General features: G+C 42.5%; 1 protein-coding gene across 2 annotated transcripts; it reads left to right on the forward strand.

Annotated features, from left to right (window-relative positions):
* The first annotated feature begins 17,893 nt into the window (after window positions 1–17,893).
* On the forward strand, window positions 17,894–76,857 carry CD53 (CD53 molecule). 2 transcript variants are annotated; one of them, XM_077299485.1, is made up of 8 exons: window positions 17,894–18,009; window positions 47,842–47,921; window positions 50,104–50,292; window positions 51,881–51,955; window positions 63,254–63,349; window positions 68,412–68,513; window positions 71,740–71,823; window positions 74,188–76,857. In XM_077299485.1, exons 2-8 carry the CDS (start codon window positions 47,862–47,864, stop codon window positions 74,257–74,259), a joined length of 678 nt encoding a protein of 225 aa, XP_077155600.1. In that variant the 5' UTR covers window positions 17,894–18,009; window positions 47,842–47,861; the 3' UTR covers window positions 74,260–76,857. The 2 variants fall into 2 exon arrangements, with proteins under 2 accessions (XP_077155600.1, XP_077155599.1); XM_077299484.1 differs by lacking the exon at window positions 17,894–18,009 and adding an exon at window positions 21,815–21,884.
* The last annotated feature ends 33,584 nt before the right edge of the window (window positions 76,858–110,441 follow it).

The raw sequence follows: 110,441 nt of genomic DNA on the forward strand, positions 1-110,441 counted from the left end.
TAATTTAACCGTATATTTATTATGACATAATTTGTGTAATACAATAGTTAATAGCTGTTATAGTTTTACGGTATAACCAGTATTTATGGTGTAAAATTAATATAGCAAGACTTATTCCGTATTACCTATGTTTTGCTTAGTATAAACATATTTATGCAGTAGGCGTAAATTTAGACCTCTCAGAAACTCAATTGAGTAAAATTTCAGGTTTTAATCAGGATATAACATGATTGAGTTAATACAAGCAATAATTGGCTGTTTGGGCGTGTTCTGTGTGTTAACAGAAGGCGTGTGGAGGGATGAGGGCTGAACACGGCCAGAACTTGTGGGTGGTGTTTTCTCTTTAAATACAGGGCAGACTCGCTCCAGGTTTGACAAACAGAATCTTAAAGACAGTTTTTCTGCGAATCTGAACAGCTGCTCTTCTCTACTCTCTGAAAAAGTAAATGTTTACTGATTTATTTGGTCCCTAATATTATCATTGTCTGTAGCGTATATTTTTGTAACATAGTTTTAAACTGTATTTATCAGCGGTATAGAAACAGATAAAACTTTTCCCCTTTTTTTATTTAAGATGGAATCCCAATATCTCTGCGATCAATACAGTCCCTGTTGTGAATTTGGTTTCTGGGCTCCCCCGGTGGTTACTGGTGGTACTGAACTTGTGTGCTTCATCTCCTCTGTTCACCTGTTTCCATCAGGATGTGGGAGTTTCTATTTAGCCTTGCTCCTCAGTCATTTCTATGCCGGCCAACAATGTTACCAGAAGCCTTTCTGTTGCATGTTCCTGCTCTTAGACTACTATCAGCTAAGTTGGACTTGTAGTCCTAAGATTGTTTTGCATTTTTGTTCCAGTTCTCTGTTTTTGAATATTTCTGAGGCTGGAAGCTCTTGTGAGCTGAAATTGCCACTCTGGTGTCATGAGTTGATATTAGAGTCTTAAAGTAATTTCAGGATGGTGTTTTAAAAGGGTTTTCAGCTGACTGTGAAGTTCCCTTTTCTGTCTTCCTACTATCTAGTAAGCGGACCTCAATTTGCTAAACCTATCTTCATACTTCGTATGTCATTTTCCTCTAAAATCACCGACAATATATGTGGGGGCTACTGTCTGCCTTTTGGGGAAAATTTCTCTAGAGGTAAGCCAGGTCTGTATTTTCCTCTGCTAGGGTCAGTCAGTCCTCCGGCTGGCGCTGGGCGTCTAGGGATAAAACGTAGGCACGCTACCCGGCCACTGTTAGTTGTGCGGTAGGTTTAGCTCACAGTCAGCTCGAGTTCCCATCTTCCAAGAGCTAGTCCTTTTGTATGCTTTACTACGGTCTCTTGCCATTGAGAACCATGACAGTTTGGCCGGCCAACTGTTAAAATAATTGGCAGAAGAAAGGAGAGAAAAGAAGTCTGCAGAGAATTTTTTTTTTTTTTTTTTTCTGAGTTTGCTCATTAGTTGATTCACTTGCATCTCTGCTTACTGCAGCCTTCGTCTCTCTCTCCTTCTAATCCTTGAATGGTTCTGATTTCACCTGATTAAAATGGATCCTCAGAGTTTAGCTATTGGTTTGGATAATCTCGCTATGAAGGTTCAAAGTTTACAGGAGTTTGTAATTCATGCTCCTATATCTGAACCTAGAATTCCTTTACCTGAATTTTTCTCCGGGGATAGATCTCGCTTCCAGAATTTCAAACATAATTGTAAATTATTTTTGTCTCTGAGATGTCGCTCCGCTGGAGATCCTGCACAGCAGGTCAGGATTGTAATTTCCTTGCTCCGGGGCGACCCTCAGGATTGGGCATTTGCTTTGGCACCAGGGGATCCTGCGTTGCTCAATGTGGATGCGTTTTTCCTGGCTTTGGGGTTGCTTTATGAGGAACCTCATTTAGAGATTCAGGCTGAAAAAGCATTGATGGCCGTGTCTCAAGGGCAAGATGAGGTTGAAATATACTGCCAAAAATTTCGTAAGTGGTCTGTGCTTACTCAGTGGAATGAGTGCGCCCTGGCGGCGAATTTCAGAGAGGGTCTCTCTGATGCCATTAAAGATGTTATGGTGGGGTTCCCTGTGCCTACAGGTCTGAATGAGTCCATGACAATGGCTATTCAGATTGATCGGCGTTTGCGGGAGCGCAAACCTGTGCACCATTTGGCGGTGTCTACTGAGAAGGCGCCAGAGATTATGCAATGTGATACAATTCTGTCCAGAAGCGAACTACAGAATTTTAGGCGAAAAAATGGGTTATGCTTCTATTGTGGTGATTCTACTCATGTTATATCAGCATGCTCTAAACGTACTAAGAAGGTTGATAAGTCTGTTTCAATTGGCACTTTACAGTCTAAGTTTATTCTATCTGTGACCCTGATTTGCTCTTTATCGTCTATTACCGCGGACGCCTATGTCGACTCTGGCGCCGCTTTGAGTCTTATGGATTGGTCCTTTGCCAAACACTGTGGGTTTAATTTAGAGCCTCTGGAAGTTCCTATACCTCTGAAGGGTATTGACTCCACGCCATTGGCTAGTAATAAACCACAATACTGGACACAAGTTACTATGCGTATTAATCCGGATCACCAGGAGATTATTCGCTTCCTTGTGTTGTATAATCTACATGATGTGTTGGTGCTTGGATTGCCATGGCTGCAATCTCATAACCCAGTCCTCGACTGGAAAGCAATGTCTGTGTTAAGCTGGGGATGTCAGGGGACTCATGGGGACGTACCTTTGGTTTCCATTTCGTCATCTATTCCCTCTGAGATTCCGGAATTTTTATCTGATTATCGTGACGTTTTTGAGGAGCCTAAACTTGGTTCACTACCTCCGCACAGAGATTGCGATTGTACTATAGATCTGATTCCGGGCAGTAAGTTTCCAAAGGGTCGTTTATTTAATCTATCTGTGCCTGAACATGCTGCTATGCGGGTATATATTAAGGAGTCCTTGGAAAAGGGACATATTCGTCCTTCGTCATCTCCCTTAGGAGCCGGTTTTTTCTTTGTATCTAAAAAAGATGGCTCTTTGAGGCCGTGTATTGATTATCGGCTTTTGAATAAAATCACGGTTAAATATCAGTATCCTTTGCCACTGCTTACTGATTTGTTTGCTCGAATAAAGGGGGCCAAGTGGTTCTCTAAGATTGATCTTCGTGGGGCGTATAATTTAGTGCGAATTAAGCAGGGGGATGAGTGGAAAACCGCATTTAATACGCCTGAGGGCCATTTTGAGTATTTAGTAATGCCTTTTGGTCTTTCAAATGCCCCTTCAGTCTTTCAGTCTTTTATGCATGACATTTTCTGTGAATATTTGGATAAATTTATGATTCTGTATCTGGATGATATTTTGATTTTTTCGGATGACTGGGACTCTCATGTCCAACAGGTCAGGAGGGTTTTTCAGGTTTTGCGCTCTAATTCCTTGTGTGTAAAGGGTTCTAAGTGTGTTTTTGGGGTTCAAAAGATTTCGTTTTTGGGGTACATTTTTTCCCCCTCTTCCATTGAGATGGACCCTGTCAAGATTCAGGCTATTTGTGATTGGACGCAACCCTCTTCTCTTAAGAGCCTTCAGAAGTTTTTGGGCTTTGCTAATTTTTATCGTCGATTTATAACTGGTTTTTCTGATGTTGCTAAGCCGTTGACTGATTTGACTAAGAAGGGTGCTGATGTTGCTGATTGGTCCCCTGCTGCTGTGGAGGCCTTTCGGGAGCTTAAGCGCCGCTTTTCTTCCGCCCCTGTATTGCGTCAGCCTGATGTTACTCTTCCTTTTCAGGTTGAGGTCGACGCTTCAGAAATCGGAGCTGGGGCGGTTTTGTCGCAGAAAAGTTCCGACTGCTCCGTGATGAGACCTTGCGCGTTCTTTTCTCGTAAATTTTCGCCCGCTGAGCGAAATTATGATATTGGTAATCGGGAGCTCTTGGCTATGAAGTGGGCTTTTGAGGAGTGGCGTCATTGGCTTGAGGGGGCTAGACATCAGGTGGTGGTATTGACCGACCACAAGAATTTGATTTATCTTGAGTCTGCCAGGCGCCTGAATCCTAGACAGGCGCGCTGGTCGTTATTTTTCTCTCGGTTTAATTTTGTGGTTTCTTACCTACCGGGTTCTAAAAATGTGAAGGCGGATGCCCTTTCTAGGAGTTTTGAGCCTGATTCCCCTGGTAATTCTGAACCTACAGGTATCCTTAAGGATGGAGTGATATTATCTGCTGTTTCCCCAGACTTGCGACGGGTCTTGCAGGAGTTTCAGGCGGATAGACCTGATCGTTGCCCGCCTGGTAGACTGTTTGTTCCGGATGATTGGACCAGTAGAGTCATCTCGGAGGTCCATTCTTCTGCGTTAGCTGGTCATCCTGGAATCTTTGGTACCAGGGATTTGGTGGCTAGGTCCTTCTGGTGGCCTTCCCTGTCGCGAGATGTGCGAGGTTTTGTGCAGTCTTGTGATGTTTGTGCTCGGGCCAAGCCTTGTTGTTCTCGGGCTAGTGGATTGTTGTTATCTTTGCCTATTCCGAAGAGGCCTTGGACTCACATCTCCATGGATTTTATTTCTGATCTCCCTGTTTCTCAGAAGATGTCTGTCATCTGGGTGGTGTGTGACCGTTTCTCTAAGATGGTCCATTTGGTCCCCTTGCCTAAATTGCCTTCCTCATCCGAGCTGGTTCCTCTGTTTTTTCAAAATGTGGTTCGCTTGCATGGTATTCCGGAGAATATCGTTTCTGACAGGGGAACCCAATTCGTGTCTAGATTTTGGCGAGCGTTCTGTGCTAGGATGGGCATTGATTTGTCTTTTTCGTCTGCTTTCCATCCTCAGACTAATGGCCAGACCGAGCGAACTAATCAGACCTTGGAGACTTATTTGAGGTGTTTTGTGTCTGCGGATCAGGATGATTGGGTTGCGGTTGCCTTTTTGCCCTTGGCGGAGTTTGCCCTCAATAACCGGGCTAGTTCTGCCACCTTGGTTTCTCCTTTCTTCTGTAATTCGGGGTTTCATCCTCGTTTCTCTTCCGGTCAGGTGGAGTCTTCGGATTGTCCTGGAGTGGATGCTGTGGTGGAGAGGTTGCATCAGATTTGGGGGCATGTGGTGGACAATTTGAAGTTGTCCCAGGAGAAGAGTCAGCAGTTTGCCAACCGCCGTCGTCGTGCTGGTCCTCGTCTTTGTGTTGGGGACTTGGTGTGGTTGTCTTCTCGTTTTGTCCCTATGAAGGTTTCTTCTCCTAAGTTTAAGCCTCGGTTCATCGGCCCGTACAAGATATTGGAGATTCTTAACCCTGTGTCCTTTCGTTTGGACCTCCCTGCATCTTTTTCTATTCATAATGTCTTCCATCGGTCATTGTTGCGCAGGTATGAGGTACCGGTTGTGCCTTCCGTTGAGCCTCCTGCTCCGGTGTTGGTTGAGGGTGAGTTGGAGTACGTTGTCGAGAAGATCTTGGACTCCCGTGTTTCCAGACGGAGACTTCAGTATTTGGTCAAGTGGAAGGGCTACGGTCAGGAGGATAATTCTTGGGTGACAGCCTCTGATGTTCATGCCTCCGATTTGGTCCGTGCCTTTCATAGGGCTCATCCTGATCGCCCTGGTGGTTCTGGTGAGGGTTCGGTGCCCCCTCCTTGAGGGGGGGGTACTGTTGTGAATTTGGTTTCTGGGCTCCCCCGGTGGTTACTGGTGGTACTGAACTTGTGTGCTTCATCTCCTCTGTTCACCTGTTTCCATCAGGATGTGGGAGTTTCTATTTAGCCTTGCTCCTCAGTCATTTCTATGCCGGCCAACAATGTTACCAGAAGCCTTTCTGTTGCATGTTCCTGCTCCTAGACTACTATCAGCTAAGTTGGACTTGTAGTCCTAAGATTGTTTTGCATTTTTGTTCCAGTTCTCTGTTTTTGAATATTTCTGAGGCTGGAAGCTCTTGTGAGCTGAAATTGCCACTCTGGTGTCATGAGTTGATATTAGAGTCTTAAAGTAATTTCAGGATGGTGTTTTAAAAGGGTTTTCAGCTGACTGTGAAGTTCCCTTTTCTGTCTTCCTACTATCTAGTAAGCGGACCTCAATTTGCTAAACCTATCTTCATACTTCGTATGTCATTTTCCTCTAAAATCACCGACAATATATGTGGGGGCTACTGTCTGCCTTTTGGGGAAAATTTCTCTAGAGGTAAGCCAGGTCTGTATTTTCCTCTGCTAGGGTCAGTCAGTCCTCCGGCTGGCGCTGGGCGTCTAGGGATAAAACGTAGGCACGCTACCCGGCCACTGTTAGTTGTGCGGTAGGTTTAGCTCACAGTCAGCTCGAGTTCCCATCTTCCAAGAGCTAGTCCTTTTGTATGCTTTACTACGGTCTCTTGCCATTGAGAACCATGACAAGTCCCCTTCTTACAAGCACCCCATTAGGTATTATACCGAATATAATGTACAGAGTATTGGCTCATTCTGATTAAGTCATTATATTATAAGTAATTTATATTAATGATATATTCTTTCATTCTTTCTTATTTAAGAGGAGTGTATGTCTCCCGATTATCGCAATAATTTCATCACGCAGAATTATGAACTCTTTGAATCCGTAGCTGCGGAACTGTTAGAAGATAACGAGCCTGCTCTTCACCTTATCACAGGTAATTAGATTCTCCTTTTTGCATTTAGATAGGGAAAAATGTCATTGTAATACGGTACCAAGATATTTATCTTTCCTGTATCACATGTAAGAAAGCTATATATATATATATATATATATATATATATATATACTGTATATATATATATATATATATATATATAATCTATGTTAATTCCACACCACAGACAAACACATTTTATACCACAGACAAACACATTTTATACACCGCAACAACTAAATTTACGCCTACTGCATAAATATGTTTATACTAAGCAAAACATAGGTAATACGGAACAAGTCTTGTTATATTAATTTTACACCATAAATACTGGTTATACCGTAAAACTATAACAGCTATTAACTATTGTATTACACAAATTATGTCATAATAAATATACGGCTAAATTATTAAAACAAATAATGCCGCTAGCCGCCAATATAATACTAAATTATTAAAACAGATACACCATAAACAGGGGTTATACCGTAAAAACTATATTATACTATGTCAGATGCTTTAATCCTTTGTATGTAAACACGAACTAAGTGCAATTTCTCATACAGATACTGACACGCAGCCATCGGTCTATATGCCGGAAAACTGGTGTGTTCCCGAACCGTGTGAAAATCTGGATTCAGACATCGAGATCATAGATGTCAAGAACACTGTAATTTCGCCGCTACCCGATGCTCCTAAAAGACGCGGAAATTCGTTAAGCAGGTGTCTCAAGAATAGAAAAGGTAACGGTTCACTTGAAATACATACGGTTCTCACTTTTGTGTAGAAAATCACTTCTGTGTTAACTAATAGTTATATTTTATTTACACCTGCGAAACTAGCTGTCAGAAAAATTCTATTTGAAAAAGAGAATATCCCCGTCTCGACGAGTTTGAACAATGCGCGGTCCATTAAACCAGGAGCTGCGGAGGTGCAATTCCCGGTTCATACTTGTAAGTATATATCTGGTCTGCTCTATACTGGATTTATGCAAATATTGTTACAATGATTTCATGGATAACTGTCGCCGGTAAGTTTTCAAATATTACGCAGGATCATAGATAAGTGTCAGCGTGTAGGTTTTCCAATTTTACACCGGTTTCGCGGATAACAGACACTTGCATCTTTTCTTTTAGATACGTCGGATCTTCAACCACGAGATTTGCAGCGGTGTAATTACGGATCTGCACAGAATCAACCACAAAGAGCTAATGCGTCTGTAAGAACAACGCCTCTTTCGCCCATCTGTGTTGTAGATCGTGAGGAAAGCTACGCGGCACCCAAACACTCCGGGAATCCAAGCCCCAAGATTTCACGTCAAAAATCTAAGAACGTTTCAAGAAAGCGATTTGCATCACAGATCGCTAGTCCCTGTATAACTCAGGAGGCCAATAGCACAGTCAGCATTCCACAAGTTACTTCTGAAAACAGAGAAATTGAACAGCTCTCCGAGGGTATTTGGTCACCCACAGTTCCGTTCAATATATGGGTGTGTCAAGCTGTACAATCTGCAGATTCTGCTCTTGCATGATCTTCTAGCGATTTTGGCAATGCACTACCTCTAAAGAAACGCTCAGTATGGCAGCGCCGTGTAAGTAAAAAACAGAATGTTGCTGAACATTCATCTTACACAGGGACCCCTGTGTGGATTGATGAACACAACAAAATCTTTATTGCCATGTCTGCTCAGTACGTCTATACCAAACTCGCACAGATCAAACTAAAATCTTTCTGTGATACGTATGAAAGACTGATAAATGCCTGTCCAACTCCTGACATTATCGCTGAATTATATGCTTTTAAACTAAATCATGCATGTGTACATACACCCCACCTGTGAATTTAAATAAATCTAAATCCACATGACTAAGCTTGGTTGGCTATTGGTTGAAAAATTACCTAATAATGAAATGTAGTAGATCGTTCAGATGTTTTACAGCATTTTTATCATCATCAAAGGCCGCCCCGCAATTTCAACGCACATATACATACAGACCATTTTAGATTTGTAAATTTGAAACAAATAATGCTGCAAAAACACAGAATAAACATAATATGCCTGTAAAATGAGTGTGATGTGTTATAAAACTCATATAAAAATGAGAATGTGTTATAAATCTCATAAAAAATGAGAATTACAGTATCAAATAATGATGCAAAACACAAAATATACATAATATCCCCGTGAGAATGTGTTATAAAACTCATATAGAAATGAGAATGTGTTATAAATCTCATATAAAATGAGAATTACAGTATCAAATAATGATGCAAAACACAAAATATACATAATATCCCCGTGAGAATGTGTTATAAAACTCATATAAAAATGAGAATGTGTTATAAATCTCATATAAAATGAGAATTACAGTATCAAATAATGATGCAAAACACAAAATATACATATTATCCCCGTGAGAATGTGTTATAAAACTCATATAAAAATGAGAATGTGTTATAAATCTCATATAAAATGAGAATTACAGTATCAAATAATGATGCAAAACACAAAATATACATAATATCCCCGTGAGAATGTGTTATAAAACTCATATAAAAATGAGAATGTGTTATAAATCTCATATAAAATGAGAATTACAGTATCAAATAATGATGCAAAACACAAAATATACATAATATCCCCGTGAGAATGTGTTATAAAACTCATATAAAAATGAGAATGTGTTATAAATCTCATATAAAATGAGAATTACAGTATCAAATAATGATGCAAAACACAAAATATACATAATATCCCCGTGAGAATGTGTTATAAAACTCATATAAAAATGATAATGTGTTATAAATCTCATATAAAATGAGAATTACAGTATCAAATAATGATGCAAAACACAAAATATACATAATATCCCCGTGAGAATGTGTTATAAAACTCATATAAAAATGAGAATGTGTTATAAATCTCATATAAAATGAGAATTACAGTATCAAATCATGATGCAAAACACAAAATATACATAATATCCCCGTGAGAATGTGTTATAAAACTCATATAAAAATGAGAATGTGTTATAAATCTCATATAAAATGAGAATTACAGTATCAAATAATGATGCAAAACACAAAATATACAATATATACCCGTGAGAATGTGTTATAAATCTCATATAAAAATGAGAATGTGTTATAAACCAGGTACATGGCCATACACACCGAGGCCAGGGTGATGAGCTGAAAAGGATCAACACAGTGATACGTATGAAAGACTGATAAATGCATGTCCAACACCTGACATTATCGCTTTATCAATTTAATCAAAAATGTTCTTGTCTATCAGCTTTACACTGCTAGCTAACATCTGCTAGCATCTAGTTAATGGTCAGTTTTAATGATCTGCATTTAGTTAGTGGTCATAGCATTGTCTTGTAGAGATTGTATATCTACCCCCAGAAACTGTGACATGGTAAATGGCTTGTAGAGCCACAGCTGTGCTTGTCTGCTAAGCTTTGTCGGCTATGGGTTGAAAAATTAAATAATAATTATACATAATATGTCCAGAATATACTGGATAAATGCTGTACTTGCCTTGTAACATTATATTATTTATTTTGTAAGAAGTGTGTTGGTGCCTGTTCATAGTACTATTTAATGTTTTTGCTTTTTATATTCTGTAAGAATTTTTATATTATTGAAATGTCTTTGTCAAAATTTTCAAGTTTAATCCGTTGTTCTGTCAGAAATTATCATTTTAATCAAAAATGTTCTTGTCTATCAGCTTTACACTGCTAGCTAACATCTGCTAGCATCTAGTTAATGGTCAGTATTAATGATCTGCATTTAGTTAATGGTCATAGCATTGTCTTGTGGAGATTGTATATCTACCCCCAGAAACTCTGACATGGTAAATGGCTTGTAGTGCCACAGCTGTGCTTGTCTGAAAGTTTCACACTGATAGCTAGCAGTATTGCTCTGATTATAGAATGCACTCTCAGCACAACTACATATAGAAGCACTATTCACTATATGTGAACACTGTGAATAAAATACACTGCTCTGATTACAGAAGCAAGCTCATTTCAGCTACCTTAGTAAATATCACGCCTGTCTGATACATACTTTAATAAAGTCTTTTAAAACTCATACAATGACTGTCGTTTTTGCACTTCTACATCTGTATTTGCTTTTACTGCTTCAGTAGGCATAGACAGATACTCTGTTTAGATGAGATAACATAACATAACCACATGCTGGGCATTATGGACTGCAGACAGAAAAATACAGCTTACAGATGCAAATACAAAAAGAAGCCACAAACAACTGTTTGTGTTAATCTCGCAGCACTTGCAAATAAGAGTAAACTTAATACAACATATAATGACCCAAGTAGTCTTTTTGATAGAGACATACCATTGGTAATAAAACACACTGCCCCAGAATAATCGCATAGCAGCTACATATGAAAATCTAATATAAAACAAATACTGGGATAATAATCACTGGGCCAAATTAACAATATCAAACTGTATCAAAAGCTGGCAGCCAGCCGGAGGGACAGCTGGCTGACAGGGAGGGGAGGGGTTACACACTTTTGATACACTTTGATAGGGGCGGGGCACCTGTCAGATTGCATTTGATGAGTAATCCCTCTGCTACACTACTGACAAGGAGGGAAAAGTTTTTAAAGATGTTCAAACAATAACTGGCCAACATAACCAGCATACTCCCTAATTCCACTGCGACCTTCAGCTATTGGGTCTCAAAGCTGGACACCTGGCATCAGCTGTCCCTCTAGGCCTTGGAGAGGTGTTGTGCTGCCCTGCCACTAGCATCTTGTATGAACGGGTTTTTAGTGCCACTGGGGGGGTCATAACAGATAGGAGTTTTCGCTTGTCAACAGAAAATGCTGACAGGCTCACTCTGATAACAATGAACAAAGCCTGCATTAGCCAAACTTTTCCACAGATAATAGCAGACATTTCCACAGATGAAAACAGCACATAAAGTGCTTTTATTGTTCAATATTTGAATAAGGCCCACCAGTTGTCACCTTCTGGATCTCGGGATGACTGGATGACCCTACTTATAATTTTTTCTCTTGCTGGCAGATTCACTTAAAATATCTTTTCTTGACTATAATAAAGTTTGACTAACTTAATTTTTGTTTTGTTAAAGAAAGAAAAAAAAAAAGATTTCAACTGTCTAGGGGCCATCACAGGAATTAGTCCAACCTCTCCTCTGCAGAGTCTTCTTGTAATGTGAAAAATAGCCCAGGAAAGGTAAACAATGATGGATTAGGCTGCGTGCACACAACCAGTAATAGTAGCATTTTGGATGCAGCGTATATTCGCTGCATTTTCTCAGAACGACACTCTATAATGCTTTACAGAATTGCTAGACGTCATGGGAACCCCAATGGATTATGTCAGAGCTACTGGAATTTTTATTTAATAATAAATTGGTGAATGAGGGAGTGTCTCTTATTTTTATTTATTTAACTCTTTATGTTTTTCAGATTCCCATTTTTGGTCTACTTCTGACTCACTGGATTATGTCGGATCTCCATGGTTTTTTTTGCTTTTTAATAAATTGATGAATGAGGTGTGAAGGAGTGTTTTTAAAATAAACTATTTTTTTCTTGCTTGTGTGGGTTTTTTTTATTACTGAGTTAATAATGGGAGTGACTGATAGATGCAACTACATTTCTAAACCCTGGGCTTGATACCAGCTGACATTACAAAACTGACATGAACCACAAACTATTACCCAGATTGCCAATGTGCCAGGGCAATTGAGAGCAGCACAAATTGGTGCAGCTAATGGGTGCGCCAGTCTGGGTTTTCTGCAAGCTTTTATTTTTAGGCTGTGAAAGGCAAAATAACCATGGACTGTCCCACACCTGTCTGCTTTACCTGTATTGGTTATCAAAAATAGGGGGGAACCCATGCCATTCTTTTAAAGTATTTATTTATTAGGTTAATACAGGTATGCAAGGCACCAATTAATCTCACGAATATCTATCTATCCATCTATTTATCTATTTATCTATCCTTTACAGGGGTAGTCAGATTCTGTCAGTTTAGGAGGATCTTTGTGGGCCAATAAAGACTACAATGACAGTGACCAAACTGTTGCACGACCAGCTCTACCCTCACCTATTGTGTCCTCACCCATCCCTTGTAGATTATGAGCCCTCGTGGGCAGGGTCCTCTCTCCTACTGTACCAGTTGTGACTTGTATTGTTTAAGATTATTGTACTTTTCTTTGTTATGTATACCCCTCCTCACATGTAAAGCACCATGGAATAAATGGCGCTATAACAATAAATAATAATAATAATCTGTCTGTTAGCCTGTGATGTTGCCTGGTGCAATAGTTTTGAATTATACTGGACTGTGTGGGATAGACAGTGGAAGGGGTATCACAGTGGGAGCATTTGAGAGACAAGAGCTATTAGTCAACTACATAGCTGTCAGAGAGAGATTGGTGAGAGTTTGGAGAGTGGTTTGTGTTTCTTGCAATGAGACTCTCAACTAGAGTTAACAAGAAGATGACCTGATGGAAACAGAACAACCTGTGAACTAAAGAACTTTTACATAGAGATTAAGGTCTTGAGACTCAGGGAATGATAACAGAGAGACGGAACCTTTCAGAAAACTCTGATGAAGATAAGGACTGAGTAAAGACCTACCCCCTTGGATGCAAAGAACAGTGACAGAGACATAAAGATTTAAGTCTGTGTGAGAGACTTAAGGTACCTTCACACGAAACGACTTTACAACGAGAACGAGAACGATCCGTGAGATTGCAGTGTCCTGGCTAGCGATATCGTTGTGTTTGACACGCAGCAGCGATCAGGATCCTGCTGTGATATCGCTGGTCGTTGAATAAAGTTCAGAACTTTATTTGGTCGTCAGACCGGCGTGTATCGTCAGGTTTGACACCAAAAGCAACGATACCAGCGATGTTTTACGCTGGTAACCAGGGTAAATATCGGGTTACTAAGCGCAGGGTCGCGCTTAGTAACCCGATGTTTACCCTGGTTACCAGCGTAAAAGTAAAAAAAACAAACAGTACATACTCACCTGCGCGTCCCCTGCCGTCCGCTTCCTGCTCTGACTGAGCGCTGGCCCTAAAGTGAAAGTAAAAGCACAGCGGTGACGTCACCGCTCTGCTGTTAGGGCCGGCGCTCACACAGTACAGGAAGCGGACGCCGGGGGACGCGCAGGTGAGTATGTACTGTTTGTTATTTTTACTTTTACGCTGGTAACCAGGGTAAACATCGTGTTACTAAGCGCGGCCCTGCACTTAGTAACCCGATGTTGACCCTGGTTACCCGGGGACCTCGGCATCGTTGGTCGCTGGAGAGCGGTCTGTGTGACAGCTCTCCAGCGACCAAACAGCGACGCTGCAGCGATCGGCATCGTTGTCACTATCGCTGCAGCGTCGCTTCGTGTGAAGGTACCTTTAGTGTATGTGCACACGTCAGGATTTCTTGCAGAAATTTCCTAAAGAAAACCGGACATTTTCTGCAAGAAATCCGCATGAACCAGTTAACAGCCTAAGTATGTAGCAGTACAGACACAGAGGCTATTAACTGCATAAAGTGTATGAGAACACGATGCAAGGAACCTGATTATGTGTTTTATTTTTTTTCTATTTTTAATAGGCCACACAGGGATAGTTAGGTTAATGCGTTGAGGCGGTAGGCCAGTCTGAACAAATGCGTTTTTAGGGCACGCTTAAAACTGTGGGGATTGGGGATTAATTGTATTAACCTAGGTAGTGCATTCCAAAGAATCGGCGCAGCACGTGTAAAGTCTTGGAGACGGGAGTGGGAGGTTCTGATTATTGAGGATGCTAACCTGAGGTCATTAGCGGAGCGGAGGGCACGGGTAGGGTAGTAGGCTGAGACCAGAGAGGAGATGTAGGGTGGTGCTGAGCCATAGAGTGCTTTGTGGATGAGGGTAGTAGTTTTGTACTGGATTCTGGAGTGGATGGGTAGCCAGATGCATATGTATGCATTTTTTATGCGTTTTTATCATTTTTATAGCGAAAAAAACGTGAAAAAAACGCAACGTGTGCACACAGCCTTACTGTATACCTTACATGGTGGAAATTGAGGCATAAGATTGTGTCCGTTATTATATTGTTTGTATGGCCTCTGTGAAATGAGCAGAGACCTGAGTAAACTATGTATATTATGCCTGGTACAGTCACATTCACCAGGACACTTTTTGTACCATTGTATCTGCAGTTTTTTTTAATAAAGTTGAATTGTTTGAATTTATTCCGTCTGCCATTGTCTTCTTTATTAAAAGGGAACCTGTGCCATCCATAAATGCTATTTACCTGCAGATATATTGGAAATCTGCAAGTACACAGCATTTACCATAAATCCTGTCTAGCCGGGTTATTGAAGTAGCGGGTTCAGTGCGAAAATTAATTCTATATTCTTTCTGCCACTGTTTGATTCATTCCAGTTATTGGGGCGGTACAGAGAACTGTAACAGTCACTGATAATCACTACTAGTGATGAGAAACGTGCTCAGATAAGGTGTTATCTGAGTATGCTCTGGTGCAAACTGAGTGACTTCAGCGTGCTCGAAAAACGTGTTTTGCCTAACAAACAGGCAATTTCTGCATGTGATGCAGCTGTCAAACAGACATGAGACATGCGGCTGCGGGGATTCGAACATATTTTTCAAGCACGCCAAAGACCCTCGGTTAGCACACGAGAATGCTCAGGTAGCACTTTATCCAAGCACGTTCACTCATCACTAATCATTACATTACCATTGATTAACAGCCTGCTCTGTACATATGTGCTGCACGCACACTACAATACAGCCTCTCAATAAAGAGCCGAGGAGTGATTACAGAGCACTCGCTGTATAGTTATCACTGACTGTAGTTGCTCCCTGCACTGTCCCTATGACTAGAATTGAGCGGATGCAGGGAGAATAAAACTTTCTTTTCTCCCTGTAGCTACTGCTCAATTAAGCCGGTTACCCCAAATTGAAATACTATTTAGTTGCATATGGACCCTATATCTGATGTGACAGGTTCCCTTTAAGGGGAAGCACAGTGTATGGTTACATCTTTGGTGGTACGTTTAGATATATCGCCTTACAGCAAGAACTACAGCTCATCGCAGCAGGAGGTACCTGCTCATTCAGTAAGCATAGGCGAGAAGCTGTGCATATTTAAATCTCAGAAGGAGGAAGTAAAACAACCTAAAATGTGCAGGTTGAATGAACAATGTCCGGTTGCATCAAATATACATCTACAGCTGCTAAGTAATGTGGTTCACCAAACCTGTAACTGATATTGCAAAATAACCTTCAAACCTAAATGAATGTGTGTTCTGGACGAGCCAAAAGTCACAACACAATGTAAGTCTATGAGAGCCAGAATGAGGCTAGAACAAGGCTCTTACAGACTTAGGCTGCCGTCACACTAGCAGTATTTGGTCAGTATTTTACATCAGTATTTGTAAGCCAAAACCAGGAGTGGGTGATAAATCCAGAAGTGGTGCATATGTTTCTATTAAACTTTTCCTCTATTTGTTCCACTCCTGGTTTTGGCTTACAAATACTAATGTAAAATACTGACAAAATACTGCTAGTGTGACAGCAGCCTTACATTGAGATTTTGTGACCATTACCTCTGACTTCCCTGCAGTCAGAAGTTGCGGTCACAAGATACTTGTGTGGGACCGGAGCGGCACCGTACACCCCGGGGCATGGAAGAAATCTTTAATATAAAACATTAACACTCTAATTCTCCAGAACTACACTGTAGCTATGAGGCATACAAGTAAGATTATTTTAACCATTCTATCACCTGTATGCCCATAGTAATAGCTTAAAAGCGTCCAGGGGGTGACAGATTCCCTTTAAGGATCCTGATTTCTCCAACTGCAGAATAAGAAAAGAAACATAAGCAGAGTTTCTAGCAGATATATACATTTGCAGAATATTTTACTTTTATTCATTGGTCCAGTAGAAACGTTTTAAACAGTCCCAGATTGACATTATATTTTTATCTTTATGCACAAAGGTGTAGCTAGGGGTTCAGCTCAGGAGGAACAAAGTGTCTGACTGGGTTCCTAACCAGGCAACCATGTTTACAACTGTCCTAATTTCACTCAAACACTCAGATACAGTTGAGGATGGCAGTCGTTTCAGGCAGGCCCCTTCAAGTCCGGGTCCGAGGGGACCGCTATGCTACTGAATATACAGATAGGTCTACAAATATTTGGGCAGTGACAGAATCTTTGGACCATGCCACCATGTGCAGATAGTCTCTTCAGAGAGGAAGAGTATAGAACTCTAGTGTCACCTATTGGAAGAGTGCTAGTCCTCTTACTCTCTGAGGAGACTATTTGCATATTTCCCTGAGGAGCATTGCGGTTTTAAGTCTCCTCATCTTGGCATGCTTAGCATGTCACTCTCCACAACAAGAAGTGTTACTACTTCGATCCCGGTCAGAAGCCTCTCACACAGCCAAATCAGATATCACACTTTGTACTGACGAGGGCCAGTACCCCAAAACAGTGTCTGCAAATTGAGATTCTGGTTTGACTTTTATCCTTAATCATGTGACAAGGCTCGTTAAAGGGTTGACATTGACTTTAGGATTGTTACTTCCAATAGGTGGCACCAGAGTTCTAGTCCTCTTACTCTCTGAAGAGACTATTTGCATATTTCCCAGTGGTACATTGCGGCTTTAAGTCTCCTCATCTCGGCATGCTTAACATGTCACTCTTCACAAGGAGAAATGTTACTACTTGGATCATAACTTGAAAGTTGAAAGCCTCAGACAGATTTAACAGTTGAATTAATGACTGCTTGTATCTCCTGACAGATGTGCAGGAATCTGTGGGAAATCAAGTTTAAAATGCGCATATGTGTGAGAATATTATATTAGGGATTTACTAGTTATGCAGACTTCTCATCTCTTCATCTTCAATAGATCCTCCACCTTTTGACACAATCATCTAAGAGCTGATAGTGGGGTCTATTGTTCAGGATGGACAGTGATAACTGTAAATGTAAAATTAAAAAATGTTTCATTTCTCTAAAGAAACTGAATACAAAATTTGGAGTCACTGGGGTTGTGCACTGCTTGTGCGAGACATTACCACTGGTGGCAATTGAAACAATAAATATAATGTAGTATTATACTATTATTTTTTACATTTAGTCACTTGCCAGTGTATTATAAGATCGGAAAAACCCATAAAAACAAGTAGTCCTGTTCCCTTGAATTGACTTCTAGGTGGTTTCTGAATGTCTTGGTATGACTGCGCAGAGCACAACACATTTCAGTATATACAAGTAATGTCGCTGTTGCAATCTACTTCCTCTTTACACAGGAAAACCTTTAAACTTTTTTTATAATTTTCACACAAAGAAGATCTTGTAGCAGTAAATGAAGCAGCAGTTTGCTGGATTTCACTCAGATTTAAAGGTAAGATGATTTCTTCTACTGTATATCGGTTTTATTGGATTTTAAAAGATCTGCTTCTAACCCAGAAAATGTAAGTAAAAAAGGTTGTAATAAATGTATATCTTTACAAAGTAGACATGAAATAATTTTTATGATAATGGTATCCAAGTTGCAGCACTGACATATTTTGAACCCTACTGATACATTTTCTTGGTTGGTCTTTATATGGTGGTTCGGATGCATTTTATAAATGAAAACATATTCATATTTCATGCTGACGCAGGGATCATGAAACTGTTATACATATTTCAGGTTAGTAATATTAATTTGTAATTATGTAGAAGTTGTTCTCAGTCTTAGGTATATAAAAGCCAGGGAGCACTTACAATATTTCTAGGGGAACTTGGTCTGTGCTCTTGTCGTGATTTTGCTAAGTAGCATGTGTGATCATCTTGTGTAGTGTTTCCCAAACTCCAGTCTTCACCGCCCCCCAACAGATCATGACTTAGTAGAAATACTAACTGTGGACAGCACCTGGTAGGCCATAGACCTGGTGAAACACTGAGCTGTCAATCAGTTACCAGAACACGTTCTCCATTGTCTACATTAAGCATCAAACTGAAGTAGTGAGTATAAAGGAGGGATGAGTAGACCTGTGGAAGTTCAAGTTCGACCAAAACTTTAGTCCAAAGTTCGGTTTCGTCAGTTTCTCTCTCTCTAGCCTCTGTACTCTTCCAGTGCTGCAGAGGCAAAACTGTTTGAAGATGAGAACATCCTTTAACTAGATTTTCATCACTTTTTAGCATCAAATATTGTACTGTAAAACACAATCATCATCATCATCATCATCAAGATACTCCATACTAATATTTAAATATACCTTCATCCAGGAAAAAAACAATTGACAGCTCTCCAGTGATGGGAGCTCCTTGCCTTCAGATTGGTGCCCCCGCAATGTCATGGTGGGGGCCCGATTGTTGCTATGGTAACCCCAGGTCACCAAGCTACGAAAAGCTTCTGAGACCATGCTCACAGCATGGTGTCAGAAGCTTTCAGAATAGGTATAAGGCTATGTGCACACGCAGCGGATTACTCTGCAGATTTTTCTTGACTGATTTTGGTAAATCCGCAGGTAATCCGCACTGCGGATATCCTGCGGAATTACCGCGGATTTACCACTTTTTTGCAGTTTTTGTGTGGATTTCACCTGCGGTTTTACACCTGCAGATTCCTATTACGGAGCAGGTGTATACCGCTGCGGAATCTGCACAAAGAATTGACATGCTGCGGAATAAACAACGCTGCGTTTCCGCGCGTTTTTTTCCGCAGCATGTGCACTGCGGATTTGTTTTCCATAGGTTTACATGGAATTGTACAACGCATGGACAACTGCTGCGAATCTGCAGCGGCCAATCCGATGCGGATCCGCAGCAAAATCTGCAGCGTGTGCGCATACCCTTTGCATTGCAATGCGTTATACCTGCAATCAAACTTAAAAAAAAAAGGGAAAGTCCCATAAAGGGACTAAGTAAAAAAGTAAAAAAAAAATATAAAAATATGTAAAGAAAAAAAAATTACTAAATAATAATACAAAAATTACACCAATAAATACACATTTGTATGCAAAAAAATTAAATAAACAAAAAAGTACGTTTGGTATCGCCGTGTCTGGAGCAACCTGATCCAGAAAAGTGTCACACGAGTTCACTTAACCCCTTCAGTGAACACCAAAAAAAAAAAAAAAAAGTAGCCAACTATGCTTTGTTATCATATCACTGGAAAAGAGTGAAATTAAAAGACGAATGTACATAAAAAGATACCTCTGAAAACACCATGTTGTCCTGCAAAACAAAAGCCACCATACAGCTCTGTTAGCGGAAACATAAAAAAGATATAGCTCTCAGAATAAAGCAATGCAAAAAAAATTTTTATAAAACATTTTTTGTGTAATAGCAGCAAAACATAAAAAAACTATATGACTGTGGCATCACTGCAATTGTACTGATCCAAAAAATAAAGCTGCCTTATTAATTATACCACACTCAGAATGGAAAAAAAAAACAATTCCTGAATTGCTGGTTTTTGGTTATTCTGCCTCCACAAAAATGGGAAGAGAAAGCGATCAAAAAACATCATGCGAACAAAATTAGTACTAATAAATAAAACCATCAACTCATCCTGCAAAAAACAAGACCTCACATGACTTTGTTAGCTGAAATATGGAAAAATTATAGCTCTCAAAACATGGCGATGCAAAAATTAGATTTTGCAATAAAAAGTGTCTTTTTTAGTGTATGACAGCAGCCAGGCATAAGAAACCCGATACAAATCTGGTATCTCTGTAATTGGACCGTTCAGAAGAATAAAGTCGTCTAATCACTTATACAGCATGAGGAATGGCAGAAAAAATAAATAACACAAATTCTTCACCTCCTGTTGATTTGTTCATTCTCCCTCCCAAAGATCTCAGTAAGGCTTGGTGCACATTTATCATCCGCCTACTCTGAGCGCTTACACTGGGGTTTCCATGTAACTCTTTGAAATATGTGATTCAGATGGAACCCCCAGTGGAAGATTCCCTATAACGAGGCAGATGGAGGCACTGTTGACTCCATCTGACCTGTGATCCGGCGGTGTCCATCTTTTTAGGTGTGCATAAAAACTTGATCAGCCACAGTTTTGTGCACTTTTGAAAAGTCTCATTGTCTCATTATAGTGATTGAGGGTTTCATCTGCATCATGTCACTCAAAGATTTAAATGGCAACCCCAAAGTAAGTGCCCACCATAGAGCACCGGATAAATGTGATCCCAAACCTTATGAAAAATGTTCCCGATAAAAGCTTCAACTCAATCCACAAAAAAAGAAAGTCCCCACTCCAGTTCGTCATCTGTTCACGGAAGTATAGGGGCTTCCATGATACTGGTAGTACAAAGGTTCTGACAGAGCAAAATGGCTCCTCGCCCCCTCCAAAAAAAATTTAGCGAATTCTGTGCTTCCAAATTCAAATGCCGCCCTCCCTTCTAAGCCAAAGTGGGCATAAACCATCTTTAGCATCCACATGTTTGGCAAGGGTATAATTTCCAAAATGGGGTGTCTTGAGGGGGCATTCTGCTCTTCTAGCGCTTAGGGGCTCTGTATATGGAGTCTCAAACAATTCTAGGAATATCTGCGCTTCAGGAGGCAAACAGTGCTCTGCCCCTCCCGAGTCTCGTCATGTGGCTGATCAGTACTGTTCAACCCCGCATGGTGTATTTCTACATTCAGCAGAAATTGTGGGACATATTTCGGTGCCATTTTTACCCATTCGTGTGTGAAAATGTAAAATCTGGAGCTAAAACAAAATTTTTGTGGTAAAAATGTAATTATTTTTTCATCACTGCCCAATGATATAAAATTCTGTGACACACATGTGGTGTCAATATGATCACTGCACCCCTAGATGAATTCTTTGAGAGGTTTAGTTTGTAAAATTGGGTCACTTATGGGGACTCTACCTGTGGGTCATAGCACCCCCAAACCATAACAGTAAAATCAGCACAATAATATGGCACTTCTTCCCTTTTAAGCTTTGCACTGTGCCTCAAAAGTAGTTCCCAATTACATGTAGGGAGAAATTTCACAACAAATTTTTGGGTCCATTTTCTCCTGTTATGAGTCGCCCACCAGGGCAGTGGGGTACTCGGTACCGGGTCCGGTCTTAAAGGGGATGTCACGTGGCTACGACCCGGTTCGTGGCCCTGGGCGCCCAATTAAAGGGGAACGGTCCTTTAGGGAATTTGGTATTAAAGTCTATTCGTGACGCCATCTGTGGTTTTCTGTCAGTAGGGACCCACGCCACTTAAAGGGGTCCTCTGGGGTGATGGTATGGCAGCTGGATGGTGACGCTTCCCACAGGTGAGACTAAATTTAATACACCGCACACTCTAAGGGTATCATATGAAAAAAATTTTTTGAATTTATTGAAGTGCTATAGATTTATTATTCAACAGTGCAAAAATGCGACCAGAAGTCAAACTGACAACGTTTCGACTCTTCCCGAGTCTTTGTCAAGTGGTCAATGAAAAGAACAAAACATATATTAACAATTGTACAACACGAGTATACATACAAAGATCATTCTGTTCACAATTGTAGCACACAAAACCCGAGGGAGAAAGAAACATAAACATAAACATATATAAATATATATACATATATACAAGACATAGCATTTTACAGGTATTGCCTCCTGTCACGGGTGAGAGGAATCCCCCCGTTGTAGGTGAGAGTGGCGTTCCGCGTGATTGGAGGTGATCTCATAGTAGTTCAAAGGACGGTAGGCACGAGAAGATACCGGGGTGAGGTTTACCTTAGCAAGGTGAATAGTGGTGTAGCACGAAAAGTATCCTTGTAGCATATAGAAAATCTATAAAGAATAAATAATGTTAGTAGGGGCTATAAATGTAAGACAACCTAAAGCCAAATATTGAGAAAATTACCTTGCATAATATTTTATTTATAATAGACTGATAGCCCTGCTTAGTGGTACCGTAGATATAATCTGTCAGGAATATATAGGAGGAAATGAATGTATGGTAAAACAAAACACATGGAGGGTCATGTACAGTAAAGGTGCCGGAAGTTGTACCTGTCAAAGCTGGTAAGGGTACTAAATGGTATAGTAGTGGCCCAGAACAAATTGCAATAGTCCTATTGTGCCGCAGGATGGAACCTGTAGAGGATGCACCCGATTAGGGCATGGCCAGCATAGAAGTGTAATAGGCAGTACTATATGGTATTACCTGGTAAGGTCAGTAGATAAGGAGAAATATTATCCTCGTAGGGAATGCTCATTGGTTGGTGGGTCCGTAGTATTACAGGTGTACTCTGTTATAGATGTACCAAGTTAGACTGTGTACGTACAGTACAGGAGTGAAAGTAGAAAATGGTTATAAAGGGTATTACCTTGCGCTGCTGTTAATGTGGGACTATTGTAAGATTTCTCTGGCAATACAGGTAAATAGGTAGCATTAACTACAATAAGGCTGCAGGTGGAAGACCTCTGTGAAGAGATATATAGTGCAAATCAAATGTCTGAGTGCTATCAAGTTTAAGGCATACATAAGTAGTGCATAGGGAAAGGCATCATGAAATGTTACCTTGTAATGTACCTAGTAAGAGACTCCACCTGAGAGTTCTCTGGCCGTAGCAGGGACAGGATTGCACAGTTAGCAAGGGGGCTGGAGGTAAAGGGCCTCTGCAGAAAAATGCATAATGTAAGCCGGCACCCTGGAAAATACCAGGGTCATATGTCATAGAGAACAGTGGGCTACAAATACATTGGTGGGTCAGGGTATTACCTGGTGACGCTGTGAAGCAGGGTCCCCAGGGCTCCCAATGTGGGTGGCAGGGATGATGCATGCTGACAAATAAGTGGAGGGCACAAGTTGTAAAGTCTTTACCTGGTTTACTGATGGTAGTAGTCCACAGTCCAGGGTACCAGGCATGGATGGTGATGTGGTTAGGCCGGCTTGGAGGCAAAGGTGATCCCTCTCCCAGGTGAGGTCCGTAAGCCTTTCCTTTTTGCGCTAAGATGGCAAGGCCCCTGCTGCTTGTAGCTTGCTGGCAAGGTATCCTCTCTCTCCTGTCCTGGGACAGTTGCCTGCACGGTAGGCAGTTTGAGCCTTTTTATAGGGTCTCTACCATTACCCGGGCTCTTAGAGTACTGCTGTACCTCAGGCTTGGTGTGGGCAGTTAAAGTGCAGTATAGTGCCCTCCGGTTCTGCTATGTGTTGTGAATTTGGATTCTGGGCTCCCCCGGTGGCTACTGGTGGAATTGAACTGGTGTCTTCATCTTCTCTGTTCACCTGTTCCCATCAAGATGTGGGAGTCGCTATATAACCTTGCTGCTCTGTTAGTTGCTTGCCGGTCAACAATGTTATCAGAAGCCTCTCTGTGCTTGTTCCTGCTCCTAGACAACTACTAGATAAGTTGGACTCTTGTCCATGTTTGTTTTTGCATTTTTGTTCCAGTTCACAGCTGTAGTTTCGTTACTGTGTCTGGAAAGCTCTTGTGAACAGGAATTGCCACTCTGGTGTTATGAGTTAATGCCAGAGTTTTAAAGTAATTTCTGGATGGTGTTTTGATAGGGTTTTCAGCTGACCATGAAAGTGTCCTTTCTGTCTTCTGCTATGTAGTAAGTGGACCTCAAATTTGCTAAACCTATTTTCATACTACGTTTGTTATTTCATCTTTACTCACCGACAATACATGTGGGGGGCCTCTGTCTCCTTTCGGGGTATTTCTCTAGAGGTGAGCTAGGACTAATATTTTCCTCTGCTAGCTTTATTTAGTCCTCCGGCTGGTGCTGGGCATCTAGAATCAACGTAGGCATGCTACCCGGCCACTGCTAGTTGTGCGTTAGGTTTAGTTCATGGTCAGCTCAGTTTCCATCTTCCAAGAGCTAGTTCCTATATATATGCTGAAGCTATGTTCTCTTGCCATTGAGATCATGACAGTTTGACCGGCCCACTAAAGGGTTAAAATCCTTGGCTGAGAAAGGAGAGAAATAAGTAGTCTGCTGAAATTTTTTTTTTTTTTTTTTCTCTCCTTCTAATCTTTGAATGGCTCTGTGTCCACCTGTTTGCAATGGATCTTCAGAGTGTAACTGCAGGTTTGAATAATCTCGCCACGAAGGTACAAAATTTGCAAGACTTTGTTTGTCATGCACCTGTATCTGAGCCGAGAATTCCTTTGCCGGAATTTTTCTCGGGGAATAGATCTGGGTTTCAGAATTTTCGAAATAATTGCAAATTATTTTTGTCCTTGAAATTTCGCTCTGCCGGAGACCCTGCACAGCAGGTCAGGATTGTGATTTCCTTGCTCCGGGGCGACCCTCAAGACTGGGCTTTTTCATTGACACCAGGGGATCCTGCGTTGCTCAATGTGGATGCGTTTTTTCTGGCCTTGGGGTTGCTTTATGACGAACCTCATTTGGAGCTTCAGGCAGAAAAAACTTTGATGTCCCTATCTCAGGGGCAAGATGAAGCGGAAATTTACTGCCAAAGATTCCGTAAATGGTCTGTGCTTACTCAGTGGAATGAGTGCGCCCTGGCGGCGACTTTCAGAGAGGGTCTCTCTGATGCCATTAAGGATGTTATGGTGGGGTTCCCTGTGCCTGCGGGTCTGAATGAGTCCATGACAATGGCTATTCAGATCGATAGGCGTTTGCGGGAGCGCAAACCAGTGCACCATCTGGCGGTGTCCACTGAGAAGTCGCCAGAGAGTATGCAGTGTGATAGAATTCTGTCCCGAAGCGAGCGGCAGAATTTTAGACGGAAAAATGGGTTGTGTTTCTATTGTGGTGATTCTACTCATGTTATATCAGCATGCTCTAAGCGCACTAAAAAGCTTGATAAATCTGTTTCCATTTGCACCTTACCGTCTAAGTTTATTCTATCTGTGACCCTGATTTGCTCTTTGTCATCTATTACCACGGACGCCTATGTCGACTCTGGCGCCGCTTTGAGTCTTATGGATTGGTCCTTTGCCAAACGCTGTGGGTATGATTTAGAGCCTTTGGAGACTTCTATTCCTCTGAAGGGGATTGACTCCACCCCATTGGCTAATAATAAACCACAATACTGGACACAAGTAACTATGCGTATTAATCCGGATCACCAGGAGATTATTCGCTTTCTGGTGTTGTATAATCTACATGATGATTTGGTGCTAGGATTGCCTTGGCTGCAATCTCACAACCCAGTCCTCGACTGGAGAGCTATGTCTGTGTTGAGCTGGGGATGTAAGGGGACTCATGGGGATGTACCTGTGGTTTCCATTTCATCATCTATTCCCTCTGAAATTCCTGAGTTCCTGTCTGACTATTGTGACGTCTTTGAAGAATCCAAGCTTGGTTCGTTACCTCCGCACCGAGAGTGCGATTGTGCCATAGATTTAATCCCGGGTAGTAAATACCCAAAGGGTCGTTTATTTAATTTGTCTGTGCCTGAACATGCTGCTATGCGAGAATATATAAAGGAGTCCTTGGAAAAGGGACATATTCGTCCATCGTCATCTCCCTTAGGAGCCGGTTTTTTCTTTGTGTCAAAAAAAGACGGCTCTTTGAGACCATGTATTGATTATCGGCTTTTGAATAAGATCACTGTTAAATATCAATACCCATTGCCGTTGCTGACTGATTTGTTTGCTCGCATAAAGGGGGCCAAGTGGTTCTCTAAGATTGACCTTCGTGGGGCGTATAATTTGGTGCGAATCAGGCAGGGGGATGAGTGGAAAACCGCATTTAATACGCCCGAGGGCCACTTTGAGTATTTGGTGATGCCTTTTGGTCTTTCAAATGCTCCGTCAGTTTTCCAGTCCTTTATGCATGATATTTTTCGCGATTATTTGGATAAATTTATGATTGTGTATCTGGATGATATTCTGATTTTTTCGGATGACTGGGACTCTCATGTCCAGCAAGTCAGGAGGGTTTTTCAGGTTTTGCGGTCTAATTCTTTGTGTGTGAAGGGTTCTAAGTGTGTTTTTGGGGTACAGAGGATTTCCTTTTTGGGATATATTTTTTCCCCCTCTTCCATTGAAATGGATCCTGTCAAGGTTCAAGCTATTTGTGATTGGACGCAGCCCTCTTCTCTTAAAAGTCTTCAGAAATTTTTGGGCTTTGCTAACTTTTATCGTCGATTTATTGCTGGTTTTTCGGATATTGCTAAGCCATTGACCGATTTGACTAAGAAGGGTGCTGATGTTGCTGATTGGTCCCCTGATGCTGTGGAGGCCTTTCGGGAGCTTAAGCGCCGTTTTTCCTCTGCCCCTGTGTTGCGTCAGCCTGATGTTGCTCTACCTTTTCAGGTTGAGGTCGACGCTTCTGAGATCGGAGCTGGGGCAGTGTTGTCGCAGAAAAGTTCTGACTGCTCCGTGATGAGGCCTTGTGCCTTCTTTTCCCGTAAATTTTCGCCCGCTGAGCGGAATTATGATGTTGGGAATCGGGAGCTTTTGGCCATGAAGTGGGCTTTTGAGGAGTGGCGCCATTGGCTTGAGGGGGCCAGACATCAGGTGGTGGTATTGACTGACCACAAAAATTTGATTTATCTTGAGACCGCCAGGCGCCTGAATCCTAGACAGGCGCGCTGGTCATTATTTTTCTCTCGGTTTAATTTTGTGGTGTCATACCTACCGGGTTCTAAGAATGTTAAGGCGGATGCCCTTTCTAGGAGTTTTGAGCCTGACTCGCCTGGTAACTCTGAGCCCACAGGTATCCTTAAGGATGGAGTGGTATTGTCAGCCGTTTCTCCAGACCTGCGGCGGGCCTTGCAGGAGTTTCAGGCGGATAGACCTGATCGTTGCCCACCTGATAAACTGTTTGTTCCTGATGATTGGACCAGTAGAGTCATCTCTGAGGTTCATTCTTCTGCGTTGGCAGGTCATCCTGGCATTTTTGGTACCAGGGATTTGGTGGCAAGGTCCTTCTGGTGGCCTTCCCTGTCACTAGATGTGCGAGGCTTTGTGCAGTCTTGTGACGTTTGTGCTCGGGCCAAGCCTTGTTGTTCTCGGGCTAGTGGATTATTGTTGCCCTTGCCTATTCCTAAGAGGCCTTGGACGCACATCTCGATGGATTTTATTTCAGATCTGCCTGTTTCTCAGAAGATGTCTGTCATCTGGGTGGTGTGTGACCGTTTTTCTAAGATGGTCCATTTGGTTCCTCTGCCCAAGTTGCCTTCTTCTTCCGAGTTGGTTCCTCTGTTTTTTCAAAATGTTGTTCGTTTGCATGGTATTCCTGAGAATATCGTTTCTGACAGAGGGACCCAATTCGTGTCTAGATTTTGGCGGGCATTCTGTGCTAGGATGGGCATAGATTTATCTTTTTCGTCCGCTTTCCATCCTCAGACTAATGGCCAGACCGAGCGGATTAATCAGACCCTGGAGACATATCTGAGGTGTTTTGTGTCTGCTGACCAGGATGATTGGGTTGCTTTTTTGCCATTGGCGGAGTTCGCTCTCAATAATCGGGCCAGCTCTGCCACTTTGGTGTCCCCGTTTTTCTGTAATTCGGGGTTTCATCCTCGATTTTCCTCTGGTCAGGTGGAATCTTCGGATTGTCCTGGAGTGGATGCTGTGGTGGAGAGATTGCATCAGATCTGGGGGCAGGTGGTGGACAATTTGAGGTTGTCCCAGGAGAAGACTCAGCTTTTTGCCAACCGCCACCGTCGTGTTGGTCCTCGGCTTTGTGTTGGGGATTTGGTGTGGTTGTCTTCTCGTTTTGTCCCTATGAGGGTCTCTTCTCCTAAGTTTAAGCCTCGGTTCATCGGCCCGTATAAGATATTGGAGATTCTTAACCCTGTTTCCTTCCGTTTGGACCTCCCTGCATCCTTTTCTATTCATAACGTTTTTCATCGGTCATTATTGCGCAGGTATGAGGTACCGGTTGTGCCTTCCGTTGAGCCTCCTGCTCCGGTGTTGGTTGAGGGTGAGTTGGAGTACGTTGTGGAGAAAATCTTAGACTCTCGTGTTTCCAGACGGAGACTCCAGTATCTGGTCAAGTGGAAGGGATACGGCCAGGAGGATAATTCTTGGGTGAATGCATCTGATGTTCATGCCTCTGATCTGGTTCGTGCCTTTCATAGGGCCCATCCTGATCGCCCTGGTGGTTCTGGTGAGGGTTCGGTGCCCCCTCCTTGAGGGGGGGGTACTGTTGTGAATTTGGATTCTGGGCTCCCCCGGTGGCTACTGGTGGAATTGAACTGGTGTCTTCATCTTCTCTGTTCACCTGTTCCCATCAAGATGTGGGAGTCGCTATATAACCTTGCTGCTCTGTTAGTTGCTTGCCGGTCAACAATGTTATCAGAAGCCTCTCTGTGCTTGTTCCTGCTCCTAGACAACTACTAGATAAGTTGGACTCTTGTCCATGTTTGTTTTTGCATTTTTGTTCCAGTTCACAGCTGTAGTTTCGTTACTGTGTCTGGAAAGCTCTTGTGAACAGGAATTGCCACTCTGGTGTTATGAGTTAATGCCAGAGTTTTAAAGTAATTTCTGGATGGTGTTTTGATAGGGTTTTCAGCTGACCATGAAAGTGTCCTTTCTGTCTTCTGCTATGTAGTAAGTGGACCTCAAATTTGCTAAACCTATTTTCATACTACGTTTGTTATTTCATCTTTACTCACCGACAATACATGTGGGGGGCCTCTGTCTCCTTTCGGGGTATTTCTCTAGAGGTGAGCTAGGACTAATATTTTCCTCTGCTAGCTTTATTTAGTCCTCCGGCTGGTGCTGGGCATCTAGAATCAACGTAGGCATGCTACCCGGCCACTGCTAGTTGTGCGTTAGGTTTAGTTCATGGTCAGCTCAGTTTCCATCTTCCAAGAGCTAGTTCCTATATATATGCTGAAGCTATGTTCTCTTGCCATTGAGATCATGACAGCTATGTGTCTTAGAGTCCCACAAAAGCCTCGGGCTCCAGGTACCCGGTTTCTGCACTTCGGCTCTGAGGGTGCCCGGTCACAGTTCCCCTCTGAGTCCTTTTTCCACTCCTGTGCTCCTTTCCTCAATGCTCCACTGCATACAACAAACCTTCAAGTTCTCTACCTTCCCATGATCCGCAGCTCAGTCCTGGCTGCACGGCTCTGCTGTCTGCCTCACAGACTTCCTTCTGTCTCAGTGTCTCTCCCAGACTGCTCTCCTTGGTCTCCTTGGACCAGCTAACTCTGTCTACTGTCTCTGAACAACTGGCTAACTCCTCCTCCAGATTAGGATACTTAAAGCTGGGGAAGCTCCCCTGAATCCGGGTCCTGAGCTCCCCCTCCTGGCCTGGATTCAGAATGTGCTGCATGTGTGTGCTTACCTGGTAAAGAGAATCCTCTTTGTCTCCATGCATAATATCACCCTCCCCGAAAGGAAGGTAACATCACTGTAACAACCAGTTACCTGGGGTTACCTACAGAAAATTAATAAAAATGTGATTTTTTTATTTTCTTAGCTCTATGTTATAAACTTCTATGAAGCATCTGGGGTTCAAGGTGATCACTATACTTGTATATAGGTTTCCTTGAGGGGTCTAGTTTCCAAAATGGGGTCACTTGTGGGGGTTTCCACTGTTTAGGCATATCAGGGGCTCTCCAAACGCGACATGGTGTCCACTCTCAGTTCAAGCCAAGTTTGTGTTCAAAAAGTCAAACCTTGCTATTTCCATTCAGAGCCCAAACAGTGGTTTTCCTCCACACATGCAGTGTCGGGATACTCAGGAGAAATTGCACAAAAATTTTTGGGGTCCATGTTTTCCTGTTATCTTTGCACTTCTTCCCTTTTGAGCTTTGCACTGTGCCTCAAAAATAGTCACCAATTACATGTAGTAAGAAATTTCTGAAGATATTTTGGGGTCCGTATTATCCTCTTACCCTACAGAAAATAAACAATTTGGTGCTAAAAGATCATGTTTGTGGAAAAAAATGTGTTTTTTTATTTTCACAGCTCTACATTATAAAACTTCTGTGAAGCACCTGGGGGTTCAAGGTACTCACCACCACACATCTAGTTAAGTTCCTTGAGGAGTCTAGTTTCCAAAATTGGGTCACTTATGCGGGTTCCCACTGTTTAGGCACTTCACGGGCTCCTTCCCTTCCAAGCCCAGTCGTACGCCCAAACAGTGTTTTTTCTCCACACATGAGGTATCGGCGTACTCAGGAGAATTTGCACAACATTTTTTTGTGTCCATTTTCTCCTGCTACCTTTGTAAAAATAAAATAATTGGGGCTAAAAGATTATTTTTAAAGAAAAAATTTGCTTTTTAAGTTGCACGGCTCTAAGGTATAAACTTATGTGAAGCACCTGTTGGTTCAAGGAGCTAACGAATAGTGTTGAGCGATACCGTCCGATACTTGAAAGTATCGGTATCGGAAAGTATCGGCCGACACTGGCAAAGTATCGGATCTAATCCGATACCGATACCCGATACCAATACAAGTCAATGGGACACCAAGTATCGGACAGTATCCTGTATGGTTCCCAGGGTCTGAAGGAGAGGAAACTCTCCTTCAGGCCCTGGGATCCATATCAATGTGTAAAAGAAAGAATTAAAATAAAAAATAGGGATATACTCACCCTCCGACCCAGCCTGGACTTTACCGCTGTAACCGGGAGCCGTTGTACCTAAGAATGCGCGCTTGAAGGGCCTTAGATGAGGTCACTGCGCTCTGATTGGTCCGTAGAGGTCGCGTGACCGCTACGCAACCAATCATAAAGCAGTGATGTCACCTAAGGTCTTTCAAGCGCTTGAAATACCTTAGAAGACGTCCGCAGCTTCTGATTGGTCGCGTAGCGGTCGCGTGACCGCTACGCGACCAATCACAAAGCAGTGACGTCTTCTAAGGTATTTCAAGCGCTTGAAAAACCTTAGGTGACGTCACTGCTTTGTGATTGGTCGCGTAGCGGTCACGCGACCTCTACGGACCAATCAGAGCGCAGTGACCTCATCTAAGGCCCTTCAAGCGCGCATTCTTAGGTACAACGGCTCCCGGTTACGGCGGTAAAGTCCAGGAGCTGCCGGAGAGGTGAGTATATCCCTATTTTTTATTTTAATTCTTTATTTTACACATTGATATTAATCCCGATACCGATTCCCGATACCACAAAAGTATCGGATCTCGGTATTGGAATTCCGATACCCGCAAGTATCGGCCGATACCCGATACTTGCGGTATCGGAATGCTCAACACTACTAACGAAACATCTAGATAAGTTCCTTGAGGGGACTAGTTTCCAAAATGGTCTCACTTGTGGGGGGTTCCACTGTTTAGGCACATCAGAGGCTCTCCAAATGCGACAAATCTTCCGTTCTCGATTGCAGCCAATTCTATGTTGAAAAAGTCAAACGGTGCTTTTCTTCCGTCCACATTGCTTTAGTTCCTTTAAACTGTGAACAGTTCCATTTTTGTCACTAAAATAACAACAAAACTGGACATGTTTGGTATCTCCGTAATCAAACTCATGAGGAGAATAATATTATGAGATCATTTTACCACATAATTTACACTGTAAAAACAATTCCCAAAAAACAATATCAGAATTGCGTTACTGTTCACAATTTCACCTTGGAATTTTTTACCTGTTTTCCAGTACATTTTGTGGTAAAATGAATGGTATTATTCAAAAGTACATCTTGTCTCCTGGAAGAAAAAGACAAACCCTCATATGTATATGTGGACAATAAAATAAAAAAGTATGGCTCTGAAAAGAAGGGGGGAAAAATGAAAATGCAGAAACGAAAATTGTCCACGTCAAGAATGGGTTTATATGGCTGTGTAGATATTTAAAAGATAAGCCAGTTGATCCCATTATGATCCCAACAAGCTGCTTCAAAAGCGAGACGTTTCGTTATAAGTTCAGTCAAGTGCATTAGGACAGGACAATGGGCTTACAAGCGCCTTTGCTTCTGCTGGATTCACAAACAGCAGTACCTTCCCCTGGCTGAATGAGAAGTCAGTGGCCAATGTACCAGTGTAAACGACCTGTCAGTCAGTCAGGGGAGGATGCTGCTAGTTCAGGAATACAACAGACCCTTCGGAGCTGAAACTGCATATACATGGCGTAATGAACTTCCGGACTGAACAGCAAAATTTTATATCTTGCTGCTAAAAAAGCACTGTGGGGGTCATCAAAAGATAAGCCTGTCAATGGTTTGATGCCTTTAAGTTTAATTTATTTTTACTTTGAACACATTGAAACAACACATTTAAATCTACAGACTTATTTTTCTTTAATTGAGAAAATATAAGTCAGGCTAAAGAGAATTTTCAAGATGTCATATTTTTAATATTACTATTAATATATTTTTAATATTACTACTAAAAAGTAGTAATTGCTACAATAGATATTTGGAAACAAATATTGCCAAAAGGATTTTCACCCACACTCTTCCAAGAGCCATAACTTTCTTTTCCTGTTAATATAACCATAAAAGAGCTTGTTTTTTGTGGGATGAGTACCATCAGTTCTATGCCATCAGTGTAGCCCATTCTTAACCCCTTAACGACCGCCGAGACGCCTTTTATCGGCAGCAGTTAAAGGCCCTTATTCCTCAGCACCACCTTTTAATGGCGGTGGAAATAAGGGTATAGCACCCCTCAACGTTGGAAAATCTCTGGGGTCTCGGCTACCGGGGGTAGCAGAGACCGTGGAGAACATGATTCAGGTCGATTTTTACCATCCCTAGTCTTGTGATCGCTGTTATTCACTGAATAATGGTGATTGCAAAAAAAAAGTCAGATTTCCCATTAATTTCTCTCTCCTCTGATATGATCTAGCATACCAGAGGAGAGAAAAATGGGGTCCCCCGAGCCCCCCGGTAGGCGCATACGCAGTGTGCCCACCGAGTTCAGCCGGCCTAGTACCCGGCAACAATAGAAGATTTTTCCTATTGGTTAATTTTGATCACTGTAATGGACCATATCACAGTGATCAAAATAAAAAAAATAGTAAATCAAGCCCCTTTTTATCATCCCCATAGTTATGAAAAAATAATAAAATAAAAAAAAATTATTTTTTCCATTCTTTGCAGTTAGTTTAGGGTTGGGGCTAGGGTTAAAGTTGAGGTTAAAGCTAGGGTTAGGATTGGGCTAGGGTTAGAGTTGGGGCTAGGGTTAGAGTTGGGGCTAGGGTTAGAGTTGAGGATAGGGTTAGGGTTGGGGTTGGGGTTAGGGTTGTGTTGTTGGGGTTAGGGTTATGGTTGTGGTTAGGGTTAGGATTATGGATAGGGTTGGATTAAGGTTACGGGTGTGTTGGGGTTAGGGTTGGGACTTTGTTAGGGTTGGAGTTAGAATTGGGTGGCTTCCACTGTTTAAGTACATCAGGGAGTCTCCAAGTGTGACATGGCACCCAACATCGATTCAAGCCAATTTTGCATTCAAAAAGTCAAACGGTCCTCCCTCCCTTCTGAGCCCTGCCATGCACAAACAGTGGCTTTCCCCACATACGGTGTATCCGCGTACTCAGGAGAAATTGCACAACAAATTTTGTGGTCCATTTTTTCCCGATACCCTTGTGAAAATAAAAAAGTTTGGATCTAAAGTAAAGTTTTGGGGAAAAAAGTAAAATGTTCATTTTTTTCCCGCCACATTGCTTTAGTTCTCGTAAAGCACCTGAAGGGTTAATAAACTTCTTGAATGTGGTTTTGAGCACCTTGAGGGGTGCAGTTTTTAGAATGGTGTCACTTTTGGTTATTTTCTGTACTATTGACCCCCCAAATTCACTTCAAATGTGAGGTGACCATTAAAAAAATGGTTTTGTAAATTTTGTTGTAAAAATGAGAAATTGCTAGTCAACTTTCAACCCTTATAACGTCCTAGCAAAAAAAAATTATGTTTCCAAAATTGTGCTGTTGTAAAGTTGACATGTGGGAAATGTTAATTTTTATCTGTTTCATGTTACATGACTCTCTGATTTAACGGCACAAAAATTAAAAAATTTTCAATATTTTTGCCATTTTTTTCATAAATAAACGCAAATCATATTGAAAAAATGTTATCACTAACATGAAGTACAATATGTCACAAAACAACAATCTCAGAATCAGTGCAATACGTTGGAGAGTTCCAGAGCTATAACCTCATAAAGTGACAGTGGTCAGAATTGTAAAATTTGGCTTGGTCATTAAGGTCCAAATCGGCTCGGTCACTAAGGGGATAAAATGAAGAGATCTTCTTAGGAAATATAAAGAGGGTACATGTTATCAATATGTAGTTGCCACCTATAAATGTAGGTACTGCCACTATTACTGGTCTTCTGGTCTTATGGTCACATAGGGCACATCAAAGATAATTAAATGTAAAGTTTTTTTCTCATCTTCAAAGATGAATATTGTTGAATTTTGTTTACAAAAACTATCACTTTTGCAATTTACTGCTTATTTAAAATTGTAGCAGTTCTTTAGATATCAACATGCATATTTTGTTTACAATTTATTGCTTAGGGAACAGATCACCTGCTGATGTCCAGTATGTAAGCCATGCCATGTGCTACAGCTGGCCGGGATTAAGTCATTGCGCACTCCAAGGATCCCATCAACTTTAAAGCAGTGCTTACAAGCTCAATGGAAAAGGGCTTGCAAGCACTGTACACTTTATGCTGCCCAGCAATGGTCATTGATCTCCAAGTCACCGGGCTGTACATAATTAAAAAAAAGTGTTAATATTTCGATGATGGCTGAAAATTTTAATGAATAAGACATAGCAAATTACTTATATTTACAAATACTAGCCAACAGAAAGGACTGAGATCACCTCATAACTTGCCACTAATTGTCTAGTAATTTTATTTAGAAATTGTATAATACTGTACAATTGGATAATACTGCTATTAGATTTATTTTTTTTAAGATACTAGTTGGTCACTTATGTTGGTATAATTTCAGCACTCTACGGGGTATTAATATTAGCATTGATCAGCATTGCATAAATATATTATTTTAGCTGTGTATGGACATAGCAGAATTGTTTATCATAGTGATTTATTTACATTTTTGTTTGGCATGGTTATGTAATCCCCAGCCAGCATGAGACTGATAGTTACTGCAGTACATGGTATTGTTCTTTATACTCTGCATTAGAGGACATGATATATATCGGAGGGGTACTGCAGCGCCCCAGAGTCCTGGTCGTTGCAGTAATGTCGCTCTTCCGCCAGGGGGAGTGATATTACGTCTGATGGTACTAAAGGAGTTCACCTTGCCAGGTATCACAGTCACACACTACACTTCACACTCCAGTCCACCAGTTGGAGCAAAGGTACTATCTACTAGGCCACTCCTCACACACGGGTAAAACTGGTGGGTTGGATAGGAAGTGAGGGAGAAGCTACCTGGGTTTGACCCAGAGAGGAGAAGGTGAAACATCTGAGCTGCAGACAGAGGGTCCCTGTCAGGGGTGGGATCCTGACAGAGGCCAAGCACTAGATAGAAAGTCACAGAGCTGCACCTGCACCCATTGCGGCAGCATCCTAAGAAAGGACACGAAGAGAATTGTATTGTGGAGAGTGAGAAACGAAGTCACAGCACAAGGAGATAATACAAGGAGGAGTTCTGCCCCAAGATCGGCAGCCTCCTTCTGAGGCGCGTGGCCGGTGGCCGGACACCGAGGGAGTAATAGGCTCTACGCGTTACTTCAGAGACTGGCAGGACAGTCAATTCCAAGTTGGCTGCCCGACCTTAATACCTATGAAGACACGGAGGCAAATTGTGGGAGAGGGTCGTCTCTAGGGTCCCTATAAATAAGCTCCAGGCCTACTCCGTCATACGGGTTGTCCTATCCATATCATCTGGGGGACAGAGAGAGAGAGAACATCAGAAACATCGATGAAAGTTGTGAGGACTATCCCGTGGTGCTCAGCAGGGAGGTACTACAACACACAGGCGCTAGTAGGAAGGCTACTGATTTCCACCTGCACAAGGGAACTCTGGATGTGCCTTCGGACCGGCCGGTCTCAGCCAGCCCTGTGATCTGTGCTCTGGACTGTGGACGCTGAAGTCTTCAGTACAAGGTAAAGAGACTGCAACCTTGTGTCCTCGTTATTTACCGTGCCCTGCACCATCACCATCTACACCTCTGGGAAGCCCTGGGGATACACTTCACCTGTGGGAAGGTATACCATCTGGCTGCCATAACATCACCCCAGCGGACCCCTAAGCAGCATCACCCTGACCCAATACCACAGGTGGCGTCACGAACACCGTACAACTAACTAACTTAATCCTTTAATTGGACGCCCCTCAGAAGGGCCATGGACCGGGTCGGGCCACCGTGACATCCCCAGAACCGAGAGAGATAGACCCGGTACCGAGTGTCCCATTGCCCTTCACGTGGGGGCGCTCCAGTACCAACAGAATATAGAGTGGGTACGGAAAGCATTCAGACCCCTTTAAATTTTTCACTCTTTGTTTCATTGCAGCCATTTGGTAAATTCAAAAAAGTTCTTTTTTTTTCTCATTAATGTACGTTCTGCACCCTATCTTGACTAAAAAAAACAAATGTACAAATTTTATATTTATTTATATTTTATAAAAAAGAAAAACTGAAATATCACATGGTCATAAGTATTCAGACCCTTTGCTCACACACTCATATTTAAGTTACATGCTGTCCATTTCCTTGTGATCCTCCTTGAGATGGTTCTATGCCTTCATTGGAGTCTAGCTGTGTTTATTAAATTGATAGGACTTGATTTGGAAAGACACACACCTGTCTACATAAGACTTCACAGCTCACAGTGCATGTCAGACCAAATGAGAATCATGAGGTCAAAGGAACTGGCCAAGGAACTCAGAGACAGAATTGTGGCAAGGCACAGATCTGGCCAAGGTTACAAAAGAATTTTCACAGTACTGAAGGTTCCTAAGAGCACAGTGGCCTCCATAATCCTTAAATGGAAGAAGTTTGGGACCACCAGAAGTCTTCCTAAACCTGGCCGTCCAGCCAAACTGAGCAATCGTGGGAGAAGAACCTTGGTGAGAGAGGTAAAGAAGGGATGGGAGAAAGTTCCACAAATGCAACTATCACTGCAGCTCTCCACCAGTTGGGCCTTTATGGCAGAGTGGCCCAATGGAAGCCTCTCCTCGGGGCAGGACATACGAAAGCCTGCATAGTGTTTGCTAAAAAAACACATGAAGGACACCCAGACTATGGAAAATAAGATTCTCTGGTATGATGAGACAAAGATAGACCTTTTTGGTGATAATTCTAAGCGGTATGTATGGAGAAAACCAGGCACTGCTCATCACCTGCCCAATACAATCCCAACAGTGAAACATGGTGGTGGCAGCATCATGCTATGAGGGTGTTTTTCAGCTGCAGGGACAGGATTACTGGTTGCTATTGAAGGAAACATGAATGCGGCCAAGTACAGAGATATCCTGGATGAAAACCTCTTCCAGACTGCTCTGGACCTCAGACTTGGCCAAAGGTTCACCTTCCAACAAGACAATGACCTTAAGCACACAGCTAAAATAGCAAAGGAGTGGCTTCAGAACAACTCTGTGACCATTCTTGACTGATCCAGCCAGAGCCCTGACCTAAACCCAATTGAGCATCTCTGGAGAGACCTGAAAATGGCTGTCCACCAACGTTCACCATTCAACCTGATGGAACTGGAGAGGATCTGCAAGGAAGAATGGCAGAGGATCCCCAAATCCAGGTGTGAAAAACTTGTTGCATGATTCGCAAGAAGACTCATGGCTGTACTAGCTCAAAAAGGTGCTTCTACTCAATACTGAGCAAAGGGTCTGAATACTTATGACCATGTGATATTTAATCTTTTCTTTTTTAATAAATTTGCAAAAATTACTACATTTCTGTTTTTTTCGGTCAAGATGGGGTGCAGAGTGTACATTAATGAGAAAAGACTGAACTTTTTTGAATTTACCAAATGGCTGCAATGAAACAAAGAGTGAAAAATTTAAAGGGGTACCCACTGTATCATATAAACAGCTCTCCTATTAATTTGTTGTAAATATCTATTCCTGTATAATACTCCAATTTTCAGGAATGATCTGTGACAATCGTCCACAGAAAACTTAAGAATTCATACTCTAATTCTTGTTTCTATTAAGGCAGACTTTTCCGGATATTTTCCAACTTTCTTTATCATAATTCAAAGTAAAAAAAACCTCACAAACCCACATTTTAATAATATGAAAAAGATCAGTGGATTCTTTCATGCAAATCAAAGAGAATGCTAAATGTGACTTCAAAGATTATCTGTCATGAATGGAAATTTTTGTAGGCAACAAATTTAGAATATTACATTTCGTAATTTTGTAATTCACATGTATTATATATATTTTTATATTTGGAATGTAGAATAGTTTGCAATGTCTGACAAAGGAAGTGAATTCTGCAAACGCTACTCAAAAATGACAGAAACACATCAGACATCGGATCACATTGCATAAAAGATTCATATTGAACATTTTACTTAGTACAAAATTAAGTATCAACGGTTAGTGGAAACCAAAGTCATCAACCAATTGAATCCAAACCACCACAAACAATAAAGCAAAAAACTGAAGTCACTGGCGGATCCAATTTGCCACGTCAAAGCATATTATGACCTAGAAGTTTCTATGGCCTATAACTCCTGATGATGTCCTGGAAGTTGTTCTCCCAGACCTGGGTAAGGGAGTCAGTGAGCCCCTATACAGGCTTTGGTGCTACTTTTGAGCCCCTATACAGGCTGTGGTGCTACTTTTTGTCATCAGATACACTGAGAAAAAATCTTAGAAGTCCTCAATTGGGTTTAGGTCAGAAACGTGAGGGACAAGTATTACAATCAATGGCTTCACAATCCAGTAACTGCCAACACACTCTGGCCACATGAGGCCGGGCATTGTCCTCCACAAGTAGGAGCCCAAAGCCATTTCACCAGTGTAAGGCTTGATGATGGTTATGATCAGGATTACCAACTTGAGTTTTTATTTTTTCTTGACAGTTTATCAAAAAATCGACTGACAATATTTATTATGGACACTTTGGAAAGTCATAATAAATCATTATGATAAGTGATACATATTAACAGTCCATAATTCTAATATGTAGACATCAGCTGCATTCACTGTAAATTATAAAAAGATGATAACTTGGCTAAGGCCACATGACCGTTTTTCTCTCATTTGAAAAAATCGGTCTGATTATGCTATTCACACTCTGATAAAACTTTGATCAGAGTTTTCTCAAATTGTGATTCGATTTTCTCAGATGAAGTTTCTCCATCTTCTCTATTTACTCTGTCCTTGAAAATCGGACCGCACTCAGATGTTTTTTTCCAAGTGCATCCCGATATTTTTTACAAACCAATAGACTTGACTGGCCGAGGATGATCCGATTAACGGAGGCAAATCAGGCAGCGGCTCTCATGGTAACCTCTGTGTGAGCTAGCCTATGACCTGTGGTGCCCTTACTGTAAGATCACCTGAGATCATAGAAGCTGGTTTTCACACTGTATAGCACCAGTCAAGATTTCACGGCCACTGGGTGTCCCAGCAGCTATAAGGCCTAGAAACCTTAGGAGAGACATTAAGGTTACTGGAGTTTCCAGCTGATGGAACACATGTAGGCTGTGAACTAAGGTTACCTTGGGTGTGTATTTTACTGTACTTGTTAATAAATAAATAAAAAAACAATGCGGGGTCCCCCCTATTTTTTATAACAAGCTGAGGGAAAGCAGACAGCTGTCAGATGGTGTTATTATTCTGGCAAGTGGCCAATATCCATAAAGGTTTCAAGCCTATTAATACCAGCTCACAGATGTCTGTTTAGTCTTTACTGGCTATTAAAAAGGGGGGATTAAAAAAAATGATGTGGGGTCCTCCCTAATTTTGATAACCAGCAAAGGCTAAACAGACAGCTGCGGGCTGATCTTATAGTCTGGGAAAGGGACATGGAAATTGGCCCCCTCCCAACTCATAACACTAGCCCTCATCCACAACAGATATGAGGCATCCATTAGATGCACCAGTTCTGGTGTTTAAAAGAAAGCTGTCACATCCTCATGCCCTCCAATCTAGTAGCATTCACTTATTTATAAGTAAATTCCCTGTTTAACCATCCCTGTATAATGTTCTTTTTTTAAAATGAGGCTTATAAAAAGTATTAATATTGTCCCTATTTCCATTGGTAATGTCACAGGGGCGAGATAACATGGAATGAGGACTGATTAGTCTGGGGCAACTAAAGCCCCATTGACTAGTCAAAGCCCAATGCCCTAATTAGCATAGGAAACGGGTACAATATAAATGCTTTTTTAAAACCTAATTTTCACTGAAAATTTTAAACAGGGATTGTTAGGCAGGTAATTTATTTATAAATAACTGAATGTTGTTGGGTTGGAGAGCAAAACAGATTCCCTTTAACCTCTGCTCTTCACACTTGCCATGGTGCATTGGCAAGTGTGGTAATATTTGTAGGTTGTTGTCAGCTTTGTAATGTCAGCTGACATCAAGCCCAGGGATTAGCAATAGAGAAGTGTCTGTCAGAAACCCCCATTACTAACACAGTAGTAAAAAGTAAGAAAGACACACACACACACACACACACACACACACACACACACAGAAAAGTCCTCTAATTGAACAAAACACTCCCCTCTTTTACGCATTTATTAAGATAAAACTAAAACTAAAAAATCAAAGTAATCCTCACCTGTCCACTGTTCATCCATAATGATTAGGTCCCACACCGATTTCCAACTCTTCTGCATCTAGATGCAGTGCTCAGTGGTCACATCAGTAATGTGACCACTCAGCATGGAGTCCAGAACACACAGACAGTAGCGTGTGAAGTTGACTGCTGCGATGAGCACTGATGTCAGTAAGGTTATCGCAGTTCATAGCCGATGAACTGCGGTAACTTTACAGATGTCAGCATTCACAGCGCTGCGCTCCACGAGACTCGGCTGCTGTAAACGGAGGTGATCACATTAACGTTATCTCAGTTCACAGTGGCACTGCCCCACTGAACTGAGGGGAATTGTTGGGGAGCGATTTTTTCAATTAAAGCACTTTTCTCTCTGTGTGTCTTTGTTACTTTTGACTACGGGGTTAGTTATAGGTGCGTCTGATGGTCTCCATTACTAACCCCTGGGCTTCATGTCAGCGGACATAAAACAGCTGACATCAACCCCAAAACTATTGCCACGTGTCACGATCCAATTTTGGATTTGTGGCAGATCTGGTTTGCCTCAGTTCAAGACCTTTTTTCCTTTCTGGTCATCGGGGGTTAAAGGGAACCTGTCACCACGTTTTTGGAAGATGGGATAAAAATAGCGTTAAATAGGGGCAGAGGTGGGCGTTACATTAGTGTGTTTGTTATGCGTTTATTACCCACCTAAGTTGCCGAAATACCTTTGCAAAGTCTCCGTTTTCGCCTGTCAATCAGGCTGGTCTGGTCAAAAGGGCGTTGTCTTCCCCCAGATTTTGCGTAGTTTTCCGTTGGTGGCGTAGTGGTGTGCGCATGCCCAAGGTCCCGAATCCTCTGCCAGGGGATTTAAAAGAGAGCGCTGTTCGTTATTTCATAGGTGATCGGTGGGCGCGGCCATCTTCCTTTGGCCGCGCGTGCGCAGAAGCGGCGCTCTGCTGGCCGCGGCTTCAGGAAAATGGCCGCCGCGATATCCATCTGCGCACGCGCGGCATCCCGCAGCCATTTTCCTGAAGCCGCGGCCAGCAGAGCGCCGCTTCTGCGCACGCGCGGCCAAAGGAAGATGGCCGCGCCCACCGATCACCAATGAAATCACGAACAGCGCGCTTTTTTAAATCCCCTGGCAGAGGATTCGGGACCTTGGGCATGCGCACACCACTACGCCACCAACGGAAAACTACGCAAAATCTGGGGGAAGACAAGACGCCCTTTTGACCAGACCAGCCTGATTGACAGGCGAAAACGGAGACTTTGCAAAGGTATTTCGGCAACTTAGGTGGGTAATAAACGCATAACAAACACACTAATGTAATGCCCACCTCTGCCCCTATTTAACAAAAGTGCAAAGTGCTACGGCAATAGCCGATTTCAATAATACCCACGCAGGGGTACGCATACACAGGACACAGCCACTCATAGGTAAATCCTCTGATAAATCCTCTCTTTATATAAAAAACTTGTTTTGCACTGTGTGTGATATTGAAATCGGCTATTGCCGTAGCACTTTGCACTTTTGTAGGTTATTTTGCACATAAAATCTATTGCACATTTGCACTTTGAGCGCTATATTGCTGAAATATTGGGGCATAACATAGGATTTCTTATCATCAATTTTCATTGTGTTTGTTGTTATTTTTAGTTTTTATCACGCTTGCACTTTTGGTCATTGGAGTGTCTCATATATAAATCTTGAGGTCTAGGGATCCCTTATGTAATTGTGGCTGGCATATTATATGCGATATGTAACTATCCTCTCGTCCTGTGTTTTATATATAAAAAGGAAATTAATTTTTTTATATATATATTCTCCAATTTTTTTACTGATTTTTAATATGTACTGAGTTATTCTGATATAAATTAAATAAAGTATCAAAAATTTTTATACACTCTCCTGTCTTGGTGCTCTCTGGTGATCCATTTTAAGGTGTCTGGGTTGTTAGTCTTAATGTCACCTTACAATAGCAAGGTGGCATTAACCCTTCATTACCCCATATCCCACCGCTACAGGGAGTGGGAAGAGAGTGGCCAAGTGCCAGAATAGGCGCATCTTCCAGATGTGCCTTTTCTGGGGTGGCTGGGGGCAGATGCTTTTAGCCACGGGGGGGCCAATAACCATGGACCCTCTCCTGGCTATTAATATCTGCCCTCAGTCACTGCTTTACCATTCTGGCGGAGAAAATTGCGCGGGAGCCCACGCCAATTTTTTCCGCCATTTAACCCTTTATTTTAGCAGCTACAGCGCTGAAATTTTGCACATACACACTACTAACATTAGTAGTGTGGAATATGCAAAAAAAAAGGGGATATGAGATGGTTTACTGTATGAAAACCATGTCTCATATCCTGTCGGGTTTGTGCAGGAGAAATGAAAAGCCGGCAATTGAATTACCGACTTTTCACTAACACCGCTGCGTATTTCTCGCAAGTCACACTGCTGGTCCTTGTGGAATCCGTATTTTTCTCGCCCCCATAGACTTTCATTGGTGATTTTTTTGCGCAATACGCTGACAAACGCAGCATGCTGCGATTTTGTACGGCCGTAGAAAGCCGTATAATACTGAACCGTAATATACGGCTGATAGGAGCAGCCCCATTGAGAATAATTGTGCCGTATTTAATGCGAGTTTTACGGACGTAGTTTCTGCGCTCTTACGTCCGTAAAACACGCATGTGTGACCCCGGCCTTAAAGTAAACCTGTCATCTGCCTCAGCCTGCGAAAGTGCAAAGAACATGAAATCTAGACAGGCTCCCTCATTGCCGACAGTAATGTTTTATAATATTGCATGAAAATGAGCAGGGAGCTGTGGTTGTGATCAGAAAATGTTCCTGCATGGTCAGACACAGCCATTACACAGTACACAGCAGAGGCACATTTATAAGATTATCAACACAGGAAAAAAATTTAACATCCAATTGTGGAACTTATTATTATTCCAAGATCTATTGGTTAACATGTACTTTGTTCATGAGAAAAACCCTTCAATGCTAAAATAATGAAGACACAAGGCTTTGTACAAAAGGGGCTTTATATTCAAAGATGCAAATGTTTTTCATATGGAGGAGGATGATGGACAGGACCACCTTAATGACCTACTGACCTTGCTCCCCAAACAATTGCAGAAATTTTTGCAACAAATCTGTGGCAAGTAAAATTACCTGTCACGAATAGATAAAAGTACTCCACTATGACTTTTAATGCCAACCCTATAACTTCTGCTTGTAGATTGTTACCAACAGTGAGACGACAATATCAGAAAAGATAAAAGCAGCAATTAAACCGTGTGTTTCCTGTTACAATATAAATATTTTTAGCACTCGAGGTTTTGGGTGTGTTTAAATATCAGTTCTTAATTTAACATTTTTGTTAAAAGTTTAAAAAAAAAATAGGTAGAAAACACCCCGACACAGTATAACTTCGAAGACGAGGAGGCAACAATATTGCATAGGATTCATTGTACTATGCTTAGAGCAAACAAGAAAGAGATTATAAAAAAATGGGTAGGGAATAGGGATGATGAAATACAATTCAATTTTGCTTGAGGCTGTAGGTAACCAGCTTGCACCATTTTTCTTACTGATCCAAAAGTAGAGCCTGTTTAGTTGTAAATGTACAAGTAATGAAGATTTTCTGGAAGGATTTGCGAATATAAAAAATAATCACATTTACAGTACGAGCTCGGAGGAGGAGACTAGACCAAATCTATTCCACATGCTCCAGAATCTTTCAGAACAGAAACTGACCTTAAATCCACAGCATATCAATTTATGTTGCGTATTTTCACTACAAAAGTTACCAGATTTTATTGGAGTGTGGTGAAATCTGCAACAGAATGTGCATGTTATTTGTGGATATTGCTGTGGACCCTCCACAGAATTGTAGTTAAATCTGTTGGCATAATTGCACACCTACCCTAGGGGTATATTCACATGGAATTTTTTTAAGGCAGAAAAACATAACTAGGTTTTCAAGAGAAAACCGTGTTAGAATCCATGTTTTTTAATAAAGTTTTCAATTCTGAGAGTACGTGCACGCCACGTCTTTTTCAAGCGGATTCTGCCCAGAATCCGCCAGAAAAATTGCAGTAAAAGCACCCCAAACACTGAACATTATGCACAGCAATGTCAAAAGGACTTTGCTGTACCCATGTTTCATCTGATGCCACGTCTTTTAGCCACTTTAGAGTTCCGAAACCTTGAATTGGTAAATGAAGTGACATGATCATTCATTGGGCAGCTACTGCTTTGAAGCCACCCGCTTTCTATTTTTCAGTGTAGAGTAAGTGACACCGGCGGCCACAAGAATGATGACAAGGTCATAGCCAAAGTTACTTCAGGAAAACGACCAGCGGCAGAAAACCATCAAGTTTAGCATGGGAAAATTCGACAGTGTTGGCACATAGTGTGAAAGGGTTTTTATGTGGTTTAGGATTTGGTTTTGAGGGGTTTTCATTTAACCATCTTTTTTTCCAAGCATTTTTTTTAGTTTAATAACCCCTTTACCCTCAAGGGTGGTTTGCATGTTAATGACCAAGCCAGTTATAAGGGTTAAAAGTTGAATAGCGATTTCTAATTTTTACAACACCATTTTTTTTAGGGACCACATCACATTTGAAGTCACTTTGAGGGGTCTATATGATAGAAAATACCCAAAAGTGACACCATTCTAAAAACTGCACCCCTCAACGTGCGCAAAACCACATTCAAGAAGTTCTGGTGCTTCACAGGAATTTTTGGAATGTTTAAAAAAATCTGAACATTCAACTTTTTTTCACAAAAAAATTACTTGAGATCCAAATTTTTTTATTTTTTTATTTTCCCAAGGGTAACAGGAGAAATTGGATCCCAAAAGTTATGGTGCAATTTGTCCTGAGTACACTAATACCCCATATGTGGGGGGAAACCACTGTTTGGGCGCATGACAGAGCTCGGAAAGGAAAGAGCGCCGTTTGACTTTTTCAACGCAAAATTGGCTGGAATTGACATCGGACACCATGTCGTGTTTGGAGAGCCCATGATGTGCCTAAACAGTGAAAAATCCCCTTAAGTGACACCATTTTTGAAACTAGACCCCAATGAAACTTATCTAGATGTGTGATGAGAACGTTGAACCCCCAAGGGCTTCACAGAAGTTTATAATGTAGAGCTGTAAAATTAAAAAATCTAATTTTTTCCACAAAAATTACCTTTTCACCCCAATATAATTTTCCTAAGGGAAACAGGACCCCAAAAGTTATTGTCCAATTTGTCCTGAGTGCGCTGATACCCCAGATGTTGGGGTAAACCACTGTTTTGGTGCATGGCAGAGCTCAGAAGGGAAGGAGCGCCATTTGACTTTTCAATGCAAATTGGCTGGAATTGAGATCGGACGCAATGTTGCATTTGGAGAGCCCCTGATGTACCTTAATAGTAGAAACCCCCCACAAATGACACTATTTTGAAAACTAGACCTCCAAGGAACTTATGTAGATGTGTGGTGAGCACTTTGAACCCCCAATGGCTTCACAAAAGTTTATAATGTAGAGCCGTAAAATCATATTTTTTCCAGAAAAATGATCTTTTCACTCCAATTTTTCTATTTTCCCAAGGGTAACAGAAGAAATTGGACCCCAAGAGGTATTGTGCAATTTGTCCTGAGCATGCTGATACTCCATATGTGGGGGTAAACTACTGTTTGGGCACATGGCAGAGCTCAGAAGGGAAGGAGTGACAGATTTTACTGTTATGGTTTGCAGGTGCCATAACCCACTGGGAGAGCCCATGAGGTCAAAACAGCAGAACCCCCCATAAGTGACCCAATTTTATGAATTACACCTCTCAATGAATTTATCTAGGGGTGCAGTGATCACATTGACACCATGGGTGTGTCACAGAATTTTATACCATTGGGCAGCCATGCGGAGAGAGGAACGGAGCGCTATTTGCCTATTCAAGTGAATGAGTCTGTGCACATGTTAGTGTGTTTCCACGGACCGTGTGTCCATGGGCAAAACACGCTGACATGTCCAGTTTTTAATGTCAGCACGGGCCACAAAACATCCAGCACACGTGCATACACATAACACACATGGATGTCATCCATGTGACACGCATCGGCGCTGGGGAAGAAGCTTTACAGTAAGCGCTGTTCCCTGGCGTCGGGTGGTGAACACGGCTCTCATCATTCTCCCCTGCTCTGCTGGCGATTGGCACAAGCAGGGGAGAATGATTCTCCCCTGCTTGTGCCGATCACTGGCAGAGCAGGGGAGAATGATGAGAGCCGTGTTCAGCACCCGGCGCCGGCACCCGATGTTTCACTTGCACTCATAGACTTGTATAGGTGCGCATGATCCGATCATCGGATGCACCCGCAGAATGCTGCACTTGCTGAACTGAGCTGCCCCTTAGAATAACATTGATTGATAGTGCTATGAAGTGTTTTATCGTCATGTAATACGGCGATGTTATACACTCGTGTGACTCCAGCCTAATGCTGCAAAACCAAAAAACAAACTTTTAGCAATCACTTTTAAAACCACAATTTGCGGATCTATAGTGATGGCATCTCAGCTGTTCCTTATGCCCGTGTCCTTACACTATGCACCAACTACCGTACATCATGCTTTATAATATAAGATAATAAAACAAGGCTAATTATACTAATAGCAGAATATTTCATGTCACCCTTTCTTTTTATATTTTGCAGATTTATACATCACAGTAAACATGGGAAAATATATTCAAATGCTGAAGTATGTACTATTTGTCTTCAATTTATTGTTTTGGGTAAGTTTAAATAGTTCAATATACAGTCACTCCAAATAGAGCTCTGGCAAAAATTAAGAGACCGCTACAAAATGTTCAGTTTGTCTGATTTTTCTCTTTATAGGTATATTTTTGAGTAAAATTTAAATTGTTCTTTTATTCTACAATCTTCTGACAACATGCCTCCGAATTTCCAAGCAATAAATTTTGTATTTTTTTTCTGAAAAGGAGAAATGGTCAAAATTTTAAAAAACCCCAGTGCTTTCAGACCTCAAATAATGCAAAGAAAACAAATTCATAATCATTTAGAAACAACAATACAAATGTTTTAACTCAGGAAGAGTTCAGAAATCAATATTTTGTGGAATAACCATGATTTTTAATCACAGCTTTCATGTGTCTTGCCATGCTTTCCACCAGTCTTTAACACTGCTTCTGGAGCAAAAATGTAAGCAGTTCTTCTTTGTTTGATGGCTTGTGACTATCCATCATCCTCTTGATTACATTCCAGAGGTTTTCAATGGGGTTCAGGTCTGGAGATTGGGCTGCCCATGACAGGGTTTTGATGTGATGGGTCTCTTAATTTTTGCCAGAGCTGAAGAAAATAAGTCATTGATAGCCAGCAAATCTCAATAACAGATTTTTAAAGAAGTAAAAACCTGTAGTTAAAGGGAACTTGTCACATAAAACCTTGTGCCCTATCAGTTGACAACATGATATAGAGCAGGAGAAACACTGCAGATTATGGCCATGTTCACATGTTCAGTATTTGGTAAGGATTTTATATCAGTAATTGTAAGAACAAAAAGTGGGTGATAAATACAGAAGTGGTGTCTAGTGATGAGCAAGTATACTCGTTGCTCGGGTTTTCCCCGAGCACGCTTGGGTGATCGCCGAGTATTTGTGAGTGCTCGGAGATTTAGTTTTTGTTGATGCAGCTGCATGATTTATGGCTACTAGCCAGACTGAGCACATGTGGGGGTTGCCTGGTTTCTAGGGAATCCGCACATGTATTCAGCCTATCTAGCAGGCGCAAATCATGCAGCTGAGGAAACGAAAACTACACTTACAAATACTCGGAGATCACCCGAGTAACGAGTATAGTCTCTCATCACTAGTGGTGACGTGTTTCTATTATACTTTTCCTCTGATTGTTCCATTCCTGGTTTTGCCTTACAAATACTGATGGAAAATACTGAACGTGTGAATGTGGCCCAAGAGTGTATTCACACGACAGCATTTTATTGTCCATGTCTGGGCTGCCATATACAGCCTCTATTGAAGTGCATATAAGCAGAGCCGCAGTACCCATGAATGACCACTGCACAGAGAGCAGCGCTGTAGTCTGCTGTACTGATTCCGACACAGTTTACATCTCTCTTCACATACTTGCGGTCACGTGACTGCCGCTCCCGACCCTGACAACGGTGAATCCTCACAGCGAGCGGTACGAGCGCTGGGAGGATTCACAAGTCTGAAGTTGCATAGAATGTCAGACTTGTCATTTTAAACTGGACAACCCCTTTAAAGGGTGCCTGTCATGTCTCCGGACACTACTAACCTGCAGATACAGGGTTAATGTGCACATTAGTAACATTAAAATGCTGTCTGGTCACCATACTGACAGCGTAGCTACTTGGAGTGAATGAACTATGTCCATCCCAGGAGCCGCCGGGATTCAGCCAAAGCGGCGCACCAGCACATTTTGACAGATCGCTGTGCAGCGCTTCTGTGCAGAGTCAGCTGTCAATCAAAGTGCTGAGGCGTGCCTGCAACAGCCACACACAGTGCACTGAGTGGTGATTGTGCGCATGCCTCTGTAACTGAACGCCAGGAGGACAATAGTTCATTTTCTCCACATACCTGGGCTTTCAAAAAGGCATTTTAATTCTTTTAACCTGCAGATTAACCCCATATATGCATATGCAGGGTAATAGCATTTAAGAGATTTAGGTTCCCTTTAATATATAATTCTTGATGTTGGTGTTCAGGTTTCCAGGCAGTATAAAGCTATTTGTAGCTTCCTTTATGGTTTAGTAATTTTAGCAAAAATACAGTGAATAGGTTACGTTACTCAACTAGTTTTACACTATTAGGAATGTTGGTATATAATATCGTGTGATCTCCTGTCCTTGTACTTTTTTTTTTTTTAGGAGTTATTCATTAAGTCTAAGCCGGTTCTGATACTGTCCATTTTCTGTAGGTTACTGGATGTACCATAATCGCCATTGGCATCTACTTTGTTGTGCACAATGTTTATGGGACCCTGTTTCCCGGTATCCCCTCTATTACAATCGGCAACGTCCTCATTCTGTTTGGCTGCATTATAATGGTATTCGGATTTCTCGGATGTATGGGAGCAATAAAGGAGAACAAATGCTTACTTCTTACTGTGAGTATTGGTGCCCTCTTAATTATTGTAATACAATCAGAAAATGGAATTTATAATCATAAGGATGTATATGTGATATTTAGTAAAATTGATTAAGTCAGTTCTTGAGATCATATTTTTTGGACCATTGCTGGGTAAGAAATAATGTTTGGATTATATATTTTTGTCTATTTCTGCACCTACCCCTAAAAGAAGCATACCAAGCCATCTGTATACTCAGACAGAGCCTGTGCAAATGTATAAAAAATTGTATATATACTTTATTAAACATAAATAAAAGACAAGACTAGGAAATTCATTAAAATACTCATGGCATACAGAACAGGAAATAAATATAGCTGCAAACACTGCACCACATTTGTACTATCCACAATAAATATTGAAAACCCGCATCATGACTCTTACTAGTCAATAAATGCAGGACATACTACTGGACAGATAATATTCCACCCTCTCGCAATGGGCTATAGTTCGTTAGGAGGATAATCCATATGCATACATTGCTGAATGGATGGTAACTTTGTACTATACCAACCAGAATTCTATAAGGCCCGCATAAACCAGAGTGGTACTCTATCATATACAAAGTATATAGTGCAGGCAAGTCCGCTAAGTATAAGGCTCACAGCTAAGAATCAATATTACTCACATAAATGTGTATCCTGTCCTGAGTGTCCATCAGTAACCCCGACAGCGCCGTTTCGCCATCATGGCCCCTATCTGAGGAAGCCATGATGGCAAAACGGCGCTGTCGGAGGATGGGAGTAAACTGCTGCCAGGTACCACTCAGCTCCATAGAGAATAAAAGGATTGTGCATAGTGAAATCCAACAGCCTCATCCTTTTTTTCTCAAATACCTGATGCCAAGAAGAGTTTAAGGCTGCGCACGTTGAGTATTTGCTTGCAGGAATTTCTACAAGGTTTCTGGATTTCTTGACAACAAAAACGCTGTGGAAAATGTTTTAGAGGATGTGTTTTTTTTCCTGTGCATACAAAGGGTCATAAAGGCGAAATAGCAAATGCACAGCATATTCTGAAAGGAAAACTACTGATAATGTGCACAATATTGACTTTGTTGGCATAAGGATTCCCTAGCGATTTTGGGCCAATTCTGAGTGGAAAAAACAATTCTAAAACGCATCAAAAACGCAACCGTGTGCACTCAGCCCAAGGCAGGTTTCACACATCCTTGTTTCACGGTTTGTTCTTGGACTGTGAAGCACTTTCTGGCTGCGGATTTCCTGACTTGAGCTCGACATCCTTGTAGGAGACTTGTAAAACAGAAACGTGGATGTGTAAAACAGACTGTATGTATATGGACATCTTTAGATTCTGTTCAGGTCCCGCTGAAGCTTTATTCTATTCAGGGACATCTGAGACTGCTCCTATTACATGTTGAAAAATCAAATAAAGATACATATTCAAATAATTATGAAAGGGAACACAATTATTGATACCTACAACAATCTGCCATCAAATGTACAAGATCTGCGCTCAAATACAGGCCCCACTGTGATTTCTATTAGAAGTAACAAGTATTGCATTTAATGACTAATGAAGAATGACTTTTCATTTCCATTTGTCTTAGTTCTTCATTTTGCTCTTGCTGATTCTGTTGATAGAAGTTGTTCTGGCAATTGTCCTCTTCATATATGAAAAAGAGGTAAGCTGTGTGATCTAATAAAGGATCTAAATGTAATCTACTTATATCCCACTGTCAAAACAGCATTCATTCTCTGTGGGGCTCTCAGAAAAAGTCGATCACCGTTACTAGTGAACCTGTATGAGACAATGTGCTACTGTAAAGTGAACGAGGGCGGTAACCGTGGATTAGTTGCTGATTCAGAACACCCCGGCACTTTACAGGAAAATCGTGTCCCAGTTCCAATGTGCTAGGTGTAGGGTGCATCACACGCACTAGGATCTGCTTTCTCCAGGCTTCCATCTTCAGGAGCCACCACACATAACTCAGTTCATCACTATGAGGATACATTTATATTCCGTTCATGGTCAATGGGTGCAATTATGCATCTTATTGTGTATTGTATCTATAGATACCAACCGTCCCAGATCCAGCAGTCTTTGTCACTGGTGGCTTGACAAAGACCGTGATGTGAGGTCGAAACGTTGCATCACTTGGTGCTGGATTAAAGCCCACAATTTTTACTTGAACTGGAGTGCTGCCTGATTTTTTTTCCATTTATATTTTACATTGGACAACCGCATTATTCAGGAAATATTGCACCCAAAATCTGCTCAAGTTTGTGCTGCTATCTGTCTTTTCTATTTATCTCTCTATCTATCTAAAAAAAAAATAGAAAAAACGATTAAAAAACTCCACATAGAAAAAATAATGTAGCACAATAATACAATAGTATTTTATTACAAATGTTAAAGGGCGCCTGTCCGATCAGGTAACGCTATTAACCGGCAGGTGTAGGCTGAACTTTTCAATACAGCGGTCAGGCACCTTCACAACACTATTAACCTGCAGATTAATGCTGTATCTAAAGGCTAATAGCATTATCCAAATTTCCTTTTAAATAACCAAAAAATTACATATTAATATGTATCCACACAATAATAATCTGAGGAGATAGAGAGTAATGCTGAATAGACAGCAGGAAGCAACGTTGAGGAGACCGCCCAAGGGCAGAGAGGAGTACTGAAGAGACAGTCTTATGCAGGCTTTGACTGGCCAACAGGAGAACAGGAGAATCCTCCGGTGGGCCATCATTCTCTTATATGAGCATTACTTGGCATGATATACTTGAATCACTATGTACAGATAAAGGTGGGCTCTTATTAATTTAACAATCACCTAGTTCATTTTTATATAAATTTGTGAGTGAAGAAAATGTCAATTTGCATGTAGTTGAAAGTGGGGCCCTGGAGTTGGTTACTTGTGGGCCCTTGGCACCCTAGTCTGGCACTGGTTATGGTAGAGAGGAGTGCCAAGGAGACAACCTGATAGTAGAAAGGAAAGCTGAGGAAACAGTCTGAAAGCAGATAGGAACCCAAGGGAGACATCTTGAGAGCAAAATACAGTGATGAGGAAATGACCCAAGGGCAGAGAGGAGTGCTGAGATTGATGAGGAGATTGCTTGCTTGCAGACAGAAGCACTGAGGAGATGGCCTGAGAGAAGACAGGAGTGCTAAGGAGATGGCCTGAGGGAAGAGAGGAACACTGAGGAGACAGCCTGACTGTGGATAGGAATAGTAATTTAGGCTTGAAATATGATGGACACTTGGACAGAAAGATGACAGAGCTCATAATAGTGGAGACAGATGAGCTTTACTGTGTTTTTCCGTTGTCCTGCTCCTATAATGGAAAGGACAACAAAAAGCAAAAAGGTTTAGCAGTTGTGTGAACACAACCTTAAGGGATTGGCCATGACTTTCTAAATTTTTATTATAGTGGCCAGTTGAGATTGAAATAGTAAATGAGTGTGGGCATAGCCTAAAATTTTCTGTCCCTCTTTCTCTTATACGAAAGTTGGGAAGGTGTATTATCAGCTTATGACATTGGGATCTATAGCATAGATCAAGCTAAACTTCCTGATTAATGAACTACATGCCAGAATCAGAGCAATATAGCAGAGCTGACAGTGTATTAACCCTTACAACACGAAGCATGTTTTCACCTTCCTGACATGGCCAAATTTTACAATTCTGACTAATATCATTTTATGTGTTAATAACTTAGGAACGCTTCAGCGTATCGCAATGATTTTGAGTTTGTTTTCTCATGGCACATTGTATGTTACATTAACCATAAATTTAGGTTACTATGATTTGTGTTTATTTATGAAAATCTTGAAAATTTAAGAAAAAACTGAAAATTTAGAAATTTTTAAGCTTTGAATTTTTATGCCTAAATAACATTTCCACATGTCTACTTTACATCAGCATCACTTTTTAAACATTTTTTTTTTCAGTTAGGAAGTTAGAAGGCTTAAAATGTATCTGCAATTATTCATTTTCCAACAAAATTTCCCAAACCAATTTTTTAAGAACCACACCGCTATGGGAGGTGGAGCCGCATATTCATCACTGTAATGAGCGGTACCACGTGACCGCTCACACAGGACAAGCTGCCGGCGCTGAGAGGAGACATCGCGGGAGCTGGGTGAGTATTTTAATGCAAGCGAGCGGGCGCACAGGGGGTGGGAGGCAGGAGGTGACCACGAACTTTATTTTAAACACAAAAAAACCTTGATTTTTATTCCTTCTCTCCAGCGAACGCTGCTGGGGAGAAGGAATGAATGCCAGCTTCAGCACCACATGCACTGGACAGCGCTTAACTGTAGCGCTGTTTCTCCTGCGGCGGTACGTGCACACGGAGGAGAGTGTACACTATTCTCCGTGTGCACGTGTGCAGGACGCTTTGCGGACCGTGCTGCCGGAGAAAAGCGGACATGTCTCCGTGTTTTCCACACGGACACACGGTCCGTGAAAACACGCAGGCATGTGCATAGACCCATTCATTTGAATGGGTCTACGTGTGTCAGTGTCTCCGGTACGTGAGAAAACTGTCACTACACCGGAGCCACTGACGTGTGAAACTGGCCTAAGGGTGTTTTCCAGAAACAAGCAGCAATAGTTGTTGCTGAGTAAAAATTGCAAATCTGCCATTGTCATGCTCGTACACTGTAGTGCCTACACATTGTGGCCAGCTTATACTTCTGGAGACATGCACAACGTAAATTAAGTGGACTCTCATTGCTACAGAAATGCAAAACATTTGAATGCCAAATGTGGTTTAGGCACATAGAATGTCTAAGAAGGAGGAGGGTCATTTGGATTTGGGAGCGCCAAATTCCCTGGATTTCTTTTTTGTGGGGAAGTTATTTTAGCTTTCCCATAGACTTTGTGATACCAGTAATGTGGAAGCCCTCTATGTTTCTGTTGACAGATGACAGACCTGGGAGGGACTTGCTTTTTTTTTTGTAAAATCAGTTGAAGCTTTAGTTGCCAATATTTTACATAACATTTTGCATCACATTTATCTTGTGCTATACGTTGAGCACTTACATTGAGATTTCCATCTAATTCTCCGAATGATGTGATTTAGATGACACCCCTGAGGAATTATTTCACTAATCAGGCAACGGCATTACTCTGGTTTCCATATGGCCTCTGATCAGCGTTGTCCTTCTTTTCAGAGGGAGAAAATAAAGATGCACAGACAAAATATTACAGGGTGCAAAACCAGTAAGTAAAAATAAGATTAAAGAGAAGGGGAGAAGAAAGATCTCAATAAATTGATAAACAAACCTACATATAATAAAAAATATATATTTTAAATGAATGAAATCTAAGAACCATCTAAAAAACAATTAAAAACAAACAATTGTCTGTAACACCTGCATCAAATTAATAATATATATCATACCAGTAATGATCACTATCATGTTTGGCTGCTGTCCCACACTAGAAGACGCTTTTAGTTTTTGCATCACCATGTTTTGAGAGCTATAATTTTTTTATATTTGTGCCAGCAGAGTCATGTGAGGGCTTATTTTTTACAGGATGGGTTGAAGTTTATTTTGGCACCATTTTTATGTGCCCAAAATGTTTTGAACGCTTTCTGCTCCAATTTTTGGGGAGCAGAATGAACAAAAACCAGTAATTCAGGAGATTTTTTTGTTATACCGTTCACTGTATGGTAAAAGTGATAAGAAAGCTTTATTCATCGAGTCAGTACGAGTACAGAGATACATTTATGTAACACTAGATGGTGGCCCGATTCTAACGCATCGGGTATTCTAGAATATGCATGTCCACGTAGTATATTGCCCAGTCACGTAGTATATTGCCCAGCCACATAGTATATTGCCCAGTCACGTAGTATATTGCCCAGCGACGTAGTGTATTGCCAAGCTGCCTAGTATACAGCACAGCTACGTAGTATATTGCACAGAGCCACATAGTATATTGCACAGTTTTGTAGTATATTGCCCAGCCACGTAGTATATTGTCCAGCCACATAGTATATTGCCCAGCCTTGTAGTATACAGCAGAGCCACGTAGGATATTGCCCAGTGACGTAGTATATTACCGAGGCACGTATGTGACAGGTCCAAAAAATAAAAAATAAACATACTCACCTAACGATCCGAGGGCCCCTTGTAGTGTATCATACTCACCATTCTTGTCGATGCTCCTCCGCGTCCCGCCTCTCCTCTTCCTGGGATCCTGTGCAGATGGTAGTGCTCGGCTCCAGGAAAATGGCCGCGGGATGCCGCGCGTGCGCAGATCAAGATTGCGGCGGCCATTTTCCTGAAGCCGAGTTCCATTGCAAGTGCCAGGGCTGGTGGGAGCAGGACCTATGAAGACGTCGCGGTCACATGACCGTGACGTCACGGCAGGTCCTTGCCGCACACCAGCCCTGGGACGGGACCTCACCGCAAGCTGATGGTTGTAATGGAGCGGTCCGGGGAGCGTGGCGAGAAGCGAGAAAGGCGGCGGAGGGTGAGTATAGCAGGTTGTTTTTTTTTATTTATTATTTTTAACATTACATTTTGTACTATTGATGCCGCATAGGCAGCGTCAATAGTACAAAGTTGGGGACACACAGGGTTAATAGCAGCGGTAACGGAGTGCGTTACCCGCGGCATAACGCGGTCCGTTACCGCCGGCATTAACCCTGTGTGAGCGGTGTATGCGGGCGCCGGTCAGTCAGTGCGGGGAGTAAGGAGCGGCCATTTTTTTCTGGACTGTGCGCGTCGCTGATTGGTCGCGGCAGCCATGACAGGCAGCTGCCGAGACCAATCAGCGAACGAATAACGGTGACAGAAGGACAGACGGAAGTGACCCTTAGACAATTATATAGTAGATTCTTTTGTTTTGCTGCTTTTACACAATAACAGTTTTATAAGAAATGAATTGTTTTTGTATTGCTATATTCTGAGAGCTACATATGTTTTTAATTTTTTTGCTGATGGAACTGTATGGCAGATTTTTTTTTTGGTGGGACAAGATAACATTTTCAGCTATTCCATTTTTATTTACATTTTACTTTTTGATCTTGATTTATTCCACTTTTTCTATGGTGATATGATGAAAAAGCTTTACAATGTTGACTGAAGACGTCATCTAGTGTGACAGTTTTATAGATTGGCGATACCAAAAATGTGTACTTTTCTTGCTTTTTTACATTTATTACATGTATTTATTGGTATATTTTTTCATTTTTTTGTTCTCTATTTTGTGATCTTTTAAATTATTTAAAGCTTTTTTTTTAACAAGTCCATCCAAGGAACACATCACTTTCTCTGCTCTGATTGCTGATCTAATACTCTGAAATGCTTTTGCATTGCAGGTCATTAGATCGGTGAATCACACACAATGAGGAGGGGTGTCAGGTCCTGCTTAAGGCAGGACCATACAGGTCACCGTACTTGGGTGATCCCACAAAAATCATTCGGTCTGCGGTCACCATGGAGACCATTGGCATGTGTCGATCAGAGAAGAGAGGCAGCTCCCTCCCTCTGCACGATGACTGATGCTGATGTCACTATTGACAGTGGCATCGGAGGGGTTAAATGCCCGTGATCGGCCTTAGCACCAATTGGGGGCATTACTGCAGAATGTCAGCTATAATACATCGCTGACACTGACACCTGTTGATGATCACACTGGCTCTGCAAGTGAGCGAATGCAATCATTCAGCTGTACATGCACATCGGTTTGCTGTAATGCTCTTCTCGCTGCACCATACCTGTACGACGAATATTGGAGCGCCCCCACACCGCCGCAGGGCCGAGGGGTACCCGGAGCCGGGCCTCTGGGTCTCTGCTCTGGGGTTGTCACGGTGGCTAGACCCGGTCCGTGGCCCTGTCTGTCAGTGGGGGACGTCCAGTGCAATAAGTCGTGTTGTAACGGTGCAGTTGTGGGGTGCAGGTCGCGGTAAATAACGAGGACACCAGGTTGCAGTCTCTTTACCTCTTTACTGGAGATCTCTGAGTCCTCAGTCCAGAATACGGTTCACCAGGCTGCGCAAGTCCGGCCGGTCCAATGGCACCTCCAGAGTTCACTTCACAGGTGGAAATCGGTGCCTTCCTTCTTAGCGCTATGTGTTGTAGTCCTTCCCTGCTGTGCTTACGGAAAGTACCCCACAACTGTTGTGTCTGTTTCTTAAGTTCCCTCACAACTCGATTAAATGATGTTCTTCTAATCGTCCGTCCCTTCCTGATGTTACAGTTAGAACGGCACCCGTTTGTCGGATAGGCCTGGAGTTCTTCCGGGACCCTAGAGACGCCCCTCTCCCGCAATTGCCTCCCAAGACTTCATAGGTGATATGTGTTAGACAGCCCGCCTTAAACTGACTGTCCTGCCGCTGTTTAGAGTATTGCTTGAAGCTGAATGTTATAATACTCCCTCGGCGTTCCGGCCACCGGTAGTGCGCCTCAGTAGGGTGTTGCTCCGGTCTTACAGCACGACCCCTACTGGAATTCTCCTATTGCTTGATCTCGTTTCTCACTCAGCACAATCTATCTCGCTTCTAGTCCTTTCTTGGGCCCCGCCGCTTCCCGGAGCTGGCGCGGACCCGTTACGTTCTTTCCAATGCCAAGCCTCTGTCAGGATCCCACCCCTGACAGAGACCCTACTGTCTCTTCCTCCACAACACCCTCTGCCACTAGGTGTTGCTTCGTCCAATCCAGTCAGCTTTCTGATCTAACTTCCTGCCTGACCCCCAGTTTACCCACTATGGTGGGGAGTGGCCTAATGAATAGAACCCTTAGCTCCCCCCCGGAGGCCCGGCTGTGAAATGTATTGGTGTCTGTGATACCTGATCAGATGAACTCCTTCAGTGCCATCGGACGCACCATGGCTCCCCATAGTGGCGGAGCCACAGTACTGCAACGACCAGGACTCTGGGGCGCTGCACTCCCCCCTGGTTAAACACAGTACTCCGGGACTGGGAAGAAAACAACAATACAAGTTAGCAAAAAGACATACAATTTTGTTGAGTGCAATAACAATAAGTATACTTGAACAGGCTTCCCTTTATGGGAGGTAAGGACACTTGAACGTTACAAACATGGCAAAAATATCATAGCAACATGCTATAATTAACTTTTCTTACCCAACCGGGTATTCTACTAAGTGCAAACATTTTTAACCAATAATTTAACTTTGCCTTTAAGGATATACACTCTTAATCCGCTAAAGACCTTCCTATAATCACATTACAAGGTATTTTAACTTTTTCATTCTCCTACTTTGGATCTGCAGGACCGCCTGTCCTATCGGCACCAGACCTACTGCCTCTCCTTTCTGTTACAGGACCGCCCCGTTCAGCCAGGGCCTACTGCCTTTCAACTACTATACACAGTATAGAACATAACTTTTCTTTCAGTTTGAGAACACCGAGCCGGCTCTACTTGGCTCCTATAAGGACTCACCCACTAACCCCTACGGGTTCACTTTCTGTCCTTAGTAACACATTACTAACTTTCGATGGGGAACGCAGGGTTTACCTTCTATCCCCCCCCTTTTCTTATCACCATTATCAACTATCTTCTTTTCACAACATTAAACTTTCTCATTACTTCTTTTTACTTTTTCTTTCAGAGAACATTATCAGCATTCCCTTACAATTAACTAATGGCATACATATAACTTTTACATGTAAATATTATCATCATTTTCTTCCATTGACATTATTGCTACCGGTCTTAAAGCAATATCACCATTTACGCGCAACAAATGAACATCCCCTTTAAGAGGGGACCAAATCTCTGTGAGGTAGCACATCTTCTCAAGCTACCAGTCCATACTCATCAAAGGTTCCAGTGCGGTATCTTCGCAAACAGTCCTTGTTTAAGTAAAACCAGTAGGGAGCGCCTTTAATAAGGTGCAAACTATATACAAAAGAGTTCGGATCATGCACAGTTCATGATTCAGCAGTTTTTAAAACTTGTGCAAAACTTTTGGTAATAAAAACAAACAATAGGGATCCCGGGTCCATAGAAGGATCCCCTTAAGAGTTTACCCTGAACGGGTTTAGCAACAACATAAAAGCAGTAAAACAGTAACTATTTACAATAAAAGAAATGCAGTAAAATCTTACTGTGGTGGTCTCCTATCCGGTCTCACCAGGCCAACAGATCGCACTGGTGAGCCAGGACGCCGTTCCGGTCCCAGCAGTGATAAAATCCCTCGCCGGGAGGCCCTTCTCACTGGCAGACGCACACGTCCCTCCGGGGCACAGCGAGACCGGGCTTCTTGAGGTTCCGCGGGGCCGGGCTCTGCTGCTTTCCCCACGGGATCATCTTCCTCCGATGTTCCGGCAGCAGCCTGGAAGGCAGTACATCGCTGCACGCCCCGCGCTACCCAGCCAGCCTCTCCCGTAGCCCTCCTCCATCTGGTGTAGGTCACCGCGTCACCGGGTTCCAGGTCGCGGGGGAATCTTCCGCTGCAGGGCTCCACCTCTTCCCAATCCACGTGGATTTGTAGCGGCTCCCCGATTTCCTGGATAACCCCGCGTCCATATTGGGGGTTAAAAGAAATCATGACCCCCCAGTGGGATGAGGGAACCTCCGCGGTGGCGGTCAGGTCCACCTGCACGGCCGGCCGAGGTCGGGTTCGCCATGCAGCCATCAAGCGCCGCAGGTGTTCGGCCTCAGGCATGATCTTTAGGCCCGATGCCTGCGGCGCACCTTCAGCCGCGGCCAGGTTGGGAGAAGCAGGGGGCACTGGAACCAGGCAGATCTCTGTGGGCTGGCCCAGCCTAGCAATCACGCGGGCGTCGGCCTCCAGGCGGGCGGCAATCTGCCGGGCCTCAGCCGCGGCCATGCTCTCTTCCGACGGCGGCCGGGGAGGTCGGCCCATCGTTGGCCCTGTCAGGGTCAGTCCCCTCAGCGACGGCGTACCCTGAACTACATTGGGCTGTTCAACCTCTCTCCGCGCCCGATCCTTCTCACGTGGGGCTTCTGGCGTGGCCATCTTGGTCTCTTCTCCAGCGTCTTCTTCCCGCGGTCTCTTCCGTGGGCGGCCCCGTCCCCATGGTCTCCACCCTCCAACCAGAATCAGGAGGCGGACCTCGGCTGTTGACGGGCACGTCCTCAGGATCAAGAAATACTTAGACTGGGCGGCCATTGCTGTTCGCGCTCCCCAGCTCGCCTACGCCCACTTCACGCCCCTCTTCCCTTCCTGCGCTCTCCTCAGCGCTGCAATGGCGGCGGATTTTGGCGGGAACTTTTGGCGGTAAATGGCGCAGCACAGTCTTTGCAATAAAGTACAGTTCAAGCACAACAAATCACAGTTCCAAGGCACACATGACCTGATTCTTCAGGCTTAAGTAGATCCTGTTCGTGACGCCAAGTTTTGGAGCGCCCCCACACCGCCGCAGGGCCAAGGGGTACCCGGAGCCGGGCCTCTGGGTCTCTGCTCTGGGGTTGTCACGGTGGCTAGACCCGGTCCGTGGCCCTGTCTGTCAGTGGGGGACGTCCAGTGCAATAAGTCGTGTTGTAACGGTGCAGTTGTGGGGTGCAGGTCGCGGTAAATAACGAGGACACCAGGTTGCAGTCTCTTTACCTCTTTACTGGAGATCTCTGAGTCCTCAGTCCAGAATACGGTTCACCAGGCTGCGCAAGTCCGGCCGGTCCAATGGCACCTCCAGAGTTCACTTCACTTCACAGGTGGAAATCGGTGCCTTCCTTCTTAGCGCTATGTGTTGTAGTCCTTCCCTGCTGTGCTTACGGAAAGTACCCCACAACTGTTGTGTCTGTTTCTTAAGTTCCCTCACAACTCGATTAAATGATGTTCTTCTAATCGTCCGTCCCTTCCTGATGTTACAGTTAGAACGGCACCCGTTTGTCGGATAGGCCTGGAGTTCTTCCGGGACCCTAGAGACGCCCCTCTCCCGCAATTGCCTCCCAAGACTTCATAGGTGATATGTGTTAGACAGCCCGCCTTAAACTGACTGTCCTGCCGCTGTTTAGAGTATTGCTTGAAGCTGAATGTTATAATACTCCCTCGGTGTTCCGGCCACCGGTAGTGCGCCTCAGTAGGGTGTTGCTCCGGTCTTACAGCACGACCCCTACTGGAATTCTCCTATTGCTTGATCTCGTTTCTCACTCAGCACAATCTATCTCGCTTCTAGTCCTTTCTTGGGCCCCGCCGCTTCCCGGAGCTGGCGCGGACCCGTTACGTTCTTTCCAATGCCAAGCCTCTGTCAGGATCCCACCCCTGACAGAGACCCTACTGTCTCTTCCTCCACAACACCCTCTGCCACTAGGTGTTGCTTCGTCCAATCCAGTCAGCTTTCTGATCTAACTTCCTGCCTGACCCCCAGTTTACCCACTATGGTGGGGAGTGGCCTAATGAATAGAACCCTTAGCTCCCCCCGGAGGCCCGGCTGTGAAATGTATTGGTGTCTGTGATACCTGATCAGATGAACTCCTTCAGTGCCATCGGACGCACCATGGCTCCCCATAGTGGCGGAGCCACAGTACTGCAACGACCAGGACTCTGGGGCGCTGCACTATCATGAAGAAGTTAAGGGGAGGAGAGCTAATAGAGAGGTTTGCATTATGACACAGCTAAACTAAGTTGTCCTGCCCATCCCCACATCGACCATATCTGAAAGAATGTTGCTGCCTGCTTATGATTAGGCAGAAGACGTACACGCCCATAGTGAAAACTAACTGATAACACCCACTTGGACTTTGAAAGAGTTAACTCATTATGTGCCAATACTTTGATTGATAACATTTCTGCAAGAAAAGGTGAAATTTAAAAAACAAAACAAAAGAAAAACATGTTTTATACGACCCTGTAACCACTATAACACTGTGTGTGTCCAGTTCAATATGAAAAAAATGGTTAAGGGTCCTCTTTAAAGCTCCTCAATCACAACACATTATTGTACCCTCTGACTTTACATTGTTTCCACCACCCATGCATTCAGGTACTCAGTAATCTGCTCAATCTCCATATTTTTGTGTTCTAGATTGATCCTTATATTACAGAGCAACTCAGAAAAAGTTTTGATGATCATAAACTAAGGAAGGAGAATTCAACAATTTGGGATGATTTCCAAACAGAAGTGAGTATCATTCATTGACAAATATCAAGGTACTAAGAAAGGAAATGCCCTGACAGAGCACGCACATCAAAGCTCCATCTATTGTTTCTGGAACTACAGGGAAAAGCTGCGTGATTTTCTTGCCTAACTCTGGCAGTCCCTAGACAATGACAGACTGATGACAGCAGTGAATATATATTTATTCAGGAACAAAGACAACACCGCTTACAACATCTATTTCTTATAGCTTAGGGTCTTAGCATCTTGTCTATCAGCTTGCAAAGTGAAAGTAAAATGAATGTGCTTCAGCTACACACACAGTGAGCAGGAACTTCCTGGGTTTATTTTTTTATTTTTAACAATGTATTATTGGCAACATAACACTACTGCTGCAGACAGAAACTCATGCACTATTCACCAGTAGTAAATAGTAGTTGATGCTATATATACAATAATAAGCATTATTCCAACACCCCCACTCAACAACTACATATCCTGTTAGTCCCACAATGGTTCTGAATTCTTCAAATTTGGCTTTTGGAAGTGGCTTTGTTGTAACATCAGCTATCATCTGGTCAGCCTTGCAATAAACAAACTCAATTATGCCACATTCTATCAAATCACGCAAGTGATGATATTTAACGTCAACTTTTGGCTCTCGCATTGATCTTCTTACTGCATACAAGTTAAATGCATACTTGGTTGTCTTCATAAATCACCGTCGGTTAAGTTGATGGCTTACCAAAATCGCCTAATTATTGGTTTAACTCCTTCACGACATGCCTCGTACTAGTGCGGCACATGTCGCGTCTCCCCCTTTGATGTGGGCTCCGGCGGTGAGCCCACATCAAAGTCGCGACATGTCAGCTGTTTTGTACAGCTGACATGTGCGCGCAATAGTGGAGGGTGAAATCGCGATTCACCCGCCGCTATTAACCAGTTAAATGCCGCTGTCAAACGCTGACAGCGGCATTTAACTACCGCTTCCGGCCGCGTGGCCGGAAATGAGCGCATCGCCGACCCCCATCACATGATCGGGGGTCAGCAATGCGTCTGCATAGTAACCAGAGGTCTCCTTGAGACCTCTATGGTTACTGATGCCGGCTTGCTGTGAGCACCACCCTGTGGTCAGCGCTCTTAGCAAGCCTGCAATTCAGCTACATAGGGTCAGGCTATGCCAGCGTCTAGCCTCCCATGGAGGCTATTGAAGCATGGCAAAAGTAAAAAAAGTGTTTTAAAAAAATATGAAAAAAATAAAAAATATATAAAAGTTTAAATCACAGCCCTTTCGCCCCATCCAAAATAAAACAATAAAAAAAATCAAACATACACATATTTGGTATCGCCGCATTCAGAATCGCCCGATCTATCAAAAAAAAAAACATTAACCTGATCGCTAAACAGCGATAAAAAAAATTTGAAAAACCAGAATTACGTTTTTTTGGTCGCCGCGACATTGCATTAAAATGCAATAACGGGCGATCAAAAGAATGTATCTGCACAAAAGTTATATAATTAAAAACACCAGCTCAGCACGCAAAAAATAAGCCCTCACCCGACCCCAGATCACGAAACTGGAGACGCTTACGGGTATCGGAAAATGGCACAATTTTTTTTTTTTTACAAAGTTTTGAATTTTTTTTACCACTTATATAAAAAATAACCTAGACATGTTTGGTGTCTATGAACTCATAATGATCTGGAGAATCACAATGGCAGGTCAGTTTTAGCATTTAGTGAACCTAGCAAAAAAGCCAAACAAAAAACAAGTGTGGGATTGCACTTTTTTTGCAATTTCACCACACTTGGAATTTTTTTCCCGTATTCTAGTACAAGACATGGTAAAACCAATGGTGTCATTCAAAAGTACAACTCGTCCCGCAAAAAATAAGCCCATAATAAGTTATGGCTCTGGGAAGGAGGGGAGCAAAAAACGAAAGCACAAAAGCGAAAAAGGGCTGCGTCTTGAAGGGGTTAAGCAAATGGCCTCTTGACTTGCGCCAGCTGCAGACACATACTCTGCTTCTGTAGATGACAAGGCTACAGACACGTGTTTTCTGCTAGACAAAGAAATTGAACTTTCTCCAAACTTGAGCAAATAGTCGCTTGTCAATTTATGATCACTTAAGTCATCAGCCCTGTCTACATCCACATAGCCTGTGAGTTTTAGATCTCCTGTTTCACATATCCTTAAATGTATGCTTTGAGTCTCTTTCAAATATCGAAGAACTCTTTTAAAATGAATTCCAGTCTTTTTGGTGCAGTTTTTCCAGATATCTGCAGAAAATTCCAATTGTTGCTGCGATATCCCATCGAGTCATAGTTGCTGTGTATAGAAGTGTCCCCACTGCCTGTCTGTGATGTTATCAAATGGTTTTGCAATAGTGTTTCTTCCAGAGTTACAGTAGTAATATATTTATAAGTCTGTTTTTTTCACATAAATTCCAAGAGTGATTTGCTTGAATCTTATCTGGCACTTTGTTATGAATGTAAGGGTACTGTCACACAGTGGCACTTTTGTCGCTACGATGGTACGATCCGTGACGTTCCAGCGATATCCATACGATATCGCTGTGTCTGACACGCAGCAGCGATCAGGGACCCTGCTGAGAATCGTACGTCGTAGCAGATCGTTTGGAACTTTATTTCGTCGCTGGATCTCCCGCTGTCATCGCTGGATCGGTGTGTGTGACACCGATCCAGCGATGCGTTCGCTTGTAACCAGGGTAAACATCGGGTTACTAAGTGCAGGGCCACGCTTAGTAACCCGATGTTTACCCTTGTTACCATCGTAAATGTAAAAAAAAAAAAAACATACATACTCACATTCCGGTGTCCGTCAGGTCCCTAGCCGTCTGCTTCCCGCACTGACTGACTGCCGGCCGGGAAGTAAAAGCAGAGCACAGCGGTGACGTCACCGCTGTGCTCTGCTTTCACTTTACAGCCGGCACTCAGTCAGTGCGGGAAGCAGACGGCTAGGGACCTGACGGACACCGGAATGTGAGTATGTACTGTTTTTTTTTTTTTACATTTACGATGGTAACCAGGGTAAACATCGGGTTACTAAGCGCGGCCCTGCGCTTAGTAACCCAATGGTTACCCGGGGACTTCGGCATCGTTGGTCGCTGGAGAGCTGTCTGTGTGACAGCTCCCCAGCGACCACACAACGACTTAACAACGATCACGGCCAGGTCGTATCGCTGGTCGTGATCGTTGGTAAATCGTTTTGTGTAACGGTACCCTTACTCCATTCTCTCTCTTCAGTACAGCTTGTGTATATGTATACACTCACCGGCCACTTTATTAGGTACACCTGTCCAACTTCTTGTTAACACTTAATTTCTAATCAGCCAATCACATGGCGGCAACTCAGTGCATTTAGGCATGTAGACATGGTCAAGACAATCTCCTGCAGTTCAAACCGAGCATCAGTATGGGGAAGAAAGGTGATTTGAGTGCCTTTGAACGTGGCATGGTTGTTGGTGCCAGAAGGGCTGGTCTGAGTATTTCAGAAACTGCTGATCTACTGGGATTTTCACGCACAACCATCTCTAGGGTTTACAGAGAATGGTCCGAAAAAGAAAAAAAATCCAGTGAGCGGCAGTTCTGTGGGCGGAAATGCCTTGTTGATGCCAGAGGTCAGAGGAGAATGGGCAGACTGGTTCGAGCTGATAGAAAGGCAACAGTGACTCAAATCGCCACCCGTTACAACCAAGGTAGGCCTAAGAGCATCTCTGAACGCACAGTGCGTCGAACTTTGAGGCAGATGGGCTACAGCAGCAGAAGACCACACCGGGTACCACTCCTTTCAGCTAAGAACAGGAAACTGAGGCTACAATTTGTACAAGCTCATCGAAATTGGACAGTAGAAGATTGGAAAAACGTTGCTTGGTCTGATGAGTCTCGATTTCTGCTGCGACATTCGGATGGTAGGGTCAGAATTTGGCGTAAACAACATGAAAGCATGGATCCATCCTGCCTTGTATGGAGCATCTTTGGGATGTGCAGCCGACAAATCTGCGGCAACTGTGTGATGCCATCATGTCAATATGGACCAAAATCTCTGAGGAATGCTTCCAGCACCTTGTTGAATCTATGCCACAAAGAATTGAGGCAGTTCTGAAGGCAAAAGGGGGTCCAACCCGTTACTAGCATGGTGTACCTAATAAAGTGGCCGGTGAGTGTATATTGTAATTGATTTTATTAAGTATTCACAATTTTATACTTTTATCTCCTCTGGTGTATAAAAGCTCCAATTGTCTCATCTATACCATATGGCTGAATTTTTAAAATCTGTATTTCTGGCTTGATAAGGGCCTATTATGGCTGACACATTGCATTATCTACCTCATTTTTGCACCTTGGCTATGTCATTTTAAGGTTGGAATAAGCTTAATTTTATCCCTATATTTTTTTTGGTGCCTCAGATTTTTTGTAACATTATTGCTTTGCACCATGTGTGGGGTGACACCGAGTCTGCACAGAGCCACCACAGGTGCATTAAAATTACTCACTGATCCATTCTGTTGGGAGGTTCTGGTCTTTTAGTTTGGCTCTTGGGCTGCCGTCACATTAGCAGTATTTGGTCAGTATTTTACATCTGTATTTGTAAGCCAAAACCAGGAGTGGAACAAATAGAGGAAAAGTATGATAGAAACACATGCACCAATTCTGCATTTATCACCCACTCCTGGTGGCACATGGTAAGGAGCTGAAACTCCTAAACCCTTCAACCAATTTTAATGTGGATAACCTCAAATGAAAGCTGAAAGTCTGAACTTCAACTGCATCTGAATTGTTTTGTTTAAAATTCATTGTGGTATTGTCTATAACCAAAATTAGAAAAATGTTGTCTCTGTCCAAATATATATGGACCTAACTGTATAACAATGTCATGGAAGTACGATAAATATTTTTATAATACTGTCATTCATAAGTTTTTCCAATAGAATTCATTCATCATTAACAGATTAAATATAAATGGAACAGAACTTAAATTATGTTTACTGTATTGGTGCGTTGAATTATTAATGTATCTGAAACCTACAATAAGTGTAATAACTTTAAGCAATATGTTTTCTAGTTGCAATGCTGTGGAATCAATGGTTCATCAGACTGGAAAAGTGACATTCCCTCATCATGCTGCGAAGAAAGCAAATGCAATGGAAACAATGTATTTCAAAAGGTAAAAAATGCACAAATTATAGGATAGGACGGTGCAGGGTCTGCAGTAAGATAAAATGTCACAAAATAAGGAATCCATGATGGATTGAGAGAATGAGGAACAATGCAGCGTCCTCACCCCTCACGCTGTGCTGGTCCTCATTTTCTCTACTCCACAATATCTGCTCCTCGATTCTTAAAGGTATTTATACCTACTAATGGGGCTCTATTTTTTGGCACCTCGAATAGTGTTTTTTCACTTTATTGCACATATCAATAAGACCATTTATCTCCTTCCTTCTACATTGAGACTCAGTAGCTATGTACTGATTACTTGAGCTTAGATAATTCTGACCATTTATTAATTTACCATTCTTTTAACCAACATCACTAGATTCTGCCACTATTCTATTTTTTTACATTTGATATTGAGTTTTTCATTTTTGAGGGGATAGCCTTATGGTTCTATGGTATAAAAATACAAGTATAGACGGTCACGGGACTTAGTATTATTTATCCAACAAAAAAGAAATCAGATTGCCGCACCAACTGCTAGTGAATACAGCCATACACCTGTGTGTCAGGTAGCCAGCGTATATGCCATATGCAAGAATCGGGTGCCACCACAAGAAATAAAGTCCATAGAGTTACCAAAACCGTTGAAAAAGAGAGAGAGTGTGCACTCACCATCTGCTAATATTCAGTCTTTATTATGACCACATGTCAATAGCAGGAACAGCAGGGAGAAACGTGATGTTACAAGACGACGGCCGTTTCGCGCTGCCGCGCTTCCACGGGTTTTGATCAAGACCCGTGGAAGCGCGGCAGCGCGAAACGGCCGTCGTCTTGTAACATCACGTTTCTCCCTGCTGTTCCTGCTATTGACATGTGGTCATAATAAAGACTGAATATTAGCAGATGGTGAGTGCCCACTCTCTCTCTTTTTCAACGGTTTTAGTATTATTTATCTACTACCACATTTATTAATATATCATATAAACCGCTTCATTGGAAATACCATGAACCATTTATATGAAGGACTCAGCAGCATCCCCTATTTGGCATTTCTGCTTTTTTATTTATGTTTTAAGATTACTTTCAATAAATATATTTTAATTTTATTTAATAGATCTCTTCCTCTTTTTGGCTATATACCTAAGGCTGAAGTTTGCTATGCTTGTATCTTGGAGAAGTTCCTTTTTTGGGACTTTGTGATTAATGAAGTAAAGAAAAAGTCATTTTTTTTTAATTCTTAAACTACTTAAAATAATAAAAAACAATTATAAAAATGTATTTTTTCTTTTTTGTGAGCATTGCCAGGTCTCAAACTCACAACCCTCAGCATTAGGGTTCATTTCCACTTGCGAGAACTATGTCCCAGGCTCTACTGATGTCATTGGGAGAACTTTGTGTACTTGATCTGTATTCCAGGCTCTTACTCCACAAGCAGGTTATACTGATATATTGTAGAGAGCAGAGTATTTCAAGTTGTCTGGATTCTTGAGGGAGAATAGATGAGATTTTTTTCTTCCTATAAAACATAATGAAAAACAATTACAGTAGTGTCATTTTTAATTTGCTTTATAAAAAAATAATAAACATCACAAATCAGCAAATAACAGACATAATTGGTGTTCCTGTAACCGTAACAACCTGCACAACATAGCAATTATATTATTTACCAAAATCGGTAACTGGCATAAAAAACAGCGTGATTGATATTTTTCTCTATTAAACCCATTAAAAAATATAGCAAAAATGTAGCGCTGTGGCCTTGTTCACACATAGAGTAAATGCTGTACTTTTTCTGCAACTTTTTTTTCTTGCGCGTTTTCTGCAGGAGTCCGCATCATACAGCACAATAACAATCTACTCTGATTATGGCTTGTTTGCTACATTTCGTGTAATCTTTAAATTTAGGCTTTTTAGACATCATTTCATCTTCAACTGTTCATAATAACAACACTTTTGACCAGGGGTGCCCAAACTTTTACATGCCAAGTATAGCACCACACATCTCCTAACATCCAAGCAGTTAAAGGAAATCTGACAACTGATACATGCTGCATGATGAACCATACTGCTGGAATATAAGCTGTAAGGCGCCTTACACTGCCATTGCCTTCCTGACCAACACATAGGGATTGGAAGAAAGGCTTCTTATCCCTAGGGAAATCTTCGGAATTTTCTCATTAGGAGGGAAAATTTTCATAAGCTCTGAGTCCAGTAAGATTCCCAGAAAAAAATTGATGCTGAAGACAAATTACGCAAGATTTTTGAAGACTTATTATCCATCCCTGGCAGTGATTAAAAGTACAGTGGCTTACAAAAGAATTTTTACCTATTTTGTTACAATACAACCTGTGCTTAAATATTTTTGTGATCGATTTGTGTGATGCATCAGCACTAAATAGTCCAAGTTGGTGAAGTTAGAAAAATAAAGGCATAAATTAAATTTATGGGATCAAATAACTAAAAATTGGCATGTACAAGCAAATACTTGATAAGTCACATGCTTAGTGAAAGGAAGTCCATCTTTGTGCAATCTAAGTGTCACAAGTTCTGTCAGTATATACACGGCTTTTCTGAAAGGTCACAGAGGCTGCAACACCAACACAGTCCCTCCTCCTCCATTAGTAAAAGACTACGTATGCACAAATGGGGATTACCAGTGTTGCTACTCTCAGTCTGGACAGCAGCTTCTTTCTGGCCACATTGTGCAATATATGGTGACGTGATTCCAGTCTGCACAGGCTGCCCAACGACCTCCAGAGCTTACATCCTGTGACTTCACCCACCAAGACGTAAGGCCCCTGGAAGAACACTGGGACTTTTGGGGCTGCATAGCAGGTTTGCTACATGTGGTAGATTGGGCACCTGCTATCTACCCTCATTGAGGACCTCAGCTAAAGAACACAACCGGAGGGAGACTATCCCCTTCATGCCCAGGCACACCCAGACTCTGCAGGTCTCCATGTTCTAGGACAGGAAACCACTGAAGACAGGTGGGAAGCTCTGCCTTTTACACCCACAGGTTTGCTGACCCAGGAGGTGGACCCACTCTCATGGTGCTCTCATGGCAATAAGAAAAATTTGCAGCGTCAGAAATGCACCAAATACTCATCGTGGGAACTTAGGTATAAAAGTCAATAATAACAAACACCAATACATAAAAATGAAGAATGTATATTTTAACTCGTGCTAGAAACTAACTATAGACTGAGGACTATTCTTATTTTCTTCTGCAGGGATGTGCTGATATTCTCAGAACATGGTTTGAAAATAATTTTCTTTATGTCGGGATAGCAACCATCTGTACTTCTCTCATAGAGGTAAGAAGTCATTGGCATTGTCAGCTTGGTGTGTGGCGGCAGGAGCACCTAGCATAGATGGCTTCTCTTTATACTTTTCTTTGCATCCAAAGCCAGTTTTAGATAAATAGAAAATCACATGCAACAAATTCATCCTGAGAATTGCGGGAAATACAAGAGTAAGAATGGTCTCTATAAATGGGTAAATTATGATACTGGCACATTAAGAAATTGTATGCATGAGTTACTCACCAGGGCAATGGGGATACTCGGCACCGGGTCCGGTCGCTTAAAGGGGATGTCACGGTGGCTGCGACCCAGTCCGTGGCCCTGGGACTCACTGTAAAAGGGGAATGGTCTTTAAAGGGAATTGTGATAAAGTCTGTCGTTACGCCACCTGTGGAGTTCGGTCAATAGGGGGACAGACGCTGCATTAAAGGGGTCCTCTGGGGGATGTTGTTGCAATAATGATGGTGACGCTTTCCACAAGTGAAGCGGGGTCCCCAGGCCTCTCAAGGTGTATGGCGCTGATGGTGTATGCCAGTCAATGAGTAAAGGACACAGCGTTGCAGTCTTTACCTGGTTTACTGAAGATGTAACAGGCCTCAGTCAAGGGTATCGGCAACAGGTACATTAGGTGTCCAGGCAGCCCGGAAACAAGTGAAATCCCCTTGGCAAGTCAGGTAGGGAGCCTTCCACTTTGCGCTTGCTATAATCCCTTGCTGTCTGTAACATCCTAACAAGGTCCTGATTCTTTTCCCTGTCTTTGGACAGGTACCTGTGGAGCGGCCCACAAATGCAGGGCAGAGGGGTACTCGGTACCGGGTCCCTCGGTCTCGGTTCTGGGGGTGTCACGGTGGCCCGGCCCGGTCCGTGGCCCTGCTAAGGGGCGCCCAAATAGGACAGGGACCTCCCTGAGTCTTCCCAAGCAACTCTCTCTCTCACTAGATGTTACCTGGGCAAAACCCAGTCAGCTTCTCTCTAACTTCCTATCCGACTCCCAGTTTTACCAGAGTGTGAGGAGTGGCCTAATACATAGAACCTTTTGCTCCCCCTGGTGGCCGGAGTGTGAAGTGTAGTGTGTGACTGTGATACCTGGTCAGGTGAACTCCTTTAGTGCCATCAGACGTACCATCACTCCCCCTTGTGGCACAGCGACAATACTGCAATGACCAGGACTCTGGGGCGCTGCACCTGTATGGTAGGCAGCTTAAGCCGCTCCTTCTGGGGTCTCTGCATGGTGACTCCAGGCTCCAGGGTGCTGCTGTACCACAGGCCTAATTTGGGCAGTATACGTGTGTTTCTGTGCTTTCCGGTTCTGCTAGGTGTCCTACAGTTCCACTCTACCCGGTTTCTGCGCTTTGGCTCCTCGGAGGCCCACTTGCAGCCTCCTTGAGCCCTGAAATCTCTCCTCTGCACTCACTGGTCTCTCTGGACCAACTGTCTGACTCCTCCTCCAAACCAGGATCTTTATTCAGGGAAGCTGCCCTAAAACAGGGTTTTGAGCTCCCCCTCCTGGCCTGGATTCAGAAGGTTTTGTGTGTGTGATTTACCTGCCAAAGAGATCCCTCTTGTTTCCAGGCATAGCACTACCCTCCCCGAGAGGAAGGCAGCACTAAAGTGGGACCCGAACTCCTGGGGTGCCACAAGTGCTTTGCCAAGATTGAAATGGGAAACATTGATTCCATAAAATAGTTGTATACTAAAAATGTGGTATTCAGAGGTCCCTATTAATCTGATATTGGGGAAAAATAGCCACATTGTCGGATTAGCTGAAAAGTGCCTTGTGGTTCTGCCTTTCTTATTACCAGTGGCAGCAATGGTATCACCTCAAAGGTTACCGGCATGTGTTTCAATGGCTGGTCAAACACCCTTCTGTATCTTTTGATAACATAGTTTTAGCTGTCAAAAATGACGGAAACTCGGACAGAACCTGACATATCCCTTAACAATGCAATAAGGTTTTCAGTCTCGGTATAGATACACTGTGAATCAGAGCTGGCACAGCATTATTGCCTATGTTTTGGTGTGAACAAACTTTTACTGAGTATCTGTGAAAGTTAAATGGTTTGTCCAGGACTGAGGCGAAAGGACTGAGGCAAAATTCTGCAGTCATTCCATCTGCCAAATCATAGTAGTATGGTGTGCACACACAGTTACGCTTCTCCAGTATTCCCGGTGTGTGCCGGCGAATGCCGTCAGACGCAAACTAACCTCATCTGGCTTCTCTCTATTAATTTTGATCGAGCTGAATGCTTACAGTATATGGGCGATCATGTTACTGTCCGATTCTGTGCCAAGGAATAAGATTCTGCAGACTTTTATTCTAAGCCTGGAAAATGCCTTTAACAATTGGTAACTAAATATGTCTGTTTTATTTTGCAGGTTCTAGGAATGTCTTTTGCATTGACATTATACTGCCACATTTCCAGAAGCAGTGGCTCATTTACCAAATAGGGATGGGAAGCCCTGTCTGTATTGGATCATCAGATCTTCCTTGTGCGATTGTGTTCTGTCTAAATAGGAGCAAAATTTAATGTAAAAAATAATCCTGCATAGTTTGTATCCTCTTTAGGTCTCCTTCAGACATAAGTGTGGTATCCATTTTTTACACATACCCGTATTTTTCGGACTATAAGACGCACCGGACTATAAGACGCACCCAGGTTTTAGAGATGGAAAATAGGGAAAAAATATTTTAAGCAAAAAAATGTGGTAAAATATTTAATAACATAAATAACATACTATTATATGTGGCATTATTATATATAATAGTATGTTATTATGTTGGAAGCAGCGGGTAGAAGATGGTGCTGTGGGACCAGTGTGGTGTCTGTAAAGTACTATATGAAGACGCTGGAGGGTGAGTATAAGAATGGGGGCACAGGGTTTATATTTAAAGCACCACTCCAGCACTGCAAAATAACACTGGAGTGTTGCTTTAAAATCCCATGGAGAACTATAACTCCCAGAATGTCCTGCAGATGCTATGGCATGCTGGGAGTTATAGTTCACCAAAGGAGTGGCAGAGTGCTTTATTGTGTGTTGTAAAGACTAACCTCTTAATTGTGGCAGCCAGCCACACTGTGGTGAGGTAAAAGCTGGAGCATCCCATGACTGCACACACAGAGCCCTCCCTCTTGTTGCCTCTCCACAGCACAGGTCATAAGAGGAAGCCTGCAGATTCTAGTGGGGAGTCTGAAAGACCTGTGATGACATCAGAAGAGGAAGGGCTCTGTGCCATCATATGATGCTCCAGCCCGCCCACTTCATGACATCACACAGGTCATTATGCCCAGCACTCAGCGTCCAGCCCAGGCAGGTAAGCCGCGATCTTGTCCCCTCTGGCCCCTGCTGCTGCCCCTTCCTCCACAGGACACACAGATCTCCCCAGCTGCTGCAGGAATCCAGCGCTGGGGAAACCAAGTGTGTCGCTGCTTAAGTGGAGTATTCATTTGCTGCTCCCCACTCACTGCTCTGGCTGATAGGTGGGCGGGGAAGCGGCTAATGAATATTCACTGCACTTAATCATTGGGATCATGTGGTTTCCCCAGTGCTGATTCGGGGCAGCGGGGACATTTTTCTGCCTCCTGAAAGTGGGATCCCACTAGCCGCTACCCCCCTCAACACATGTTACATCCCTACCATAAGATGCACCCACACTTTCCTCCCAAATTTGGAGGAAAAAAAGTGCGTCTTATTAGACCCTATGGTGTTAAGCACATGTCACTTTTTCCAGCGGCACAGATGAGAAGTGCCAAAAAGAGTCTATGTGTACATGAAAAACACTTATAGCATACAGATGTCATCCGTGTGCTGTACGTATTTAACATTGCAAAGTATAGGAGAAGCTTTGTCATTTCTTTCTTTACTCATAACAAATAAACGCTGATGACACACTGATGGCAAACATGGACGCACACTGATGACACACTGACTACACACTGACGGAAAACACGGACACGCGGATGACGCACTGATGGTAAACACTGATGACACACTGATGATAAACATGGACACAGGGATGCACACTGGCAGAAAACGTTGACACACTGATAGTAAAAACACTGATGACACACTGATGGTAAATACTGATGACACACTGATGGTAAATACTGATTACACACTGATGGTAAATACTGATTACACACTGATGGTAAATACTGATTACACACTGATGGTAAATACTGATGACACACTGATGGTAAATACTGATTACACACTGATGGTAAACACTGAGGACACACTGATGATAAACATGGACACGGGGATGCACACTGGCAGAAAACGCTGACACACTGATGGTAAACACTGATGACACACTGATGGTAAATACTAATTACACACTGATGGTAAATACTGATGACACACTGATGGTAAATACTGAGTACACACTGATGGTAAACACTGAGGACACACTGATGATAAACATGGACAGGGAGATGCACACTGGCAGAAAACGCTGACACACTGATGGTAAACACTGATGACACACCGATGGTGAACACTGAAGCCACACTGATGATAAAAATGGAAACAGGGATGCACACTAGCAGAAAACACTGACACACTGATGACACAATCATGTTAATCATGGATACACGGATGACACACTGATGGAAAACACTGATGACACCAGCACTGTTTTTTCACATATATGTTTTAACATGGACATGGGCAGGAGGCCTTAGACCGTTCTACAATTCAGCCACTGGTTCTAGAACAAAACAATGGAGTCATTGCTTTCAAATATATTCATAGGCTGAAAGCTAAGGCTATGTTCACACGCAGAGGATCATTCTACGTGTGCACATACCCTAAGATGCCATCATCAAAACATTTTTTATTTTTTGGGATTCCTTACAAAGTTTACCTGTATAGATAAATATAAATATTCCACGTAATATATGTTGTACTGTACTATTACAGTAATTCTCTACTATTCCATATGTGTTTTATCTAATAGCTTAAGCTCTGTTCACATTAGTGTCATGACTGATTAATTAAGGGTTTCTTCAAGCTTATAAATGTACTGGTGCTTCTCACAAAATTAAAATATAATAAAAAAGTTAATTTATTTCAGTTGTTCAATACAAAAAGTGAAACTCATATATTATATAGAGTCATTACAAACAGAGTGATCTATTTTAAGTGTTTATTTCTGTTAATGTTGATGATTATGTCTTACATCCAATGAAAACCCCAAAGTAATTATCTCAGTAAATTAGAATACTTTATAACACCAGCTTGAAAAATGATTTTAAAATCCGATATGTTTGCCTACTGAAATGTATGTTCAGTAAATGCACTCAATACTTGGTCTGGGTTCCTTTTGCATCAATTACTGCATCAATGTGGCGTGGCATGGAGGCGATCAGCCTGTGGCACTGCTGAGGTGTTATGGAAGCCCAGGTTGCTTTGATAGCAGCCTTCAGCTCGTCTGCATTGTTGGGTCTGGTGTCGCACATCTTCATCTTGACAATACCCCATAGATTCTCTATGGGGTTAAAGTCAGGCGAGTTTGCTGGCCAATCAAGCACAGTGATACTGTTGTTTTTAAAACAGGTATTGGTACTTTTGGCAGTGTGGACAGGTGCCAAGTCCTGCTGGAAATGTCCATTTCCGAAAAGCTTGTCGGCAGAGGGAAACATGTAGTGCTCTAAAATTTCCTGGTAGGCAGCTGCACTGACTTTGATCTTGATAAAACACAGTGGACCTACACCAGCAGATGACATGGCTCCCCAAACCATCACTTATTGTGGAAACTTCACACTAGACCTCAAGCAGCTTGGATTGTGGCCTCTCCACTCTTCCTCCAGACTCTAGGACCTTGATTTCCAAATTAAATGCAAAATTTACTTTCATCTGAAAACAACACCGTGGACCACTGAGCAACAGTCCAGTTCTTTTTCTCCTCGGCCCAGGTAAGACGCTTCTGGCGTTGTCTATTGGTCATAAGTGGCTCGACACAAGGAATGCGACACTTGTAGCCCATGTCCTGGATACCTCTGTGTGTGGTGGCTTTTGATGCAATGACTCCAGCAGCAGTCCACTCCTTGTGAATCTCCCCTCAATTTTTGAATGGCCTTTTCTTAACAATCCTTTTCAAGGCTGCGGTTATCCCAGCTGCTTGTGCACCTTTTTCTACCACACTTTTTCCTTCAACTCAACTTTCCATTAATATGCTTGGATACAGCACTCTGTGATCAGCCAGCTTCTTTAGCAATGACCTTTTGTGGCTTAGCCTCCTTGTGGAATGTGTCAATGACGTCTGTCAAGTCAGCTGTCTTCCCCATGATTATGGAGCCTACTGAAACAGACTAAGGCCAGGTTCATACTGCGTTAATGCAGCCCGTTCCATGCATAGCATTTATGGTCTGTGTTAACGCTATAGCATACATGCCATCGCGTTATGCTATACCGCTAGCGCAGCGCTGCAGCCAGCGTCCGAAGCTCCGTCACTGAATGACGGCACATCGCTAGCACATGTCGATTATGGCATGCGTTGGCGATGTGCCTGATAATAGGGGTTAATGGCAGCATTAACAGACTGCATTACACCGCGTTATGCGGCGATGTAACACGGTCCGCCTAACGGACTGCCATAACGCAGTGTGACCCCAGCCTAAGGGACCTTTTTAAACGCTTAGGAAGCATTTCCAGGTGTTTTTTGTTAACTATTCTAATTTACTGAGATAATGACTTTGGGTTTTGGCTATGGTCTGTAAGCCATAATCATCAACATTAACAGAAATAAACACTTCAAAAAGATCACTCTGTTAGTAATGACTCTATATAATATACGAGATTCACTTTTTGTATTGAAGAACTGAAATAAATTAACTTTTTGATGATATTCTAATTTTGTGAGAAGGACCTCTACAAGCAACTTTGCAATTTACCTCTTATACAAAATCTTCTTTAGCCTATGGTCACACCATCAGTATTTGGTCACTATTTTATATCAGTATTTATAAACCAAAACGATGTGAGGAACAATCAGAGGAAAAGTATAATAGAAACACGTCACCACTTCTGCATTTATCACCCACTCCTGGTTTTGGCTTACAAATACTGAGGTGAAATACTGACCAAATACTGATAGTGTGACCATAGCCTTATTCTCAGCAACAGAGGGATTTTTAATTCTAAAGTTTAGCGCTTGTTGCCTGGGTTACCGGCCACTGCAGAATACTGGGAGCGGTGAACGATCTACTAGGCAAAGTTAGCAGCACTTACAAGCTCTTTCCTATCTAGCTTTTAAACAATGCTCTGATGCACTCTGCCCCCTGCGCCTCTCCAATACTGCAGAGGTATACCTGCCTCGGCTTGCAGTATCAGTACAGCTTAGGCTAGCAGCCTGACCTTGGAACTGGCTTGATGAATAGTCACTTATTCAGGAGCACCCAACAAACAAGAAGCCAAGAAAGGAGCAGTATGCCCCTTATGAAAAATATTGAGACAACCCCTTTAATATATTATGTATTTATATATTATACTAGCTGTACTACCCGGCTTCGCCCGGGTTAATGACTGCTGTTAGCAAAATAGAATGTGTTAACAAAAATTTATTCTGCACACAAAAACCACAAAACAAATAGATAGAAATGTAATTATTAAAAGGCAAAAACTAAGCTAATAGAAGAATTTCACAACATATATTAGCTTTGTTATACTGAGAATGTCTTTGTTGCCTATATTAACCAATCAGAGCTCAGATTAATTAACTGTAGCAAAATAGAAGCTGAGCTGTGATTGGTTGCTATTGGCAGCCTGATAAATCCCCAGCCAACAGGAAGTCCTCCCCCCTGGCAGTATATATTAGCTCACACATACACATAATAGACTGGTCATGTGACTGACAGCTGCCGTATTTCCTATATGGTACATTTGTTGCTCTTGTAGTTTGTCTGCTTATTAATCAGATTTTTATTTTTGAAGGACAATACCAGACTTGTGTGTGTTTTAGGGCGAGTTTCATGTGTCAAGTTGTGTGTGTTGAGTGGCGTGTGGCGACATGCATGTAGCAACATTTTGTGTGTCGAGTTGCATGTGACAGGTTAGTGTAGCAAGTTGTGTGCAGCAAGATTTGTGCATGGCGAGTTTTGCGCGTGGCGAGTTTTATGTGTGGTGCGTTTTGAGTATGTGCAAGTTTTGTGTGAGGCAACTTTTGCATGTGGTGCAACTTTTGTACATGTGGCAATTTTTCTGTGTGTGCAAGTTTTGCATGAGGTGAGTTTTCCATGAGGTGAGTTTTGCACGTGTGGCGAGTTTTGCGTGAGCCTAGTTTTGCATATGGCGAGTTTTGCATGTAGCGAGTTTTGAGTGGTGACTTTTGTGTTTCGACTTTTATGTGGCGAGGTTGGTGTGTGTGTGGTGAAATGTGTGCTGAGGGTCGTATATGTGTTCAAGCATGTGGTAGTGTGTGGTGCATTTTGTGTTTGTGTTCATATCCCGGTGTGTGGTGATTATCCCATGTCGGGGCCCCACCTTAGCAACTGTACGGTATATATACTCTTTGGCGCCATCGCTCTCATTCTTTAAGTCCCCATTGTTCACATCTGGCAGCTGTCAATTTTCCTCCAACACTTTTCCCTTCACTTTTTCCCCATTATGTAGATAGGGGCAAAATTGTTTGGTGAATTGGAACGCGCGGGGTTAAAATTTCACCTCACAACATAGCCTATGATGCTCTCGGGGTCCAGACGTGTGACTGTGCAAAATTTTGTGGCTGTAGCTGCGACGGTGCAGATGCCAATCCCGGACATACACACATACATACATACATACATTCAGCTTTATATATTAGATATACCTGTATGTAATCTCCTGTATATAGTATATACCTGTATGTCATCTCCTCCTGTATATAGTATATACCTGTATGTCATCTCCTCCTGTATTAGCCCTCGTTCACACGTTATTTGGTCAGTATTTTTACCTCAGTATTTGTAAGCTAAAATGGCAGCCTGATAAATCCCCAGCCAACAGTAAGCCCACCCCCTGGCAGTATATATTAGCTCACACATACACATAATAGACTGGTCATGTGACTGACAGCTGCCGGATTCCTATATGGTACATTTGTTGCTCTTGTAGTTTGTCTGCTTATTAATCAGATTTTTATTTTTGAAGGATAATACCAGACTTGTGTGTGCTTTAGGCCGAGTTTCGTGTGTCAAGTTGTGTGTGTTGAGTTGCGTGTGGCGACATGCATGTAGCGACTTTTGTGAGATGAGTTTTGTGTGGCGACATGCGTGTAGCAACTTTTTGTGTGTCGAGTTGCATGTGACAGGTTAGTGTAGCAAGTTGTGTGCAGCAAGTTTTGCGCATGGCGAGTTTTGCGCGTGGTGAGTTTTATGTGTGGTGCCTTTTGAGTATGTGCAAGTTTTGTGTGAGGCAACTTTTGCATGTGTTGCAACTTTTGTGCATGTGGCAGTTTTTCTGTGTGTGCAAGTTTTGCGTGTGGCGAGTTTTCCATGAGGTGAGTTTTGCACGTGTGGCGAGTTTTGCATGTGGAGAGTTTTGCGCGTGGCGAGTTTTGAGCGGCGACTTTTGTGTTTCTACTTTTATGTGGCGAGGTTGGTGTATGTGTGGTGAAATGTGCGCTGAGGGTGGTATATGTGTTCGAGCACGTGGTAGTGTGTGGCGCGTTTTGTGTGTGTGTTCATATCCCCGTGGTGGTGTGGTGATTATCCCATGTCGGGGCCCCACCTTAGCAACTGTACAGTATATACTCTTTGGCGCCATCGTTCTCATTCTTTAAGTCCCCCTTGTTCACATCTGGCAGCTGTTAATTTGCCTCCAACACTTTTCCTTTCACTTTTTCCCCATTATGTAGATAGGGGCAAAATTGTTTGGTGTATTGGAAAGCGCGGGGTTAAAATTTCACCTCACAACATAGCCTATGACGCTCTCGGGGTCCAGACGTGTGACTGTGCAAAATTTTGTGGCTGTAGCTGCGACGGTTCAGATGCCAATCCCGGACATACATACATACATACATACACACATACACACATTCAGCTTTATATATTAGATAATGATGTATAATAATACATAATAGCTATATAAGATTAATTTAAAATGGATTTTCATCAATCTTGATGGAACCCCTTAAGGAGAATCTTTCACCAGGTTTTTGTCACCCCATCTGGGAACAGCATCATTTTTTTAAGAAACCTTGATTCCCATAATGTATCACTTACTGGGCTGCTTGCTGCAGTTTTGATAAAATTACTGTTATACCTTCTGCAAATCTACCAGCTCTCTGAATGCTGAGCTCTATGTAACTCCAGCCAGACCACTGATTGGCAGCTTTCTGCCCATGTACACAACAAGCTGCCAATCAGTGGCGGGGGCAGGGTTATATAGAGCTCATGAATATGCTTGACTACATGGTGGCAGGTTTACTAGTCCTCTAATGACGATCTCCTGCTGATAAAACAGTGATTTTTATCAAAACTGCACTAAACAGCTCAGTAAGTGACATCACAGGAATCAGGGTCTCTGTCCCTACATTATGCTGTTTTCACATTAGGTGTCAAAAACCTGGTGACAAATTCCATTTGCGTTTGAATCGATTACATATTTTGATAGGAGGAATGGCATGGCAATGTAGGCTACTGTCACACCTCAAAACCTGCAGAAAAATCTGATATCACTTTGGTCGGATAAACAGGAAAGCGAATAGAACATTACTGGCTGCAGGATTAATCCAACGTATATGAACCTTTATACTGGCCTTTGCTATTTTTCTTACTGTGTTTTACTTGAAAAGTATTTATTGAAAGCAGCTTGTTTTTATTACAAAATTATGTCAAGTATTTTGCCAGAGTTTCATTCTTAAATGTATAAAAATGTATTAAAAAGTATACATTCAATTGCGTCATTGCGATTCTCTCACCCTAATAGGTAACTCTTGTGGTGTTTTCCACATAAAATGTATGTACATAAAAGGCCATTTTTTGTGAGGAAGTGAGAAGAGAGGGACTGGGGCCTGAGTAATTGCAAGTGAACACTGCCATCTGCTGGTCAAAGGCGAAAGTGAACGTAAAGAAAGAATTACAGTAGTAGCAATCTAGTAATGTGAACCTATGTTCCCAGAGGAAGAGTTTAAGGGCTCATACTCACTTGTGCGAGACTCGAATGAGTCTTTCACGGCAATACCCGGCGCTGCTGCCGGCACTCAGATCGGAGCGTGCGGCCGCCTAGGAATACATGCAGCCGCACGCTCCGCTCCTCTGTGCCAGGTGCAGTGCTGGGTATTGCCGTGTGAGACTCACCCGAGTTTCGCGCAAGTGAGAATGAGCCCTAAAGATGAGACCAGGTCACGGGACACCTATATTGCCGTTACTAATTATAAAACGTCTGGCTGAGAAGAGGCAGTTGGCTTCAGAAACTGTACCAGGACAGGTTGTGTGACTGCTAGGTGGGCTAAGGCCAGGTTCATATTGCGTTGGTGCAGTCCGTTCAACTCATATGTTAAACAGACTGCACCAATGCTAGTGCCTTTTAAAGATCGCGTTATGTGATCGCGATAGCGCAGATGCTCCACCTACGCTATCGGTGACGGACCCGGAAACGCTGCAGACCGTGTCCGAGGGTCCGTCACAGAATGACGGAACATCGCTAACGCATGCCGATTATGACATACGTTAGCGATGCGCTACATAATGGAAGCCAATAGGTGCGCTGAAGCATCCGTTACATTGCATTAGTGCCGCTGTGTAACGGATGCCGTCAGCGCATTGCCATTTACGCAATGTGAACCCTGCCTTACAGTCACCATCACCACAGAAAGGTTCAAGAGCGGTCAGATGCCAGAGAGAAGGCCTGAGCTGTGAGGAGGATACAAACCCAGAACCAGTAGAAGTTAGTGACTTGAGCTGAACCTGGCTCGGCAGACTATCCGGCTGTAGCAGAAGATCTAGCCAGGACCAGCTCCAGGTTTTCGTGGGCCCCGGGCGACAGAGTTGCAGTGGGCCCCTTTAAAGTGAACCTGGCACCAGGTTTGGCCGATATAAGATACGGCCACCGCCTTTCAGGGTTTATATACAGCATTCTATAATGCCTTAGCTAAGCCCCCGACCTGAAAGATAAGAAAAAGAAGTTTTATTATATTCACCCGGGGCAGTCCGGTTCGATGGGTGTCGCAGGTCCAGCGTCTCCCATCTTCTTGCGATGCCGCCCTCCATTGTGCTCCCTCCCCGATATTATCAGCAAATACTGGAGGCAAATTATAAATCTTCAGCCCAGAAGCTGTGCATGGGACAGACTTGGATGTTCCAACATGACAACGATCCAAAACACAAGGCCAAGTCGACCTGTCATTGGCTACAGCAGAACAAAGTGAAAGTTCTGGAGTGGCCATCTCAGTCTCCTGACCTCAATATCATTGATCCACTCTGGGGAGATCTCAAGTGCGCAGTTCATGCTAGACAGCCCAGGAATTTACAGGAACTGGAGGCTTTTAGCCAAGAGGAGTGGGCAGCTTTACCATCTGAGAAAATAAAGAACCTCATTCACAACTACCACAAAAGACTTCAAGCTGTCATTGATGTTAGAGGGGCAATACACGGTATTAAGAAATGGGGTATGTAAACTTTTGATCAGGATCATTTGGATGTTTTGGGTTGTCATGTTTTAAAAAGAGAAAACAAAGCAGTTTTACAATAAATGGCCTCACTAACCACTAACCATGAGTGGATATATAGGTCTGGTGTTATTGATATTCTCTGAAAAAAGGCCAAAAAAGCAAAAATTCTGCTGGGGTATGTAAACTTTTGCGCACAACTGTATATTGCTCCATACAGTATAATGAGCCCCATATATTGCTCCATATGGTATTATGGGCTCCACATAGTGCTCCATAAGGAATCATAAGCCCCATATAATGCTCCATACAGTATAATGAACCCCATATATAATGCACTGCACAGTATAATGAACCCCATATATTGCTCCATACAGTATAATGAGCCTCACATATTGCTCCATACAGAATGGGCCTCATATAATGCTCCATACAGTATATGATGGGCCCCATATATTGCTCCATACATAATGGGCTCTATATAATGCTACATACACTATATGACGGGCACCATATGTTGCTCCATATATAATCCATATGTACTGAGACCCTTATAATGCCCCATCATACAGAAGGGGCCCCATATAATTCTCCAGTGTATGATGGACCCATATGTTGCTCCATGTATAAGGGGCCCCATATACTGCTCCAGTATATGATGGGTCCCATATATCACTCCATATATAATGGGCCCTGTGTAATACTCCTGTATATGATGGGCCCCATATAATGCTCCAGCGTATAATGGGCCCCAAATAATGCTCTAAACATAAAAATAAAAAATTACTAATCACCTTTCCTTGCTGGCTGCTGCTTTGCTCCAGATTCCTCAGCATCGCCGTCTTCCTGCTCTGTGCACTATAACTGTTCAGTGTAAGGGGCGCATACTAGTCAAGTCATCACGGCCTCTGAACTGAAACCTCACAGAGTCAGGAGACGCGGAAGATGCCGCAGCAGAGGAATAAGGAGAGGTAAATATTGCAAGTAACAGGGCCCTGAGCAAGCGGGGGGGTGGGGCCACTTGTGGGAGCTGGCATCAGGCCCCGCAGCGCACCGGTGTACCCCGCCTGTACAGGGTGTGGATTGGGGTTTCAGTGAATGGAGACAACCAGCGACGAGCACACTGTTTACCCCGAGACTCGCATATCTAAACTTTCGGCTTAGCAGGAAATACCGGTAACCCCCGTCTGGGCAGGGCCGGCATTAGGGGCAGACAGACCAAGCAGCTGCCTAGGATCCCTGCTCCTCCAGGAAACCCAGCCAGTGGGACCCATAAGATGGACCCGGCGCCTCCCCCATCGCTCATTCAACTTATTGGCATTATAGAAGCAAATACAGTTGAAAGCAGTGATGGAGGAGAGAGTGTCAGCTGACGCTCCCTCTCCCATCATTCCCCCTCTGCTTGTGACTCAGTGGGTGTGCTATGACGTCACTTCATCGTGCGTCACGCTGTGCCAGCAGTGGAGCTGATGAGACGGAAGCAGAGCCTGGAGCAGCACGGAGAACAAAGAGGAGGGGTGAGTATTACGTGTGTGTGTGTTGGGGGAACTGCACTATACTATGTGTTTGGGTGGAGCTGCACTATACTATGTGTTTGAGGGGAGCTGCACTGTACTGTGTGTTTGGGGGAGCTGCCTTATACTGTGTGTTTGGGGGAGCTGCACTATACTGTGTGTTTGGGGGGAGCTGCACTATATTGTGTGCTTGGGGGAGCTGCACAATACTGTATGTTTGGGGGAGCTGCACTATACTGTGTGTTTGGGGGAGCTGCACAATACTGTATGTCTGGGGGAGCTGCACCATACTGTGTGTTTGGGGGGAGCTGCACTATACTGTGTGTTGGGGAGCTGCACTATACTGTGTGTTGGGGGTTGCATTATACTGTGTGTGTCTGCACTATACTGTGTGTGTGCCCTCCAGTTCTGCTGTGTCTTAGAGTCCCACAAAAGCCTCGGGCTCCTGGTAGCCAGTTTCTGCTCTTTGGCTCCGAGGGTGCCTGGTAGCAGTTCCCCTCTGAGTGCCTTTCCACTCCTGTGCTTCTTCCCTCAATTGCTCCACTGCACACAACAACCCATCGGGTTCTAGTCCTTTCCTGGAGCTGCAGCTCAGTTCTGGCTGCACAGCTCCGTAGTCTGCACTCTGCTCCAGACTTCCTTTCTCCTCAGTGTCTCTCTCCAACTGGCTTCCTTGGTCTCCCTGGACCAACTGTCTAACTCCTCCTCCAGACCAGGATATATAAAGCTCAGGGAAGCTCCCCTGAATCCGGGTCCTGAGCTCCCCCTCTTGGCCTGGATTCAGATTGTGTTGTGTGTAGGTGCTTACTGGTGAAGATAATCCTCCTTGCCACTAAGCATGATATCGCCATCCCCGAAAGGAAGGCAACATCACTGTAACAACCGGCTACCTGGGGTGTTACATATACTCTATCAAGGACCATGGGGAGTACATTATACTATATGTACTATATGGGACCTGCATGATACTGTGTCGAGGACTATCTGTCCCCATCATTCTTCCTCAAAAGGTATAAAGAAACTCAGGAACAAGCATCAAGCGACTTCAATGGCATCAGTCGTGGTCATTTAACGGCGTGAACTCTGCACCTGTAAATAAAGCCGAAATGTTTCTGTGTGATAGTGAAATATATGAGCATTTGGGGCCCCACTTTAAACTTTTGCCCAGGGCCCCACTTTCTCTAAAACCGGCCCTGCATCTGGGCCAGTGTAACAATCAGAAATGTTTGCAGAGACTACGACGTGACAGGCCTAGTACTGAGAATGACACCCCTGAAGTTGAGACATAAAGCCATTAACAGTCGTTTAACTGCTAGACAATGAGAACAGTATGTAATAGAACTTTGCATAGATATTGTATTTAGTCATTGTCTGCGCTGGTGCATCCAAAACAACCTGCTTACACTTCGCCTCTGTAAGTATAATACAGAGACATACACTTTTAAGAACTTTAATAAAGCAAAATGTAAAAAAAAAATTCCCAAAATATTTCACTCCAAAATATAAAAATATCAATGCAATGGGACTGTACATAACGTTCAAAGGATGTAGAAAGGAAATCATTTTAACACCATTAAGGTTACCATACATTGTACTGGAAACCAGGAAACCGTTCCAACATGTGTGTAAGGCTGCCATCACACTAGCAGTATTTGGTCAGTATTTTACATCAGTATTTGTAGCCAAAACCAGGAGTGGAACAAATAGAGGAAAAGTATAATAGAAACATATGCTCCACTTCTGCATTTATCACCCACTCCTGGTTTTGGCTTACAAATACTGATGTAAAATACTGACCAAATACTGCTAGTGTGACGGCAGCCAAATAGTGAGAAAAAAAATCACATCACTATGAATACAGGTATACATCTCTTGGGCCGGTTTCACACATCAGTGGCTTCGGTACGTGTGGTGACAGTTTCCTCACGTACCGGAGACACTGACACACGTAGACACATTAAAATGAATGTGTCTCTGTAGATGTCAGTGATTTTTCGCAGACCGTGTGTCCGTGTGCAAAACACAGAGACATGTCAGTGTTCGTGGGAGCGCATGGATCACACGGACCCATTAAAGTCAATGGGTGCGTGTAAACACGTACCGCACACGGATGCCATCCGTGTGCTGTCCATGTGCCGTCCCTGTGTGTTTTTTAATTCATAGGGTTAAAATGGAAAAAAATGTTTAAAAAAACGGACATGGACACACGGACAGCACACTGACAGCACACGGACGAGAAAAACGGACAGCACACGGATGGCCTACGTGCACACACAGACACACGGACACGGATGGCTCCGGGACCGTTTCTTCACGTACCGGAAAAATCTGGACGTGTGAGACTGGCCTTGCATAGCTTTTTCTTTAAGTGATCAAAAAAATTCACAAACTTAAAAACATTACCACATCTGGACATTTTCTGAGAACCATAATGTTTTTATTTTTCTGGGGATGGAGCGGCGCGAGGGTTTGTTTTTGTTAGCTAAGGTTTTTATTGATCTCTTGGAAGGTTCAGAAAATAGCATGTTTTCCTTGTTTTTTCTTGCGTTTTTGGCATGTTAGATTTGTCTCTTGTGCATGCTAATAAAGTTCAGTGTTCAAAAAAAAAGTCTTATTGTACAGAATGAGGTTTTGGCACAAAAAAATGCAGCAAAACCTGAACCCTGCACTTTTTCAGCATTTTTTTCACCACCCATTCATTTCAATGGGTGAAAAACACTGAAAAAACTTTTGAAAGAAGTGACAAGTTCTATTGTGCAAAAAAACACGCAAAGCACAAAATCCTGATGACAAAAACCCAATCAATGTGCATTAGATTTCTGAAATCTCATAGAATTTGCTAGTACTATAAAACGCAGCGTGAACTTAGCCTAATATTGCAGTTTATAAAAAAAGCTGCCCTTGCACCTATTGGTATTAATTACAGACTGTGGAATTCTTAATACCCCCTAAGAATGCCACAGTCTGTAATTTACAGCCACAATTAAAGGGGTTTTTTTTTAGCAGAGACTGGAGTTAGCTCCTCTTCCTGCTGCTATTGATGAGTGTTGGTTGTATAACACAGATGGCGCCCACAATATGTGGAGCTGAGCCTTTTGAGCATTTTCTGAGCAATTTTTCAGGAGGTCTTCAGAGCGGACTCAAGCCAAATCATCCTGACGAAATCATTCTGGGAACATACCCCAAGATTGCAGCTATTAAATAAAATAGACTACACAAAGACTGTCATATTGACCAGACTATTGGATAGAGTACCATTTAGTGCTTGCAGACATGCAAGTGTGTCTTGGGTCTTCTTCACATGGCCATGGTAGTGGCTCTATCAGTCAGAGCACAGCTCATTCACTTCCATAAGAGAGTGTTGTGGCCATCCTATGTGACATACACACAGATCATGATGCAAGAAGAAGGGAATAGGTGAGCCATTGTCAAATACCAGCCTCTTACTGTATAATATGTATAAAATGTATTATACCCTTCATTGCAATTCCTTGGAAAATTGTGAAAAAGAAAATATTTTAAAGCTTTTTTTAATCAATGTGTTAAAACTTCTTAAAGGCATTTTGGTTGTTCCTGATATTTTTAGCTGCTTATGAATTAATAGTTAAGAGGAATTTCTAACTACGCTCGCCCCAGCTACCAGATATTTGTAGCACTTGGTGTAAATTTGTCATATATGTTTATATGTACAAAGACCTCTTTTATACATATTAAGTGATTTAAGAAAAACAATGAGACTTTTTTAAAAGGGATCATGTAAAGAATATTCCTTGTGTAAATATCATTCTGTTTTATACATTGCCTCTTTAGTATCCATGTATGCAAGATCTTTTTTTGCATAGCGAGTTTGTCCTATTGAATTTACAAATCAATATGTGTCCAACTGTACTAAGGGCACTTCACAATAATGAAACAACTAATCCCATACAGATATATATAGGAAGACGAAGAGATCCCAAAATAATAAAAGCAATTTTTATTATAACATTATTAAAATACATGTAAAAGAGTACATAAAAAAGCAAAAAATGCCATGGGGGACACCTCAAGACACCAGGAAGAATATATAAATGAGGAAATTAATTGCTACAAGAGGTAAATAGCTAACATGGCATGCGGTGCCTTGCATCTGCATAGCGCCTCAAGATAGTATTAAAATATTGAATAAGTGACTAGTGCAATAGTAATCCAAGTATTAAGAAGCAGCAAGTGAAACGCGCGTTGGGGTGAGGGGACACCACGAGCACCACCACCGTTACCTAGGTAATGCATCCTCCTGTTCTTGATGCATTGTATTGAAATTGGGATAAGATCATTTTTACGTTTACCTTGCATTCCATTTTGTATTTACCTTTATTCTATCTCATATGAGAATTTATATATAGAGATATTGAATTTATATTTATTGCCCTATGGGTTACCTTGCTCAGGGGCAAAGTGATGTCACTTTATTTATGGATGTTCTACCATATTAATGCACTGTATGCAACTCAGGATTCACCTTGGTTTCTTGAAGGGCTTGTTTGTTGCTACCTTATTGATATTCATTAGCTATACTTGGATTACTAGTGCACTAGTCATTTATTCAATATTTAAATAATATCTAGAGGCACTATGCAGATCAAGGCACTGCATGTCATGTTAGCTAACTACCTCTTGTTGGTTTTGTAGCAATTCATTCCCTCATAAAAATATATATTCTTCCGGGTGTCTTGAGGTGTCCCCCATGGCATTTTTTGCTTTTTATGTACTGTTTTACATGTATTTTAATAATGTTACAATAAAAATTGCTTTAATTATTTTGGCATCTCTTTGTCTTCCTATATATATCTATTGTATTTACAGTATACGTATATGTATTTCTCAATGCCAAGCTACAAAATCCACTCAGGCACCCAGACAAGAGGAGTTAGACTGGTTCCTTATACTTATTCTCTGCCTGTTGTCTATTACAGCACCATGAAGCTTCCCTACCATTGCTTATGATCAGCACACCAGTCATAAGATCTAAAAAATGATTGGAAATATAAAAAAAAGTTTAACGTGAAGTATTTTGCTGGCAATATTTTACTCAAAACAAAATTGAATAACTTTGATAATAGTCAAAATGTACCTAAATTCTGCTGATTTTGAGATACACAACTAGAGATCCATCCAAAGCAGCATTTCAATTTCTATCAACTTCCACTTTGTTAAATCATAGAGCTAACACACACATATACAGTTATATGAAAAAGTTTGGGCACCCCTATTAATCTTAAGCTTAATGATTTATAAAAATTGTTTTTTTTGCAACAGCTATTTCAGTTTCATATATCTAATAACTGTTGGACACAGTAATGTTTCTGCCTTGAAATGAGGTTTATTGTACTAACCAGGGCCGTATTTAGAGTTTCTGCTGCCCTAGGCACTTTTAGTGCTGCCTCCCCATTGGTGAGTATGACACTATCTGCATAGACTTTTGGCAAGAATCGCTGTTGTGAAAGTAGCCTTTTGTAGCAGATTGGGCAGTTTTTCTGCATCTGCTGTGTAATGGATCACTTACGGCAAGACTGTGTTTGGATTCGTTCATTCCCTATGGAATTTGCAGCACTTGCTGTGATCTGGGAAATGTGGTACCATACCTCCCAACTTTTGAAGAAGGGAAAAAGGAGCAAAGGTTGCGGCGCACGTAGTGCGCCGCGGCAAATTTCAGGCCACTCCTCTGACCACGCCCATTTCACAACTAATCACACCCATATCCAAGTCCCAACCACAGCCATTTAGCACTTCTGATCACACTGTTTCATATACAATAATTAAAACCCCCCAAAAATATGGCTACGCAGTGCTCCATACTGTATAATGGCTACGCAGGGCTCCACATACTGTATAATGGCCCTACATGATGTTCCATACTGTATAATGGCCACACAGTGCTCCATACTGTATAATGGCCACACATGATGCTCCATACTGTATAAGGGCCACACATGATGCTCAATACTGTATAATGGCCATTGGCCACACATGATACTCCATACTCACCAGTGACGTCTCTAGGTGAAGTCCTTCATCTGTCATCCAGCACAGACCGCCATCATTTCTTCCAGCCAGGACTCATTTCTGCAGGAAATAACACAGTTATCTCAAGCTCTGCTTGCAGAACACATTACTTAATTTTTCACAACTTCTACATTACACCACATGAAGAAAAAAAGGCGACATAGTGTCACTCTACACAGTAACAGGACGCGCCCCCCCCCCCATTTAAAACAGTATACTCAAAAAATAAAATAAATACATCACTGCAGTAATAATATCCCTTAATTAGCCCCTATGGTAATAATATTCCCCATCCTGGCCCCGTTTATCTCATTCCTGGCTCCAGCCATATGTTCTCGCATCCTGCCCTCATGAGTATCCATTCTACCCCATATGATCTCCCCACCCTGCACTATCTGTCTCTATCATATCCATCCTGCCCCATGTCTTTCATTCTGCCCCGTGTCTCCAATCATGCCCCGTATCTACATTCTGTCCATGCCTCCAGTCCTGCCCTCAGTGTGTCCAGCAACCTGCCCCAGTATGTCAAGCATATTACCCCCAGTGTGTCCAGCAATCTGCCCCAGTGTGTCCAGCAATCTGCCCCAGTGTGTCCAGCATATTACCCCCAGTGTGTCCAGCAATCTGCCCCAGTATGTCCAGCATTGCCCCCAGACAGTGTGTCCAGCAATCTGCCCCAGTAAGTCAAGCATATTGCCCCAGTGTGTCCAGCATATTGCCCCCAGTGTGTCCAGCAATCTGCCCCAGTGTGTCCAGCATATTGCCCCCAGTGTGTCCAGCAATCTGCCCCAGTGTGTACAGCAATCTGCCCGTGTCCAGCATTGCCCCCAGTGTGTCCAGCAATCTGCCCCAGTGTCCAGCATTGCCCCCAGTGTGTCCAGCAATCTGCCCCAGTGTGCAGCATTGCCCCCAGTGTGTCCAGCAATCTGCCCCAGTGTGTCCAGCATATTGCCCCAGTGTGTCCAGCATATTGCCCCCAATGTGTCCAGCATCCTGCCCCAGTGTGTCCAGCATATTGCCCCAGTGTGTCCAGCAATCTGCCCCAGTGTCCAGAATTGCCCCAGGGTCTGTCAGACATAAAGAAAAAAAAAAAGTAAAATCCTCACCTCTCCCGTTCCCAGCGCAGGTCCGGTGCACTCAGCGTCTCTCCGGCTCTGCAACGCTCAGGACAGAGAGGCTGAGCGCGCAGTGATGACGTCATCGCACCCTCTGCCCTGAGACGTCGCAGAGTCAGAGAGCGGTGAAGACGCTGCAGCTGCAGCAGGAACCAGGAGAGGTGAGTATTAGAAGGGGGGCCCATACTCACCTGTCAGCTGTCCCACACACCGCGCGGCCGTGCCGACATCCCTCTGGCTCTGTCCCGCCGCAGCGCCATCTTCCTGAGTGAGCGGTCAGGTGGTATCGCTAATTAAAGGTCATGAATATGCGCATATTCATGACCTTAATCAGCCGTACCACGTGACCGCTCACTCAGGACGCGCTACAGACGCTGAGACCGGGCATCGCTGGAGCAGGGTGAGTATCGTCTTCAAGGAGGGTGGGACTCGGAGGCGGGAGGCGGGAGGCGGGGCGGTCGGTCGCGTTTGTGACCTGGGACTAAAAAAAAAAACCTTGCTCAGATGCCGCCCCCCGCAATGTCGCCGCCCTAGGCACGTGCCCTCGAGTGCCTAGTGGCAAATACGGCCCTGGTACTAACACAAAATGTGCAATCTGCATTCAAACAAAATTTGTTAGCTTGTGTATAACAGCGGAGGTGTAATGTATTATGGGTTTTTAAATGGAGTCTGTAGCCCAAACTGGGTGTTCAGAGCACGATTGGTGTGTCAACAGTTTCAGTGTATCTTTCCGCCCACTAGTTTTCTACAGTATATTCTGGCTCCCTTACTGGTGATTGACTGTGCGAGCCTGGAGTGAGACAACTCAGGTAAGCAACACATTATATGGTATATCCTGATTTATTATCCTATTATCCTAAATGTACTGCTCTATGACCTATTAATTGTATTTACACTAGTATATACTGTACTTACGCTATCATATGATATATTCCCATCTATTATATACAGGTTCTTCTCACAAAATTAGAAAATCATCAAAAAATTATTTATTTCAGTTCTTCAATAAAAAAAGTCAAACTCATATTATATAAAGTCATTACAAACAGAGTGATCTATTTCAAGTGTTTATTTCTGTAAATGTTGATGATTATGGCTTAGCCAATGAAAACCCCAAAAACATTATCTCAGTAAAAGAGAATAATTAACAAAAAACACTTGCAAAGGCTTCCTAAGCATTTAAAAAGGTCCCTTAGTCTGTTTCAGTAGGCTCCACAATCATGGGGAAGACTGCTGACTTGACAGATGTCCAGAAGGCAGTCATTGACATACTCCACAAGGAGGGTAAGCCACAAAAGGTCATTGCTAAAGAAGCTGGCTGTTCACAGAGTGCTGTATCCCAGCATATTAATGGAAAGTTGAGTGGAAGGAAAAAGTGTGGTAGAAAAAGGTGGGATAACCGCAGCCTTGAAAGGATTGTTAAGAAAACGCCATTCAAAAATTTTGGGGACATTCACAAGGAGTGGACTGCTGCTGGAGTCATTACTTCAAGAGCCGTCTGGCCATACAAAGACGAATCCAGGACTTGGGCTGCAAGTATCGCATCCTTGTGTCAAGCCACTCATAACCAGTAGACAATGCCAGAAGCGTCTTACCTGGGCCAAGGAGAAAAAGAACTGGACTGTTGCTCAGTGGTCCAGGGTGTTGTTTTCAGATGAAAGTACATTTTGCATTTCATTTGCAAATCAAGGTCCCAGAGTCTGGATGAAGAGTGGAGAGGCACACAATCCAAGCTGCTTGAGGTCTAGTGTGAAGTTTCCACAATCAGCAATGGTTTCAGGAGCCATGTCTTCTGCTGGTGTAGGTCCACTGTGTTTTATCAAGACCAAGGTCAGCGCAGCCGACTACCAGGAAATTTGAGGGCACTTCCTGCCACCCTCTGCCGACAAGCTTTTTGGAGATAGAAATTTCATTCTCCAGCAGGACTTGGCACCTGTCCACACTGCCAAAAGTACCAATACCTGGTTTAAAAACAATAGTATCACTGTGCTTGATTGGCCAGCAAACTCGCCAGACCTTAACCCCTTGAAGAACCTATGGGATGTTGTCAAAACGAAGATGAGAGACACCAGACCCAACAATGCAGACGAGCTGAAGGCTGCTAATAAAGCAACCTGGGCTTCCATAACACCTCAGCAGTGCCACAGGCTGATCGCCTCCATGCCACACGCCACATTGATATAGTAAATAATTGATACAAAAGGAGTCCGACCAAGTATTGAGTGTATTTACTGAACATACATTTCAGTAGGCCAACATTTCGGATTTTAAAATCATTTTTCAAGCTGGTGTTATAAAGTATTCTAATTTACTAAGATAATGACTTTTGGGTTTTTATTGGCTGTAAGCCACAATCATCATTAACAGAAATAAACACTTGAAATAGATAACTGTGTTTGTAAAGACTCTATTTTTTTATTATATTCTAATTTTGTGAGAAGCACCTGTACTATACCTTACACATATTACAAACTATATATCTTCGTATATTGTAGTCATTTATTTCTACATTAAAGGAAACCTGTCATGTCCTTTTTAGCATGTAAACTGTCCCCAGTGCGTTGTTAGAGATGCAATGTGCATCACTAATACATTTTCTTCATTAAAAGCGGCTGTCTAATCATGTGCTAAAAGTACTTTATATAGTTAGATCATACCCAAGGAACATCATTCAAATTGCATGGGTGGTGACAACCGTGGCTGAACGAAGTGAAGCACACCCCTATGACTAAATGAGCAGGTACGATCTAATTATATAAAGTGCTTTTTGCACATGGTTAGACCCCCATTTTTAATGAAAAAAACATGTTAATGATGCAGATTGCATCACTAACAATGCACAGGGGACAACTTACATGCTAAAAAGGACATGACAGGTTCCCTTTAAACATCTCATGTCATTATTATATTTTCTTGCTATATCTAGTCTTTCTCCTGCTTAATTATATTTTATATAATTATGCCTATATTACACATAATTAATTTTTGTGAAATCATGTACGTATATCGTGGTTTCATGAATTTTGTGCAGCTATACCTTGGTGAATAATGTTATTGCTTAACTAATTTTGTATGATCATACAAATCTTTTTTAAGTTGTAATATAGATGCAATTTTATTTTTGGCTATATACATCTCTGGCAAAAATTAAGAGACCACTGCAAAATTTTGAGTTTGTCTGATTTTTTTCTTTATAGGTATATACAGTGCCTTGCAAAAGTATTCGGCTCCCTGGAACTTTTCAAACGTAAAGATACCAAATGTAAATGTTTGGTGAAGAACAGTGATGAGCGAGTGTACTCGTTGCTCGGGTTTTCCCAAGCACGCTCGGGCGACGTTAGAGTATTTGTTATTGCTCGGAGATAAAGTTTTCATCGCCTCAGTTGCATGATTTACGGCTTCCAGATACACTGAATACATGTGAGGAATGCCTGTTTGTTAGAGAATTCCCACATGTATTCAGCTTATCTGGAAGCCATAAATTATGCAACTGAGGCGATAAAAACTATATCTCCGAGCAATAACAAATACTCGGAGGTCACCCGAGCGTGCTCGGAAAACCCGAGCAACGAGTACACTCGCTCATCACTAGTGAAGAATCATCAACAAGTGGAACACAATTGTGAAATTCAACTAAATTTATTGGTTATTTAAAATTTTTGTGGAAATTCAAAACCTGAAAAGTGGGGCATGCAATATTATTCGGCCCCTTTAACTTAATACTTTGTTGCGCCACCTTTTGCTGTGATTACAGTTGCAAGTCACTTGGGGTATGTCTCTATCAGCTTTGTACATCGAGAGACTGAAATTCTTGCCCATTCTTCCTTGGCAAACACCTGGAGCTCAGTGAGGTTTGATGGAGATCTTTGGGATCCACAATGAACTTCTGGAGTGAGTTTGCTGCGCTGAAAGTAAAGGGGCTGAATAATATTGCACGCCCCACTTTTCAGTTTTTGAATTTCCAAAAAAAATTAAAATAATCAATAAATTTTGTTCAACTTCACAATTGCGTTCCACTTGTTGTTGATTCTTCACCAAAAATTTACATTTGGTATCTTTATGTTTGAAGCATGATATGTGGGGAAAAAAATGCATTGCTTGCAGACCTCAAATAATGCAAAAAAAAAGTTCATAATCATTTAGAAACAACAATACTCATGTTTTAACTCAGGAAGAGTTTAAAAATCAATATTTTGTGGAATAACCATGATTTTTAATCACAGCTTTCATGTGTCTTGGCATGCTTTCCACCAGTCTTTCACACAGCTTTTGGGTGACCTTATGCCACTCCTGGTACAAAAATGTAAGCAGGTCTTTGTTTGATGGCTTGTGACTATCCATCTTCCTCTTGATTACATTCCAGAGGTTTTCCATGGAGTTCAGGTCTGGAGATTGGGCTAGTTATGACAGGGATTAGATGTGGTGGTCCTTCATCCACACCTTGATTGACCTAGCTGTGTGGAATGGCGAATTGTCCTGCTGGAAAAACCAGTCTTCAGAGGTGGAGAACATTGCCTGAGCAGAAGGAATCAACTGTTTTTCCAGGATAACCTTGTGTGTGGCTTGATTCATATGTCCTTCGCAAATATTAACCTGGCCAATTCCAGCCTTGCTGAAGCATCCCCAGATCAACACCTGGTCATCTAATGGTTAGGAGACCTGGAGAGGCGTACAAGCCACAGTGTCTTGCACCCACTGTGAAATTTGGTGGAGGATCGGTGATGATCAGTCAGGGTCACTGCGCCAAGTGCTCCTATTACCACTGGAATCACTGTTGCCTTCACCTTCCACATCTTCTCCATTTCTCCTTTGAGGCCCTGGTATTTCTCCGGCTTCTCATATTCCTTCTTTCTGATGTTGCTTTCACTTGGCACTGTCACATCTATTATCATTGCTGTCTTCTGATCCTTGCCTACTATCACATGTCTGGTTGGTTAGCCAACACCTGCTTATCTGTCTGGATCTTGAAGTCCCACAGGATTTTAGCCCTTTCATTCACCACTTTTTCTAGGGTTCTCCACCTGCACTTAGGGGGACTTAGCACATATGCTGTGCAGATGTTCCTGTATACAATTCCCGCTACTTGGCTGTTGCATTCAGTATACACTGTTCCTACTTGGTGTGGATAGATAGATAGATAGATAGATAGATAGATAGATAGATAGATAGATAGATAGATAGATAGATACACACCGTATTAGTACATTCATTTTCATTTGGAGTACCTTGATTCATATCTTGTTAAATTCGGGTGATCCAGTGCTCTGTCACCATTGTGAGAGACTAGGGCATGCAATAGCAATGGATAGAACAGTGTACTGAGCTTCTTGGCCATACCAAATATGCATCAAGCATCCAAATAAGGTTAAAAAAACACAACTAAGTGAGACAATCTCACTAAATGTCCTAAATACCAAATTGTAACCTAAAAAAAGGACATGATGCCAAAGATGTAAACAACTACTGTAAATAAGTTTATTAAATATAACAAAAATTTAAAAAAATGGAGAAACTGACAAGAATAGTGCATAGTGCAAGTTGCTAAATACATACAAAGGGGTACAGATCAATAATCCTGGAAAGTAAACCTCAAAAAGACAGAGTAAGTACTAATAAATGTCCAACAAGGTCCTAAGACCAAATAAAGTGCAAGAATAATGTCTCTCAGCATAAGTACCAGTAGAAAGTTGATCCGTGGTTCCCCCAGACTCCAGCTCCCAAATCCAAATAAGGTTGTTTGATTAAACTTCAGTTTCAGAATGAAGGCTACAATTTTGAAATTAAAAATTGATTCTTCATTTTCTTGTGTCTCTTATCCATTACAAGGCTGTGTGCTTAGTTAATCCTGTCAGTTTGAGCTGACAGACTCCCCTTAACACATGAGACTACTGTAAGGTTCTTTTTGTACAGATACATATCCCACAGTATACCACAAGGAGGGGTGGCTGCTCTTCATCGACCATGACTGGGTGTGGTACAAGTAAGTTGCAGCAACTTAGGGCTCAGACAGACATATAAATTGAACAGAGATCGGACTGCAATGTTTGGGCTGGCTGACGGGTCTCCCGACCCGAAAGTGAGAGCTGCAAAGACATATACTATTAACCTGACAAAAACATAATTAACCTGTAGAAATTGAGTTAACTGCAGGTTAATAGTGTTCTGAAATCGTGGGGCTGCTGTACTTAAAGCCAAACTGCAGGGGGAAATTAACTTTATTCCCTCCTGGCAGCCTCAGGCTTTCAGTCACAGACTTGCAACTTCAGTGACTGCTCAGCAAATAGTCAGCACTGGCTGTAACCATGCCCCCTCACAATGGCTGACAGCCATGTCTTCAGTTACTCAGTGCTAAGCCGGCTGTCAGTGCTGGGATGCGGCTGCAGCCGCTACTCACTATGTAGAGACCGCCCCCTGAGGAAGCAATCTGACGCGAAACGCGCGTTGGGGCAACGGTGTGGTCCGGTCGTGGTGCCAGTACATGGGTAAGAGTCCGGGGTGGGGATTTATGGCTTGATAAGTGACATATGAGTCTGTGTACAGGGCTCATGATATTGGTATATATTGTTCTATACACCCCCCGCATTTAGACCTGTGTTTTACTCTGCACGATGCAGGTGATTTTTTAGGCATTTGGCATCAGACCGAGTTCTGCACCGTTTTCTGTCTGTGCTACCCCTACTCTTCTAACTGTCTTGATGCTTATTTTTATTTTTATCTTAATGTATGTTCATATATTGGTAAATTATTGGTAATTTTTGTAACGTAATAAAATATTTATATAAACGTTTTTGGACATGAAACTCCATTTCTGTCTTATTGTATAAGCTTTAGGAGTGTCCTTATCACATTAAACATGTCCTCCTGGTAGTCTCCCCCACTGTGGTTGTGAGCATGTGGAGGAATGTGTTATTGTTTTCTTTCATTTTTGTTTTTTTTTTATTATCACTATGTAGAGAGCAGTGACTGATGCAGCACCGTCTGTGTCTCTTTCACTCGAAGCCCAAGACTGTTGGGAGGAAAAAAGTTCATTTTCTCCAAGCAGATTTTCGGTGTGGTTCCCCACAGCTTCTGAATCCTAATAACTGCAGATTAACCCCATATCTACAGGTTTATGTTTTTTTTACATGAAAAGTTCCCTTTAACAAATCGAGCTCATACTATTCTGCAAACATTAAACAGACTTTCAGTTTACAAGGCTCAAGAGATTTCACGTTCTCAACACTCGTGTCTTCGAGGCATCTGCGCTTGGTATTTGAGTTTTCAGAAACATCTGGTTCCTTATTCTTTTTGAAACATTCTTTAATGTCCATTTCCATAGGGTCATCAGCAGCATCTGAAATCAACATATTAGTCATGTAATTCCAAGTAATTTGTAAAATTTTAAAATAACAAATGAAAGCTGAGAGAAAGTGTATTTTTTGTCCTAAGAGATTTTTAGGTTCAGAGGTTGCTTTTTGTCATGTTACTGGCAGTTCGATTTTTGTGTGGATTGCCTCAATCATAAGTTACATTGACAATATGGAATGCAGAAGTAACCCCTAGCAATTTTAAAAGTGGTGGTAAATAGTAACACAAAAGTCCATTGAATATTAAAGGGAACCTGTCAGCAGGTTTGTGCACAGTAACCTACAGACAGTGTCTAGTCGGAGCCGTTATACTGATTAAAATGATACCTTGGTTGATGAAATCCGTCTTGTGGTTGTTGTGTAATCTCTATTTTCAGTTTTGAGTTAATGATATGTTTTTGCCCCTGTGCAGCCTGTGGGGAGTCTTTATGTGGTGCTCTGATTAAGTTTTCATGATGCAGACTGCTGACAGGTCACTGGTCCCTCAGTGACCTGCCCCTAGTGTTTACATAATGAATATTATATATATCTTGAAAAAAATCCCCTTCCCAGGCTATTAATATTAGCCTGCAGCTGTCTGCCTAGCCTTTACTGGTTCGATTTTATAGAGGGACCCCATATCAATTTTTTTCTGGGGTGCCCCTGTAAACTAGCCAGTAAAGGCTAAGCAAACAGCTTTGAGCTGATATTAATAGCCTGGGAACCTTTATGGCTATTGCCTCCTTCCCAGAATATTAACATCAGTCCTCAGCCGTCAGCTTTCCCTCTGCTGGTTATTAAAATTATGCGGGAGCACACTCAATTTTTTTAACATTTTTTTAAAATAAACATATTACATATCACGCAGATTTCTGAGGGTATGTTGCTACGGTCAGTAAACGCTGTAGGTTAGACGCAGCGTACACCCGCAGCGGCCAGATGTTACAGCATAGTGGATGGCATTTCAAGATTGTTAATGCTTCTACATAGGCTGGTGACTGTGTGTATGTATGTGTGTCTTTGTTTAATATTAATGAGGGCATCTGTCTGAAGAGGTTGAACAAGGAAATGACATCACAATTCTTTTTTTTAATAATATATCTTTATTTATCTGTATGGATTGACAAAAACGCATGAAAACTACATTAAAAAATGCATCAAAAATGCACATTTTTTCAGCTGCGTTGTTCTGCCAAGAGATGCAAAAACCGTGCAGGAATTTCTGCAAGCAAATACGCAACATGCGCATTATAGCCTTAGAAATGCTTGTTTTCTTTTTTCTCCTCAGTTTTACCGGTGGGGTAATTCAAAAGTACAACCCATCCGGTAAAAGAAGGTGAGGAAAATTAAAAAAAATAAAATTAAAAAAACAGAAATTGACCATGTTAAGAAGGGGTAAAATGAATTTAAATTGATAGTGTTCATGATTAACTTCACATTTGTAAAGTCCTGATGTCTTTTTATCTGATACACCAAAACATACGACCATTTAGGCCTCATTCAAAACTCCGTTTTTGTCACATACCAGAAAAATGTACCCCTTTTTTAACCCCTTTGCGACCTTGGGTTTTCCCATTCTTGAGTTTCCGTTTTTTGCTTCCGTTTTCTTCCCAGAGCTATAACTTTTTACTTTTCCATCAATATGGCCATGTGAAGACTTATTTTTTGCAGGATGAGTTGTACACCAACAACACCATTGGTTTTTCCATGTAGTGTACTGGAAAACAGGAACAAAATTCAAAGCACAGTGAAACTGCACAAAAAAGCCATTTCCAAGACCCGTAGTGTCTCCATTTTTCGTGATCTGGGGCTGGGTGATGGCTTATTTTTTGCAGGTCGAGCTATCACTGTTATTGATACCATTTTAGAGCAGATATATTTTGATCACACATTATTGCATTTTAATGCAATGTTGCAGCGACCCCAAAAAACGTAATTCTGGCGTTTTGACTTTTTCTCGTTACGCCGTTTACCGATCGGATTAATTATTTTTATGTATTGATAGATCAAGCGTTCCTGAACATGCCGATACCAAATATGTGTTTATTTATTGTTTTATTTTGAATGGGGTGAATGGGGGTGATTTGAACTTTTATATTTTTTTATTTTTCTAATATTTTTTAAAACTTTTTTTTTACTTTTTACTTGCTTCAACAGTCTCCATGGGAGACTAGAAGCTGTGATCATCTGATCGCTCTTGCCATACAGCGCAGGGCCTCAGTCCTGCTCTATGTAGCTAAAATGCTCACTTGCTATGAGCGACGACTACTAGGCGGCGCTCATAGCAATCTGGCATTGACGACTACAGGGGTCAGCTGCAGACCCTAGGTCGTTATGCCAACCCATCGGTCGTGTGACACAGGCGCCGATGGGCAGGATTAGTGATGTGCTTCTGGCATGAGCTTGTTAAAATCCGCTGTCAGAGATTGACAGCAGCATTTAACATGTTGATAGCTGCGGGTGGATCACGATTCCACCCGCGGCTGTTAGGGGCACATGTCAGCTGTACAAATCAGCTGACATGTGCCTCAAAAATTGTGGGCTTATCGCCAGAGCCCGCAGTAGACAGGGGGAGCCCACTTTAGACTTAACTATACCTCTAAACTGAGAAAGGGGTTAATCAGACTTTGGTCCATGAGTTTGATCAAAGTTTGTTGTAAGGGTCATCTGTTTTTCTTGCACGTGGAGAAATAAAAAAATGTTTATTCCGACAGTGCGTGAAAATCAGGTCACGCTCGGATGTCATCCGAGGGCAATCTGATTTTTTTCATAGACCCAATCCATAGACTTGCATTACTGATTTTTATCCAACGCGCAAATCAAAATTGTACATTTCCGCGATTCTCTGCGGATCACTCAGTCTGTTAAAAATCACGGAAATGTGAATAGCCCCATAGACTATCACAGGTATGAGTGCTATCTGTAAAAATCATGGATATCACTCGAACATGAAAATCAGATGTTGGAATGAGCCCTTAGGCAGGGTCTGGGCGACAACTCTGCCCACAACATACTTTGCGTGGTTAAAGATCACACTATGCTGTGATAATGTAAATAAACGTGGTCATCCTGTGTGTAGTGATCGCAGGAACTTGCACAATGCGACCACTTCAACTGCATCTGAATTGTTTTGTTTAAAATTCATTGTGGTAATGTCTATAACCAAAATTAGAAAAATGTTGTCTCTGTCTAAATATATATGGACTTAACTGTATGTTCCAAGTACAAAATTCTAAATATCGAGGAATAATTGCTGATTCTGTGTATTAAAATTGTAAAACAAACCTCATTCAGATAAGTACCGTAAATGAAAATCATCACCAGAGTACAGTGACCAGAATGACAGTGCATTTTCCCACGGTCCAGAGTTCACCACAGTTCAGGCTGTGAGGGAGCGCAGCTACAGTGACGTCACCGCTAGTCACTGAAGCTCCGCTCTCAGCTCATTCACCAGTGGTTTTCAGCTGGGACGGTCGCATCTTGGCACCGTCCAGGTTGAAAACTGTATATTCCCCAGATATAGATTACTGCATGGGACACAACGACAGACAGTTATGGGTATATTGTTGGTTTATTTTACAGTACTTTTATTACAGGAGATCGAGGGCTTTGCAGGAATTAGGTGTGGCAGTAAGTATGGTTTAATTAAGAATGTTAAAGGAGTCTGTGTCTTTATTTCAATAAAAGAATTTTTTATTGGTTGTCTGTGTTTTCTTAACAATTTGACTATGGGGTAAGTAATAGGGGCGTCTTATTGACGCCTCTCCATTACTAACCTCGGGGCAGGTGACATCAACCCCCACAACTATTACCCCACTTGCCACCGCTACAGGGCAAGTGAGAAAGCGAGGCAAAGTGCCGGAATTGGCGCATCTTAGAGATGCGCCTTTTCTGGGGCGGCTGAGTGCTGATGTTTTGAGCCAGGGGGGAGCCAACACAACATCCACTGCCCCTTCCTAGGCAATTAATATCAGCCCACAGATGTCTCCATAGCCTTTGATGATTATTAATTATGGGGGGACCCCATGCCATTTATTTTGGGGTCCCCTATTTTAATAGCCACTAAAGGCTAAGCATATAGTTGTGAGCTGATATTAATAGCCTGGGAAGCTCCATGGATATTACCCCGTTCCCAGGCTATAAACATCTGCCCCCCAGTCATTTGCTTTCCCTCTGCTGGTTGCGAAAATTGAGCGGGAGCCCATGTCCTTTTTTTCCGAAAAATAATCTTTTATTAATTAAAAACATGTCCAGTAATTTGCACGCACACACTGTCCTGATTGGTTCTGTCACTGACATCTATATATCTACCTATTCTATTTGTATTTACTGTATGTAATCCATCTCTTCTATCCTGTCGGCTCCTGCAGTGATTTTACAGAAGCCGGTAGATGAATTCTATCCTTCTGTGCAATAAAAATACATATATGTGTGTGTTACTGATATGTATATACATATGTATTCTATGTGTATATTCCTATTCTATCTATTCTATTCTAACCTGTCAGTGTGATTTTACTGTACACCGCACATGAATTACCGGCTTTTCAAAGGACACATGGTGCAAGTGCTTTCCTTTTTTTTCTCGCATCGATTGACATGCATTTTCGAGTCTCATCCGAGATACGCTGCAAATCACAGCATGTTGCGATTTTTTTTTCTCAGTCCGATTTGAGGGGAGAAAAAAAATTGCAGATGAGATGTAAATCATTGAATAACATTGGTACGTAACCTAAGAGATAGCGTAACGCAAGAATATGCATAACTTCAAGGGGTTGTCCAGCCTTAGGTTAGATTACAAGTCTGCTATCTGATTGCACTGAATGGGCCGGCAGTAGCTCCCTGTATAGCGCTGATGTTTAGAGTAAGACTATGGAGGGAATGCATTGCCCTAGGTCCTTCTTCCTCCATATCAGTGGGGGTCTCCACATCCTACGCTTAAGGTACCGTCACATTAAGCGACGCTGCAGCGATAGCGACAACGATGCCGATCGCTGCAGCGTCGCTGTTTGATCGCTGGAGAGCTGTCACACAGACCGCTCTCCAGCGACCAACGATGCCGAGGTCCCCGGGTAACCAGGGTAAACATCGGGTTGCTAAGCGCAGGGCCGCGCTTAGTAACCCGATGTTTACCCTGGTTACCAGCGTAAAAGTAAAAAAAACAAACAGTACATGCTCACCTGCGCGTCTCCCAGCGTCTGCTTCCTGACACTGACTGAGCTCCGGCCCTAACAGCACAGCGGTGACGTCACCGCTGTGCTTTCACTTTCACTTTAGGGCCGGATCTCAGTCAGAGCAGGAAGCAGACGCTGGGAGACGCGCAGGTGAGCATGTACTGTTTGTTTTTTTTACTTTTACGCTGGTAACCAGGGTAAACATCGGGTTACTAAGCGCGGCCCTGCGCTTAGTAACCCGATGTTTACCCTGGTTACCAGTGTAAAACATCGCTGGTATCGTTGCTTTTGCTGTCAAACACAACGATACACGGCGATCGGACGACCAAATAAAGTTCTGGACTTTATTCAGCGACCAGCGACATCACAGCAGGATCCTGATCGCTGCTGCGTGTCAAACTAAACGATATCGCTATCCAGGACGCTGCAACGTCACAGATCGCTAGCGATATCGTTTAGTGTGACGGTACCTTTAGTAATATGCCATCACTTACTGTGTCCGGAATATTCCTTTTAACGTATAACAGTATGCAGTTAGCATCCTCTAGTGTCAGCTGCATGTAAATAATACCCTAGATTTTAAATGTAGAAATTAAACCGCTGTACGCAGAAATTAAGAGATTTTTTGCGAAGTCTTTCAACACTAATGATTGACTGATTGTTAATTCCTACCTAGATTTAAACAAACCAAAGTATTCACCCATACATCTTTACAAAGTCCACTAATATATATTATACAGGTCCTTCTCAAAAAATTAGCATATAGTGTTAAATTTCATTATTTACCATAATGTAATGATTACAATTAAACTTTCATATATTATAGATTCATTATCCACCAACTGAAATTTGTCAGGTCTTTTATTGTTTTAATACTGATGATTTTGGCATACAACTCCTGATAACCCAAAAAACCTGTCTCAATAAATTAGCATATTTCACCCGACCAATCAAATAAAAGTGTTTTTTAATACCAAACAAAAAAACCATCAAATAATAATGTTCAGTTATGCACTCAATACTTGGTCGGGAATCCTTTGGCAGAAATGACTGCTTCAATGCGGCGTGGCATGGAGGCAATCAGCCTGTGACACTGCTGAGATGTTATGGAGGCCCAGGATGCTTCAATAGCGGCCTTAAGCTCATCCAGAGTGTTGGGTCTTGCGTCTCTCAACTTTCTCTTCACAATATCCCACAGATTCTCTATGGGGTTCAGGTCAGGAGAGTTGGCAGGCCAATTGAGCACAGTAATACCATGGTCAGTAAACCATTTACCAGTGGTTTTGGCACTGTGAGCAGGTGCCAGGTCGTGCTGAAAAATGAAATCTTCATCTCCATAAAGCATTTCAGCCGATGGAAGCATGAAGTGCTCCAAAATCTCCTGATAGCTAGCTGCATTGACCCTGCCCTTGATGAAACACAGTGGACCAACACCACCAGCTGACATGGCACCCCACACCATCACTGACTGTGGGTACTTGACACTGGACTTCAGGCATTTTGGCATTTCCTTCTCCCCAGTCTTCCTCCAGACTCTGGCACCTTGATTTCCGAATGACATGCAAAATTTGCTTTCATCAGAAAAAAGTACTTGGGACCACTTAGCAACAGTCCAGTGCTGCTTCTCTGTAGCCCATTTCCTGCACACGCCTGTGCACGGTGGCTCTGGATGTTTCCACACCAGACTCAGTCCACTGCTTCCTCAGGTTCCCCAAGGTCTGGAATCGGTCCTTCTCCACAATCTTCCTCAGGGTCCGGTCACCTCTTCTCGTTGTACAGCGTTTTCTGCCACATTGTTTCCTTCCAACAGACTTACCATTGAGGTGCCTTGATACAGCACTCTGGGAACAGCCTATTTGTTGAGAAATTTCTTTCTGGGTCTTACCCTCTTGCTTGAGGGTGTCAATGATGGCCTTCTTGACATCTGTCAGGTCGCTAGTCTTACCCATGATGGGGGTTTTGAGTAATGAACCAGGCAGGGAGTTTTTAAAAGCCTCGGGTATCTTTTGCATGTGTTTAGAGTTAATTAGTTGATTCAGAAGATTAGGGTAATAGGTCATTTAGAGAACCTTTTCTTGATATGCTAATTTATTGAGACAGGTTTTTTGGGTTATCAGGAGTTGTATGCCAAAATCATCAGTATTAAAACAATAAAAGACCTGACAAATTTCAGTTGGTGGATAATGAATCTATAATATATGAAAGTTTAATTGTAATCATTACATTATGGTAAATAATGAAATTTAACACTATATGCTAATTTTTTGAGAAGGACCTGTATATAAAATATTTATATAGAATATATTTATTATACACATTGGGAAAAGCCAGACTGTCATAAAGGGAGCACACAAATACAGGTATATTGTAATGATGAAAAACAAAGTTATATTCAATGGCAACATGAATAAAAGAGGTTATAATGTGACATTATATATTTACCCTGAGCGCATGAATATCGAAATAAACAGTGTTGCAATTGCACAGGAAATGTAATAATTTTTGTATTAATATTTATCATCTGTATGAAAAACTTGCATAATTCAGAGACTTCAATAACAAGGTACAGATATAGCATAACTATAACTCTGGCATGATTAAGCTGCAGTTTATTATTTTTCCCTAGTCATTGATCTGTGATAGCATAGGGCGACTGCCATCACAGGTCATCAATATCTGATCGGTCAGGCTCTGGCACCCCTGCCGATCAGCTGTTATCGTTGCGGGCATCAGCCGGCCGGAAATACTCACTTGCAGAGTTGTCTGTCTTTTGATAGTGGCCGCGAGTGGGTACTGCACATCCGCCCCCTATTCAAATCAATAGGAGGCATATGTGTAGTACCCTGTCACGGCCACTATAAGACAGCCAGCTCCGCGAGTATTTGCGGCCGCCAATGACGTCTGAGCCTGGCCAATCAGACAATGAAGACCTATCCTAAGGATAGATCATCAATGAAAAAGTAGTGGACAACATCTTTAACTGTGTGAGATTCCTAGAGATATGGAGAAGATGTAGGCAGATGTATGGAGACTGCACACTCAAAGTTAAAAAAAAAAAAGCTGTATTGGTAGTTTTATCTGATCTTTGTGACACCTCAGCATTTTGGAATAAGACATGCAATAAAAAAAGTTTTCATAATTCATCTAATTTTTTTTCCTCCACTAAATATATCATTAATAAGTAATATTGTTTTAAAGGATTTCTACAGGCTTCAGAAAAGCCCTTTCCCATGGCTGCGGTTTATTTTACACTGCTCCCAGTGTCTACTGTCTGCAGCATCGGTGTCACGTCAGTAGCGGTGCAGTGACAGTGAGCTCAGCGGCTCATGCCATAAACTCGGGCAGCTCAGTTAGGCTAAGTTCACATCTGCGTTTGGCAGCCCTGCGTAGGGCTGCGTACTTCTTCCCTTCATATCCGCACAGCTGCGCATGCATCCTGCATACCTATCTTTAACATTGGGTACGCAGGGACATGCGTTTGTGGATGCGTCCGCATGCGTTGTTTTGACATGCCCGCTGACAGCACGGGAACACAACATGTTGCGTTCGGCGGCACGTCAAAACGCCACAGACAAACGCGTACCCAATGTTAAAGATAGGTATGCAGGATGCATGCGCAGCTGTGCAGATATGAAGGGAAAAAGTACGCAGCCCTACGCAGGGCTGCCGAATGCAAATGTGAACCCAGCCTTATTGGCTGCAGTGCTGCCTGCATGACATCGATGCGCCACCATGTGCAGAAGCGGAAACTCTGCTCAGGGAGAGGGGGGATTAATAAAAGGACAGGTGCATGTAATAAAGAAAAAAAGCTTCACCCAAGAAACTGGGATTTCCTGAACCTGTAAAAACCCTTCTAAAGGCTATGTGCACACGTTGTGGATCCACGTTTTTTCCGCGCGGATTTGTGCCAAATCCGCAAAGGGTAGCACGGTGTTAATCAGTAGGAATACAGAATTGGTGTGCACACGCTGCAGAAAATTCCGCACTGATTCTCGGCATTTTATTTTACACAGCATGTCAATTCTTTTTGTGGATCTGCGTTTTTTGCACCCATTGAGTCAGTCAAATCCACCGCTAAACCGCAGGTGTAAAAAGGTCTGCGGATTAGCTGCGGATTTGTGTGCCAAAAATGCTGCGGAAAGGGAGGAAGAGTGTGTGGGCGGAGAATGTGTGTGGACAGAGATTATGCGCGTGTCTGTGAGGGGATCTGTTTGTGTAGCCAGGCATCGTCTGATGGGACTACTGCTCCCATCCGGCTATGTCTGGTGTCACATATAACAGTGACAGCATGAGCCGATGATGGGACAGTAGTAGTCCCATCATCCTGCAACTGTGTTCAATTGTAAAACAAAAAAAACCCACATTCATACTCACCAAACACCTAATTCCCAGACGCCCTCCATCTCCTGAAGTAAAAATAAAATAATAAACCAACATATACTTACCTAGTCCATTTAATAACAATTGTCCCACGGCAATCTCACGTGTAGAACAGTCACATCAGGAGATGTGACCGCTCTACAAGGCCTCCGGTAATACACTGACAAGAGGTATCCTCTCGCAGTGCATCACTGCGCCGCCGTCATAGGTCACCGGAGTTCGTGCTGTCACTTGCGGCACCGCTGCATGAGAAAACTCTCATACAGCAATAGTGCCGTAATGAAAGCACGAACTCCGGTGATCTCTCACTGTATCACCGGAAGCCGTGTAGAGCAGTCACATCTCTTGATCTGACTGTTCTACACTTGAGATCGTTGTGAGACACTCGGTAAAAGGACTATGGCAGACAGGGAGTATTTGTGTTGGTTTATTTTATTTTTGTTGCAGGAGATCGGGAGATTCGGGGATTAGGTGATGCAGTAAGTATGTTT

The sequence above is a fragment of the Ranitomeya variabilis genome, chromosome 3 (assembly GCF_051348905.1).
Source record: "Ranitomeya variabilis isolate aRanVar5 chromosome 3, aRanVar5.hap1, whole genome shotgun sequence".
NCBI classification, from domain to species: Eukaryota; Metazoa; Chordata; class Amphibia; order Anura; family Dendrobatidae; genus Ranitomeya; species Ranitomeya variabilis.

Coding starts and splice junctions, on each gene's coding strand:
- CD53 (XM_077299484.1), top strand. Junction 63,350..68,411: donor GGGATGATTTCCAAACAGAA/GTGAGTATCATT, acceptor TATGTTTTCTAG/TTGCAATGCTGTGGAATCAA. Junction 71,824..74,187: donor TCTGTACTTCTCTCATAGAG/GTAAGAAGTCAT, acceptor TTTATTTTGCAG/GTTCTAGGAATGTCTTTTGC.